The 135,912-nt window shown below is 45.5% G+C and overlaps 4 protein-coding genes and 2 long non-coding RNA genes across 40 annotated transcripts; 5 read left to right on the forward strand and 1 right to left on the reverse strand.

The window, feature by feature from the left end:
• The first annotated feature begins 1,060 nt into the window (after positions 1-1,060).
• Positions 1,061-14,654, forward strand: LOC103553603 (zinc finger protein 850-like). Of its 3 annotated transcripts, none has more exons than XM_070558732.1 (3): positions 1,061-1,331; positions 4,689-4,815; positions 11,888-14,654. In XM_070558732.1, the coding sequence occupies exons 1-3, from the start codon at positions 1,299-1,301 to the stop codon at positions 14,008-14,010; spliced, it is 2,283 nt and encodes a 760-aa protein (XP_070414833.1). In that variant the 5' UTR covers positions 1,061-1,298; the 3' UTR covers positions 14,011-14,654. The 3 variants fall into 3 exon arrangements, with proteins under 3 accessions (XP_070414833.1, XP_070414835.1, XP_070414834.1); XM_070558734.1 differs by having other exon boundaries at positions 1,062-1,331; positions 4,694-4,815; XM_070558733.1 differs by lacking the exon at positions 1,061-1,331 and adding an exon at positions 1,517-1,783.
• A 9,871-nt stretch (positions 14,655-24,525) lies between these two features.
• On the reverse strand, positions 24,526-27,067 carry LOC139073584 (uncharacterized). The gene is made up of 4 exons (XR_011522478.1): positions 26,987-27,067; positions 25,485-25,609; positions 25,132-25,255; positions 24,526-24,997 (listed from the first exon to the last, which is right to left on the reverse strand). It is a non-coding gene; the product is annotated as an uncharacterized lncRNA (long non-coding RNA).
• A 2,676-nt stretch (positions 27,068-29,743) lies between these two features.
• On the forward strand, positions 29,744-55,475 carry LOC103553606 (zinc finger protein 211-like). Of its 7 annotated transcripts, none has more exons than XM_070558767.1 (4): positions 29,744-30,061; positions 33,115-33,241; positions 36,370-36,483; positions 55,106-55,475. In XM_070558767.1, coding segments are annotated over exons 1-4 (276 nt in total). In that variant the 5' UTR covers positions 29,744-30,028; the 3' UTR covers positions 55,108-55,475. The 7 variants fall into 7 exon arrangements, with proteins under 7 accessions (XP_070414868.1, XP_070414864.1, XP_070414865.1 ...); XM_070558763.1 differs by lacking the exon at positions 55,106-55,475 and adding an exon at positions 47,463-49,606 and having other exon boundaries at positions 29,779-30,061; XM_070558764.1 differs by lacking the exon at positions 55,106-55,475 and adding an exon at positions 50,474-51,350 and having other exon boundaries at positions 29,791-30,061; positions 33,120-33,241.
• On the forward strand, positions 36,492-41,417 carry LOC139073582 (zinc finger protein 850-like). The gene has a single exon (XM_070558735.1). It carries the CDS (start codon positions 36,630-36,632, stop codon positions 38,865-38,867), a length of 2,238 nt encoding a protein of 745 aa, XP_070414836.1. The 5' UTR covers positions 36,492-36,629; the 3' UTR covers positions 38,868-41,417.
• Positions 55,476-58,437: 2,962 nt separating the features above from the next.
• On the forward strand, positions 58,438-110,113 carry LOC103542347 (zinc finger protein 211-like). 27 transcript variants are annotated; one of them, XM_070558740.1, is made up of 8 exons: positions 58,438-58,669; positions 59,003-59,079; positions 82,281-82,365; positions 99,689-99,761; positions 101,911-102,050; positions 102,349-102,889; positions 105,663-105,789; positions 106,972-110,113. In XM_070558740.1, exons 6-8 carry the CDS (start codon positions 102,857-102,859, stop codon positions 108,261-108,263), a joined length of 1,452 nt encoding a protein of 483 aa, XP_070414841.1. In that variant the 5' UTR covers positions 58,438-58,669; positions 59,003-59,079; positions 82,281-82,365; positions 99,689-99,761; positions 101,911-102,050; positions 102,349-102,856; the 3' UTR covers positions 108,264-110,113. The 27 variants fall into 27 exon arrangements, with proteins under 27 accessions (XP_070414841.1, XP_070414850.1, XP_070414843.1 ...); XM_070558760.1 differs by having other exon boundaries at positions 58,446-58,497; positions 59,003-59,256; positions 101,935-102,050; positions 105,668-105,789; XM_070558749.1 differs by lacking the exon at positions 101,911-102,050.
• Positions 110,114-126,923: 16,810 nt separating this feature from the next.
• Positions 126,924-130,217, forward strand: LOC139073585 (uncharacterized). The gene is made up of 3 exons (XR_011522479.1): positions 126,924-127,221; positions 129,269-129,391; positions 130,095-130,217. It is a non-coding gene; the product is annotated as an uncharacterized lncRNA (long non-coding RNA).
• Positions 130,218-135,912: the final 5,695 nt, after the last annotated feature.

Here is a 135,912-nt window from a genome sequence, read left to right on the forward strand (position 1 = left end):
AGACCTTAGTTGTACAGGGAATCTGCAGTTTCGTTGTTCAATATAACAAAAGTGGATCAAAGACTCTGTGACTAGCCATTGGCCTGATTTGAGTCTCATACATCCAAACATCCAAACAACCAGGGGAGATTCCCCCAAAGTCTAATTTATGTGAGAAGCATGCGTGGCTGTGTTGCACTTTCTACCCTGCACAGGACCCTTCATGGATTTATGTCATTACCAGTTTCTGTTGTCGAAGCCATTTCACCTCTACCACCTGGCAGGTCCACACTGTATGCACCAGTCACCATCCCAATGTCTTCAAGGAAGCCGACCTGTGTTCTCTCAGGTATTGGAGCAAATTATGAGTAGCCTGAGCCCCCAGGGCTTCCGCATTCCCTTCTCTCTGAGTAGTTGGGGCATGGACTTCACTCAGTTTTGACCTAGAGGATACCTAATGAATTCTAGTGGCACCTTTCCAATAAGGACTACCTTTTCAGGTTTCATGTGATACTTGTGATGAGTTTTTCCAGCTCCCAAGTCACCAACCCAAGAACTACCCGCCACACTTTGGTTGGGTTGTACGATAAGAAAGGCTCAATGTTTCAGTCCTCTTTTTCTTAGAGGTTCTGTTCACTGTGTGGGGTGGTTTATAAACAGATTTGGACTCTGCAAGCATTACAACTTTTGCAGAGTCTCGAACTTTGGGTGCCTTTGAGGGAACAGTATTAGGGCACAAAATGGCACGTGAGTTTTGGGCAAACATGCCTTGCTGCCCATGGGATTTTGGGAAACATCTGTCACCCTAATTCACGGCCTGAAGGCCTCGGTGATCAGTTGCAGAAAAATGTCCCCCAAAATCTGCATACGGCCCCTTTAAGAAGGGGTGAACCGCTCGACTGCCTTTGGAAACAGAGGCATCACATCCCAAGGCCCCTGGGGGTGCAGCAGGACCTTTCTTCTGGAGTCCATTGGCCTTACACTGTGGGCACTACATTATCCGGCATGCTCCGCGAGGAAAGAGGAGTCATTCAGCCAATGAAGGCTCAGAAAAAAAGCATTTCCGTTTGGTCTCAAGAGTGGGGCCGGGTCTTCCGGCGTCTTCTTCAAGGCAGTCTTTTCTGCTGCTCTGGGGTTTGTTAACTCTTTGAAGAGTTCCGGAGGAGCACGCGGCACCGAGGAGGCTCCGTCCCCGCGGCCCAGGCGGCTCTGAGGCTCGGCGACGCCGCCCGGGGCCCCGCGCCAGGCCCGGGCCAGGGAGCGCCGCGCCCGGCGCCTCGTCTCCCGCCGCTCCCGGCCCCGCGCCGCCCCCGAGGCCGATGGCGGCGGCCGCGCGGAGGGAGCCGGCTCAGGTGAGCGCTCGGCTCCGGCCCGCCCCGCCCGCAGCGCAGCCCGAGCTTCAGCCCTCGGGCGGGCGCTGCTCCCGGGCCTGCAGCCCAGGCCCCGGGGCCGGGCCGGGGAGGCGCTCGTGGGGCCTGTGGCTGCGGGCGGGGGCCGGGCTGCGGGCGAGGGTCCCAGGCAGACGGGCCCCGGGTCCGCGTTGTGTTCGCAGGGAACAGTGTAAGGAGGGGTCCCCCCTGGACCGGCAGGGGAGGGGCTGCTCCTTCAATCGGAGGGGCCTGGAGCCGGGAGGGCTGTGAACAGAGAGGGACGCGGTGCGTTTTCGGGTTTAAAAAGTTCTCCAGGAGCTGCTCGGAGAGAACGGACGGGAAGGGGTGAGGAGGCCGGGGAGGCGCAGGGAGCGGAGTCCTGGTCCGAGGGCGCAGAGCTGGTCCGAGGCAGCTCTGAGGAGTGAGGTCCGGAGGTCAGTGAGTGAACCGGGGCCACTAGGTCGCGGGGCGGGGTCCAGGGGAGGCGTGTGCACCTGGAGCCCAGCCGTGGTGGCCTGCCTCTCCCCACAGGTTCTGGGACAGGAAAAAGCACTTACGGAACCTGCACAGGGAAGGAGAGGGTGTCCCAGCCCCTCGGTGGTACTAACACCAGCCGTGTGGAGTCCGTGATTGTGGCGTCTTGAGACTCTTCACTTGCTGCATTCACAGCTCTCGGGTGCGGGGACCCTGAGGATACCCCCAAGCCCTGTGTCCTGAGTGCAGGCCGAGGGTGACATGAAAGTGTTCCCATTTCTGACAACCAGTATAAACAGGTGCAGAAGGTTATCCCAGGAACGGATACCAGCGTGTGCAAATGCTTGGAGGTGTGACTGAGCTGGAGACAGGGGACAGCAGGTCTCCATTCTTTCCGTGAGAAACAAAGAGTAGGGAGTCAGGAATCAGTCCTGTAATGTGGCCGCCTGAGAAGTTAGGTGTCTATTATGGACATAGTGAGAGGTCTGGATAAGAGGAGGTAGGTGGTCTTACCCAGGTCTTAGGAGGCTCCATCTCCTGCAGAGAAGAGCACAGACTGTGAGTTAAGGGAGGAGGCAGAGAACTCAGGAGGAGGCTACTGCTGTAATCTCAGTGTTGATGGACCAGAGTTGTAGCCATGGAGGTGGGAGAAAAGTTTGGATTCTAGGTCCATTTTTGAAGGAGGGCCAAGTTGATTTTTGGATGTTGTAGTTGAGGGAGGGCCAGCTGGTCCACTGATTAAGATTCGGTGCCCTCTGGGTGGGCCCCATGACCAAGTGGTTTAGCTGGCCCACTCAGCTTCGAAGGCCAAAGGTTTCACCAGTTCGGATCCTGGGCATGGATATGGCACCACTCATCAGGCCACACGAGGCTGCGTCCCACATAGCACAACCAGAGGCACTCACTACTAGAATATACAACTATGTACTGGGGGACTTTGGGGAGAAGAATAAAAAAAAGAAGGAGAAAGATTGGCAACAGTTGTTAGCTCAGGTGCCAGTCTTTAAAAAAAAGATTCGGTGCTCTCACTTCCGCAGCCTAGGTTTCTTCCCCAGTTAGGGAACCAAACTGCGTTTCTGTCACATGTCGTACTGTGGCAGCTGCTTGTTGGTGTGATGCTGAAAGCTACGCCATCACTACGTTAAATACCAGCAGAGTCACCCATAGTGGGCAGGTTTCCGTGGAGCTTCCAGATTTGAGACAAACTAGGAAGAAGCACCTGGCCAGCCATTTCCAAAAAACTTGGCCTTGAAAACCCTATGAATAGCAGCAGAGCATTCTCTGATACAGCGCTAGAAGATGAGAGGATGGTGCCAAAAAGACTGGGCCAGGTTCCGCCCTGCTGCACACAGGATCACCAGGAGGCTGAATTGAATCGATGGCACCAACAGCAACGAAATTGAAGGAGAGGTTAGGGATGACTCCAAGGTTTTGGGTTGTAGCTGCTGAAGGGATGGAAGTTCCGTCAAGTGGGATGTGGAAGTTATCGGTAGGTCTGTTTTCCTTGGGAATATCAGAAGTTTTATTCAGACCCTGTTAAGAGTCTGAGGAGTTTGAGAAAACGTTGAGTAGAGACATCAAGTGGGCATCCGGAGACACAGGTCTGGCAATCTAGGGAGAGGTTCAGGATGGAGACTTTCAAATGGCTGTTGTGGCTCTTAGTGTGGACCCGGGCGGAGCTGTGGATCACATTTACGAAGTGGAATGTGGGATATAGTGATAATGCTGTTCGCGAGTCAGAAAGACTGGGGTGCATGCTGAGGAATGGTTCTGTTGCTTAGCACCTGGTTGAGGTTCCTGAGTATGAGAAACACAGGTGAGGGAGGGCCGTGGCCATGGAAGGGTGTGGGAGAGAGCATGATCTGGCAGGTGGCCAAGGCTTCCATGGGATGAGTGGGTGGGAGATGACTTCAGAGGCAGAGGAGTAAATGAGACAGGTTGACAGTGAGTCTGGGGCTCCTGCGAATTCACTAATGTTCACATTCACCAGCATTGTGTGTTGAGCCCTGATGGGGTCTGGGGTGTTCGAGTCTTGGTGGTGGATAAGATCTGGGTTGAATGTAGTCATTTGTGAGAGTCACTCTGCCTGGCAGGGAGACTGTATGGGCTGGGGTTTTAAGGAAGATTAAGTGGGGAGAGGCAGATTGTGGCTGCTGAGGGGACAGAAAGTGCATGACAGAAGTGGAAAAGGGTCATGGGTATCTGAAATTCACATGTGGTTCTGGGTGGCTGATCTTGAAGCAAGGATCAGAGGCAGGTGGGGAGGCCTTCAAAGCAGCATCTGGGGCTTTCCCTGGCTGTGGGATCCATCCGAGGACTGGGAAGGTACTGGATTGTGTTTGAGTTTGTGAAATGCTCTCTGGATGCCACATGCCATGTCCACGGGTGAGTGCCAGGTGATGCCTGTATTGTAGGGCAGGGAGGTGGCAGAGCTCTGGGGACTAAAGATATGAGAGTGTGGTGTCTCCATAATAATTTGCCTTTACATAGGTATTGTGAGCTGAGGGCCCCAAGGCCCGTGTAGTGGGGACTTAGGGGTGAAGCATGAGCCCACGGCTAGCTGTGTCTTGTAGCTACACTCTGGGAAATGCAGGGAAGTTGCTTTGCAGGAGGGATGGGGCCCTGCTGGCCAGGCCCAGAGCTTGGGTGGCATCTGTGTGTCCCCCTGCCTGTTATTGCTGAGGGCTGGACACAGTCGTGAATGGGACCCTGAGGAGAGAGCGGGTGTCAGTGGCAGCAGGGCCTGGTAACCCCTCTGAGGTGGGGAGCTCTGGAGGAGGAAGAGTGTGGAGTAGATGTGTGAGGTGAGGGCCTGTGGGTTCTGAGAGAGAAAGTTCGTGGTTTCCTCTGTCCCCATCCTGACAGGACAGTGTGACCTTTGGAGATGTTGCCGTGTACTTCTCCTGGGAGGAGTGGAGGCTCCTTGATGAAGCTCAGAGGCACTTGTACCACGATGTGATGCTGGAGAACTTTGCACTCATATCCTCGCTGGGTAAGGCCCTCTCCCTCCCCGTGACCTGGACTAAGCTCTATCCTGATTCACCCGCCTCTCCCATGGGGTTCTTTCCTTTCACAGGGGAATGTGGGCACTGCTTTCTTCCCCATGTTTCTGGGTGGTGCTGTGATGCTGGAGCTGGGTGTGTGCACCGCCCTCTTCTCTCCCCTGCAGCCCCAGTACCCTCTGTACTGAGCCCTCACAGGGAAGGATTCCAGGTCAGTAGTCTTGCAGTGAGGCTAGTGGATGGCGCCTTGCTTGCCCTCTCCCTGGCAAGATGAATGTGTCCCAACTCCTTGACACTTTTGTGTGTTTGATGGCTTCCTTTAGCTGCCATTTCCTCGTGCCTGCCTGTGCCTGGAATTGCAAGCATTGTCATGGTCACTATTTACCTGGACCATGGGCTTTTTATCAAGACACTCTTGTGCAGTTTGTAGTGTCTTTCTTTTCTTTCTTCCAGCATTGTCGTTCTTTTAAATGTTATATATTTAAAGTGTACAACATCATGATTTTGTATATCTATAAGTTCTGAAGTAACTGTATAATCAAGTGAACGAACACTTCTGTCACCTCGTATACTTTTTTTTTTAGTAAGAACACTTAAGATATACTCTCCTAGTAAGTTTCAAGTGTAAAATACAGCATTATTAACTGTAGTCACCGTGTTGTACATTAGATCCTCAGAACTTATTCATCTTATAACTGAAGGTTCGTACTTTTTCACCAACTATTCCCCATTTTTACCACTCCTCAACACCTGGCATTCTACTCTCTCTGAGCCAAACATTATTTGTTTGTGTGTTTGTTTTAGATTCCCCATATAAGTTATATCATACAGTATTTGTTTTACTCTGAGTGGTTTATTTCACTTGGCATAATGCCCTCCAGATTCATCCATACTGTCATATATGGGAGGATTTTCTATTCTTTTAAGGCTGAATAATAATCCCGGTGTGTGTGTATACATCACGCTTTTTTAAATCCATTTATTCAGTTTTGGAGACTCAGGTTGTTTCCGTATCTTGTGTATTGTGAATAATGCTGCAGCGAACATGAGAGGGCAGATTATCTCTCCCACATTCTGATTTCATTTCCTTCAGATACATGCCAAGAAATGGGATTGCGGGATCATGTCATAGTTCTATTTTGAATTTTTCGAGGCACTTCCATACTCTTTTTCATAATGGCTCAACTAATTTCCTAACTAACAATGTGCAAGGGCTCCCTTCTCTCCATACCCTTGCCAACATTTCTCTCTCCTGTTCTTGATGATAGCCATCCTAAGGTATGAGGTATTATTTCATTGTGGTTTGGATTTGCATTTTTCTGATGATTAGTGAGGAAGAGCAATTTTCCATATACCTGTTAACCATTTGGGTATCAAATTTGGGAAAATGTCTAATCAGAGCCTTTGCCGATATTTTAATTAGATTGTTGTTTTGCTGTTGAGTTAAGTGAGTTCCTTACATTTTTAAAATACTATCCCCTTAGGACATCCATGGCTTGCAGATATCTTCTGCTTTTCTATAGGTTGCCTTTTGATTTTGTTGATTGTTTCTTTTGCTGTGCAGAAGCTTTTTAGTTTGATGTAGTTCCACTTGTTTATATTTAATGTTTTTTCCCCTGAACTTTTGGTGTCATATCCAAAAAATCATTACCAACACCACTGTCCAGGAACTTATTCTCTGTGTTTTTTCAAGGGGTTGCACGTTTTCATGTCTTACCTTTAGCTCTTTAATCCATTTCGAGTTCATTGTTGTTAGTGGTGGAAGAAGCATGTAATTTTCCAGTTTACTCAACACCATTTATTGAAGAGACCATCCTTTCCCATTGTGTGGTCTTGGCGCCTGTGTCAAAGATTAGTTCACCGTATATGGCTGGGATTTTTTCTGGGCTCTTTGTTCTGTTCCATTCTTCTGTGTGTGTTTTTATGCCAGTACTTCGCTGTTTTGATTACTGTAGCTCCCTAATGTAGTTTGAAATCAGGAAGTGTGATAGCTTCAGCTTTGCTCTGCTTGCTCAAGATGGCTTTGGCCCTTTGAGATCATTTGTGGTTCCATATGCATTTTCACATTCCTTTTCTTTTTCTGTGAAAAATTCCAATGTAATTTGGATAGAAATTGCATTCTGTACGTTGCATGGGGGAGTATAGGCATTTTAACAATATTAATTCTTCCAATCCAAGAACATAGTATATTTTTCCATTTATTTGTGTCTTCAGTTTCTTTCATCAGTGTCTTATAACTTTCAGAGTCCAGTTCTTTCACCTCCTTGGTTAAATTTATTTGTATGTTTTTAATTGTTTTTGATGATGTCCATGGATCGGTTTCCTCATTTCTTATTCAGATATTTCTCTGTGAGTGTGTAGAACACACTGATTTTTGTATGTTGATTTTGTGTTGTGCAACTTTCCTGAATTTGTTTATTAGTTGTAGGAGTATTTTGGTGGAGTCTTTAAGGTTTTCTATCCATAAGACCATGTCTTCTGCAACCTAGTTTTACTTCCTTTCTTGTGATTTTGATGCCTTTTGTTTTCTTTTTCTTACCTAAGTGCTCTGGCTAGGCCTTCCAGAACTATCTTGAGTAGAAGTGAGGAAAGTGGGCATCTTTGTCTTGTTCCTGATTTTAGAGGGAAAGCTTTTAGCTTTTATCCATTGAGTGTGGTGTTTGTGTGGGCATATCATATATAGCCTTTATTATATTGCGGTACATTCCTTCTGTACTTAATTTCTTGAGGGTTTTTAACATGAAAGTATGCTCAATTTTCTTAAGTGCTTTTTCTGCATCTATTCAATGATCATATGATTTTTATCCTTCATTCTGTTAATATGGTGTGTCCTGTTTATTGATTTGTATATGATGAGCCTTATTTGCATCCCAAGGATAAATCCCACTTGATCATAGTGTAAGATTCTTTTAATATCCTTTTGAATTTGGTTTGCTAGTAGTTTGTTGAGAGTTTTTCCTTCTATGTTCATCAAGGATATCGGTCTGTAATTTAATTCCCTTGTAGTTTCCTTATCTTGCTTTGGTATCAGGGTATAATGCTGACGTTCTAAATTGAGTTTGGACATTTTTCTTCTTCAGTGTTTTAGAAGAGTTGAGGAAGAATTGGCGTTAACTCTCCTTTAAATCTTTGGTAGAATTGACTAGTGAATCTGTCTAGTCCTGGGCTTTTCTTTGTTGGGAGATTTTTGATTAATGATTCAATTTCCTTACTCATTATTGGTCTATTCAGATTTTCTATTTGTCATTCAGTCTTAATAGATTATATATTTGTACGAATTTATCCATTTCTTCTGGTTAATCTAGTTCATGGTAGACTCTTAAGATCTGGTGTTTCTACAGTATCAGTTTCAATGTCTCCTGTTTCAATTCTGATTTTATTTGCATCTTCTCTCTTTCCTAAGTTAGTCTAGCTAAAGGTTTATGGATTTGTTTGTTTTCAGAAACCAACTCTTAGCTTTGTGGATCTTTTCTATTGTTTTTCTAGTCTGTATTTCATTTATTTCTGATCTTTGTTCTTTGCCTTCCTTCTAAATTTGGGCTTAGTTTGTTCTTTTTATATAGTTCCTTGTGATGTAAAGTTAGGTAGTTTGAGATTTTTATGTCTCCTTAATGTACGCATTCATTACCATTAACTACTTTTAGAACTGCTTTTCATAAGTTTTGGCGTGTTATAGTTCCATTTTCATTCATCTCAAAATAATTTTATCAGCCTTTTGATTTTTTTCTTTAACCCATTGATCATTCAGGAGTGTGTTATTTAATATCCACATATTTGTGAACTTTCCAGCTTTCATCCAGTTACTGATTCCTAGTTTCACACCTTTGTACTCAGGTAAGACTCTTGATATGATTTTAGTCTTATCAAATTTGTTCAGACTTGTTTTATCACCTAACATATCTGTCCTAGAGAGTATTCTGTGTCCACTTGAAGAATGTGTATTCTTCTGTAGTTGGATGGAATGTTCTGTATTTGTTTGTTAAGTCTATTTGGTCTAAAGTGTAGTTCAAGTCAAATATTTCCTTATTGATTTTCTATCTGGATGATCTACCCATTCCTTTTTTTTTCCCTTCTTCTCCCCAAAGCCCCCCAGTACATAGTTGTATATTCTAGTCATGAGTGCCTCTGCTTGTGCTAGATGCGACACTACCTCAGCATGACCTGATGAGTGGTGCCACGTCCGTGCCTAGGATCTGAACTGGCGAAACCCTGGGCCTCCAAAGTGGAGCGCACGAACTTCACCACTCAGCCACGGGGCTGGCCCCCATTCTTGAAAGATGGGTATTGAAGTCTGCCCTTAGTGTTTCGTTGTTGTCTTTTCTACCTTCCAATATGTTGGTACTTGCTTAAAATATTCCAGTACTCTGCTGGGTGCATATATACTTATAATTGTCACATCCTCTAGATGAATCGACTCCTTTATTGTAATATAATGACTTTCTTTGTCTCCTGGCACAGGTTTTGACTTAAATCTATTTTGTCTGGTATAAGTATAGCTACTTACAAGTATAAGCTACTGTCTTTTGATTTCCATTTGCATGGAATAACTTTTGATTCCTTCACTTTCAGCTTATTTGATTCCTTAGAACTAGAGTGTGTCTCTTGTAGACAGCATGTAACTGGGTCTTGTTTTGTTTATCCGTTCAGCCACTGTGTGTCTTTTGATTGGAGAATTTTGTAAGGACTTCTCGATTGCCATCTTGTTAATTGTTTTCTGGCTCTTTTGTAGTCTCTTTTTTCCTTTGTTCCTCTCTTCCTTTGTGATTTGATGATTTTCCATAGTGCTGTGCTCTGATTCCTTTCTCTTTAGCTGTTGTAGGTTTTTTCTTTGTGGTTACCATGAGGTTTACAGAAAACATCTTACAACAGTCTGTTTTAAGCTGATGACAGCTTAATGTCGATCACATAAAAAGTACCCTTTTAGTATCCCACCCCCCCCTGCATTTTATCTTTTTGATGTCACAGTTTATATCTTTTCATATTGTGTAACCATTAAGGAATTATTGTGGCTAGGGTTATTTTTAATACTCTTATCTTTTATCCTTTATACTAAAGTTTGGTGATTTACACATCACCATATTGACAGTATTGGAGCATTCTGAATTTGTATACTTGCCTTTACCAGTGTGCTTTGTATTTTCGTATGTTTTTATGTTACTCTGATTAGTGTCTTTTCATTTCACCTTGAAAAACTCACCTTAGCGTTTCTGGTAAGGCTGGTTGAGTAGTGATGAACTCCCTCAGCTTTTGTCTGTCTAGGAAAGCCTTTCTCTCTCCTTCATTTTTGAAGGACAGCTTTGGCAGATAAAGCGTTCTTGTTTGGCAGTTCATTTCCTTCAGCGTTTCAAATTTATCATTTCACTGCCTCCTCGTCTAGCCTGTTTCTGCTGAGAAATCCACTTACAGCCTTATGGGGGTTCCCATGAATGTGATGAGTTTCTTTTCTCTTGCTGCTTTTGAAATTCTCTTTGTCTTTGATTTTTGAAAGTTTTTTTGTAATGCATCTCTCTAGGGATCTGTTTGGATTGAATCTATATGGGGACCTCTAAGCATCACGTACCTAATTGTCCACATCCCACTCCTGATTTGGAAGTTTTCAGCCATTATTTCTTTAAATAAGCTTTCTGCCGCTTTCTCTCTCACTTGTTCTTGGGGCACTTCCATAATGTGTATATTGTTTCCCTTGATGGTATCCCACCCCCTCTGCATTTTATATAGATATAAAATGTGGTATAATTTACATAATCTTTCTTCAGTCTTTTTTCTCCTCCAACTGGATGACTTGAAATGACCTGATTTGAGGTCACACGTTTTTCACCTCCTTGATCAAGTTGGCTGTGAATGCTTTCTATTGCATTTTTCATTTCATTCATTGTAATCCTCACTCCAGAATTTGTTTAATTCCTTATTTTTAGTATTTCTACCTCTGAACTTCTTCATTTGTCCGTATATTTTCCTGATTTCACTGTGTTGTCTATCTCTGTTCTCTTGAATCTGGGTGAGCTTCCTTAAAACAATTATTTTGAATTCTTTGTCCAGCGGTTTGTAGATCTTAGTTTCTTTAGGTTTGCATGCTGGAAACTTACTTGTGCTCCGTTGATGATGTCATGTTTCCTTGATTTTTCATGTTCTTTATGGCCTTTTGTGATATCTCCACATTTGATGGATCAGTCACTTCTTCCAACCTTTAGGGGCTGGTTTTGGTGGAGAAAGACCTTCACCTTGGGTTGGTTGCAAGGTCACCAAGCTGCATGGCTCGTAGCAGTAGCAGTTTGGGTCCTGGGGAGGCCCCAGCCATGTAATCACCCTGAAGCTTTGTCAGCTGAGGTCACAGGTAACAAACATTGTAGGGATTCTGAATAGCCAAGGCTGCAAGGTAAACTAACAGGTACCTAGGCCTGGTGAAGCTGCAGAAGGTGTGACATCAGGACTGTTTTCAGATCATACCAGAACATTTCCCATTTAACTAGTGTTTTGTTGTCATTGCAGTGCCACACCCCATTTCTACTTTTCCTTCCCTATGATTGATACTTTGTCTTCTAGTCAGTTCTACTACTTGTCGTTTCTACTCTGACTTTCAGCCCAGGGAAAATCTCTACCTCTCTAGACTTCATACATCACCCATTTTTGTCATAGCTCTCCCTGTGTTGCTCTGGAATATTGGTGCACATATGCTGTGAGGTGTGCATATATCTTTCCTTGGTCTTGAACAACAGCTACTCTATTGCAATAGTTTTTTCCAGAGTTTGGGCTCATGCTTCTACACAGACTCAAATCACCAGCAGTAAAGGTCCTGCAAGAGTCTTTTACCAGAGGAGCAAGTTTTAGAATATGCCTCTCTTTGTGTCCCATCCTTGCCTTGTGAGGTCTCCACCATTCTTTTGCCTTAGGGACCCAATAATGCCCTGTAGTCCCTTCCCCAACCCCAATGGAATCCAACTCCCTTCTCTGGAAAAGCATTCCATAGACTTATTCCTAGATGTGTCAGAAGCACATTTGTGATGGGGTATCACTCTTCCTCTAAAGTCAACATGTACTTCACCAGGGTTTCTTTGCATTCAGGTTGCTGGAGTGGAGCAGAGGATGCGGAGGCTCCCTTTGAACACAGTGTTTCTGTAGGTGTGTCACAGGCCAGGACTCCCAAGGCAGGTCTGAGAAAAAGTCATTTCACCCGGGGGGAATGCAAGAAACCCTTCAACCCCAAGCACATACTCATTCAGGACCAGGATGTCCACAGTGGAAGACAGTGTTTTGTGTGTCGTGAATGTGGGAAAACATTCAGGTACAAATCCTCACTTGTTGTGCACCAGAGAGTCCATGCTGTAGAAAGGCTTCATGTGTGTGGAGAATGTGGCAAATCATTTAGACAAACCTCAACCCTCAATCAGCATCAAAGAATTCATTCTGGGGCAAGGCAGTGCAAGTGCAGCAAATGTGGACAATCCTTTAACCAAAAATCTGTCTTCATTTATCCCTGGAGAAGTCATACCGGAGAAAATTGTTACTTGTGCAATGAGTGTGCACAGTCTTTTAGCTGTAGTCCCACCCTTATTCAACAACGAACAGTTCACACTGGAAAAAGGCGTTATGAATGCACTCAGTGTGGGAAATCTTTTAGACGAAAATTTTACCTTATTGTACACTGGAGAGTTCACACTGGAGAAAGGCCTTATGAGTGCAGTGAATGTGGGAAATCTTTTACCACAAACTCAGTACTCATTCTCCACCGGAGAATACATACAGGAGAAAGGCCTTTTCAGTGCAGTGAATGTGGGAAATCTTTTTCATCTGGTTCCAAACTCAGTAATCATCAGAGAGTTCACACGGGAGAAAAGCCTTATGAGTGCAGTGAGTGCAGGAGATCCTTTCTCCAAAGATCCAAACTTGTTATACACCAGCGAGTTCACACAGGAGAGAAACCATATGAGTGTAGTGAATGTGGGAAATCTTTCACCACTAGGACAACCCTCCTTTATCATGAGAAAGTTCACACAGGAGAAAGGCCTTATGAGTGCAGTGAATGTGGAAAATCCTTTATCCAAAGATCCAAACTTGTTATACACCAGAGAATTCACACTGGAGAGAGGCCTCATAAGTGTACTGAATGTGGGAAATCTTTTATCCAAAGATCTAACCTTGTTAAACACCAGAGAGTTCACACGGGAGAGAGGCCTTATGAGTGCAGTGAATGTGGGAAAGCCTTCAGTGTTAGGGGCACCCTTCGTGATCATTGGAGAGTTCACACTGGAGAAAGGCCCTATGAGTGCAGTGAATGTGGGAAATCATTTAGAGTAAATTCTCATCTCATTCAACATTTGAGATTTCACACTGGAGAAAAGCCTTATAGATGTAGTGAATGTGGGAAATCTTTCTCGTCTACCTCGAGTCTTCGTTGTCATCAGAGTATCCACACCGGGTTAAGGTCTTATGAATGTATTGACTGTGGGAAATTGTATACCAGTAGCTCCACACTTACTCGACACCGGAGAATTCACACAGGAGAAAAGCCTTATAAGTGCAGTGAATGTGGGAAGTCATTCTGGCGTAGTTCACATTTCAGTGAACACCAGAGAGTTCACACTGGAGAAAGGGATTATGAGTGCACTGAATGTGGGAAATTTTATAGGGATCGCTCAGAACTCAAAAAACACCAGAGAGTTCACACTGGAGAAAGGCCTTTTGAGTGTAATGAATGTGGGAAATCTTATACCAATAGCTCAGCACTTGCTAAACACCGGAGAATTCACACTGGAGAAAGGCCTTATGAGTGCACTGAATGTGGGAAATCATTTAGGTATAGTTCACAATTCACTGATCACCAGAGAGTTCACACAGGAGAAAGGCCTTATGAGTGCAGTGAATGTGGGAAATCTTTTTCGAGGAGTTCACATTACAATCAACACTGGAGAGTTCACACTGGAGAAAGGCCTTATGAGTGCACTGATTGTGGGAAATCATTTAGGTATATTTCCCAAATCAGTAAACACCGGAGAGTCCACACTGAGCAAAGGAGTTATGAGTGTAGTGAATGTGGGGAATATTTTGCCTCTAGCTCGACACTCATTCAACACCAGAGAGTTCACGCTGGAGAAAGGCCTTTTGAGTGCAGTGAATGTGAGAAATCTTTTACCCAACGCTCTGCACTCCGACAACATGAGAGACTTCACACTGGATCAAGGCCTTAGGAGTGATGGGGGGTAGGAGGCAAACGTGGGAAATTCTTCAGCTAAAGGACTGTGTTCCTTCCACATCAATGGTTCACACTGCATTGAGCCTTATGAGGGCAGTGAAGGTGGAAAATGCTTTCCTAAAACTCCAGTCTCATTAAAGACAGGAAAATTCACAATGTAGGAAGTACTTATGCTGTACCAAATGTGGTTAATCATTTTCAATTTAGCCCTTTTGATAATTTTGTCATGCTATTTCACTGTTGTTTCAGTTGTATTGCCCTAAGTATTCCTGATGAGCAGTTTTTCAGATGTTTATTTGCTGTTTGTATGTCTTTGGTAAAATGTCTGCTGATGTCTTTTGTCTGTTCTTTTATGAACTTCAGTTATTTTCCTTTTCTTTGAAAAATAGAATACTAAAGCAACAAATATGTATGTTGGAATTTCACTCTCAAATACATAAGTGACTTCCTTTTTTAATGAAATAATTGTTTTCAGTATTAAGAAAACTTATCCTAATTTTTTCAAAAGTCTTGTGCTATGCACAATGTAATGGATACATATACATATTCTTAATATTAATTTGCATTGTTAACATATTCTTTATCTGTTTCTTAAGTCCAGACATTCAATAATACAATAAAGTCTTGCTTTGTAGTGTTTGCGCATTTTTCTCATCCATCATTGGTGGGTTGGAGCAGATGGGGGACCAAGCGGCATCAGGATGGATTGGATATTCAAAGCCCCATGGGGAGGGAAAGGAGACGGCAGTGATCAGACACCCTAAGGTACCAGTTTGAATCTCAGATCCCCATCTATCACTGGAGCTCAAGACAATGGCTTCCTCCTCTAGGCCAAAGTTTCCTCCTATATAAATGGGGATTAGGAGTGACCCTGCCCCTGGGTTGTCAAAGGAGGTGAAGAGCCAAAGTATCCATTCACTGCGCAGCAGCTGCACGTGTGGTTTTCCACCTGCATGTGGTGATGATCCTGGGGAAAGGCACCCCTTTGTCCCTGCAGGCAGGAGGGGGCTGCAGGGTACTGAGGTCTTGGTGTGGGTTCCCCACCAGGGAATGTCTGAGTGACTCACTAGAGCTCCTGGAGGCTCAGTTCACTGACTGTGACGTGCGGGTGATGACAGCATTGACCTTGGTCTCTGTGAGGATCAATAAAAGGAGCAAAACACACCAAGCTCTTACCTCCTTTCTCACCATGTTCTCTGATTCTCACAACAACATGGGGAAGTGGGAACTATTCGTATTACTGGGGAAAATCCAGGGTCAGAGAAATGAAGTGGGTTCTCCAAGTTCATACAATGGACACGTGTCAGATTCAAGAGGCTGGATTCATACCTCTAAGTCTTATCTCCAGAGCTGCATAGTTTAATCCCTTTACCTCAGCATGTGAAGCTCTCAGCCCAGGGCAGACACACAGTGAGGACCAGGGAGGCACAGCTGCTGCTGCTGCTATTTTCATTGTTGGAATTATTGTCATGATTATTTCCCCCCATTCCTGTGATGTCCCAGGGCACTTACCATCTGCTGCCAAGTTCTCAAGGAAACACCAGCGATTCTTTCTATGGCTTCACCCATGGGAGGCTTTTCTCTCAGCCACAATTATGTGAAGTCCAGAGGCTGCATCCTTCTCCCCTTTGGGCCCAGCACAGAGCTCAGGCATTCTGTATGTGCAGGTGATGCTGTAGACCTGTGGGCTCCTGGTCTCACTGGGTAAGGGCTCCCCTCTCCATGCAGGGATCCAGAGCCTCCTTGATTCTGCTCTCTCAATCCAGGCCTGGGTGGTCGAGAAGAGCAGTGAACTCACCTTTCCTCCTCCCTGTAGCTCTCACCATGTTCTGGACCCATGTCCTCCTTTCCAGTCTCCCTATGTCTCTACTAGGAATCTTTGGGTAGAAACACCATCTTTCTAAACACAAACCCTCATCCCAGTGCCCAGCACGTTTTGGCCTCAGTCTGAGCTCCTTATTCCAGATTCCACAGGAGGGAACCTGACTGACCCAGCCTGGTTGGGCCAAGTGTCCCCACAGCACAGTAGCAGGGTCATGGGTAAGGGGCTGTTCTCAGACGGTGAGTCATGCAGCACCTCTGGGAAGACCTTTCTCATGGGTGCTCGTCAAGTACCTTCCTAAACAACACAACCTCAGTAAAAATGCCCTTGAGGGCTGCACCATCGTCCCTTGTTTCCTACAGCCTGGGCCATGCCCCTGCAATGATCCAGGAGAGGATTTAAAGAGCACACAGAAACAGCATCAGGTGGCATACTGACCTAGGCTTTATAGTCCTAGATATTAACTCAAAAAAATGAAACATTTTCATATAAAGGCTTGATATAAATGTTTGTGGTAGCTTTATCTGTAATTGCCAAAACCTTGAAACACCATAAATTTTAAAAAGACAGATGAAAGGATAACATTGTATTCTATCCATACAATAGATTATTCTGAAATAAAACAATAAACTAGTCATACACAACAATAAAGCTTAAACTAATTATGCAGTAGGATAGAAACCACAAGAAAGGAATACAGATTTGATTTATTTAAAATTCTAGAAAAGTAAAATTAATTTATATAGAAATAAAGTCAATAAATGGTTGCCTAGGGAAGGAAGACCATGGAAGGCAGAGAGAGAGGGATTCCCTAGGGGCAGAAGGTAATGTTGGGAGAGAGTTGTGTTCATTATCTTGTTCATGATGATGGTTTCTCCAGGTATGTGTGGGTGTTTGTGCCTGTTTGTGTGGCTTGGGTGGGAAGAGAACATCCTATTCTTATATATATATATATTTACATACATTTGACACAAATATGTCAAACAAATATGTGCCCTTTATTACATATACATTATACCTCACTAAGCTGTGCAGAATTAGTTCCACATGTAATTTTGCATTTTGTACCTCTCTTGACACCCCAGGAGATTTGAAAATGCTATATTTTTACCACCTCTCTCTTTAGGAGGAGGAGCTCTGCCTCCATGGCAGAAAAAATTGTAGCTTAATAAAGGCTATTTTCCTCTGAGCCACCAGCAACTAGAAGTGGGTCACGCAAGACCTGTCTGTGAACCACGAGCCCTCTCTCCTCTCGAGCCCTGTTTTCTTGCCTGTGCAGCAGCGCCCTCCAGGTAGGGCCATGGGCATCTGCAGAATCTTTAGATTGTGTGTCGGGCCAGGGACCTGGGCCATGAGGGACACAGCACTGGACATACTGAGAATTTCTGTACACGCTCATGGTGCACCTCTGTATTCTTGGGAATATTTGTGGAGGCGCCCCAGAACGAGCATGTCTTCTCACTGAGAAGGCCAGCTGGTGGAATTAAGGGATGTGCATCACACATGTGCCCTCTCCATGTCCCCCATCACAGGGAGGAATTGTGAATTTTCCAATTTTGGACACAAGGAAATGGAGGCCAACAGCAGGGAGGGACTTGGTCAAGGTCACAGTCCCCAGAAGGGGCACAGTTGAAATTCACACTAATGTCTCCAGGCTCTGCAGCTCCCTGGTGCATCGTGGGCCATGAGAACTGCACAGGGTCAGTGGTTCTGAGAGCCCCATGGTTCTCTCCTTGTCCCTAGGAAAGAGGGGGCCAGAAGCTAGAGAGTGCTGGGGGCAGTGGGGAACTTAGGGAGAGGAGTGGCCTGATGGACAGAGGGGTTGAAAGAGGTGTGAGGGAAAGAGAGGGCCAGAGTCCACCCATTCCTGAAGATAGCTAGAAGTGAGCTGATTGCTCTTGTAAAGCCCGCCTCATCCCACCACACACTCCTGCCCGCTGAGACCACTGTTTTGAGGCGTTCTGAGTAAAGGTATCTGCCCCCTGTGCTCAGACTGATTATATCCCACCAAGTATCCTCGCGCACTGACATTCATGCATCAAACATGTATGAGTCTCCAGGTTGGGCCAAGATGTGCACCTGGCTCCATGTTCTCACTCCTTTCAGGGCATCGTCAAAACGGCAGGGATGAAGGTGAGGGTGATTCTCTCTAAGCCAGGCTGTGCCTCTCGTGTCACTCAATCCACGGACACCGTGTGATTGTATGTGTGTCTGTTGTACACACCAGGTTTGGGGTGTCCCTATCACGTGCCTGTCTCACAAGTCTCTGTGCAGTATATGTGTTTTCCTATTGCCACACCTCCTGTGGTGTGTCAGCATTCCATCTGGAACCACAGTTCCCTGGTGTTTTGCATGTGTAGATTGTGTGTCTCGTGTGTGTCACACATGTGTTTTGTGGTCAGTGTGGTATATGTGTGTGATGTGTATGTGGGTCCAGGCTGTGTTGAGGGTGTCAGCATCCCACACCTGTCACACAGTGTCCTCAGTGTAGAGGGGCAGCCCCATGTTAGACTGAGGTTTGTTAATACCACTTATGGGTTACACATGGTCGCTAAGATTTGTGTGTGTCTCTAGAATGTGCTGCAGTGTAACCAAGATTATTGTCACACACTTGGGACCTACAGAGGCTGAAATGTGTGTGTTTGCAGGCTATGCCATGGTATGCTAGGAAAACACAGTCACACTGTGTGTGTTTGCAGGTGTGTCACCATCTCTCACTTATCTTGGGCCACACATCCATCTCCCATCTCATTACTGTCTAGTTTATAGGAAATATGGGAGAACCATGAGCAACTTAAACAGCAACAGAGATAATGTAGAAAACACAAATCTAGTCTGACCAGGTTTAATAGACAAACGACTCAGCAACTTCAAGAAATAAAAAGAATTAACTGAGAAAAATGATATCTGTAGGTAAAAATAGATTTCTGAGATATAAATCATAGGAATATATTCTCAATCTGATTGCAATGAACCAGCTTTAAAGAAAAACACATTTTTGAGAGATTAGAGATAATTGGGCACTAATAATGTATATTAGTTTAGTTTATGTATTTTTATTTGACTACATTGTTAGAGTTGTGAAAGAGCCCTTAGACTTTGGAAATGCCTCTGAAGAGATTATATGTTAAAAGACCAGATGTCAGGATTATCAGGAAAACAGCCCAGTACTGTGCTTAAGAGTTGATAAAGAAAGAATTATTATGACATGATAAACAGTGATGGAAAATTGGGAAAGGGGTTCATGGGACTTCATAACACAGTCCTTTCCATGCATGTCTGTATTTGAAAATATCCATTACAGAATGTAGGATGTGTCTTAGTAGCAATAAATTTATACATAAAGGGGGTGGATGAAAAAGGGTGGGAGGGAACTTTTGGTCTCAGGGGCTTAAGCATGTATCAAAACACAAATTATAAACTTTGAATACACAGAACTTATTATGGATCCTCCTTTTTTCGTGAATTCTGTTTGGAAATTCCTACTTTTTTTGGAAATTCACCTATTTGCTAAAATTTATTTGTAATCCCTAGATCTATGCTAACAACAATTTTACACTCATTTGTGAACTTGTGCAGAGCTGTGAAAAATTTGAGTCATGCATTGTGCATGTTCCCTACAAGGAAACTACAAGATCTACGAGGCAATGCTCAGCCTTCTCCTTTCAGCGCTAATGCTATAAACATGTGTCCTTTTGTGGTCTATTTCTTGCCACATTTGTGCTTTTTCTTGGTGATTCCACTGTTTAAAATGGCCCCCAGTTTCTGTCTAGTGTGTTCCTAAGCACAAGGCTGCAATGTGCCTTAGAAAGAACACATGCGTGTTAGATAAGCTTTGTTCAGGCATGAGTTACGGTGCTGTTGGCCATGAATTCAATGTTAATAAATCAACAATACATGACAAATAAGGTGCCTTTAAACAGAAAAAAGCATGAAACAGTGTTAAGAATTGACGAGTTGATGAAAATGTTGTGACCAGAGGCTCTCAGGAAGCTCAACCTGTATGTAGAGAACATAACTACCATGAATAAGAGTGGCTTCGGAGAATATAACTACCGTGAAGAATTAAAATCAATTGTATTTCAATAAAGCTGTTAGAAAAGCAAAGGTGATTCTCAACATTTGTGTCTTGCCAGTTATTTCACCATGCTTTACTATTGCGTATGTTCTTGAGGTTATTTATGACTGCTGAATCCGTATGTGGGAACAGAATGCAGTGTTGTGCTACTCCACATCTTTTCCCAACTCCACTTTCACTGATGTCATCTTGGAAGCTTGAAATTGGCCATGGAGGGAGTGTGTACACCAGGGAAACTGACAATCACTACAAACCAGGCTGGCTTGTTTTATTGAATGCCTAGACTTTAGAAAGTGATGAACACTGTGTTAAGAAAGCAGATTATACTAAGAAGTCTAAGTGTCTATGGCGGTTACGTTATGACTACCACAAAACTTCGAGGATATGTTCTTTACTACTCAAGAACAATTGTTATGGACTGACTTGTGTCCCCCGCAAATTCAAATGTGAAAGCCTTAACCCCCAGTGTGACTATAATTGGAGACAGGGCCTAAAGACATAATTAAGGTGAAATGAAGTCATAAGGGTGTGGCCTTATTACAATATTACCGCTGTGTTTATAAGAAATAGAAGATACCAGGGAGACACACGCACAAAGAAAGGGCCATGTGAGGACACAGCAAGAAGCTGGCCATCTGCAAGCCAAGGAGAGAGGCCTTGGAAGAAATTAACCAAGGCTGGCACCTTGATCTTGGACTTTTGGATCCCAGAACTGCAAGGAGATAAGTTTCTGTTGTTTAAGCCACCCAATCTGTGGTATTTTGTTGTGGTAGCCCAGGAAGACTAACACAGACTTCCTCAAAAGGAAAATAAACTGTTTTTCCTTCTCTGTACTTACACCAATTCTCAGTACTTCACTTCTAACTCCACAAGTGTGGGGTTCTGACACCAACCAATTCTCCAGCTCTCCATGGATGCCAGCTGGGTGTCCAGCAGTTCAATTGAATTCTGACAATTACCTACCTGGAGTTAGCACAGACCCCACAGGTTAAGGACTCAGTCCCACAAGATGGTCCCCACTTCAGATGCCACTCACAAGTCCAGGTTATCAACCGTGCTTCTGACCAACTGGCTATAAATTGGAGGTGCTGGTGACTAATTCTGGTCAACAATTTTCAAGAATGGCTCCCAGAACTGAGGAAAAGTTTCCTTACTAGATTACTAGTTTCTTATAAAATGGTTTCTTATAAAAGGGTACAACTTAGTAATAGCCAGATGGGAGAGATGCATAGGGCAAGGTATGTGGGCAGGGTCATGGACCTTCCATGCTCTCTCTGAGTGTGCCAGTCTCCTGGTACCTCCACATGCTCACTAACATGGACACTTTCCAAACCCTCTCCCTCTGGGTTTTTATGAAGGCTTCATTATGTAGGCATAATTGATTTAATCAAGGGCCATTGGAGATTAAGTTCATTTCCAGACCCTTGCTCCTCCCTAGAGGTCATGGTTGGGACTCAAAGTTCCAACCCCCCAGTCATATGGCTGGTTTCCCTGGCAACCAGCCCCCATCTTTAGGGGTGGTCCAAAAGTCATCTCATTAACATAAAGTCAGGTGTGGCTTAGAGAGGCTAGTTAGGAATAACCAAAGGAAGTCCTTTCACCTGTATAGCTCTCATCACTTAGGAAATTCCTAGGGTTTTAGGAGCTCTGTGCCAGGAACAGGGACGAAGACCAAATACGCATTTCTTATCACAATATCACACTGTCATAACAGAATACCACAGGCTGCGTGGCTTACACAACAAAAATTTACTTTCTCACACTTGTGGAAGCTAGAGGTCTAAGATGAACATGTCAGAGTTAGTTTTTAGTGAGGCTCTTTCCCAGGCTTGTAGATGGCCACCTTGTCAGTGTGACCTCACATGGCTTTTCCTCTGTGCGTGCACATGGAGGGAGAGAGCCCTCTGGTGTCTCTTCCTCTTCTTCTAAGGGCACCAGTCTTATCAGATTAATGTCTTACCCTTATCATCTCATTTACATTAATACCTCCTTAATAACCCTATTGCCAGATACACTCGTGTTAGTGATTAGGCTGTCAACATAAGAATTTTGGGAGAGACACAATTCAGTCCATGACATTCTGCTCTCTGGCTACCCAAAAGTTGTATGCTTCTTGCATGCAAAACACATTCACCCAATCACCACAGCACCAAGAATCATAAACCATTCCAACATCCATTCCAAGTCCACAGTCTCACCTAAATATATAAATCAGATATGGGTGAGACTCTAGGACTCATCCTGAGGCAGAAGTCCTTTTCAGGTGTAACCCTGTGAAAGCAGAGAAGTTAGGTGCTTTGGAAATACAATGCTGGGATGGGTATAAGATAGACATCCACCGGGCCGGCCCCGGGGCCGAGTGGTTAAGTTCGCGTGCTCCGCTTCGGCGGCCCAGGATTTCACTGGTTCAGATCCGGAGCATGGCACCACTCATCAGTCACGCTGAGGTAGTGTCCCACACACCACAACTAGATGGACCCACAACTAAAATATACAACTATGTACTGGGGGGACTTGGGGAGAAAAAGCAGAAAATAAAAAAGAAGATTGGCAACAGTTGTTAGCTCAGGTGCCAATCTTTAAAGAAAAAAAGATAGACATCCGCAGTCTAAAAGGGTGAACTTGGAGAAAAGAAACGGGAGATAGGAGCCAGCCCAGTGGGTAGCAGATAAGTTCGCAGGTTCCACTTCAGCGGCCTGCAGTTTGCTGGTTTGGATCTCTGATGCAGACCTACGCACCGCTTGTCAAGCCATGCTGTGGCAGGCATCCCACATGTAAAGTAGAGGGAGATGGGCATGGATGTTAGCTCAGGGCCAGGCTTCCTCAGCAAAAAGAGGAGGACTGGCAGTAGTTAGCTCAGGGCTAATCTTCCTCAAAAAAAAAAAAAAATTGAGCTTTTTAATCAATGTGTAACCGTATCACACTGTGGTTTTAGTTACATTTCCCTGATGTTTCCTGATGTTGAACATTTTGTCACTTGTTTATTTGCCATTTGTGTGTCTTCTTTTGTAAATGTCTTTTCATATCTTCTTGTTTTTAAAATGACTTTTGGCTGTTTCCTTTTTCTCTAAGAGAGAAGGTAGTGAAACAACAAAGACTGAATCAGAACGTCATTCATTCTTCAATGATGTGACTTCTTTGCTGTAAGGAATGACTGGTTTTGAATTTGGGAACATTTCCTGAGTGTCTTTTGTGCTGTTCACAAGGCAGTGGCCATGCACAGTATACACTGTAAAGGTTAATCTGCTTGAAGAAAAGATTCTCCATCACCTTCTTAATTCTAGATATTCAACAATACCATGTATCAAGCTATGATTTGTAGTGTAATTTTCCTGGTGTAAACGCTCCCACCATGGCCCATTTAAAACTGCCCACATGATGTCATTGCACATGGAGTTGGGAAGAGTTGCCAGTGGTACACCATGATCTTCCATTGCTGGCCTACTGGTACAGTAGCTGCCAATAACCTCTAGAAAAACATAGAAGATAATAAAATGTAGTGAAATGGTTAGAAAGTGAGAAGTTTTGTTTGCTTATTAAACATTTTAATGGCAGCGTAACTTACTCATATGAAACTGCACAGACTGAAATGTACATTTTTATGTTTGATGCATGCTTACACCCTGACTCCAAAAGTGTCCTCCTGCCTTTTTAAATGCATCCTTCGCAACATATAAAAATACAGATGCAATGACATATTCTATATTTTGTTATGACTACTTTCAGTATATACAAAAATGGAAAAGAGTGTTAGGAAGACACATGAACTCTTCCCCAATATATATATATATATTTTTTAGAAAGATTAACCCTGAGCTAACATCCACTGCCAATCCTCCTCTTTTTGCTGAGAAAGACTGGCCCTGAGCTAACATCTGTGCCCATCCGCCTGCCACAGCATGGCTTGATAAGTGGTGTGTAGATCCGCCCCTGGGATCCCAACTGGTGAACCCCGGGCCGCTGAAGCAGAGCGTCCGAACTTAACCACTACGCCACTGGGCCAGCCCCCGCTTCCCCAATCTTTTATCATTATCTATCATTTCATGGCCATTCTTATTTATCTCTCCCCATGTACAAGAGGGGAATATATTACTTATAATTCCAAACATCGTATCATTTAATGCATAACCTCTTCAGAATGCATGTTTGAAATGGAAGGTTTTCATAACCCAATAACTATTACACAAAACAAAAATATTTTAAAATATGTTAAGTATGTTATCAATTCTCCATTTTCCAAATTGTCTCAGAAATATGTTTGTTTCTTAAGTCAGATGAATTTCAATCAGGATCCTAAGTGTATCCTGACAGCTTTTGGAAGCTGTGTCTCATAAATCTCTTAATGTATAGTTCCACTTACCTTTTTTATTCTTTTTACTTATCTATTGAAGTTGCTGAGTGATTTGTTCATTAGAATTTGTCACATTCTAGAATTGGCTTCTTGAATCTGAGCACCCTTAACTGAGCACCCTCCCCCATAATCCTGTGCACTAGACATTGATGAAATGGGTGAGGAGATTTGGTCTCAACAGACAGGTGGGTGATGTTGACTTTCGGGGAAATAAGAACAAAATATTTTCCCAATCCAGAAATCCTCTTTACAGTAGTAGTAGAGACAAAACAGGTTTATTATTAATTAAGCATGAAACCAGAGTTTGATGTGCATTACAGGCAATCTGCTAAGAAACTGCAGACAGAAAAATAATCTCACTTTTCTGTATAGACAAGCAGATAGAACCCATTACATATGTATGTTCAAGATAAACAATAACAAGTTTTTAAGTAAGAGGACTTGACAGCACCATTTGTCACACAGAGTGCCTAACTTTACCCAGTAGTTGTGACTCTCTGGAAGCTTTTTGGCTTCATTCAGAGGAAAGGCAAACATATCCTTGTGACAGGAGGTTGTTTTCCAAATTGGAGAAAGGGGAGCACTGAGGGTTGGCTCCTTCCCTTCACTGGAACTGGGAGATTGGAGAGCTCTCTCTCACGAAGTCTGTGTTTCACAAAAAGGCTTTCAGGATGTTTTCAGTTTAAAGAGATGGCTTCCAGCGTATTGAGAAAGACATTCCTGTCATAAACCTGGAGGAACAAAGAAGCAGCCAGCTGATGAAAGGACTGGTTTGTGGCTCAGAGCAACTCAGCACACAACAGGAAATGGGGAAAACAATATAATACTACGAAATCCTCAAAAGAGGTTCTTACAAGAACAGTACCTGGTTCGTGTAAACAGTGATCCGTGACAACATGTGCAGTTCATAGCAGAGACGGCTCCTAGGAAATGTCACCCAGAGGAAGGGGACAGAACCTGAAACATGGAGGTATCACCCTGTCTCTGTGCTAAGGAGAAAGCAAGCCAGGTGAGCTCCATTAGGCTGACTGCCAGGTTCCCTATTCCCTGACACTTCCCTTCCCTCTTTGAAGCAGCAGGTGTTAGGACTGCTGTTGGGGAGAGAGGCTGGGGGAAGTGCACACAGCTCAATGCTGTGCAATGACAGAGATGACTTTGGGGAGGGAGGGAGAAGACAGAGACCCATTCAGGATGCTTGGAGGGATGTGAAGTTCTTACCCATGGATACAGTCAGTGCACAGTTCTCCAGCATCACATTGTGCTGCACGAGCCTCTGAGTCTCATCCAGGAGCGCCCACTCCTGGGAGAAGTTAATGGCCACATCCTCCAAAGGTCATACTCTCCTAACGGAGAGGTTCATTCTATGATTAGCTTTTCTCTAAACTGTATGTTGATCCCCCGACATCCCTCCCCTGGACACCCTATTCCCAATCTCCCCACCTCAGAAAAGGTAAGAGGCCTTGGTGCCCTCTCTCAACTCATGGTCACATTGATCACGGTCTCAGTGCACAGCAAGACTAAGAAAGTGGGCAAATAAATAATATCTTGTCTCTGGGCCTGGCATGTGGGGCCCCACCCCCTCTTACCACGCAATTCCCCTGGGTTCCCCAGATTCTGCCTCCCAGACACAACCAAATATGGGCTCACCCTTTACCCATATGTGGTTAGTGCCAGGGACCTGAGGCCATCAATTCATCCCCCTCTCCACAAGCACATATGCATCTTCTTGGCTCACCACACATTTGTTACTGCCCAAGGTGGGGTAATCTGCCCGCAGCAAGACATCCCAATAGTCAAGAGACAAGGTGGTAGGAGAGAAAGGGTTTTTTTTTATTACAGCTTGCTAGCAAGAGGGAAGATGACTAATGTCCAAAAGAACCATCTTACAGAACAAAGTCTACAGGCCAGTTATAGAGGGGACTGGTCTCTGGGTGCGGGCAGACATCTGGTCTTAGTTCCTGATAGTTTGTTTTACTGGATATGCATCAGAGACAGGAGCAATACCCTATACCCTGATCTTTCAGTCGTCATTGATGATAATGGCTATCAGCATAGATTCTCTGGCCAGGAGTCAAGGAACTGAAAAGAACAAAGTTATCATCTTATTGCAGCTGGGAGGGGCCATAAAACCTACAGAGCCTACAAATCCCCTGGAGACAGACCCTTACTCATCTAGGCAAACTAAAGCACAGAGTCAAAGGGGCTGGTGAGTCAGGGTTAGTTAATCAGAAGTCATTCAAAGTTATAATATGGTTTTTTTTTTCTACAATATGGCTTCCCTCATGTCAACCTTGTGTTGAACCTGTATCATACTGAGCACCAGGCATCCCGAGAGTGCTTGGCAAATGCAAACAGGAGCTGGTACTACCCCAGACTCTGATGGTCCCCACTGCAGCCTTGACTCCTGCTATGAAGGCCTCTCTCCTGACTCTTCCTTGCTTCATCCTCAGGCACTGTGAACCACCTCCAATCTCAGATACACACAGCTCTCTTCCATTTGTGTGGCACTTGCTGCCCGAAAACCAGTCACAGCCTTGCTCTGTCCACCTAACTCATTTGAAGCCCGGCCCCACTGGCCCTCTGCCTCAGGCCCAGTTGCTCTACTAGAGTGCCACTGTGTCCCTAAGCTAATCTGGCCTGAGTGAAACAGCCCAGTCACAACAAAATCCAGGTGACTCTGCAGAGCAGGGGATAAACAGCAGGCCTCAGCGTCATCTTACCTCAGTTACACCTGTGCCTCCACTCCCGTTCATGTTCAGTCATTCCTCAGAAGCTGTGGTCCCCTGCCAGATCATCCTCTGTGCCACACCTGTGCTTGTGATGTCCCCACCCCCACCCAGGTATCCAGTCTAGACATGCACTTGTGGCACCCACCCTCCCCTTCCTGATTTGCTATTAGCATTACCATCACGTCTAGGATTTCTCCTACAAACGTCACTAGAAGCTCCCCCTGGTGCACATACCGATCACCACCTTTTCTAGATGTGTCTATCTAGAAGCCTTTCCCATAGTTGCAGACCTGTGTGTGCAGTTGCCTGCTAAATAAGTCCACTCCCTTGTGCTCTGAAATATCTCATACTCTTAACTTGGCCAAAAATAAAACTGCTGATACCCCCATTGAAAATTACTCCCATTATGGAACACCCATTTCAGTTGATGGAGCCTCTGTCCTTCCAGGTGCTAATGATACCAGCACTGATATTGGTTCCCCTACATTAAACCCAGCATATATGGGGTTAAAATCAAAGTACTCATTCCCTGCTTACTCCCTGGCTTCCTGGCTCCAGAATCCACTGTATGCCATGGAGACAAACAGCCAAGGTCACCCTCCTGCAAATTCCCTTATCATCCTCCCTGTAAGCAGAGTCTCAAGGCAGAAGGCAGCCTGGTGGGAAAGCTCTGAACAGCAAGGCCACAGACTCTCCCCACCCCACCACAAACAGACATTCCTTGAACCTATAAAACCCCTTGCCTCCCATCTTTCGGGGAGACGAGACAAGACAAGACAAATTTAAGGGCTCACTTTCATCTCCTGGCTGAGATCATCCGAAATAAAAACCCTTTCCTTGCCATAAGCCTAGCGTTCCAGTTTCTATTTGGCCCCACTTGTGTGGCAGGTAGAGAACCTATGTTTGTAGTGGGTAACACTAACCACAAAAATCTGGGAGTCATCCCTCACTCCTATCTTTCTCTCACCATCACAATCAGAAAATCCAGGCAGCCCTATTTTAAAAAGTGATACAAAACCCATTCACTTCTTCCACCTCCACCACAACCCCAATGTCTTGGAACGGGGTGGAACCAACCAGAGCCCTGAGAATGGGATTCCCACCAGGCAGATCCCTGAGGGCAGGAATCTCATCCAGCACAACAACAGGGACAGGACCTTTGCCCCAGTGGCTCTGGAAGGCCAAGCATCCAGCCAAAGAGGATTATTCTGAGCCACAAGATCTCATGATGTTTGTCTTGGGAGGTTTTGGACCTGCTTGGGACCCCTCACTCCTTCTTTGTTTCCCATTTCCCCCTTTTGGGATGGAAATATCTATCCCATGCCTATGTCACCATTGTATACTGGAAACACCTAACCTGTGGGTTCTCAGGTTCGTAGCTGGAGAGGAATTTTGCTTCAGGTTGAATTGTACCTTGAGTCTCACTGATATTTGACTTAGATGATACTTAAGTGAGTCTTCGGACTTTTTTCTATCACAATAACCTACTCTATAATTGCGTAATTTTTCTTTCAGCTTTCACCTGTGTACGTAAAAGAATGTAAGCTGCATGAGTGCAGGGGTCTTTATGAGGTCTCTCACGCACCTACAACAACAGTGTCTGATTCTGAGTATTTGCTCAATGAACACTTGTTAGAGCCGTGCATAAACATTGACACCTCAAATTCTTGTTCATTTTTACTAATTTGGCTGCTCTTGATGTCCATTTCAATTCTTTCTCCAAACTCGTATTGCTTAATGTTTTCAAGAATAAAACCCCTACCAAAAATTCTCAAAACTGTTAATTTTCTTCAACATCCTCTGATATTTCCCCAGTGTTATTGCTGCCACTATAGTTGAATAACTACGTAAACACTAGTAACTTTCTGAAACTTGCATTTCACAACTGTTTTCCTGAGATAATCTCAATTCCCTACGAAGAACTGTACCTGGAAGCACTGGGAAATGATAATCAGCAGCAAGGACATGAGATCATAGGCTTAAGATGCCCTGTTTATCTCGGTATTTGGGTAATCCCTTGGCACATGCACTCTGACTATGAAAGTTGCAACCAGTGACCCCTACCCAAACAGCCTTAGTTAAGGAGCTCTCTGTTTGAGATAGATCTCTCTTCACTAAAAGGAATTGAGCATATCTTAGGATATGGAGTCAGAAATATCATACAGACAAAAATATTCTTCAAGGAGTAGGACACAATCACTGATTCTACAGGCGAGAGAGAGGTTTTCTATGGGAACCAGAAGTCGAACTCCTGGTTCTCCGCCTAATTCAGAATATCTCTCTTCTTTCTGCCCAGTCATGGCCCTGTACAGAGTCTCTTCTCTTGTTCCTAGCCAATCTTAACAGAACTCACAAAACAGATCATTGCCTCAGGCTACGTGCATTTGAAGAGCAATAACATAAAGCGCCCAGCTACACGTGGACTCATTTTATGTCAAACTGACTCTATGGAATGACATGGTCATTTAGATCAGTAGACTTGGGAGCATCTCAAATACTAGTTTTATATCATGGGAGCAGCCTGAGCTTCACCGAGTCTGAAATTACGTCTCTTCTCTGCCTTTAACAAGGAGCAAAGCCCACCCCTCTAGGTAGGGGCATCATTTCCCACCTATGCCACAGGATTCCACGTGCCCAATGTTCTGGTTGGTTCTAACAGAGAAAAACCCTCCTCTGCCGCCTTTAGAACGCCCGGAACTACATTACCCGGAAAACAGGAGCAGAGGTGAGCCAATGAAAGGCCACGATAGAAACATTTTCGTGCGACTTGAACCCAGTGAGGCGGGACTTCCGGCGTCACCCTCGTGGCGGCCATTTTGTCTGCCATGGGTAAGGTCTGGTTCCTGGGCGCTGGGTCAGAGACTCAGGTGACGAGATAGAAAAGCTGCCACAGAAGGCGCTCTTCCGGCTGCACAGAGCGGGTCTAAGGCTCGGCGACGCCGCCCGGGGCCCCGCGCCAGGCCCGGGCCAGGGAGCGCCGCGCCCCGCGCCTCGTCTCCCGCCGCTCCCGGCCCCGCTCCGCCCCCGAGGCCGATGGCGGCGGCCGCGCGGAGGGAGCCGGCTCAGGTGAGCGCTCGGCTCCGGGCCGCCCTGCCCGCAGCGCAGCCCGAGCTCCAGCCCTCGGGCGGGCGCTGCTCCCGGGCCTGCAGCCCAGGCCCCGGGGCCGGGCCGGGGAGGCGCTCGTGGGGCCTGTGGCTGTGGGCGGGGGCCGGGCCGAGGGGGCCGCGGGGCCGGGCAGAGGGGACCCGGGGCTGCGTTGTATCCGAGGGAACAGTGTGAGGGGGGGTTCCAGCCTGGACCGGCAGGGGAGGGGCTGCTCCTTCAGTCCGAGGGCCCCGGAACCGGGAGGGCTGTGAACGGAGAGGGACGCGGTGCGTGTTGGGGTTTAAAAAGTTCTCCAGGAACTGCTCGGAGAGAACGGACGGGAAGGGATGAGGAGGCCGGGGAGGCGCAGGGAGCGGAGTCCTGGTCCGAGGGCGCAGAGCTGGTCCGAGGCAGCTCTGAGGAGTGAGGTCCGGAGGCCAGTGAGTGAAGCCGAGGTCACCGGGTCGCAGGGCGGGGCGGGGTCCGGCTGTGGTGGCCTGCCTCTCCCCACAGGTTCTGGGACAGGAAAAAGCACTTACGGAACCTGCACAGGGAAGGAGAGGGTGTCCCAGCCCCTCAGTGGTACTAACACCAGCCGTGTGGAGTCCGTGATTGTGGCGTCTTGAGACTCTTCACTTGCTGCATTCACAGCTCTCGGGTGCGGGGACCCTGAGGATACCCCCAAGCCCTGTGTCCTGAGTCCAGGCCGAGGGTCATAGAAGTGTTCCGATTTCTGGCCACCAGGATAAACAGGTGTAGAATGTTATCCCAGGGACAGGTATCAGTGGGTACAAATGCTTGGAGGTGTGACTGAGCAAGAGACGGGACAGCAGGTCTCCATTCTTTCTGTGAAGAACAAAGAGGTGGGGGTGGGCGGTTCAGTAATGAAGCCGTAATGTGGTTGCTTGAGAACTTAGGTGTCTATCATGGATACAGTGAGAGGTCTGGATAAGAGGAGGTAGGTGGTCTTACCCAGGTCTTAGGAGGCTCCGTCTGGTGCAGAGAAGAGCACAGACTGGGTTAATGGAGGAGGCAGAGAGCCCAGGAAGAGGCTACTGCTGTAATCCCAGTATGGATGGACCAGGGTTGTGGCGATGCAGGTGAGAAAAAAGTTTGGATTCTAGGTCCATTTTTGAAAAAAGGCCAAGTTGATTTCTGAATGTTGTAGTTGAGGGAGGGCCAGCCCTGGTCGTCCAGCCATTAAGATTTGGCATCTCGCTGCTGCAGCCTCTGTTTATTTCCCTGTTGGGGAGCCACACTGTGTTTCTGTCATATGTCATGCTGTGGCAGCTGCTTGTCGGTGTGATGCTGAAAGCTAGGCCACCAGTATGTCAAATACCAACAGTCATCCAAGGTGGACAGGTTGCAGCAGAGCTTCCAGATTGCAACACAATAGGAAGAAGGACCTGGCCACATGTTTCTGAAAAACTTGGCCATGAAAACCCCATGAATAGCAGCGGAGTATTGTCTGATACTGCACAGGAAGAAGAGAAGGTGACTTAAAAAAGACTGGGCAGTGTTCTGCTCTGCTTTGCAGGTGTTGCTGGGAGTCTGAATCAACTTGACAATGGTAACAGTAACAAAGTTGAGGGAGAAGTTAGGGATGACTCCTGGGTTTGGGGTTGTAGCTCCTGAAGGGATGGGAGCTCCATCAAGTGGGATGTGGAAGTTGTCAGTAGGTTTATTTTCCTTGGGAATATCAGAGGTTTTATTCAGGCCGTGTTAAGAGTCTGAGATGTTTCAGAGAACAGTGAGTGGAGGTGTCAAGTGGGCATCAGGAGACCCAGGTCTGGAAATCTGGGGAGGGGTTCAGGATGGAGACTCTCAAATGGCTATTGTGGCTCTTGTGAGGACTCTGGTGAGCTGTGGATCACATTTATGAAGTGGAATGCGGGATATAGTGATAATGCTGCTGGTGAGTCAGAAAGACCCCATGCTGAGGAACGATTTTCTTGCTTAGCATCTGATTGAGGTTCCTGAGTATGAGAAACACAGGTGAGGGAGGGCCATGCCCATGGAAAGGTGTGGGAGAGAGCATGATCTGGCAAGTGGCCAAGGCTTCCATGGGATGAGTCGGTGGAAGATGCCTTCAGAGGCAGAGGAGTAAATGAGACAAGTTCACAGTGAGGCTGGGGCTCCTGCAAATTCACTACTGTTCACGTTCTCCAGAATTGTGTGTTGAGCCCTGTTGGGGTCTGGGGTGTTCGAGTCTTGCTGGTGGGTAAGATCTGGGTTGAATGTAGTCAATTGTGAGAGTCACTGTGCCTGGCAGGGAGACTGTATGGGCTGGGGTTTTAAGCAAGATTGAGTGAGGAGAGAGGCGGATTGTGGCTGCTGAGGGGACAGAAAGTGCATCACAGAAGTGGAGGAGGGTCATGGGTATCTGAAATTCACATGTGGTTCTTGATGGCTGATCTTGAAGCAAGGATCAGAGGCAGGTGGGGAGGCCTTCAAAGCAGTATCTGGGGCTTTCCCTGGCTGTGGGATCCATCAGAGGACTGGGAAGGTGCTGGATTGTGTTTGAGTTTGTGAAGCGCTCTCTGGGTGCCATGTGTCGCGTCCATGGGTGAGTGCAGGGAGATAGATGCCTGTATTGTAGGGCAGAGAGGTGGCAGAGCTGTGGGGACTGAAGATGTGAGAGAGGTGGTGTCTGCAGAATGATTTGCGTTTACTTAGACATTGGGAGCTGAGAGCCCCAAGGCCCTAGTGGTGGCTCTTTAGGGGTGAAGCATGAGCCCACACTGAGGTGTTTCTTGGGAGATGCAGGAAAATTGTTTGACAGGAGGCATGGGGCCCTGCCCACCGGCCCAGAGCTTGGGCGGCATCTGTGTCCCCCTGCCTGTTATTGCTGAGGGCTGGGCACAGTCATGAATGGGAAGCTGAGGAGAGAGCGGGTGTCAGTGGCAGCAGGGCCTGGTCTCTCCTCTGAGGTGGGGAGCTCTGGAGGGAGGAGTGTGGAGTAGATGTGTGAGGTGAGGGCCTGTGGGTTCTAAGAGGGAGAAAGTTCATGGTTTCCTCTGTCCCCATCTTGACAGGACAGTATGACCTTTGAAGACATTGCCGTGTACTTCTCCTGGGAGGAGTGGAGGCTCCTTGATGAAGCTCAGAGGCACTTATACCTCGATGTGATGCTGGAGAACTTTGCACTCATATCCTCACTAGGTAAGGCCCTCTCCCTTCCCGTGACCTGGACTAAGCTCTATCCTGATTCACCCGCCTCTCCCCGGGGACTGCTTTGTTCTTCTCACATGTTGACAGTGGGCACTGCTTTCTTCCTCAGCTTTCTGGGTGGTGCTGTGTTGCTAGGGCTGGGTGTGTGCACCGCCCTCTTCTCTTCCCTGCAGCCCCAGTACCCTCTGTACTGAGTCTCACAGGGAAGGATTCCAGGTCAGTAGTCTTGCCATGAGGCTGGTGGATGGCACCTTGCTTGCCTTCTCCCTGGCCAGGTGAATATGTTCGGATCCATGACACTTCTGTATCCCAGGCTTTGATGGCTTCTTTTAGCTGACATTTCCTTGTGCCTGCCTCTGTGTGGAATTGCAGGCATTGTCATATGTTTGCTACTTACCTGGATCGTGGCCTATTTTTCAAGACTGTCTTGCACGGTTTGTAGTGTTTAGATCTCTTTCCTTTTGTTCCAGCTTTGTTCTATTAAATATTACACATTTAATGTGTACAATGTGATGATTTCATTATACATTATGAAATAATTATGTAATCAAGTTAATGAACACCCCATCACCTCGTATTCTCTTTAAGGTGAGAACACTTAAGATAAACTCTTCCAGTAAACTTCAAGTGTAAAATACAGTATTTTAAACTGTAGTCGCCATGTTATACATTAGATCCTCAGTAGTTATTCATCTTATAGCTGAAAGTTTGTACCTTTTTACCAACAACTCCCCATTTTAACCTCTCCTCAGCCCCTAGCATTCTATGCTCTATGAGTTGAACATTTTTGCTTGTGTGTTTGTTTAGATTCCCCATATAAGTGATTTGTCTTTCTCTGACTGGCTTATTTCACTTAGCATACTGCCTTCCAGATTCATCCATAGTGTCATATGGCAGGATTTCTTTCACTTTTAAGGCTGAACAATATTCCAGGTGTGTGTACATCACACTTTTTTTTATCCCTTCATTCATTTATGGACGCTGATATGTTTCCATATCTTGTGTATTGTGAATAATGCTGCAGCAAAAATGAGAGGGCAGATTATCTCTCCCACATTCTGGTTTCATTTCCTTTCGGATGTGTATCAACAAATGCGATTACTAAATCGTATGGTAGTTCTCTTGAATTTTTTTGAGGATCTTCCATACTCTTTTTCATACTGGCTGTACCATTTTTAAAGATTTTATTTTTCCTTTTTTGCCCCAAAGCCCCCCGGTACATAGTTGTATATTTTTAGTTGTGGGTCCTTCTAGTTGTGGCATGTGGGATGCTGCCTCAGCATGGCTTGATGATCGGTGCCATGTCCGCTCCCAGGATCTGAACTGGCAAAACCCTGGGCCGCTGAAGCAGAGCGCACAAATTTAACCACTCAGCCAAGAGTCCAACCCTCTCCTTCATTTTGAAGGACAGCTTTGGTGGATAGAGCATTCTTCCTTAAAGTTTTTTTCCTTCAGTATTTTGAATTTGTCATTTCACTCTGTCCTGGTCATCCCAGTTTCTATTGAGAAATCCACTTACAGCCTCATGGGGGTTCACGTGTATGAGTTTCTCTCTCTTGCTTTCAAAATTGTCTTTGATTTTTGAAAGTTTTATTATAATGTGCCTCAGTGGAGATCTCTTTGGATTGAATCTCTGAGGGCATTTATGAGTATCATGTACCTGGATGTCCACCTCCCTCTCCTGATTTGGGAAGTTTTCAGCCATTATTTATTTAAATAAGCTTTCTGCCCCTTTCTCCCTCACTTGTGCTTGTGGCATTCCCATAATACGAATATTATTTCCTTTGATGGTATCCCATAATTTACATACACAGTGTTTTTTCTCTGACTGGATGACTTGAAATGACCTGATTGTCAGTCACACACTTTTCACCTGCTTGTTTAGGTTGGTTGTTGATGTTCCCTATTGCATTTTTCATTTCATTCATTGTATTCTTCAGCTTCAGAATTTCTGTTTAATTTTTTTCTCTCTATATCCAAACTCCTTGATTTGTTCATGTATATTTTCCTGATTTCAGTGAGTTGTCCATCTGTGTTTTCTTAGATCTGGCTAAGCTTCCTTAAAACAATTGCTTTGAATTCTTTGTCTAGCAGTTTGTGGATCTGTGTTTCTTTGGGTTCACTTGCTGAAAACTTACTGTGCTCCATTGGTGATGTCATGTTTCCTGGGTTTTTCATGTTCCTTATGGACTCTTGGTGATTTCTCCACATTTGATGGATCAGTCACCATTTCGAAACGTTATGGACTGGTTTTGGTGGGGAAAGACCTTCATTTTGGTTTGCTTGCGAGGTCACCAGCTGGGTGGAATGTGGCGGTTTTGGCTCTGGGGAGGGACTAGCCATGTAATCACCGTCGAGCTTTGTCAGCAGGGGTCAGGGGTAACAAAGATTGTAGGGATTCTCAATAGCAAGGCCACAAGTTGAACTCACAGGTATCTGGACCTGCTGAGGCTGGGGAGAGTGTGATGTCCCCAGATCTGTGTTCAGATCATACCAGGAATGTTTCCCATGTAACCAATGTTTTGTTGTCATTGCAGTGTCACACCCCCTTTCTACTTTTCCTTCCTTGTGGTTGATACGTTGTCTTCTAGTCAGTTCTTCTACTTGTTCTTTCTACTCTTACTTCCAGCCTGGGGAGAATCTCCATATCTCCAGACTTGATATCTCACCCATTTCTCTCATAGCTCTTCCTCTATTGCTCTACAGCATTGATCCACATGTGCCATGAAGTGTGCATGCACCCTTACATTGGCCTTGAACAGCAGCTGCTGTCTTGTAATTATTTTTTCCTAGGTTTGGACACGTGCTTCTGTACAACCTCACGTCACCAGCAGTAAAGGTCCTGCAGGAATCCTTTGAGAGATGAACAAGTTTTAAAATATGCCTGTCTTTCTGTCACACCCTATCCTTGTGTCCATCCCTGTTGAGTTCTCCACCATTCTTTTGCCTTAGGGGCCCAGTAATGTCCAGTAGCCACTTCCCCAGTTGGATTCCAACTCCTTTGTCCAGAAAAGCATTCCATAGACCCCTTCATAGACGTGACAGATGCACATTTGTGATGGGGTTTCGCCCTCCCTCTAAAGTTAACATGTAGTTCACCAGGGTTTCTTTGCATTCAGGTTACTGGAATGGAGCAGAAGATGTGGAGTCCCCCTTTGAACACAGCATTCCTGTACGTGTGCTACAGGCCAGCACTCCCAAGACATCTTCGACTTCCCAGAAGATCCACCCCTGTGAGTCATGTAGTCTGATCTTTAGAGATATTTTCCACTTGGCTGAGCGCCAAGGAACACAACACAGCCAGAAAGTGTTTGGGTGTGGGGTGTGTACAAAACTATTTTATTTCAGTGCAAATCTCCAAAAACACCAGAAGCAGCACATGGGAGATATACCCTTTAGAAGCAGTGTGGACAGGGCTTCCCTTATGAAGAGCTGCAGATTCCCTATGTCAGGGAAGACCTTTATCCATGAGGAAGTTGAGAAGGACTTCCTGGACAGCTCTGGATATCTCCAGGAACAGGCCACTCACACCACGGAGAAGCCAAACAAAATCACCCAGTGCGGGGATACTTTACAAAGCAGAAAAAGTCATGACACCTGGGAAGAATGCAAGAAACCCTTCAGCCCCAAAAACACACTTGTTCAGGACCAGGGTGTCCATACTAGAAGACACTGTTACATGTGCCGTGAATGTGGGAAAATATTTAGGTACAAATCCTCATTTGTTGTTCACCGGAGAGTCCACACTGGAAGAAGGCTTCATGTGTGTGGAGAATGTGGCAAGTCTTTTAGGCAAAGCTCAACCTTCAGTCAGCATCAAAAAATTCATTCTGGAGCAAGGCAGTGCAAGTGCAGCAAATGTGGACGATCCTTTAACCAAAAATCTCTCCTTATTTATCCCTGGAGAACTCACACTGGAGAAAATTATTACTTGTGCAGTGAATGTGCACAGTCTTTTAGCCATAGATCCACCCTTATTCGACAACAAACAGTTCACACTGGAGAAAGGCGTTATCAGTGCACGCAGTGTAGGAAATCTTTTAGAAGAAAATTTTACCTTATTGTACACTGGAGAGTTCACACTGGAAAATGGCCTTATGAATGCAGTGAATGTGGGAAATCTTTTACCAATAGCTCAGTACTCTTTCTCCACCGGAGAGTACATACAGGACAGAGGCCTTTTCAGTGCAGTAAATGTGGGAAATCTTTTAGCAATACTTCAATACTCATTCTACATCGGAGAGTACATACAGGAAAAAGGCCTTATGAGTGCAGTGAATGTTGGAAATCTTTTAGCCACCCATCTTACCTCACTCAACACCAGAGAATACATAGTGTAAAAAGGTCTTATATGTGTAATGAATGTGGGAAATCTTTTATCTCTCGCCCTGGCCTCCGTTATCATCAGAGAGTTCACAATGGATCAAGGCCTTATGAGTGTAGTGAATGTGGAAAGTGTTTTACCTCTCGCCCTGGCCTCCGTTATCATCAGAGAGTTCATGCTGGGAAAAGACCTTATGAGTGCAGTGAATGTGGAAAGTGTTTTATCTCTAGCTCCCAACTCCATTATCATCAGAGAGTTCACACTGGAGAAAGACCTTATCAGTGTAGTGAATGTGGTGAATGTTTCATCTCTAGCTCCAAACTCCATTATCATCAGATAGTTCACACTGGAGAAAGGCCTTATCAGTGCAGCGAATGTGGAAAATCTTTTTCATCTGGTTCCAACCTTAGTAATCACCAGAGAGTTCACACAGGAGAAAGGCCTTATGAGTGTGGTGAATGTGGGAAATCATTTATCCAAAGATACCACCTTGTTATACACCAGAGAGTTCACACAGGAGAGAGGCCTTATGAGTGCAGTGAATGTGGGAAATCTTTTTCATCTGGTTCCAACCTCAGTAATCACCAGAGAGTTCACACAGGAGAAAGACCTTATGAGTGCAATGAATGTGGGAAATCCTTTATCCAAAGATATCACCTTCTTATACACCAGCGAGTTCACACAGGAGAAAGGCCTTATGAGTGCAGTGAATGTGGGAAATCTTTCACCACTAGGAGGACTCTCCGTTATCATCAGGAAGTTCACACTGGAGAAAGGCCTTTTGAGTGCAGTGAATGTGGGAAATCTTTTACCTCTAGTTCTACCCTCCGTGATCATCAAAGAGTTCACACAAGCAAAAGGCCATATGTATGCACTGAATGTGGGAAATCTTTTAGAGGAAATTCTTACCTTATTGAACACTGGAGAGTTCACACTGGAGAAAAGCCTTATACATGTAGTGTATGTGGGAAATCTTTTTCGTCTAGCTCTGGCCTTCGTTATCATCAGAGTGTTCACACCGGGTCAAGGCCTTATGAGTGTAGTGAATGTGGGAAGTCTTTTCCCAAGAGCTCAGCACTCATTCAGCATCAGAGAGTTCACACAGGAGAAAGGCCTTATGAGTGTGGTGAATGTGGGAAATCCTTTAGGCAAATCTCTGCGCTCCGTCAACATCAGAGAATTCACACTGGAGAAAGGCCTTATGAGTGCAGTGAATGTGGGAAATCTTTTACCCAAAGCTCTGCACTCCGTCAACATCAGAGACTTCACACTGGATCAAAGTCTTATGAGTGATGCCACTGTGGGAAACTCTTTAGCTAAAGCTCTGTGTTCCTTCAATATTAATAGTTCACATTGCATCAAGGTTTTATGAGTGCAGTGAATGTAGGAGATCCTTTACCCAAAGAATTGCCCTTATTGTACACTGGTGAACTCACAAAGGAGAAAAACTTTATTAGTGCAGTGAATGTGCAAAATCCTCTACCTCTAGCTCCGCCCTGCATTATCATCACAAACTTACAGAAGGCCTTGTGAGTGCAGTAAATGTGAGAAGTCTTACCTCTAGCTCTGCCCTCTATTGTCATCAGAATTTTCACACAGGAGAAAAGCCTTTTGAATGCAGTGAATTTGGGAAATCCTTTAGGGATAGTTCCCAGTTGAATCAATACCAGAGAATTCACACTGGAGAAAAGCCTTATGAGTGTAGTCATTGTGGGAAATCTTTTACCTCTAGTTCCACCCTCCAATGTTTTCAGAGAATTCACAAGAGAAAGGCCTTATGAGTCCAGGGAATGTGAGAATTCCTTCGTCCAAAGGATTTACGTCATTAGACATCATACTGTTCGCATTGGAAAAAGGCCTTAGATGTACAAGGGAATGTGCAATTTCTTTGTTCAATGTAATCATACTAGAAGAAACCTTGAGGAGCCATCTGTCTGGATTCGATCTCTTACATCCACTTGTCCACAGTGGGGTGATTCCACATAGTTTCAGTTATGTGGGAAGCATGTGTAGCTATGTTGCACTTTATAACTTGCTCAGGGCTCTTTCAAGATTTATGTCAGTGCCATTTTCTATTGTTGAAGCCATTTCATCTCTACCACCTGGCAGGTCCACTCAGTGTGCATCAGTCACCACCCCACTGTGCTCAGGGAAGCTGACCTCTGTTCTCTCGTGTATTGAAGTAATTCAGGAGTAGCCTAAGCCCTTAGGGGTCTGTATTCTGTTCTTTCTAACTAGTTTGGGCAAGGACCTGAGCCAGTGTTGATCCAGACATTATCAAATGACTTTGGCTGGCAACTTGCAGAGGACAACTGTTTTCAGAAATGTGTTGTTCTCACATTGATGAATTTTTCCAGCTTCCAAGTCCCTAAGCCAAAGTGTGCTGCACGTTGCTTTGGTTTGTATAATATGAATGCCTTGCTCATTAAGTCCTTTTTCATTTAGGGTGTTCTGTTTACTGTGTGGGGTATTTTATAAACAGGTTTGGGCTCCAAAAGTGTGAAGGGTGCACAATTTTTATAGTGGTCTCAAACTGTCTGTGCCTCAAGAGTATGTAGTATAATGGCAAAAAAGAACTCGCCAGTTTGGGCAAAATTTGCATTGCTGCCAACAAACCAGGAGCCATTACAGGGCTTTGTGGTCATCATTGGAAGCCTGGATGCTATGAGTTTTAGGAGATTCAGATCATCCTGAGGAAGAATCAGATGTGACAATCTCACGTTCTTCTTGGAGCAGCATGAATGTTTTCCACTATTCACTGGGGATTTCAGCATTGTTGACTTTCTTCCCCAGGTCCTGCAAAGAACCATGTCCCCTGATGTCCCCAATTCCATGGGTGGCAGTCAGTGGTTGTAAGACCACTGGGGTCAGGGGAAACCATAAGTGCTACTGAAATTACACTGGATTAGTAGGGATTTGAGGAGACTGCAGCCAACTAGATGGAATGTGCCTCCTCTAAAAGTGCATCCAGAAATGTTTCTGTAACAGTGACTGTGCAGGCTTAGTTTGTACACAAATCTCAGGACCTCCAGGTTTGTTTATCTTGTGTAGCTGCAGTCATTATCAGAGAAAATAATCAAAAGATCTTGGAGATTCCTGTAGTCTCTGAGTGATGTTCACCTCAAGGCCATTGCTGCACAGACAGGAAAAGAAAGAGAATTGTAGTCCAGAGATGTGACCTAGCTGGCATTCCTGTGGACTCCAATGGAAATATCCTTTGTTACTAGCCAGTATTTGCTGCCACTGAGGCAAGAGTGACTCCCAGAGAACATGAGAAGAAAGATGATGGAGTGAATATAGGATTGCCAAGCCTGTTTTCCAAAAAGAACAGGCAATAAAGAATTTTTTATCTTGAACCATTTTAAAAGTTTTATTAAGGTATAGTTTACATGTAATGAATTGCACGTACTTAATGTATAGTATTTAATAAGTTTTGACATACATATGAACCTGTGATAACATCATCACAGTCATGGTAATGACCATATCTGTCACTGTGTATTTGCTTCATATCCTTCAGTCTCTTTCCCTGTCCTTCACTGCCCTCCAAATAACCATTGATTTACTTTCGCTTGATATAGGTACCTTTGCATTTTCTGGAATGTGTGTCATTGGAATCATTAAATCTTTACATTTTTTTTTCTGATTTCTTTTATGTTGCATAATTACTTTGAGATTCATCAATAATATAAGTAGCTCAACTTTCTTTGTCTTCTTTTTGCTATCTTTGGATATACAACTATTAGTTTATCCATTCATCTCTTAATGGACATTTAGATTGTTACCAGTGTTTTGACTGTTGTAAATAAAGCCTGTACAAGCGTGAACAATACTTTATATGGATATATGTTTCGTTTGTCTTTTGTCAATAACTTAGGGTGTAATGTTTGACACTCAGAATATAGGTGTTAACTTTTGAAGAAACTAACAAATTGTGATCTAAAATGATTGTACCTTTTTTCATTCTTACCAGCAGGGTATGAGAGTTCCATTTCTCCACATTGTAGCAAATACGTGGCTTGGCTTATTTTTAATTTAGCGCTTTTAATTGGTTTTGTAGTGCTGTCTCACTTTGTTTTAATTGCATTTCCCTAAGGATTCCTGATGAGCAGTTTTTCAGATGTTTATTCGCTATCTGTATGTCTTTGGTAAAATATCTGCTCGTAACTTTTCTATTCTTTTGTAAACTTTGGCTATTTTCCTTTTCTTTCACAAACAGGATAATGAAGCAAGAAAGATGTATATTGGAATTTCACTCATTCTTGAATACATGAGTGACTTCTTTGCTTAGTGGGTTAATTGTTTTCAATACTGAAAGAATATATCTTAATTTTTTTCAAATTTTTGGTGCTATGAACAATGTAATGGACACGTATACCATATACTTTTAAGATTAATCTGCATTATTAACATCGTTCCTCTGTTTCTTAAGTCCAGACGTTCTGTAATACAGTAATGTCTTGCCTTGTAGCGTTTTCTCATTTTCCTGTAATTGGTGGGTTGGAGCAGACTGGGGACAAGTTGGCATCAGGATGGCCTGATGGGAAGGGAAAGCCCAGTGGGCAGGGGAAAAGGAGGGTGGTGATCAGACTCCCCAAGTGGCTGGAGTTTGAATCTCAGGTTCCTGACCACCACTAGAGCTCACAGTGACTCTCCTTTAGGCCTCAGTTTCTTCCTGTATAAAATGAGAATTAGGGATGACCCTGCCCCTGGACCATTGGAAGAGGTGAAGAGCTCAGGCACCCATTCTTCATTGCACAGCAGCTGCACCTGTGACCTACACCTGCATGCAGTGACAATCCGAGGGAAAGGCACCCCTCTGCCACCAGCAGGCAGGAGGGGGCTACAGGGTACTGAGGTTTCAGCGTGGGTTCCCCACCAGGGACTCTAGGTGATTTCACTAGAGCTCCTGGAGGGCAGGTCACTGACTGTGACATACAGGTGGTGATGGCATTTACCTTGGCCTCTGTGAGGGTCAATAAAAGTAAAAACAGTGATCATTTACCAGCACCACATTTCCAGTGTTTGCTTTTTGAGCATTTTCTCTAATTTCTGTTAGTTCACAACAACCTTGGGAGCTTCTTGGGTGTAATCTGAAATCAGCCCCAGTACATGGAGGACAGGGCGAGACTGAAGAAACAGGCAGACCACTCCACATTGGTAGGTGGCAGTTTTAGTGAGCAAGGGAACTTACAATGCTTGTCTTGGGTGGCCACAAGACAAGTAGTTTTCCACATCCACCTGCGAAATATTAAAAGTGTATATAGAGGGCCTAACTGGATTCAGTCACATATATTGTACAGATGGATTCAACAACACATTTCTATCTCGAGGCTGTGTCCTTGGATCAGCTTCTGGGAGTGGGGAAGGCAAGCAGAATGCACATTCCAAAGATGGGAGGGGGTGAGGAGACTTCAGTTGCCTGGAAACCACTTGCAGGTCACCTGGGTTTTGTGTCTTCTTGATGACCTCCTCCAACAAATTCTTATAACAGTCTGGGGAAGGGGGAATTATTATCGTATTGCTGTGGAAAACCAGTATCAGAGAAATGAAGTGGGTTCTCCAGGTTCACACAGATGACAAGTGTCAGCTTCAAGAGGCTGGATTCATACCCCTGAGTCTTATGTCCAGAGCTGAGTAGTTTAATCCCTCTACCTCAGCATGTGAAGCACTCAGCTGAGGGCGGACACATGGTGAGGACCAAGGCTCAGCTGCTGCTACTGTTTTCATTGTTGCAATTATTGTCATGATCATTTCCCCTCATTCTTCTGATGTCCCGGAGTGTTTACTTCTGCCCCCAAATTCTCAAGGGAACGCCAGTGATGGTGTTTCTCCAGTGGCTTCACCCATGGGAGGCTTTTCTTTCAGCCACGATTATGTTATGATCAAAGGCCACGTCCTCCTCCCCTTTGGGCCCAGCACAGAGCTCAGGCATTCTGTATGTGTAGGTGATACTGGAGACCTGTGGGCTCCTGGTCTCACTGGGTAAGGACTCCCCTCTTCATGCGGGGATCCACAGCTTCCTTGATTCTGCCCTCAATACAGGCTTGGCTAGTCGAGAAGAACAATCCACCTTGCCTCCTCCCTCTAGCTCTCACCGTGTTCTAGACCCAGTCTCACTATGTCTGAATCAGGGATCTTTGGGTAGAAACATTGTCTTTCTAAACACGAACCCTCACCCCAGTACCCAGCACATTTGGGTCTCGTTCTGAGGCCCTCAAGTGTGGTGCTTACACGCTGTCTGGTGTTCCTAAGCACAAGGCTGTGATGTGCCTTAGAAAGAACATGGGTGTGTTAGATAAGCTTTGTTCAGGCATGAGTTACAGTGCTTCGGCTGCAAGTCCTGTGTTAATCAATGCAGCAAATAAGGTGTGTTTAAATAGACATATACATGAAACAATGTTATGTATTGATCACTTGACAAAAATGTTATAACCAGAGGCTCTCAGGAAACTAAACATGTATCTCCTCTAGGAGCAATGGTTTTGTGTGCACAAATTCAGTACTACAGACACTGAATTAGTGCATACAAAACCACTGCTTTAGAGATCATAACTACCATGAATAAGAGTGGCTTTAGAAAACATAGCTACTGTGAATAATGAGAAGCAACTGTACTTGAGTAAAGCTGTTAAAAAAGCAAAGGCAATTTTCAACATTTGTGTCTTCCCAATTATTTCACCATGATTTGCTATTGCGCATGTTCTTGAGGTTATTTATGACTGCTGAATCCGTCTGTGGGAACAGAATGCAATGTTGTGCTACTGCACATCTCCTCCTCCCAACTCCACTTTCACTGATGTCATCTTGGAAGCTTGAAATTGGCCATGGAGGGAGCGTGTACACCAGGGAAGCTGACAATCACTACAAACCAGGGCTGGCTTGTTTCACTGAATGTGTAGGCTTTAGAAATTGATGAACACTGTGTTAAGAAAGCAGATTATCCTAAAAAGTGTATAATGTCTATGGCTGTTACATTATGAATAGCACAAAACATTGAGGATATATCCTTCAGTACTCAAAAACAATTATTATATACTGCTCAGTGTCCCCTCGAAATTCACATATGAAGCCTTAACCCCACTGTGACAGTACTTGGAGTTAGTGCATTTAAAGAGATAATTAAAGTTAAATGAGACCATAAGGGTGAGGTTTTAATACAGTATAACTACTGTTTTTATAATTAAAGGAAAAGACACCAGGGAAGCAGGCACACAGAGAAAAGGCCATGTGAAGACACAGCCAGAAGGTGTCCATCCTCAAGCGAAGGAGAGCTGCCTCAGGAGAAACCTTGATGGCATCTTGATCTTGGTCTTCTGGCTTGCAGATCAGATTCCTCTATGCATACATGTATAGAGAGAGCAAGCTCTCTGATGTCGCTTCCTTTTCTCATAAGGACACTAGTCCTGTCACATCAGGCCTCATTTAATGTTAATTACCTCCTTTTGGGCCTTATCTTCAAATATAGTCAAATTGGGCATTAGGGCTTCAAATAAGAATGGTGGGGTGGGGGGAGGGGTGAGATAATTCACTCTACACACTGTGTTGTCTTGGGTGAAGGCCTTCACCCCGTGTGAACATTCTGATGTCTTAGGAAACTGTAGTTTGTAGGCAAAGGACTTCCTACATTCACTGCATTCATAAGGCCTTTTTCCAGTGTGAACCCTGTGATGTTCTAGGAGTAAAAAATCTGCAAGTTTCCCACACTCACTGCAATTGCCTTTCTCCAGTAGGCATTCTCTGGTGTTCAATTAGGTTGGAAGATTGACTAAATGATTGTCCACATTCACTGCACACATAAGGACTTTCTCCAGTGTGAACTCTGTAATGTCTTATGAGGCTGTTCTTGGTGCTGTATAATTTGCCACATATATCACACTTGTGAGGTCTTACTCGAGTGTGAACACACTGGTGATGGAAGAGACTGGAGCTGTAGGCAAAAAATTTCCCACACTCAGTGCACTCATAAGGTCTTTCCCCAGTGTGAATTCTCTGATGTTGAAGGAACACAAATCTTACGCAAAAGAATTTCCTACATTTTTTGTATTTGTATGGCCTTTGTCCAGTATGAACTCTCCAGTGTTTTATGAGGCTGGAGGATTGATCCTTCTTCAGTGTGTGAACTCTCCAGTGTTTAATGAGGCTTTGTTTACTGCTATATAATTTGCCACAGTCATCACACTTGTGAGGTCTTGATGATTGTGAACTCTGGTTTTGGAAGAGACTAGCTGCAGGCAAAGAATTTCCCACACTCACTGCACTCATAAGGGCTTTCTCCAGTGTGAACTATCTGGTGTTTAATGAGGTCAGATCTGTGGTGAAAGGATTTCCCACATTCCCCACACTCATAAGGCTTATCTCCAATGTGAATTCTCTGGTGTGAAATGAGGCCAGATAATGTAGCTAAAGGAACTTCCACGTTTACTACACTCATGGCCTTTCTCCAGTACAAACTCTCCTATATATAATGAGGTTGGACTTTCTGCTAAATAAATTTCCACATTCATCACATTTGTGAGGTTTTACTCCAGTGAACTTTCTGGTGTTGGAAGAGGTCAACACTTTGACTAAAGGATTTCCACATTCCCCACACTCAGGTTTTTCTCCAGTGTGAACTCTCCAAGGGACAGTGAGGTTACCACTTTTGCTGAAAGATTTCCCACTTCACTGCACGTCACATCTTTCTCTAGTGAAGTCTGGTGCTGAACAAGTATGTGTGGCTGAGAGCTTTTTGCAATCTCCCCAGGTGGAAAGAGTTTTTACACTGAAAGGCTGTGCCACACTCAGCTCCACAGTTTGACTTCTCTCTTGTGTTAGGGGCTTGTTGGTGGAGAAACCCCAAGCTGGTCAAGATAGCTTTTGTAACCTCCTGGTAGGCAAAGGGTTTCTGTGATACATGGAATTTGCAGGCTACATGGAAAAACAAGGCTCTCCACACCCTAATTCTGAAGTGTTTCTAATGTGCTGTTTCTGGTGCTGATGAAGATTTACAGTGAAATAGAATCGTTTCTCACACGCCCAACATGTGTATAGTTTCTGCCCATGATGTGTTCTCTGGTGGTCATCCAAGCACAAAATGTTTCTCAGAACTAGGCCACACATCTCACAGGGCCTTCTGGGGAGATGGAGCAGTCTTAGGAGTCACATGCAACACTCCTTGTACAGAAACACTCTGTTCAAAAGACAAGTCCTCATCCTCCACTCTATGCAGACAACCTGAAAGCAGGGAAATGCTGATGTGCATGTGGGCATTGGTGGCAGGGGGTGACATGCACACAAATGTGTGTGTGACAAACCCAGGAATGAGTCCATGGGTTGTTTCCAGGAGCAGGGAGTTGGTTCAGAGTGAGTGTTGGACTGCATAGTAGTACAGCCCCATAAAGATTAGGGAGGCTTCCTAAGGTGAAAGATACAACCATCAACCATGAGGTGTGACACAGGGAGGAGAGGTTTGTTTACTATTCATTCCTCTGCAAACAACATTCTGCAAGATTTTGTCTGCTGTTCCCATGTGAGCACTGTGTTGAAGGGCATATCTAGGTACCAGCACATTTGACTGCCACTTAGAAGCTGGTATTCAAGGACTGTTTAAGAATATGTGCACACCTCATGACACAACATGTAGAGATTAATGCTGGAAAGCACTGCAGATGGAACAGTGAGAAAGAAGGGTGAGACCCAGAATCCAAAGACATGAGGATTAGCCCCGGGCTGGAAGTAAGAGTAGAAATGACTAGTAGTAGAATTGACAAGTCAGCAGAGTGTCAAGAATGCAGAAGGAAAGGCAAAAATGGGGTGTGGGCTTGGTGATGGCACCAAAACACTCGTGAAACAGAATAGGCTTCTGGTATGATTTCTACACGGTCCTGACGTCATGTCTGCCTCTAGGTGCCTCTCCTCAGGGCCAGGCTCCCCCTGACCCCATCTTGCTGTGGCTAAACTCATATCCGTCTTGTGAACCACCAAGGGCCCTCCACACCCCCAAGATGAGCAACTACATGGTACCTGGATAATCATTAAGGGAAAGACAGGACAGAAGATCAGCTAGCACTGGCCAAGAACAGCTCAGGACATGATAGCCCACATGAAAGAAGACTATTACAAAGAGAACTTGGAAGGAAGGTCTTGCAAGAGGAGCCCATGGTCCCAGTAAGTACTATGTCAGTGATGGCAAATCCTGACATGGGGAGGTACTAGGAAATGTCAACTAGAGGAAGAAAGTAGAACCTGGGGCACACAAGTGCCCTATTTCTGGACAAAGTGACCTGGCCAGGGAGAGGGTAAGCAAGGTTGGATTCATTTGGCTGACTGCAAGATGTCTGAACCTGAATCCTTCCCGGCAGGACTGTAGAGAAGCAGGTGTTGGGCCTGCTCAAGGCCAGTGCACACACCTCAGCTGTACCAACCACAGCACCTACGCAGGTAACTGGAGAAGGAAGCAGACACCTTGGTCCTGATGGGTGGAGGACACAGCTGCTCCTGGGGAAAAGGGGAACAGCAGAGACTAGCTCAGGGCACAGAGGTGGATGTGCAGGCTTTCTCTGGCCCTGACGCGGGCCCCGGGCGGTGTTGCCGAGCCTCAGACCCGCTCTGAGAAGCGGGGACAGTGCTTCCTCTGGCGCCGCCTCGGTCCCAGCACCTTGGTGTGGAAACAGCACTCAGCCTGGTCGTCTCTGGTCGGGAGAGAAGCCAAAATGACCGTCCGCAGGACGCTGGGATCTCTGCCCTCTCATTTTGCGACGCGCACGGAGATGCCTCTCTTTTGAGGCTTCATTGGCTCAACGACACCGTCGCTCGACGCCTAGATTTCTGGGTAATGTGGTTCCCACAGATCCCAGGCTGCTGGTAAGGGCGCTGCCTACTGGACTCCTGGAGAAACGGCTGAGTTCCGCCTGGAGGGGCGCCGGGAATCGGTGACTTTGGGCCAAGGGTTGTGAAGGCGCTGCTCCAGTTCTTAAAGGGCGTGTATTCAGGTGTCTTGGGAGTGTCGTGGTAACTGATCACCCGCTTGTTTGTAGACAGATATCAGACACCGTGAAGCTCAGCATGCTCCCAAGAGTAAAAATATTATTTGAAATGCTCCCAACGCCCACAAATCCAAATGCACATATTCCATACCGTCATTCAGATACAATATGCGTCCACTGGAAGCGCCTAGTAAATATTATACTGCGGTTCAAATGCATGCACGCTGAAAACCTCGAATCAGTTTTATCAATCTGTATATATTCGGTCAAGGAGAGGAGGGAAAAAACTACTCCAGATAGTGTCATTACAGGGAAGATAGAGGAGAGATTGGGCCACCGTGAAGCCAGGGTACAAACATGGATATTTGTTTGTGGTTCCCACATGAAACATCCCTTCTGTCTGTATAGTCAATTTGTGTCCAATTCAAGGAGCAGCATTTTAATCCATTTAGAAATGTGACATTGAGAACCGAACTCAGCACGTAAGAATTCTGTCCAAACTCCTGCACTAAGAGACTTGCCCACACTCTAGGATGCCTTCTAGCAGCATAAGCCCTAGTCTCTAGCATACCTCCAGCCCCCCCTTTGACCTCAGCCTCCGTTAAAATGCCAGACTGAGAAAGCTCAAGGCTACCAGGAGAAGTTACTATTTGTTCTAGCTAAACCTGATGATTGACCTCTTTTTTCTTTGAGCCTTTACTATGAAGGACTTAAAATTGTAAATATGTATCTCTTGCACTTCAAAAGTGTCTTTCTCAGGGACTTGAGAGCTGTTCCTTTGAAATGTAGTCATCAGGAAGGATAAGGCCTCTATCTCCCAGTCTCTGTGGAAGGATAGAATCCTAACTTTCACAACTACTGGCCAGCAGACACGGCCACACTAATCACATTTACCTTGACAAACCCTTTGTAATTTTTCAGTTTTGTGACTCTGCTGAACCCCTGTTCTCCCTGCTCCCTCATTCTTTTGAAAGGCCCAATCACCTCTGCACAAATCAGAATTGAGTTCAACTCTTTGCTCTACTGTCAGTAGTTACTGAATAAAATATGTTTTTATCTCTTTAATTAATGTCTGGCTGTATTTGTCTTTGATAACATCAATCTCAAAAGGGGAACAAGGAAACAATTCTGTTTCGGTATAGGACAATGGCTGCAGTGTTCAAAGTGAAGCATATATGTCAGTGGTGCTCTGGATCCTGAAATATTGGGGATATTGTAAATCTGTGATTTTATCTCATTGCTGGGAATTGAGTATCATTTCTTTTGTGCTTACAGGGACTGATCTACATCGGAAATTTATATGATCTGTATTAGGGTTCTCCAAAGAAACAGAGCCAATAGGATATATATAAGAAGACATTTATTATACGAATTGGCCAGGCTGAGCCGGTAGCTTAGTGGTTAAGTTCACACACTCCGCTTCAGGGGTCTGGATTTGTGGGTTTGGATCCCAGGCGCAGACCTGTACCACTTGTCAGCCCGCGCTGTGGCGGTGTCCCACATACAAAGTAGAGGAAGATTGGCACAGATGTTAGCTCAAGTATAAAAAGAAACTTTTTTAATTATAAGAATTGGCTCACATAGTTAGGGAGATTGAGAAGTCCTCCAATCAGCTGTCTGCAAGCTGGAGGACCAGGGAAACTGATTGTCTAATTCAGTCCAAGTCTGAAGGCTTGAGAACCAAGGGTCTGCTGGTGTAAATCCCAGTGTCCAAAGGACCAAGATCCAGGAGCTCCCACGTCTGAGGGTAGGAGAAGATAGACTTGTTCTGCACAGACATTAGCAGTGAGTCCAACACATTCGTAGCAACAGCCTTTTCCCTAGACCTTCCCGTGAGACCAAGGCACCATTCTCATCCTGGTGAGACAAAAGCCACATCACCATTCTCATCCTGGTGAACATGTTTTTCTCCTTTTACTTTTCTTTCTTCAGTTTTGTCTTTTTGGATAACCCTGAGTGTGAACCTAGGCCATGGTCTGATGAACACGTCTGCACTGGTGTCTTCAGGCTCCCCGACATTCATCCCTTCGTGCTCTTTGGCAGTGACATCCATGCCTCTCAGTTCTGCTTTGCCTGCTGGGCAAGGAAAGTAAAGTTTCCAAGTGTAGTCTCTGGGCTATAAGTTCCCTCTAGAACATCTCACCACTTATTTAATCAACTTTATGTATTTGTAGGCTCACATTTTGTGCTGTTTAATCATCCAAGGACATTTTGATTCAAAATTGAATAAGGATGATCATAACTGCATTTTGTATTGTTTATAACATATAAAACATGAAGGCTACTCATAATTATTCAAACATCATTTTGTAAATTGTATAATGTTGTTTACTAGAGATTCAGAGAATTTTGTGATACTATGTATAGGAAGGTTCAGGGTTTAGGAGTTTGAAGGGGAAACTTACTTGTGACTGGAAATTTATGCTGACACCTAAAAGATTTATTTCAAATTACAAAGTAGAGTGGCAAAAAGATGTTTCAGTTGAAGAAAAAAAGACCGGGGAATACTCTGAATTGGAAAGGCACATGTGGAATTCAAAGAACTGAAGGAAGGTCAATGCCTTTGTCATACAGTTTGTGATGGGGAGAATGGTGAGAAAAGAAACGGAGAAGCTAGGTGAAGGCTTTCTCTGCCGGGTATCTGAGGACACTTCAACCAATAGAACGATCAGAACTATTCATCACGGAGGTGACGGGGCCTGAGAGTTTCATCAGTTGGGATAAATAATCAGCATTGCTAATGATAAAAAGTGCTAAGTATTCAACTGAAATAAATTTATTTTATTAAACTCTATATTTTAGCACCTTTTAGCATTTGTTTTAATTTAAAGCTTTTTTTGTTGTTTTAAATAGTTCTTAAAAGTAATGCATTTACAGTATTTAGTGGGCAGCTTGTGGAAATTCTGTTTTTATAAAAGTCTCTTTTAGAAGTTATGAGCCACTGGCACCTGGAAGCTACTTTCAAATAAATGCTCTTTTCCTCTTCATTACTCAGCTTTAGTAACTCATCTGCCTTTCATTACCAATAACACTGATTAACATAATACTTATATTTTGAAACCCTAACCCCCAAGTGGCTGTGTTTGTAGATAGAACATTTATAGAGGTAATTAAGGTTAAATGAGGTCATAAAGGTGAGGCCCTGCTCCATTAGGACTGGTTTCCTTATAAGAAGAGGAGTAGACACCAGGAGTACACCCGCAAGGAGAAAAGGCTGTGTGAGGACACGGCAAGAAGATAGCCATATGCAAGCCAAGGAGAGAGGCCTCAGGAGAAACCAAACCTGCTGACACCTTCATCTCAGACTTCCAGCATCCAGAACTATGAGAAAGTAAACTTCTGTTGTTTAAGCTAACCAGTCTATGGTATTTTATTATGGGAGTTCCAGCAGGCTAACACAGTTGCCATTTAATGTGTTTTCTTCACCAAATAAATAAGGAGGCTCAACATCGAAAGAGATACAATCAGGAGACACAATTTGTATAATTCTAAAAATGCTACAAAACTATAAATTAGTTTCTTTAAAAATTGGGGAGATTTAGTTTGGAGCTTCCTTTTTGCTTCTACTTCTGTTGGAAACCAAAACTTATCTCCAATTTGCAAAGTCCAAAAAGAAGCCAAGTAATGGGAGTCAGATGCACAGGAGGTGAGGTTGCATCCTGCCATTCTCCTGCTAGGGCACTTTCGAAACCTGCACAGGGAAGTGGAACCCAGAGAGCAGAGGGTGGAGGCAACGGACTCAGAGATTAGGGCTGGGCAGGCAACAGAAAATCCTGCAGCTGAGTCCTCTTGGGGGCCTTCCTTTGACTAGGGGGTGGGGGTGGGGGAGAATCTAAAGCTTTAGGCCAGGCTTTTTCAATGCCCCTACCACAGAGATGGAGACCCTCCCTCTCACATCAGAGGTCAGGTGCAGACAGGCACCTCCAGCCACTGAATCCCAGCTTTCCCTTCCAGAGGCAGCATCTTCACTGCTGGCCCCAGAGGCCCACTTTAGCACCCGAGCAGTGCCAGTCGCACATGTTGGGACAATCTCAGGGACAGATCTGCAAGGCAAGGTGCAGCTGGCAGGATGTGGCCCTCCTGAACACTGTGTTGGGCACCACAAGCAACCTTACCCTACAAGCAAGATGGGACAGTTCTGGTTCCCCAGGCCTAGTTCAGCATCACCAGCCTCCTGGCCTTCATGAGACACTCCCTGGTCCTGGGTCTCAGCCCTGACAACACTTGAGAGCGGCCTGAGCAACAAGGAGAAACTCTGAAAGACTTTAGGAGTTTCTGTGGCCTGGAAGGAGGGGCCCTGTGGGTAGGCTTGGTCCAGCTCCCTCATTGTGTGGGCCAGCTTGCAGCATGCAGACAACAAAATGGAAAGCAGTCTTCACAAAGAGGCAGCTTTAGGTCCACAAAGTGTGGAGATGAGGAGGGATCAGGTATGAAATGAGGAAGTAGCTGTTGATTGTCCAACATACATTAAGTAAGAAAATCAACCTATGGATCAGTATACAATGCATGCCTTGATTTTTACTAAGAAAAATAACATGTATAGGAATATATTTGAATACACAGACATATACAAGGAGTGATGCACACATGTGCAGACACAGTTCTGAAAGGATAATCCTACACTACAAACTTGGTTTTTCTCCAGGAGCTAAATGATCAGAGCTACTCAAGTTCTATTTTATAAATGTGTATAGTGTAATACCTCTTTAATAAAACATTGAAAGTTTGACATTTGTAATACTTTTTAAAGTTTTAGAAAACAAATGTACACTGATGCGTTATGCAAGCTCAGTGCAAAAATCTTGCAGGTTTACAAGTGGTTCCAGTTAATTACAAGAAACACGGGCACCTCATACACAGGAATCACAAGAGAAGGTTGGAATGGTCTTCATGTGCATCAAAATCACCTGGAGCTTATTAAGACACAGATTCTAGGGCCTGACTCCCAGAGTGCCTGGTTCAATTGGGCTGCATTCAAAACTGAGAAGATGCATTTCCCATGAGTCCCCGGATGACACTGATAGTGAAGGTCCAAGGACCAAACTATGAAAACCAGAGTTGTATAAAGTCCTGGCTGCCTGGTTCCAGGCCCAAGTCCACTAAGGTGGAGAATCGTAGGCTCCAAGGGGTAGACCCAAGTTTTCTTACCCACATCCCCTGAGTGTCTCTGCAGTGAGCAAAGGAGATGAATGGCTAACAGGGCTCGAGTCCCAGAACCCCCCCACTGCCGTTGAATGCTGTGAGGGTTCCACCCACCAAAGCCAGCTAGTCACCTTCGTCTTCTGCCCTGAACTTATTTGAAAATACCCACATGACTCATCCCTCACCTCCAAGTATTTTCTTAGTGGCCGTCTTATTAAGGAGCACCCTCCCCTAACCAGCTTTCTCTGCTGTATAGTATTATATTCCATACTATTCTTCTCAGGACATAACACCTTGTATTCTTGTTTTTATTATTTCCACCACATTCTAACTGTGAAGCATGACATGAATGGAGCCATATTAAAATAGAGCCGGAGCAACCATTTCAGAGGAATTGCCTTGCATATCTTGTTTTCTCTATCTTCTAAAATGGACCAAACCGCCACCAACCTTCCAAGAAGTCAGTCAGGACAAGAATATACTGTTTGGAAGAACTGACAGTATTGGACTTTGCTGATGACTGAATCTCAATCAATTAATGAAGTACAAGTCTAGCCTTTTGCCTGATGACTGAATCTCAAGCCAATCTATGAAGTACAAACCTAGCCTTAACTCATTTAGTACCAATGAACTCTCTAATACAACTCACCTCATCCTCTCTTTCTCCCATGAAAGCTGTAATCCCTTCTGTAACTGGGACACTACTTGGGTTTCTTCCTGAATCTGTGCTTCCTGAATTGCAATTCTTTGATGCCAAATAGACACTTTGCCTCTTAAACTGGTTTTTGTTTTTGTAAATTGACATAACTTACTATATAATTTTGTAATTTTCTTTTTCTTTTTTTTTTTTTTTTGAGGAAGATTAGCCCTGAGCTAACATCTGCCGCCAACCCTCCTCTTTTTGCTGAGGAAGACTGGCCCTGAGCTAACATCCGTGCCCATCTTCCTCTAACTTTATAAGTGGGACGCCTCCCATAGCATGGCTTGCCACATGGTGCCATGTCCACACCTGGGATCCAAACCGGTGGACCCCTGGCCACTGAAGCGGAACGTGCACACTTAACCGCTGCCCCACCAGGCTGGTCCCTGTAATTTTCCTTTTTGTTTTTTTTAAAGATTGACACCTGAGCTAACAACTGTTGCCAATCTTTTTTTTTTTCTGCTTTTTTTTTATTACTCCCCAGATCTCCCCAGTATATAGTTGTATATTTTAGTTGTGGGTCCTTCTAGTTGTGGCATGTGGAATGCTGCCTCACCCTGGCCTGATGAGCAGTGCCATGTCCGCGCCCAGGATCCGAACTGGCAAAACCCGGGGCTGCCGAAGCAGACCACGTGAACTTAACCACTCGGCCACGGGGCTGGTCCCTGTAATTTTCTTTCATAATACCTGCATGTGTCTTTTCTTTTCTTTTTTTTCCTCAGGAAGATTAGCCACCAGCCCTCCTCTTTGTGCTGAGGAAGATTGGCCCTGAGCTAACATCCATGCCCATCCTCCTCTACTTCATATATGGGATGCCTACCACAGTATGGCTTAATAAGTGGTGTGTAGGTCCGTGCCTGGGATCCGAACTGGTGAGCCATGGGCCGCTGAAGCAGAGTGCACAAACTTAACTACTACACCACTGGGCCAGCCTCTACCTGCATGTGTCTTTTGAAAAATGTAAGCTGCATGAGGACAGGGGTCATTGTCTCTCTTGTGTCGTAATGTCTCCTATCCACCAATCATAGTGCCTAAAACTGAGTAGTTGCTCAATGAACGTTTGTTAGAGCTGTGAATAAACATGACACATCAGCCTGTTGTTCATTTTTGTTAATCTGGCTACTATAAATGTCCACTTCAACTCTCCCTTCAAGCTAGTATTGCTTAATGTTTTCAAGAAGTAATGCCCTGCTAAAAATTCTCTAAGATCTTAACTTTCTTCAAAGTTCCCTGACATCTCCCCAGAGCTATTTCTGACTCTTCAAATAACTGCATAAACTTTATTACCAATTTTCTGAAATTTGCATTTCAAAACTTTTTGGAGATAATCTCAATTCCCCATGCAGAACTGTGCCTGCAATTATTAGAAAATGATAATCACTTCCCAGCAATGAGAGAAGATCATGGGATTCAGATGCTCTGTCTATCTCAGAGTTCAGCTCTCTTTGTACCCATGCTTAGACTGGGAAAGGTGCAGGCATTTACCCTTTACAAAATACCAATGGTTGGGGTAAGGGAAGGAGGGAGGGTTTTGTGTTGGTCTCAGCTTATCCATAGTGATGCAATCACCTAGAAATGCCTGAGGCACTCACCTGGGCAATACGACTTGTAGCAGCCCTCACAGACATTTCCCCAGAGCCAACATTGTGGCTGGACTGGTCCTTGTGGTTCTTATTATGATTGTAGGACACATCTCAGCAAAACCATCAATGAACTTTGAAAAAACAAGACTTATCATTCACAGTTTCTGGGGTATACACAGTACACCCAAGAGCCACACAGGGAGGTTGCTACTGCACACAATTGGGGTTTTGTTGCCTGATGTATGTTAAAAAAAAAAAACAAACAATTAAATACAGCATCAGCTTTTGGGGGAGAAATCAGCTTTACTCTGTGAGATTGACCTGCAGGGAGACAGGGGGCATGAATCCTGATTCAGGATTTGGGGCGAAATTTAAGAGATTATGGAGAACAGGCTGGCACTTGGAAATGCTGGCAAGACAGGCCTTGATTGGCAGGCTTGAAACATTTATGGTAAGGTTTTAAACATTTATGACAGGGTTCTAAACATGTATGATGAGGTTCTAAACTTTTATGATAGGGTTCTGAATGTTTTTTATTAGGTGGGGAAGGAATTTTAACACCAGATCTTCCTGAATGAGGGACCCCTCACTTCTGATGAGAGTCTGACTTTCAAATTCTAGTCCTGTCCTGTTCCTTGGGGTCTGTGGGAAGGAGGATCTTTGGTTCTGCAGTCATTTGGGGTCAATATTTCTTCTGCACCTGCTCTGGCTACGTGACTTTGCAGATTTTCTGAAAGACAATCCTTAATCACTTTGTTGATAAGAAATGAGGTCTGTTTGAACTGGCTATAAATGGGCCCCTGGTTACAAGATCACTAGTAGAGAGAGAGGGAGGAAGCATGGATCTGGGGCTCTGCGTTTATTAGGATTGAGGGTGGGCTGACTAAGGTTTCACACGTTCACTCTTTACTGGAAAATTTAAAGCATACGAGTGGGAATTAGGACTCAAGGAGGGAAAAACAGGGTTACTTAAATGGCCAGTTACCTAGGTTACCCAAGGCTTTATAAAAGGAAAACTTCATGGGTGGGGCGGCCTGGTTTCTTATCTAGTTGTTTTACTAGTAGCTGTAGCTACAGCTGGAAATATGTTTATTTCAGATGGGAGTCTTTGAAATGGATGCCTTGGCAATAAAAAGCTTGTGGTCAGGCCCTTAAACTACAGGGAGGGATGAATAGGTGAAGCACAGAGAATTTTTAGGTCAGTGAAACTTCTTTGTATGATATTATAATAGTGGATACGAGTCATTATACATTTGTCCAAACCCATAGAATGTATAACACCAAGAGTGAACTGTTATGTAAACCATGGACTTTGGGTGATAACCATATGTCAATGAAGGTTCATAAATTGTGACAAATGTACCACTCTGGTGGGAGAGATTAGTAATGGGGGAGGCTATGCATGTGTGGAGACCAGAGGTATAGGGGAAAACTCTCTACCTTCTGCACAATTTTGCAAAAATTGCTCTAAAAAAATAAAATCTATTAGAAAAAAGATAACATTAGTTAAGTTGCTCTCAGCTTGAGATGTCAGATTGCTAAAAGAAACGGAGCATATCTTCGGATATGGAGTAAGAAATATATATGGATAAAAAGTTTTCCTCAGGGGCCAGCCCGGTGGGACAGTGGTTAAGTGCACACGTTCTGCTTCGGTCGCTCGGGTTCACTGGCCCAGATCCCGGGTGCGGACATGGCACCACTTGGCAAGCCATGCTGTGGTAGGCGTCCCACATATAAAGTAGAGGAAGATGGGCATGGATGTTAGCTCATGGCCAGTCTTCCTCAGTAAAAAGAGGAGGATTGGCAGCAGATGTTAGCTCAGGGCTAATCTTCCTCAAAAAAAAAAAAAAAAGTTTTCCTCAGTGGTTAGGACACAATCGTTGATGATACAGGCAAGGGAGCAGTTGTCTCTAGGAACCAGAGGCAGGGCTCCTGCTTGTCCACCTGCTTCGTTCAGGGTAGGGTAACATCCCTCTTCTTCCTTCCCCTCATGGTCCCCTATGGAGTCTTTTCTCTTCTTCCTAACAAAACATAACGAAGCGCACAACAGTGAATAACGCTTCAGGCTACATGCTTTTGAAGAGCAGTAACATAACGTTTCCAGCTACGTGTGGACTCATTTTATGTCTTAATGACTATGGAATGATATGGCCATTTACACGAGTAGATCTGGGAGCATCTCGAATAATATTTTTATCCTCTGGGAGTAGGTTGAGTTTCACGGAATCTGAAATAATGTCTCTCTTCTGCCTTTAACAACGAGCAAACCCATCCCTCCCTTGAGGTAGAAGCACTATTTTCCTGCTTCCCTACTACTGCCGCGCAGCCAATAGCCTGGTCGGTCATGGTGAACGCTCTTCGCTGCCCCGCTAGAGTTCTAGGAACTACATTACCCAGAAGATCTTGCGCCAGGAGGCCGCAGGGAGGAGTGAATGAAGGATTAGGATAAGGGATTTTCGTGCGTACCCATCATCGCGTCGGGGCGGGACTTCCGGCATCTTCCCCGTGGCCGCCGTTTTGGCCGAACTCTGGTGGGTTTACCTCAGTTTCCCCATAGCCGGATGGGAGCTGAGGTCCTGGGACCGAGGAGGCACCAGGCCCGGGCCAGGGAGCGCCGCGCCCGGCGCCTCGTCTCCCGCCGTTCCCCGCCCCGCTCCGCCCCCGAGGCCGATGGCGGCGGCCGCGCGGAGGGAGCCGGCTCAGGTGAGCGCTCAGCTCCGGCCCGCCCCGCCCGCAGCGCAGCCCGAGCTTCAGCCCTCGGGCGGGCGCTGCTCCCGGGCCTGCAGCCCAGGCCCCGGGGCCGGGCCGGGGAGGCGCTCGTGGGGCCTGTGGCTGCGGGCGGGGGCTGGGCTGCGGGCGAGGGTCCCGGGCGGGGGTGGGAAGCTGGGGTCTGCCCTCTGCCTGCAGGGGACAGAGTGCGAGGTGGGGTTAAGCCTAGAATAGCAGGTTGTGTCTTTATTCTGAGGACCAGCGAAGCCATGGAGAGTTTTGAACAAAGGAGCATGATTCACATTAGCGTTTTAAATGTTTCCTAAGGCTGCTCAAAGGAAAAACAGTCGAGGAGAGTGATGAAGACATGGAGGCACTAGAATCTGTTCACCCTCACACTGCTGGTAAGAGTCGACCCTGAGCCTTGAGGCCGAGGTTAGGTTAGACGGCTAGCCTGAGGTCACCTGGCTCCAAGGCCAGGGAAGGCACAGCCCATCGCACACACACGGTCGCGTTTTTCTAAGGCCTGCCTCTTCCCACAAAGTCCCAACGCTGCAGAAGCACTTATGGAACCAACACAGGTATGTAGAGGGTGTCCTCGTCCCTTCCTGGCCCTGACCACCACTCAGATGTTCTCTGGATTTTGTTTCCTAGGACTCTTATGTGCCATTTTCCTGGTCCTTGGGTCTGGGCACCCTAGAGAAACTCCAAGCCCAAGATCCTATTAAGTCTATGCTAGGAGTTATATGAAAGTGTTCCCATTATTGGCAACCAGTGTAAACAAGTGTGGAAGGTCAGTCCAGGAGCTGGTAACAAGATATGTAAACACTTAGAGTTAAAACCCAGCTGAGAGTGTTGAGGAAACCACAGATCTCCTTTTCTGGTATGAACAAAGAACAGGAGACAGGAGTCAGGACAGGAATAATTGCCTGAGAAATTGAGTGTCTGTTCTGGAGGTGATAGGAGGTTTGGATCAGAGGAGGGAGGTCATGTTACCAAGGTCTAAGATCTTACCAGGGTCTATCTGACCATAAAGTGGAGAACAGACCGTGGGAGTGAGGGAAGAACAAGGAAGACCAGGGTGGAGGCTACTGCCATAGTCTAGCTGAGGGTTAATGGACCAGAGCCATGATTTAGGAGATGTGGTTGGATTCTGGATGCATATTTTTAAAAAGGGCCACGAGATTTTCTAATGCGAGGGAGTGAAACAGAAATGAGGGATAACCCCAGGATATTTGATTTTAGCAGCAATAGGAATGGAAGCGCCAAGTGAGATGAGGAAATTGGTAGTAGAAGTAATATTCACTGGGAGTAACAGGAGCTTTGACCATGTTGAATCTGAGGTATTTAAGAGATATTTCCACTGTGTGGAGGCATCATATTGGCAGCTGGATGTAGAGTTGGGAAATCAAAGGAGGGATTCAAGTTGGAGACATTCAGTGTGATGGCGACTATGTGGATCTGAGTAAGTGACCTGTGGTTACATTTAGGAGGAGTAATATTTGTATTACAGTTGTAATTCTATTCGGGGGCCAGGACATAGAGGGTAGGGGTCAACACTGGATCTCTTGGTTGGGTACCTGAGTGATGGTATTGAGCTTCTTAAATGCAGATGAGGGAGGTGAGTGGCTATGAAGGTAGAATGTATCAGACAGGATAGTCTGGCAGGTGGCCAAGGCTTCCAAGAGAAGAGTGGACATGAGATGGATGCAGAGGCATAGGAATAATTGAGACAAGATGACACTCAGGCCAGAGTTGTTGCTTATTCATCACTCTATGGACTCACCAAGATTTTCTGAAGTCTTTGGTGGGGCTTGGGGTGTTTCATTCAGCTTGGTGGGCATGGTCAGGAACAAATATGGTCATCTGTGAGAATCACTAGACCTGAGGTGGACAATAAATGGGGCTGGGCTTTGAATGAGGGTTAGGTGAACAGAGAACGTTGTCATTGCTAAGGGGACAGCAAGTGCCATACAGAAATGGAATAGGGTCATGGGTATCTGAGATCCAGTGGTTCTGTGTGGCTAAGTCTCAGGCAAGGAACAGAGACAGGCAGGGATGCTTTCCTAGAAGAATTAGGTGTTTCCACCCCTAATGGGAGTCAGGGGAGTTCTGGGCTGGTATTGGATCCTATTTGAACTTGCCGAGCAATTCTGGATGCTTTCTGCAAAGTTGGTTTTTTTTGTTTTTTGTTTTGTTTTGTTTTGTTTGAGGAAGATTGGCCCTGAGCTAACATTTGTGCCCATCTTCCTCCTTTTTATATGTGGGACACCTGCTACAGCATGGCTTGATGAGCACTGTGTAGGTCTGCGCCTGGGATCCAAACCAGCAAACCCCAGGCTGCGGAAGCAGAGCATGTGAACTTAACCTCTACACCACTGGGCAGGCCCAGCAAAGTTGTATTTTAAGGCCTAAAATTAAAGCCCGTTATTATGTGCTGCCTTGACCCCTGGTGAAATCCAGAGGGCCTCGAATGGCCTGAGTGCAAGTTCCTCTCCCCACTCTGTAATCTTGGGTAAGGTCTCCTAGCCAAACATTCCCTGTTTATCAAGGAGACTAGATCAGTTCCTGCTTATCCCTTTGAAGCAAGTTTTGGTTCTCTACTAGCCCCTGGAGTTATTCAGACAAGACATTCGTGTCATCCCATGGGAACCAGGTTGTACCCCACCTCTTTTTTTTTTTTCTCCCCAAAGCCCCCCGGTACATAGTTATATATTCTAGCTGTAGGTCCTTCTAGTTGTGCTATGCAGGATGCCACTTCAGCATGGCTTGATGAACGGTGCTAGGTCTGTGCCCAGGATCTGAACCGGTGAAACTCTGGGCCACTGAAGCAGAGTATGCAAACTTAACTACTCTGCCATGGGGCCGGCCCCTGTACCCCACCTCTTGATCCTCCAAAACTTGCAGCTCAGAGCCTCTGGTTTTTCACTCTTTTCCAATGTACAACATTCCTGTGGCCCTATATGGGGTGTGGTGTCCGCCTCTCTCAGGCTGTGAATATATGTGATTAATAAACTGCTGTCCATTGCCTCTGTCCGAGGTTGGGTGTCTTGTGTTTGGCCATCCCCATAACCCTAGGACAGGAATTCCCCCCTTACCAGTGGGTTAAAGAAGAGGTGATTAAAACAAAAGTAACATATGAGGAGGCCAGAGAGATGCCTGTTTTGTGGGGCAGTGAGGCATGGTGGCAGTCGCTATGTGGCTGTGCTGTCCAGGGATGTGAGGGATGTACAGTCTAAAGAATGATGTGCACTTGCAGAGGGAGTATGTTTGATGGCCCAGGGCTCTGGTATTAAGTCTTACATGACTTTGATCATATCAGGGGAATAGCTTTGCAGGAGCAGGCGAATACCTCTCTGCTGGGGTCACAGCTTTGACATCTATTTATCCACCTACCTCTTGTTGCTGATGATTGGCCATCATGATCAATGAGCCCATGAGGAAACAACAGTGCAAGTTGTACCAGGGCCTGGTTTGTCCCCTGAGTTGGGCGTGGGATAGATGTGTATGAGATGGCTTGTGGGTACTCATGAGAAGAGCTGTTTGTGGTTTCATCTGTCATTGTCATGACAGGGGGCACTGTCACCTTGTGGCCATGTACTCCTGGGAGGAGTGAGGTTTCCTTGATGAGGTTCAGAGACACCTATACCGTGATGTGATGCTGGAGAACTTTGAACTTATAACTTCCCTGGGTAAGGGCCTCTCATCCACCCCTATCCCTTGAGATATTCTCTGCACTTCCATTTTTTTCCCCAGGGACTGGTCTGTTCTTCCACATCAAGAGCATGAACACTACTTCCTTCCCCAGTTCCCTAAGTAGGTGCTGTGGCTGAAGGGCTAAGGTATGTGTGCTGCCCTCTCTTTCATTAAGCCGCCCCAACACCTGCTTCCCTGCAGCCTCACAAGGAAGGATTCAGGGTCGGACATCTAGAAGTCACTCTAGTTGATCCTACTTTGCTTGTCCTCTCCATGGTCTGGTGACTTTGTCCAGATCCAAAGCACCTGTGTGCCCCAGGTCTGCTTCCTTCCCCAAGCTGACATTTCCTCAGGCCTGCCAATGTCAGGAATTACCATCAGTGGCATGGTTACAACTTATGTGGACTGTGGTCTTTTCTTACAAGACTGTCTTGGGAAGTTTTCTGTAATAGTTTTCTTTCCTGTGGGCTCTCATGTGCTGAGTTGTTCTTGCCCATTACTGGCTTCTCTTTTGTAATGTCTTTCCCTTAGTAATTGCATCATACAGGTGCCAGGTATTTGCTCATCTTGGGAGTAGTTTGGAGAGCCTTCAGTGGTTCACAAATGGTTGTTAATCCAGCTGCAGAAAGATGGATTCAGGAGGATCCTGAGGAGGTCTTGAGGAGGGATACCCAGGGGAGGGCATGATTTCAGGGCTGTGTTCAAATTATAGCAGCACCCTATTCTACTTGATTAGTATTTTGGTACCAATGCCGGTGGCCACACCTGATTTCTGCTGTTCCCCAGTCTTGACATTTTGCCTGTCAACTCTGCTTGTCACTTCTGCTGTTATATCCTACGCAGGACTAATCCTCACCTCTCTAGACTCCATGTCTCACCCGTTTTTCTCAGTGCTCCATGTGCAGTGCTCTCCAACATTGACCTCTATGTAGTATGTCATGAGGTGTGCACATATCTTTAAATAGTCCTTGAACACAAGGTGCTCTATTGCAGTCAGATTTTCTTGGTCTGGGACATACCCTTCTACGTAGTGCTCGTGTATCACCAGCAAACAAGAGCCTGCTGGAAGATATTTGCAAAGAAACAGGTTGTAGACCCTTCTTTCCTCCAGATGTCACACACCATAGTTGTGTCTTTCACCTTGCGAAACCTTCCCCATTCTGTGCTCTTTATTCCCAAGTACAGCAAAGCAGCCTCATCATCATCCTGAACTAACTCTGTGGTCCTGCAGACGGTCCCATGGACTTGTCCTGAGTTTGTCCTACACACTCTTGTGTACGGGCAGCCCCCTCCAACCAAAGTCAACATAGATTCCTCCAGTATTTTATCCCTTTCAGGTTGTTAGTGTGGAGCAGAGAATAAGAAGGCCGCTTCTGAGCAGAGCTTTCTGTAGGAGTGTCACAGGTCAGGGCTCTCAAAGCAGCTGTGTCTGCCCAGAAGGCTTATCCCTGTGAGGTGTGTAGCCCAGTCTTGAGAAACATTTTGCACTTGGCTAAGCACCAGGAAACACATACAGGCAAAGACTATACACCTATGGGGCATGTGGGAAACAGTTCTGTTTCACTGCAACCTTCCAAGCACCAAAAGCAGCACATTGGAGAGAAACACTTCAGAAGCAGAGCCTCATTTGTGAAGAGCTACAAATTCTGTGTGTCAGGGATGCCCTTTACCTGCAAGGAGGTTAGGAAAGACTTCCCAGCTAGATCGAGATTTTTCTAACAACAGGTCACTCACACCGAGGAGAAGTTAAACAGCAGAACTTAGTGTGTAGTGGGCTTTCCTGGTGTAAAAATTGATTATAACTAGGGAGGATACATGAAAGCTCTCAAGCACAAAAACACTTTCATTACCAGACAGACCTCACTAGAGAAAGATGTTACATGTACAGCGAATGTGGGACATCCTTTAGCAAAAGGTACAGCCTCACTCACCATTTGAGAGTTCACATTGGAGAAAGGTCTTATGACTGTGGGGAATGAGGGAAATTCTTTACGTACAGCTCCAGTCTCTTTAATCACCAGAAAATTCAGAGTAAGCCAAGGTCTTCTGAGTACAGTGAATGTGGGAAATGTTTTAGACAAAGCTCTATGCTTCTTCAGTATCAGAGAGTCCACCCTGGAGAAAGGCCTTATGAATGTGTGGAGTGTGGGAAAGCCTTTAGCCAAAGTTCCAGCCTCATTACGCATGGAGAGTTCACACTGGAGAAAGGCCTAATGAGTGCAGCGAATGTGGGAAATTCTTTACCTACGGCTCCACCCTCTTACAACACCAAAGAGTTCGCACTGGATAAGGGCCTTATGAGTGTGCTGAATGTGAGAAGGTCTTCAGGTGAAGGCCTTAATTCATTGGATACCAGAAAGTTCACATAGGAACTTCAGGGACTTAATGTAGATGTGCATAGAATGTGCTATTTCTGTATTCATTATAACACCGGAAGAGATTCCTTATGAGGGTGCCATCTACTGAATTTAATCTCATCTGAACATCTGCTGAATTCCTGGTATGTGGGAGCTGCATTGTACTTTTTAACCTGCCCAAGGCCTTTGCCAGTTTTATGTCACTCCCAGTTCTGTTGCAGAAGCCATTTTACTTCTACCACTTGGAAGGTGCCCACAGTGTGCATCTTTCACCCACCACATCATGTTCGGGGAAGTAAAACTTGACGTTCTCCCATTTGCAGAAGGATAAGTGAGAATCCTGAGCACGTAGTCCTTTCTCATTTTTTTCTCTCTGAGGAGTTAGGCCATGGACCTGACCTAGTTTTGGGCCAGAGGACTCTGCTGGTGATTTGAAAATATGGACTTCCCTTTTCAGGGATGTTGGTTTCACATGGTTCTTGTAATGGAATTTTCCAGCCTCCAGTCATGGCCTCCTGTTTTCCATCCTCCTGTTGCTCTGGTTTGTGCAACAATAAAGAACTTATGCTTTAAGCCGCCTTTGGTCTTGGGAGTTCTATTACTGTATGTGGTGGTTTGAAATGAGCTGAGTCCTGTTAACATGAAGGTGTCACCAGCTTTTGTTGGGATCCCAAACTTTGTCTCAGATGGGACAATAACATGGCAGAATACAGCTGTCTCATTTTGGCCTCGTTTGCATTGCTGTTCAAGACCTCGCAGGAAACACGCAGGGCTTTGTGGTCCTTATTGGTAGCTTGGATGTCATATTTTGTAGCTTCAGAGGTCAGCTTGAGGAGGGGACAGTTGTGACAACCTCTGGTGCTTCTGAGAACAAGACGAAATTGTTCTGTTCACAGGGGATGTTGCATTGTGCTCAGCACTGATGAGGGAAGTCTGTTCCCCGGTCCTGCAGCAGAGCCACATTCCTTGATGTCTAGAATTCCTTAGGGTACACTTATAGAGGGAATCATAATTGTTTTTGTTTTGTTTTTTTTTTTAAAAGATTTTATTTTTCCTTTTTCTCCCCAAAGCCCCCTGGTACATAGTTGTATATATATTTTAGTTGTGGTACGTGGGACACCTCGTCAGCATGGCTTGATGAGCAGTGCCATGTCCGTGCCCAGGATCCAAACTGGCAAAACCCTAGGTGGCTGCTGCGGAGCATGAGAACTTAACCACTTGGCCACGGGCCGGCCCCCGGGAATCATAATTGTTATGGAAACATGGATTAATAGGAAGTGGGGAGACTACAATAAACTGGTTGGAATGTGCTTCTTTTAAAGGGCCATGCCCAATCTTCCTGTTAGTATGGCTGTGAAGGATGAACAGCTAGGGAAATTTTCAAATCTTCTGAACTGTGAGTCTTATGTAGTTGAGGTTATTGTGAGAGGAAATAATCTAAGGGTTTTGTGGGTCCTGTAGTTTTTCTGGTCTGTCTGTTTCAAGGCCATTGCTGTGCAGGCAGGAAAATCAGGGTAGAGAGAAGGGAGGTCTCTTAGTCAGTGATGTTACCTTTGTGACCCAGCCTGCTTTCCTGTTGAATGAAGTGAAAAATGGCTTTTGTTGCTCACCAGTATTTGCTACCACTGAGGCAAGGCACCCCCTCCTGGGGCATGAGGAGATAGATGGTGGAATCAATTTATGGGATTTTCCAAAAACAGTAGGAAGTCCAGATTTTTATTTTGAACCCTACTTTTCAAGCTTTGATAAGGTATAAATGACGTTCAATAAACTGCACATATTTAAACTGTACAGTTTGATAAGTTGAAATTCATATAACTCATGAAACCATCATCACAATCATGGTGATGAACCTGTCCATCACTCCCATATTTATATTGTGCCTTTAATGATGTCTCTCTCTCCCTGCCTTCCAGGTAACTATTGATTTACTTTCCTTTACAATAGATTAGTTTGCATTGTCTAGAATTTTATATGATTTAAATCATAAAGTGTTTACCCCTTTTTTTGCTGGGTGCCCTCATTCAGCATGTTTATTTTGAGATTCATCGATGCTTTATATGAATAGTGCCTTCTTTTTAAATTGCTGAGAAGTATGATTTTCTATGAAATACCAATATTTGTATATTCATCCATCTGTTTATGGATATTGTTTCCGGTTTTGATGGTTGCAAATAAAACTGCTACAGACATTTTAATACAATTCTTTATGTGTCTGTGTTTCATTTCTTGTGTTAATACTTCTGGATACAATGCTGGAGTCATGGGGCAAGCGAGTATATAGCTTTTTAAGAAATGTGAAAGTGAGAGGAGGATCCAAGATGGCTCTGTGAGTAGTCCTCTTTGTCTCTCCCCCTTCGAGTCTCCAATTATTTGGACACTCATCGCTTAACAAAGGATATCCAAATAGCATCTCAGGACGTCTGAGAGACCCACGGGACTATACATCGGAAGGCAGACGGACTTCCCCCCAGGAGGATGTGGAGATAGGTGAAAACTCTCCAACCCCGACCGAACAGCCTAGTACCTGCAAGCTGCTTTCTTCCAACGGACGTCCCCAGAAGATCAACACACACCCAGGGCAGGAGCGAGCACACACCAGAGGAGCGACGGTGGAAACAGGTGACCAGAACCCTACCTAAAGCCCCCGCAATTACTCCTAAACGCAGAGGGAAACTCTAGAGTTACACACCTGAGCCCACGGGGAGAGTCTCGCCCCGCCATTGGCGGGGAGATCCCGCCTAGTGTTCATGGCACCCGGAGGGTCCCAGAGAGAATCACAGAGGGTACGGCGGCCCCCCGGCTGCCACTGCCTGCATGGTGAGGAAAGGGATTGCCGGAGATCTCAGAGAGGACTGGGGCTGGGTGAAGCTCCAGAGGCCGGCTCCGTGCCCCGGAGGGGAAGCTCCAGAGTTCCGCCCGGGCAGCAGGCAACCTCTCTGTCTGCCATTAGCGGAGGAGCCATGCCTAGCATCCACAACACCGGGAGGGTCCCGGAGAGGAGAATATCAGGCAGGGCAGCAGCTGACCAGCTACCACTGAAATCAGGATCTCCGCCTATCCCCCAGACAGGGCAAAGGGCTCCCCAAGTTCCTGGGGAACAGGACTGGGGCTGGGTGGAGTTCCAGCGACCCAGCTCTGTAGCCTAGGGGGAAACCCTACAGGCTCACAGCAGCCTCAGGGAAAGCCTCTGCACAGCACTAGTAGAGAGCACCCATCTGGCAGCCACAAGGCTGGAAAACCCCGGGACAAAAGTAGCATAGCTAGGTGAGCTAAGCACAGACTGTAGAAGATGCCAATAGCTCTGCTGCGACCCATAGTGGACAAGTGAGATTTTGTGGGTGCCGACAGTGACGGAGCGGCAAATATAAGTGATCCTACCCCTGGCCGCTGGAAAAGCCCATAACACCATTGCAGACCCCAAGGAGGGAGCACATCTAGGTGGGCTGCAACAGTAGGCACCAGCAGCCTGATGCCCCCCTGTGACGGCCCCCACGGCAGAAGAGGGAATCCAAAGGACCACTGTGGCTACGAGGAGGGGTCCAGGCCCAGTTAGCAACTGCCGATAGGGTTCCTGGTTGGTGCAGTATAAACAGCTGCTCCCCCACCACACCAGCAGAAACAAGTGGAAGGAGCAACTAAACTCTATCTATGCAGAGGCACAAATCTACAACATCAAGCAATATGAAAAAATACATTAAATCTCCAGAACAGAAGGAAAATAACAAATACACAGAAAACAATCCTGAAGAAAATGAGATATATAACCTAAATGACGATGACTTCAAAACAGCCATCATTAAAATACTCAATGAGTTAAGAGAGAATTCAGATAGACAACTCAACAAGTTCAGGAGCTATGTCACAAAAGAGTTTGATACAATAAAGAAGAACCAAACAGAAATACTGGAAATGAAGAACACAATAGAGGAGATTAAGAAAAATCTAGATGCACTGAACAGTAGGGCCGATAATATGGAGAAAAGAATTAGCAAGTTGGAAGATGGGGAGGCAGAGGAGGAGAGAGAAGTAAGACTAAAAAGAAATGAAGAAACTCTCCGAGAATTATCAGACACAATTAGGAGATGCAACGTAAGGATTATAGGTATACCAGAGGGAGAAGAGAAGGAGAAAGGGACAGAAAGCCTATTCAAAGAAATAATGGCTGAGAACTTCCCAAATCTGGTGAGAGAGATGGATCTTCAGGTGACAGAAGCCAACAGATCTCCAAACTTTATCAATGCAAGAAGACCAACCCCACGGCATATAGTAGTGAAGCTAGCAAAAGTCAACGACAAGGAGAAAATACTAAGGACAGCCAGGCAAAAGAAACTAACCTACAAAGGAACCCCCATCAGGCTATCAGCAGATTTCTCAGCAGAAACTTTACAGGCTAGAAGAGAGTGGAATGATATATTCAAAAATCTGAAGGACAAAAACCTACAGCCGAGAATTCTCTACCCAGCGAAAATATCCTTCGAATACGATGGAGAAATAAAAACTTTCCCAGAAAAACAAAAATTAAAGGAGTTCATTGCCACAAAACCTCCTCTTCAGGAAATCCTCAGGAAAACCCTCATTCCTGAAAAATCAGAAAAAGGAAAGGGGCTACAAAACCAAGGGCAGAGGAAATAAGTAGAAGGACAACAACAGAGAGTAGCAGCTCTTCATCAGAACAGATTAAACCATGGGACGAGAAACAAAGGAAATTGAAGAAAACCGGAAAACAAGACATAAAATGGTAGTGGTAGGCCCCCACATCTCAATAATCACTCTAAATGTAAATGGATTGAACTCCCCAATCGAAAGACACAGAGTGGCAGGATGGATCAAAGAACAAGACCCAACAATATGCTGCCTCCAGGAAACACATCTCAGCCCCTAAAACAAACACAGACTCAGAGTGAAGGGATGGAGAACAATACTCCAAGCTAATAATGAACAAAAGAAAGCAGGTGTCGCTATACTAATATCAGACAAGGTAGACTTCAAAGCAAAACAGATAAAGAAAGACAAAGAGGGACAGTATATAATGATAAAAGGGACTCTCCACCAAGAAGACATAACACTTATAAATATATACGCACCCAACACAGGAGCACCAAAATTTGTAAAGCAACTCTTAATAGAACTAAAAGAAGACATCAACAACAATACAATAATAGTAGGGGACCTCAACACACCATTAACACCAATGGACAGAAAATCAACAAGGAAATAATAGAATTAAATGAAAAATTAGACCAGATGGACTTAACAGATATATATAGAACACTTCATCCAAAAACAGCAGGTTACACATTCTTCTCAAGTGCACATGGAACATTCTCAAGGATTGACCATATTTTGGGAAACAAAGCAAACATCAATAAATACAAGAGAGTTGAAATAATATCGAGCATCTTTTCTGATCATAATGCTATGAAACAAGAAATCAACTACAAGAAAAAAGCAGAGAAAGGTGCAAAAATGTGGAGACTAAACAACACGCTTCTGAACAAACAATGGATCATTGAAGAAATTAAAGAAGAAATCAAATATTATCTGGAGACAAATGAAAATGAGAACACGACATACCAAATCATTTGGGATGCAGCAAAAGCAGTCCTAACAGGGAAATTCATCGCAATACAGGTTCACCTCACTAAACAAGAAAAAGCTCACATAAGCAACCTCAAACGACACCTAACAGAACTAGAAAAAGAAGAACAAACAAAGCCCAGAGTCAGTAGAAGGAGGGAAATAATAAAAATAAGAGCAGAAATAAACGATATGGGAACAAAAAAGGCAATAGAAAGGATCAATGAAACAAAGAGTTGGTTCTTCGAAAAAATTAACAAAATCGACAAATCTTTAGCCAGACTCACCAAGAAAAGAAGAGAGAAATCGCAAATAAATAAAATTAGGAATGTGAGAGGAGAAATCACAACAAATACCAATGAAATACAAGGGATCATAAGAGAATACTATGCAAAACTATATGCCAACAAATTGAACAACCTGGAGGAAATGGACAACTTCCTAGACTCCTACAACCTCCCCAAACTGAATCAGGAAGAAATGGAGAATCTGAATAGGCCAATCACAAGTAAGGAAATAGAAACGGTAATCAAAAACCTCCCCCAAAATAAGAGTCCAGGACCAGACGGCTTCTCTGGAGAATTCTACCAAACATTCAAAGAAGACTTAATACCTATTCTCAAACTATTCCAGAAAATTGAGGAAGATGGAGTACTCCCTAACACATTCTATGAAGCCAACATCACTCTGATCCCCAAACCTGACAAGGACAACACAAAGGAGGAGAACTACAGGCTGATATCACTGATGAACATAGATGCAAAAATCCTCAACAAAATTCTGGCAAACCGAATACAGCAATACATCAAAAAGATTATACACCATGATCAAGTGGGATTTATACCAGGGACACAGGGATGGTTCAACATCCGCAAGTCAATCAACGTGATACACTACATCAACAAAATGAGAAACAAAAACCACATGATCATCTCAATAGATGCAGAGAAAGCATTCGGCAAGATCCAACACCCATTTATGATAAAAACCCTCAATAAAATGGGTATAGAAGGAAAGTACCTCAACATAATAAAGGCCATATATGACAGACCCACAGCCAACATCATACTCAATGGACAAAAACTGAAAGCCATCCCTCTGAGGACAGGAACAAGACAAGGGTGCCCACTTTCACCACTCCTATTCAACATAGTACTGGAGGTGTTGGCCAGAGCAATTCGGCAGGAAAAAGAAATAAAAGGAATCCAAATAGGTAGTGAAGAAGTAAAACTCTCGCTGTTTGCAGACGACATGATCTTATATATAGAAAACCCCAAAGAATCCATAGAAAAACTATTAGAAATAATCAACAACTACAGCAAAGTAGCAGGGTATAAAATCAACATACATAAATCAGTAGCATTTCTATACACTAACAATGAACTAACAGAAAAAGAACTCAAGAACTCAATCCCATTCACAATCGCAACGAAAAGAATAAAATGCCTTGGGATAAACTTAACCAAGGAAGTGAAGGATCTATACAATGAAAATTACAAGACTTTCTTGAAGGAAATTGACGACAACATAAAGAGATGGAAAGACATTCCATGTACATGGATTGGAAGAATAAACATAGTTAAAATGTCCATACTACCTACAACAATCTACAGATTCAATGCTATCCCAATCAGAATCCCAGGAACATTCTTCACAGAAATTGAACAAAGAATCCTAAAATTCATATGGGGCAACAAAAGACCCCGAATTGCTAAAGCAATCCTGAGCAAGAAAAACAAAGCCGGCGGAATCACAATCCCCAATTTCAAAACATACTACAAAGCTACAGTGATCAAAACAGCATGGTACTGGTACAAAAACAGGTCCACAGATCAATGGAACAGAATTGAAAGCCCAGAGATAAAACCACACATCTATGGACAGCTAATCTTCGACAAAGGAGCAGAGGGCTTACAATGGAGAAAAGAAAGTCTTTTCAACAAATGGTGCTGGGAAAACTGGACAGCCATATGTAAAAGAGTGAAAATTGACCATTCTTCTTCACCATTCACAAAAATAAACTCAAAATGGATCAAAGACCTAAAGATTAGGCCTGAAACAATAAGTCTTCTGGAAGAGAATATAGGCAGTACACTCTTTGACATCAGTTTCAAAAGAATCTTTTCGGACACTATAACTCCTCAGTTGAGGGAAACAATAGAAAGAATAAACAAATGGGACTTCATCAGACTAAAGAGCTTCTTTAAGGCAAGGGAAAACAGGATTGAAACATAAAAACAGCTCACTAATTGGGAAAAAATATTTACAAGCCACTTATCCGACAAAGGGTTAATCTCCATAATATACAAAGAACTCACATGGCTTAACAACAAAAAAACAAACAACCCGATCAAAAAATGGGCAGAGGACATGAACAGACATTTCTCAAAAGAAGATATGAACATGGCCAATAGACACATGAAAAGATGTTCATCATCGCTAATCATCAGGGAAATGCAAATCAAAACTACACTAAGATATCACCTTACACCCGTTAGATTGGCAAAAACATCCAAAACCAAGAGCAGCAAATGTTGGAGAGGTTGTGGAGAAAAAGGAACCCTCATACACTGTTGGTGGGAAAGCAAACTGGTACAGCCACTATGGAAAACAGTATGGAGATTTCTCAAAAAGTTAAAAATAGAAATACCCTATGACCCAGCCATCCCATGGCTGGGTATCTATCCTAAGAACCTGAAATCAGAAATCCCAAGAGTCCCTTGCACCCCTATGTTCATCGCAGCATTATTTATAATAGCCAAGACGTGGAACCAGCCTACATGCCCAGAAACTGATGATTGGATGAAGAAGATATGGTATATATACACAATGGAATACTACTCAGCCATAAAAAAAAGACAAAATTGGCCCATTCGCAGCAACGTGGATGGACCTCGAGGGTATTATGTTAAGTGAAATAAGCCACTCAGAGAAAGACGAACTCTATATGACTCCACTCATAGGTGGAAGTTAATATATTGACAAGGAGATCTGATCGGTGATAATCAGGGAAAAGGGGGGTTGGGGGAGGGCACAAAGGGGGAAGTGGTGTACCCACAACATGACTAACAATAATGTACAACTGAAATCTCACAAGGTTGTAATCTATTGTAACATTAAAAAAAAAAAAAAGAAATGTGAAACTGATCCAAGATGGTTGTTCCCTCTACTAGCAGTGTATGAGTCTTCCAATTCTTCCATATCCTTGTCAGTAGTGCATATGGTTAGTCTTTTTTTTTGTTTGTTTTTGTTTTTGTTTTTATTTATTTTTTATTTTTTTAAAGATTTTATTTTTTCCTTTTTCTCCCCAAAGCCCTCCGGTACATAGTTGTGTATTCTTCGTTGTGGGTCCTTCTAGTTGTGGCATGTGGGACGCCGCCTCAGCGTGGTTTGATGAGCAGTGCCATGTCTGCGCCCAGGATTCGAACTAACGAAACACTGGGCCGCCTGCAGCGGAGCGCGCGAACTTAACCACTCGGCCACAGGGCCAGCCCCGCATATGGTTAGTCTTTTAAAGTTGTGACCCTTAATTAATGTATGGCAGTATCTCACTGTGCTTTTAGTTGCATTTCCCTGATGTTTCATGACATCGAGCATGTTTTCATTTGTTTATTTGCCACATGTATGTCTTCTTTGGTAAAATGTCCTCTTTTGCCCATTTTTAAAAAAATAAATCTTGACAAATAAGATAGTCAAGCAGCAAAGAAAGATAGATCGATCATGTGTTGTGCCACAAATTCAAGAAGATTGAAACAATATCTAGTATCTTTTCCAACTACGGTATTAAACTAGAAATAAACAGCAGGCGGGAAATGGGACAATTCACAAATAAATTGAAATTAAACAATACATTCTTGAACAACCAATGCGTCAAAGAAGAAGTGAAGAGGGTTGGGGCTGGCCCCAGGGCTGAGTGGTTAAGTTTATGCGCTCTGCTTTGGTGGCCCAGGGTTTCACTGGTTTGGATCCTGAGTGCAGACCACCACTGGTCATCAAGTCATGCTGAGGTGGCTTCCCACATAGCAGAGCCAGAAGGACCTGCAGCTAGAATATACAACTATGTACTAGGGGGCTTTGGAGAGAAGGCAAAAAAAAGAATGGCAGCAGATCTTAGCTGAGGGCCAATCTTAAAAAAGAAAGAAAAAGGGAGATCAAAAATTATCTTCAAACAAATGAAAATGGAAACAGCATACTAAAATTTATGGGATGCAGCAAAAGCAGTTCTAAGGAAAGTTTATAGATATAAACACCTACATTAAGAAAAAAGATCTCAAACAACCTTAATTTACACTTAAGGAAACTTGAAAAAGAGGAATAATCTAAGCCCCAAGTAAGCTAAAGAAAATGTGGTAACTATTAGAACAGAAATAAATGAAATAGAGACTAGAAAAACAATAGAAATGATAAATGAAACTAAGAGTTGTGTTTTTTTTGAAAGAAAAACAAAATTGACATAAACAAAATTGGTTAGTTAGCTAGACTAACCAAGGTAAAAAACAGAGCACCCAGGAGAAGGGGGTGGAGCAAAATGGCGGGGTGAGCTGACTCGAGACTCTCCCTCCTCAAAACTACAACAAAGGCATGGAAAAAAACTGAATTTCAGCTAATAAACCTAATGCCAGGATGTTAGAGACCTATGGTAGCAAAAAGACGGAGGATGGAGACCCTGCTGCTGGCCTCGGAGGAGCTGGAACGGGGTAGGAGAGAACTTTGGTCCCTCCCCTAGAGACCATGATCACTGTGGGGGTGAGGGAAGGAGCAGGGGAGGGGCCGTGCGACTTGGGCATCCTCCAGGACTCCCGCTGCCAGTGCAGTGGAAACCCGCTGACAGGGGAAAGCTTCCATGTGCGGGGACCCCATAAACCCTGGGCCCTGGGAGTCCAGAGAACAGAGCTGATCCAAATCCAGATGGGTGCGTGAGAGAAACCGCCTGTCCCCACCCCTGCAAACCGCGCTGGGCACCACCCTCTTGCCCAAAGGAGGAGAGCTCAGAACATGCGGCTCTCGACTCCCATCTAGTGGCGACAGGCTGTAACTGCAACCGAATTATACCATTAGGAGAAGAAACCACTCTGCTAGAATCCAGCAATTTATAAAAGCTCCAGACCAGAAGGAAAACAATAAAAACACAGAATTAAGTCCTGAAGACTTGGAAATAGGTAAACTAAGTGAAAATGAGTTCAGAGCAGCTGTAATAAAAAAACTCAGGTAGAGAGAAAGATAGAGAAACAAACCAACGAGTTCTGGAGTTACTTCACAAAAGAGATTGAAATTATAAAGAAAATCAAACAATTACTAGAGATGAAAAACACGATGGACCAGATAAAACAGAATACGGATTCCCTGAATGCCTGTGTAGAGACCATAGAGGAGCAAATTAGCATAATCGAGGATAGACAAGCTGAATGGCTCCAGACAGAGGAAGAAAGAGAGCTAAGAATTTAAAAAAATGAGGAAAACCTCTAAGAGATAGCAGATTCAATGAGGAGAAAGAATTTAAGGATCATAGGAATTCCCGAGAACGTGGAAAAGGAAAATGCAGCAGAAAGTGTGCTTAACGAAATTATAGAAGAGAACTTCCCAAATCTAGGGATTGAGGGAGAAATGTGTGTAGAGGAAGCTTTCAGATCTCGTAGATTTGTCAATGCGAAAAGACCTACTGTAAGGCATATAGTAGTACAAATGGCAAAAATGAAGGACAAAGAAAGAATACTCAGGGCAGCAAGACAGAAGAAAATAACCTACAAAGGAACTCCTATCAGACTTTCAGCGGATTTCTCTACAGAAACCTTACAAGCTAGGAGAGAAAGGAGTGACATATTCAAAACTTCAAAAGATAAAAATCTTCAGCCAAGAATACTCTATCCAGCAAGAATATCCTTCAGCTATGAGGGAGAAATTAAATCTTTTCCAGACAAACAAAAGTTAAGGGAATTTGTAACCAAAAGTCCTCCACTACAAGAAATCCTCAAGAAGGCTGTCATACCTGAAAAAAGTAAAAAGGGAGAAAGGGGTCACAAACCACAGAGTAGGGAGACAGATAGATAGAATGCGAATAGGATAGCAAATATTCAACTATAGCATTAGGATAAAGGGAAGGAAACTAAAAAAGCAAAGTGATCTTATCACTCTAACTACAAACTCATAACACGAGTTGGAATAAGAAATGAAAATAATAATTTAGGAGGGGAAGAGCAAAGGGACTAAATCAGTCTAGGCCAAGTAAGTAAGAGACCACCAGAGAATAGACTATATTATACACGAGATTCTAAATACAAACTTCAGGGTAGCCACTAAACTAAAAAATAGAACAGAGCCACAAAACATAAATAAGCAAAAGTCTAAGAAACCCAGCATAAGAAATTGCGGCATTAAATGGATAGGCTAAAGCACACAGGAAAAGAAACTCAGGAAATCCAGATAATGAGCGACAGATTGACAGCATGAAGTCCACATGCATCAATAATCACTGTCAATGTAAACTAATTGAACTCTCCAATAAAAATACAGAGTGGCAAAATGGATTAAAGAACAGGATCCAACAATTTGTTGCCTCCAGGAAACACACCTCAGCCCCAAGGACAAACACAAGCTCACAGTGAAGGGGTGGAGGACAATACTTCAAGCTAATAGCAAGCAGAAAAAAGCAGGTGTTGCAATTCTTACATCAGACAAAGCGGATTTCAAAATAAGAAGTGTAAAGAGACACAGAGGGCCAATATATAATGACCAAAGGGACACTTCATCAAGAAGAAATAACGCTTATAAATATCTATGCACCCAACATAGGAGCACCAAGGTTCATAAAGCAACTATTAACAGACCTAAAGGAAGATGTTAAAAACAACACAATAATAGTAGGGGACCTCAACACCCCACTCACATCAATGGACAGATCATCCAGACAGAAAATCAACAAGGAAATAGTGGAGCTAAACGAAAAACAAACAATTGGACTTAATAGACATATATAGATCACTTCATCCTAAAACTGCAGAATACACATTCTGCTCAAGTGCACATGGAACATTCTCAAGGATAGACCATCTGTTGGGAAACAAGGCAAGCCTCTACAAATTTAAAAAAATTGAAATAATAACAAGGATCTTCTCCGATCATAATGCTATAAGGCTAGGAATTAATTACAAGAAAAAAGCTGAGAAAGGCACAAAGATGTGGAGACTAAACAATACACTACTGAAGAAGCAATGGATCATTGAAGAAATTAAAGAAGAAATCAAAAAATATCTGGAAACTAATGAAAATGATAACATGCCATACCAACTCATATGGGATACAGCAAAAGCTGTATTAAGAAGAAAATTCATCGCAATACAGGCACATCTTAACAAACAAGAAAAATCCCAAATCAGCAATCTTAAACTACACCTAACTGAACTAGAGAAAGAAGAACAAACAAAGCCCAAAGTCAGCAGAAGGAGAGAAATAATAAAAATCAGAGCAGAAATAAATACTATTGAAATGAAAAAGGCGGTAGAAAGGGTCAATGAAACAAAGAGCTGGTTCTTTGAGAAGATAAATAAAATTGACAAACCCCTAGCCAGACTTACAAAGAAAGAAAGGGAGAAAGCTCAAATAAAGAAAATCAGAAATGAAAGAGGAGAAATAACAACAGACTCTGCAGAAATACAACGGATTATAAGAGAATACTATGAAAAACTATATGCCAACAAAATGGATAACCTAGAGGAAATGGATAAATTCTTGGACTCCTACAATCTCCCAAAGCTCACTCAAGAAGAAGCAGACAATTTGAACAGACCAATCACAAGGAAAGAGATTGAAACAGCCATCAAAAACATCCCAAAGAATAAAACCCCAGGACCAGATGGCTTTCCTGGGGAATTCTACCAAACTTTCAGAGGGGATTTAATGCCTATCCTTTTCAAGCTATTCCAAAAAATTAGGGAGGATGGAACACTTCCTAACACATTCTATGAGGCCAACATCACGCTGATACCAAAGCCTGACAAGGACACCATGAAAAAAGAGAACTACAGGCCAATATCACTGATGAACATAGATGCAAAAATTCTCAACAAAATTTTGGCAAGCCAAATTCAGCAATTCATCAGAAGGATCATACATCATGATCAGGTGGGATTCATACCAGGGACACAGGGATGGTTCAACATCCGCAAATCAATCAGTGTGATACACCACATCAACAAACCTCATAAAAACCACATGATCATCTCAATAGATTCAGAGAAAGCATTTGACAAGATCCAATAGCCATTTATGATAAAAAAAACTCTGAACAAAATGGGCATAGAAGGGAACTACCTTAACATAATAAAGGCCATATATGACAAACCCACAGCCCACATCATACTCAATGGGCAAAAACTGACCGCCATCCCCCTGAAAACAGGAACGAGACAAGGATGCCCTCTATCACCACTCTTATTTAACACAGTACTGGAGGTCCTGGCCAGAGCAATCAGGCAAGACAAAGGAATAAAAGGAATCCAAATAGGGAGGGAAGAAGTGAAACTGTCGCTGTTTGCAGATGACTTGATCTTATATATAGAAAAACCGAAAGAATCCATTGGAAAACTCTTAGAGGTAATCAACAACTACAGCAAAGTTGCAGGGTATAAAATCAATTTGCATAAATCAGTAGCATTTCTATATTCTAATAATGTACTAACAGAAAAAGAACTCAAGAACACAATACCACTCACAATCGTGACAAAAAGAATAAAATACCTCAGGGTAAATTTAACTAAGGAAGTGAAGGACCTATATATTGAAAATTGCAAGGCCTTTCTGAGAGAATTGGACGAGGACATAAGGAGATGGAAAGACATTCCGTGTACATGGATTGGAAGAATAAACATAGTTAAAATGTCTGTTCTACCTAAAGCAATCTACAGATTCAATGCTGTCCCAATCAGAATCCCAATGACATTGTTTACAGAATTAGAACAAAGAATCCTAAAATGCATATGGGGCAACAAAAGACCCTGAATTTCTAAAGCAATCCTGAGAAAAAAGAACAAAACGGGAGGCATCACAATCCCTGACTTCAAAACATACTACAAAGCTACAGTAATCAAAACAGCATGGTACTGGTACAAAAGTAGGTGCACAGATCAATGGAACAGAATTGAAAGGCCGGAATTAAAACCACACATCTGTGGACAACTTATCTTTGACAAAGGAGCTGAGGGCATACGATGGAGAAAAGAAAGTCTTTTCAACAAATGGTGCTGGGCAAACTGGAAAGCCACATGTGAAAGAATGAAAATCGACCATTCTTTTTCACCATTCACCAAAATAAACTCAAAATGGATCAAAGACCTAAAGGTGAGACCTGAAACCATAAGGCTTCTAGAAGAAAATATAGGAAGTACACTCTTTGACATCAGTACTAAAAGGATCTTTTCGGACACCATGTCTTCTCAGACAAGAGAAACAATAGAAAGAGTAAACAAATGGGACTTCATCAGACTAAAGAGCTTCTTCAAGGCAAGGGAAAACAGGATTGAAACAAAAAAACAACCCACTAACTGGGAAAAAATATTTGCAAGTCATATGTCTGACAAAGGCTTAATATCCATAATACATAAAGAACTCACACAACTCAACAACAAAAAATCAAACAACTCGATCAAAAAATGGGCTGGAGACATGAACAGACATTTCTCCAAAGAAGATATACAGATGGCCAATAGGCACATGAAAAGATGCTCATCATCGCTGATCATCAGGGAAATGCAAGTCAAAACTACACAAAACTACGCTATCACCTTGCACCCATGGGAATGACAAAAATATCTAAAACTAATAGTAACAAATGTTGGAGAGGTTGGGGAGAAAAGGAAACCCTCATACACTGCTGGTGGGAATGCAAACTGATGCAGCCACTATGGAAAACAGTATGGAGATTCCTCAAAAAATTAAAAATAGAACTTCCATACGATCCAGCCATTCCACTACTGGGTATCTATCCAAAGAGCTTGAAGTCAGCAATTCCAAAAGTTCTATGCACCTCAATGTTCATTGCAGCATTATTTACAATAGCCAAGACATGGAAGCAATCTAAGTGCCCATCAACAGATGAATGGATAATGAAGATGTGGTATATATATACAATGGAATACTACTCAGCTGTAAAACAGAACAAAATCATTCCATTTGCAATAACATGGATAGACCTTGAGGGAATTATGTTAAGTGAAATAAGCCAGTTAGAGAAGGATAATCTCTGTGTGACTCCACTCATATGAGGACTTTAAAAATGTGGACAAAGAGAACAGATTAGTGGTTACCAGGGGAAAGGTGGGGTGGGGGGTGGGCGCAAAGGGTGAAGGGGTGCACTTACAACACGAATGACAAACATTAATGTAGAACTGAAATTTCACAAGATTGTAACCTATCATTAACTTAATAAAAAAAAAAGAGAGGACCCAAATAAATAAAATTATAAATAAAAGTGGAGGTTTTACAATTGATACCACAGAAATACAAAGGATAATAAGACTATGAACAGTTATACAGCAACGAGTAAGAAGATTGTAAATCAATAAGATTTGGTGGGTTGAGGTCCATTTGATGATAGCAATGATTGATATGAGACTGTCCTTATGCTCTAGATGAGAATTATGGAAACCCTGGACCATAAGGGCAGTGGGAATGGAGAAAGCCAAATATATGCTCGTGTATTTCTCAGAAGTAGCGAGACAGCTCTCTACAACACATCTGTGTTCTTGCATATGCGAACTGGGGTGTCTGTGCCAAACTTATGGATTTGTAGTGAAAGAAGCAATAGAATGAGGCCAAATGTCTGTCTTGTCTCAAACTAGCTGAACTCTCAGACAGAATACCATGGTCCCTCAGGTGTTAGGTTCCTTTTTTGTTTTTGAAGCGGTGTTTCTTCTCTTAGACATTAAGTCTCCTACCAGATCTTTAACTTGTAACGTAATGACCACCTTGTACCTCTACCATTTGTAAAACAATTAAATTAAGTGATAGCAAACATCAGTCTCCTTGTCCCTGGAATCCAGTCACTCATACCAAAAATGTAATTTAAAAGATTCTGTAGAGCACAAATTTGTGAGTAGGAAGAATGAAAGGAGCAGTGGTGAATCAAGAGACTTAGTATGATATTAGAAGAAAGATGCCTAAATTAGGGAAAAAAAAAAAACTTAGTAAAACATTTGAATTTTGAAACTTATAAAATCACTTAATACTCCTATCTGAAATAATTTAGTCTCTTTCTTAAATTCATATTTTCTTGATTTAAGAGGGGAGGGAATATGTTTCCTCTCCAGCAGGTCACAGAATTTTTTCCTGTAGAGGCACAATCCTGATTTCTTATGCATGTCCTACTCACCCCGATTAATGTGAGCTCTGCTCATCACATTACATTAATCAGGCTCCAGATGATGTCATGAGATTTGGAATCTCTCTGCCTGAATTGGGTGCTTCCTACATACTGTGTTATCTACCATCATCTACATGATAAAAATGCCCCTGGTTCTGCAATGTGAAGAGGCAACATGAGATTTTCAGAAGACATGGAAGAGCAGATAGAAGGCAGAAATACAGTCTGTAATTGCACTATAAAGATTATGTTTCATAACTGTATCAAAATTCAGGGCTGGCCCCATGGCCAAGTGGTTAAGTTTGCACACTCCGCTGCAGGTGGCCCAGTGTTTCGTTGGTTCGAATCCTGGGCGCGGACATGGCACTGCTCATCAAACCATGCTGAGGCAGCATCCCACATGCCACAACTAGAAAGACACACAACGAAGAATATACAGCTATGTACTGGGGAGCTTTGAGGAGAAAAAGGAAAAAAATAAAATCTTTAAAAAAAATTTAAAAAAATTCAACTGCATCCTTGAAGATCATTAAATGATATGAAAAACTGAGAGAAAATATCTGACATCTAGCTTCTTGTCTTGAATTCAGCCAGTAACATTTCCTCTTCATTTTGCCAGGAATAAATCTCTGTGAAGAAGATTCCTAGTCTTGGAAGCCACTCCAGATGGCTCATCATTCTCCTGTCTTCCCTTTTTGTGGAAGGTTAGTATAGGGTCACTGCACACATTTAATGAATTACCTGTGGCCAGGTGTGGTCTTCATCAGAGAGAGAGCAAACACATAGGATAAAGCAAGAGAGAATGATATAGCAGACAAGGGATAGAAGGAGAGGGAAAGGGAACAAGAGAGAATATGAATCATGTTAGAAATCACTGATAAAAAATACCAGGAAGTGGCACAATTCTGGAAAAAGAGTGTTGGAGTTACATATATGGTGGGGTTTTTTTTCTGCTTTTTCTCCCCTAGTCCCCCCAGTACATAGTTGTATATTTTAGTTGTGGGTCCTTCTAGTTGTGGCATGTGGGATGCCGCCTCAACATGGCCTGATGAGTGGTGCCATGTCCACGCCCAGGGTCTGAACCAGTGAAACCCTGGGCCGCTGCATCAGAGCGCACGAACTTAACCACTCGGCCATGGGGCCAGCTGCCATGAATAGTTTTTGAATATAGAAAGCACTAACGCATAGTATTTTCTGATAAAAATCATTTTAATTCAATTATTTTCTCAAGTTATAAAGAATAAGAAGCAATTCATTAGAAATAAGGGGCAAGCTACAAAGAGCAAAACTACAATCTAGACTCATGAAAATCCAGATTCTAAGATGGATGGGACAGGGGCCGGCCCTGTGGCTGAGTGGTTAAGTTCACGTGCTCCGCTTCGGCGGCCCAGGGTTTCGCCAGTTTGAATCCTGGGCGCAGACATGGCACCGCTCACCAAGCCATGCTGAGGTGGCATCCCACATGCCACACCTAGAAGGACCCACAACTAACAATACACAACTATGTACCGGGGGGCTTTGGGAGAAAAAAGAAAAATAAAATCTTTAAAAATAAATAAATAATAACATAGATGGGACAGTATTATAAGTCTTCAATAATGAGAAACAAGGACTTACATAACTGCGTATCAGGAACTGAACAAAAGTGCATTTTCTAACAATTGAAATAGGATGAACTTCAAGGGAGAATAATCAAAACAATTCTAATAAAGGTTTATTTTGTTAAGCCAACAAACTGTCTCTGAGGCCAAGAGAATTGATAGGAGCAGTGTTTGGACTGCCAAAAAAATGAACATGGTATAAATAATTACTCAAATGCATGATGATTCCTCAAAAAATTAAACACTGAGTTAACCATATGATTCAGGAATTTCACTTCTAAATATGGACACACGTAATTGAAAGCAGGGTCTCACACATTTGTACACCAGTGTTCATGGCATTATTTATAGTAGCCAAAAGATAGAAAACCCACACATGTCCATCGAGAGATGAATGGATAAACAAAATGTGGCATATATATACAATAGAATATTATTCAGCCTTATAAAATGAAGTACTGGCACATACGTTAACATGGATGAACCTTGAAGACAACGCTAAGTGAAACCAGCCAAATACAACCAGATGAATACTGTGTGATTTCTGACTTCACTTACATTAGGTACTGGGAGTCAGAAGGTAGTCTGGTACTTGCCAGGTTCTGGGAGCATGGGGAGTTATTGTTTCATGGGTACAGCGTTTCAGTTTGGGATGATGTAAGAATTCTGGAGATGGATAGTTGTGATGGTTGCACAGCAGTGTGAATGTACTTAACTGCCACTGAACTGTAGGGTTAAAATGGTAATTTTGCATTATGTATATTTTACGGTAATAAAAAATGTAAATAATAATTACTCAAAGATGACTTTTTAAAATGTTAGTGTTATTCACTAATGTAGTTCCGGATTTCACGATAATGCCATGTAGGGGATTTTCAGTGTTTTGGAGTTCTGAGATAGAAACTATTGGGGAAACATAATTATAAACAAAATGTCCTGTTAACACAGAAAACCTCTCCACACAAGTAGAAGAGAAAGAAAACAATTTTATTTTTGATAGCGTTAAACCAGAATGTCACGTGTGTCACAGGCAATCCAGTAAAGAGATTGTGAAGTCGATAAGAACTCTCAGGCTTTTATATAGCCAGGAAGATACAACCCATTACATACATGTTCTTAAAATAAATGAAAACAAGTCCTCAAGTACAAGGACTTGACAGCACCATTTCTCATATGGTTCATCATAAATTCTCATAATTGGAGGGGCCATTGGCATTTGCTGAGTGCCTTTATCTAAAGAAAAATTTCTCATACCTTTATGATAAGAAGTAGTCTTATGACTTGGACCTAGGCTCCTGCTGAAGTTAGGCTCCTACTCCCACCAAAACTGGAGGATAGGGGCACTATCTTCCTTGATGATTGCATTTCAAAGAACTGTCTCTTGGGTTCTGGAGGAGATTCCTGGGTTGGAAAACTGGTAAGAGGCTTATTTAGCTTTTAGAAATATTTACTTACTTTTTTCTCTTTTTTTGCTGAGGAAGATTCGCCTTGAGCTAACATCCATTGCCAAACTTCCTGTTTTGGCTTGAGGAAGGTTCACCCTTAGCTAATATTTATGCCAGTCTTCCTCTATTTTGTATGTGGGTCACCACCACAGCATGGCCACTGACGACAAGTAGTGTAGGTCCATGCCCGGGAACCAAACCCAGGCTTCTGAAGTGGAGCGTGCTGAACTTAACCTGGACAGCAGAGGCAACAGAGATCAGAGCCCAGGCTGCAGAGAGAACTGGAAATCCTGTGGCTACATCTTTTCAGGGGCGCCTTGTTACATCTCAGGGGGGCCTACCCAGGCAAGGGTGTTGCTAAACCTCAGGCCAAGTTCCCTTGGGCCCCCAGCCCCAGAGCTGGAGACCCTCACTCTTGCAACAGAGGTCAGGTGCAGACAGGTGCCACCAGCCACTGCATCCCAGCTTCCTCATCCAGAGGTGATGTCCTCACCTCTGGCTCACAAGTTGAGGTCCCACTTCCTCCTACTCCAGAAGTTGACACTCTACCTGTGGCACCTGAACAGTACTGGCCCCTCTCTTGTGGACAAGTCCATGAAGTCTTGAGGACCTGCCCTTGGGTCAGGATGTGGCCTCATGTACTCTTCATTGGGAGCCACACCTGAATCCGACCCCAGGACATGATTGCCAGCCTCTCGGCTTTCATGCCATCACAATTTGGTCTGGTTTTGCTGACCTTGGGGAGCTTCAGAAGGGCTGGACGAGCACTGGAGGACTGTGGTTGCCTCTGAGGAGTTTTCTTTGGCCTTGGAGAAGGGGCCCCGCAGGGACCAAGAGGCAAAGAGTAGCCATGAGCCTCAGCAGCTGGCTGGCCACGGTACTTGCAGAGGACAGAATGCAAAGCAGTCTTTAAAAGGAGGCAGCTTTTGGTCCATAACGTTTCAAGAGAAAGAAGTATGAGGAAGTATCAGGTATAAAAGGAGACAGTAGCTTCAGGCTGTCCAAGTCATATTAAGCAAGAGAATCAAAACAGATTGGTATACAAAGTCTGACTTTATTTTTACTGAGAAAAACAATTTATAAAGGAATATATTTGAACACAGAGACACACACTGAGTGATGCACACATGTGCAGACACAATTCTGAAAAGATAATGTTGTACTGCAAACATTTTTCTCCAAGAGGTAGAAATATCATAGACTTTTCACACTCTACTTTATGATTGTATATAGCGTTTTGTATTAGGAAAATAACCTATATTGACCCCCCTCCCTTTTTAATATCAGTTCAAAAATCCTGCAGATTTAGACGGGACTCGTTATTACAAGAAACACAGTGACGTGATCCACAGAAACCACAACAGGATGGAATGTTTTTGAACATGCTTCAGAATCACCTGAAAGATTGTTAAAACACAGATTCTAGGGCTTGATCCACAGAATGTCACTAGGTTGCATTCTGAAATGAGAAAGCATTTCTAACCATTCCCCAGGTGACGCTGATGGTAAAGGACCAGGAATCGAACTTGAAAATGAGGATTCTATGAAAAATGAGGCTGTGTGGTTCCAGCCCCTAGTTCACCAAAGTGGAAATTTGTAGACTCCTGGAGGCAGAGGCAAGCTTTCACACGCTTCCCCTGAGTGTCTCTGCAATGAGCAAGTCAGGCTAATGGCTGACTTAGCTGGAGTCCTAGGCCTTCCACTGCTGAGGAGCCCTGTGAAGGCTCAACCCACCAAAACTGTCTAGCCACCTGCTTGTTCTGTCAGAACTTATGCCAGAAATACCCACATAGTCATCCCACATCTCCTTCAAGTTTTTGGTCAATGACCCTCTCAAAGAGGCCTCCCTTACTGCACTATGTAATATCCATACCATATGCTGCTTCTAAGCACATTCATCCTATGTACTTTGCATTGTGCCTACCACATTCCAACCTACTATATGATTTAGTATTCCTTCTTTTATGATTGCTGTGTTTTCCTTGAATATAACCCCAGGAGGGTAGGAGTCTTCCTCCGGGGGTCCCTTTTGTGCCCCAGTGTCTCTCATGGATCTCCAATAACGTCTTGAAGCCAAATATTTACTCACTGATCATTTGTTAGAACAGTGAATAAAGACGACACCTCAGCTTCCCTGTATGTTTTTACATTTCTGCCCACATTTTTTTTTTTTCCTTGAAGATCAGCCCTGAGCCAACCACTGCCAATCTTCCTCTTTTTGTTGAGGAAGACTGGCCCTGAGCTAACATCCATGCCCATCTTCCTCCACTTTATATGTGGAACACCTACCACAGCATGGCTTTTGCCAAGCGGTGCCATGTCTGCACCTGGGATCCGAACTGGCGAACCCCAGGCCGCCGAGAAGCTGAACGTAAAAACTTAATCGCTGCGCCACCAGGCCGGCCCCCCCTTTTCTTTTTTTTTATTGCGGTAACATTGGATTATAACATTATATAGCTTTCAGATGTACATCGTAATATATTTCAAATTCTGTGTAGATTACATCATGTTCACCACCGAAAAACTACTTAGAGTCCATCACCACACATGTGAGCCTGATCACCCCTTTTGCCCTCCCATCTGCCCACTCTTAATGTCCCCTTTAACTTTCCCTGAACGCTGGTATTGCTTAATGATTTTAAGAATAAAAAATCATATTTTGGAGACAGTCTTGAGAGTGGTGCTTCTAGTCCCATGCTCAGCTTAATTCTATCTTCTCAGACATCCCTGCTGTAAAATCTTCACATTTTTACCGTCCCTGAAGACACTTCTGAATCACTACATGGTCATTATTAATACCTTTTGTAATTTGCATTTTACAACTGTTTTTCTCAGATAATATCAATTCCTCATGCTGAGCAGTCCTTGTCATCACAGGGGAAATGATAACCACTTTCCAGCAATGAGATGAGATCTTGGATTTAAGTTACCCCATGCATTATCGGGTTCAGAGCACCCTTTTCAGACAGGCTCCACCTGTGAACATTGCAGCCCCTGTGCCATATCAAAATAGCGTATCTTTTGTTGTCCTATTTTTGAGACTGATGTCAGATTCCCAGAAGGAAGTGACTGTCAGCTATCCAAAAAGAGATAGTAAATGGATAAATGTGTTGCTCACTAAATTGGACACAATAATTTATTATACAGTCAGGGGAGATATTTTCTGTGGTAACTACAGAGATCCACCTTTGTGTTCCTGCTTCAGGATACCTCAACCTCCCTCTACTATCTTTCCTGTCATGGCCCAATCTGGAGTGTTTTTTCTTTTGTCTCTGACCGAACATACAGAGGGTGATAAAACTCGAACACTTCATAGTGTATGGTTTCGAATTGCAACATGGAATGTTTATTAGCTTCTGCTACCAGTGGACACATTTTGTGTCTGATGACTATGAAATGATATGTGCATTGGATCCGTAGCCTCTAGGAGAATATGAATAATTTGTTTAGCCTCTAGAAGCATGCTGAGCTTCACGGGGCCTGAAATTACACATCCTCAAACACTTTGGTGAACAGAAACAGGCAGCACACAACACTCCCCAGAAATCTGAGTTCTGCCCCTTTAAGAAGGGACGAAGACCCTTCTAAGCCCTGGGACCCGAGATGCCGCTTCCCGGGGACCCTCACGGGAAAGGCACCTAAAATTTTCTGCTGGAGGCCCGGTAGGTGACGCTTTACCCGCGGCGTTTGAATCCGTAGGAACTACATTACCCTGTCTGCTCTGCGTCTAACTGCTGCCTCGCTGAACCAATGAAGGCTCAGGACAGAGGCGTTTCCGTGCGTGATACTAGCGCGGGGCGGGACTTCCGGCGTCTTCCTCCGGGCGGTCATTTTGGCTGTTCGGGTGTGTTCATCCGGACAGAAGTTGTGATTGGTGGGTCGGGGCGTGGGTGACAAGACTGAGAAGGACTCAGAGGAGTAGTTGTCCCCGTTGTAGAAAAGCGAGTCTGAGGCTCGGCCGCGGTGCCGCCCGAGATGATCCGTACCAGGGTCGGTATGAGAACCGCCGGCCCGCTCCCGGCCCCGCTACGCCCGCAGGCCCGGATGGCGGCGGCCACGCCGATGGAGCCGGCTGAGGTACGTGCCGCGTCTCCCGGGCCTCGCCGTCCCCAAGCCCCGATGGGCGGTGTCTGCTCACGTCCTTACAGCCCAGGCCTGCGGGTCTAGGACGATGAGGCGCTCGTAGGTGGGGGCCTTTTTCTGACAATGGCTGTGAGTGAACATTCCGCCTCAGCTTCTCCTGTCTCATGTCGCTCTCGGAAGTGTGGCGGCTGGCGGGTGGGAGAGCGTCACAAGCGGGTCACCGGCAGGTGCAGTGGCGGCGGGGGCGGCTGAGCTCGGCGTATTCGGGAAACCTGGGCGCCGTCGTGCCTGCGAGGAACAGAGTTTGAGGCAGAGCACGCTTGGGATAGCAGGCTGAGGGTTCTCCCTGCATTCTTAGGATTCTAGAAGCTCTGCAGACGTTTAAACAAAGGAGGGGGCCTGGCCCCGTGGCCGCGTGGCTAAGTTCGCGCGCTCCGCTTCAGCGGCCTGGGATTTTGCGGGTTCGGATCCTGGACGCGGACGTGGCGCCTCTCATCAGGCCATGTTGAGGCGGCGTCACACATGCCACAACTAGAGGGACCCACAACTAGAACATCCAACTATCTACTGGGGCGATTTGGGGACAAAATGCAGAAAACAAAAACAAAAACCTGAGGAGGGACACAAACTACATTAGGGTTTTAAAAGTTTCCCGAAGGCTCTTCACTGGAAGAACAGACTGAGGGAGGGTGAAGACGTCGAGGCACGTAGGAGGTTGAATATTGCTCAGGGATACAGAGCTAGGAAGATGAGACGCCGAGGCTGACAGAGATTAGACATGCAGCCCCAGCTCACCGGCCTCAGGGGCCAGGCATGGGTTCACAGGGGCCCGAACCCACTGAACTGACATGGTAGTTTTCATCTACAGTCTACCTCTTAAAGCCTGGCTGCTGAAGAGCCCATGGAACCTACACAGGTATGTGTAGGGTGGCCCATTCCCTCACTGGCTGCTTCCCCCACCCACATGTTCTCTGTATTGTGGTGTCCTGGACTCCAGGTGCCGTTACTCCAGACCCTGGGTCTGGGGACCCTGGAGAAACCCCACCAAGCGTAGGGTCCTGAGTCCATACCAGGAAGTATATGGAAGTATTTACGTTTCTAGAACCTAACATAAACAGGTGTGGAAAGGTTATCCCAGTACCAGGATGTAAAAATACTCAGAGGTAAAGCTGAGCTGGAAGCGTTAAGGAAACCATAGCTCTCCTTTCCTTCAGGTGGGAGCACAGAGCAGGAGGACAGGTTTAAGGGCTGGAATGTCTGCCTGAGAAGTTGGGTATCTATTTTGGAGGTGATGGTAGGTTTGGATCAGAGGAGGGAAATGATCTTGCCCAGGTCTTAACAGGCTCCATCTGGCTGCGCAGTGGAGAACAGATTGTGAGGGAAGAGGAAGGAAAACCAGGGTGGAGGCTACTGCAGTAGTCCAATTGAGGGTTCATGGAGTGGAATGGTGGCTTAGGAGAAGTGGCTGGATTCTGGATATACGTTTATTAAGGGTCAGCTAGATTTCCTAATACGGAGTGGAAGGAAAATGTCTTGGTTTGCTTAGGTTTCTATAACAAAATGCCATAAACTGGGTAACTTATAAACAGCAGAAATTTATTTCTCACAGTTCAAGAGGCTCCAAGTTCAAGATCAGGCTGTCTGGCATGATCAGGTTCTGTGTCTGGTGAGGGCTTGCTTGCTGGTTCGTAGACAGTCATCTTCTCCCTGTGTCCTTACGTGATGGAGAAGAGAGAGAAGCAAGCTCTCTCGTGACTTTCATAGAATACTAATCCCATTCATGGTGGCTCTACCTTTGTGACCTCATCTAATTCTAATTTGTCCCCAAAGGCCCCATCTCGTAATACCATCAGATTGGGGCAGAGAGTTCAACATATGAATTTGTTGGGGGGACACAAACATTCAGTCTATAACAGTAAAGAAGTGAAGCAGAGGATTCAGAGATGACCCTAGGGTTTTGACGTAAGCAACTAGAGGGATGGAAGTTCTGTCAACTGAGATGGAGAAGTTGATAGTAGGAGTAGTTTTCACTGGGGATATCAGGAACTTTGTTATGGCCATTTTAAGGTCTGACATATTTCAAGACCGCTGAGTGAAGGCATCAAGTGGGCAGCTGGAGACCCAGGTCTGGAAATCTGGGGAGGGGTTCAGGATGGAGACATCCAAAATATTGTAGCTACTGACAATGTCCAGGTGAGGGAGCCGTGAGTTAAATTTAGGAGGGGCAATCTCTAGGCTGTGATGGTAAAGGCATTTTCAGACTGGGAAAGGGAAAGTGGTGGCAGAGGTCTAGCCCTCCTGCTTGCATATCTGGTCAGAGGGATTGAGCTACACATACTCAGGTTAGGGAAGTAAGTGACCATGAAAGGAGACTGTGTTGAGGAGAGGGTAGTCTCATAGGTGGTGAAGGTTACCAGGAGACGACTGGACATGAGATGGATGCAGAAACATAGGAGTTGGCAGATTAATAACTCAGTCGCTAAAGCTGGTGCATATTCTACTTCAAGGGACTAACATGGATTTTGTGGCAACTTTGGTGGGGCCTGAGGTATTTCATTCAATGTGGAGGATAAGCTGAGGGGCATATATGGTCATCTCTGAGAACCAGTAGGACTGGGGTGGGCAGTCAGTGAGACTGGCCTTTGAATGAGGGGTAAGTTGAAAGAGGGAAGTTCTGACTGCAAAGGGCACAGCAAATGCAGCACAGAAATGGAAAGAGGCCGTGGGTGTCTGAGATTCACAGGTGATTCTGGGTTGTGGAGGTTGTAGCAAGGAACAGAGTTAAGCAGGGAGGCCTCATACCAGGCTTTGGAGCTGCCTCTGGCAGTGAGGATCATCAGAGGATCAATTGGGTATTTCTTATTTTTTTTCCTGCTGAGGAAGGTTCATTCTGAGCTAACATCTATTGCCAACCTTCTCTATTTTGTCTGTGGGTCACTGCCACAGCATGGCTGCCACTGAGTGGTATAAGTCTGCACCTGGTAACTGACCCCAGGCTGCCAAAGCAGAGCACGTGGAACTGAAACACTAGGCCACATGGCCGGCCCCTCAACGGGGTCCTTTTTTTTTTTTTTTTTTTTTTTTTTCCTAAGGAAGATTAGCCCTGAGCCAACTACTGCCAATCCTCCTCTTTTTGCTGAGGAAGACTGACCCTGAGCTAACATCCATGCCCATCTTCCTCTACCTTATACGTGGGATGCCTGCCACAGCATGGCTTTTGCCAGGCAGTGCCATGTCCGCACCCAGGATCTGAACCAGCGAACCCCGGGTTGCTGAGAAGTGGAATGTGTGAACTTAACTGCTGTGCCACCAGGCCGGCCCCTAATCATAAGGGTTCTTATATGGGGAAATGATAGGCAGAAAAGGGAAGATGTCAGAGTGATGCAGGGTGAGAAAGACTCAACTAGCCATTACTGGCTTCGAGATGGAAAGGGGCCATGAGCCTAGGTGTGTGGGTGGCCTCTAGGACTGGACAAGGCGAGAAAATGGATTCTTCCTACAGCCTCCAGAAGGGAAGGTGGCCCTGCTCACACCAGTGAGATCCGTTTTAGACTTCTGACTTCCAGAGTTGTAATATAACACATTTGTGTTGTTTAAGCCACTGAGTTTGTGGTAATTATTAGAGCAGCAATAAGAAACTAATACAGCCATTTTCACATATTAAAATTATACCCAATTGAAATAGTGCATTTACTGACACACTTAGGGTTGCCAGATTTAGGAAATAAAAATATAGGACACTTAGTGAAATGTGAGTTTTAGATAAATACTGAATTTTTGTTTTTTTAGTATAAATATGTCCCATGCAGTGTACCTTGTAAAATTATTCATTACTCATCTGAAATTCAAATTAAACTGGGTATCCTATGTTCTGTCAGGCAATTCCAGGTATACTAGAAAGCACACTGGGCACAAAATCTTGTGGGCATCCACACTCTAGCATTATGAGCATGTTTTGCTGGGTTTAGAACTCTGGTTATTCCTTATGATAAAGAAGGGTAAAAACAAACATATTCATCACTCAGCTGACTGCTGGTAGATAAAATGAAACAATAGATATGAAAGCACACAGAAAAGTGGTCAGATGTGTCCACTTAGCTCCAGGCTATTAAGAGAACCTTGTGAATACCTTGGAAGACATTCTGGGGCCCTGATGCAGTTGTGCAGATGCGCTATGTTGAGTTGGAATAGCCAAATCTTTTATAATGCACAATTCGATGAGCTTTAGGAGTACCCAGAAACACCCCTCCTGTCTGTCCGTTTCCCTGCCCTACCCACCCACACGAAACACATACAAAGACATACAAACACATGCATAGACACAAAAATATGCGTGCATGACACATGAATACATACAAATGTGGCACTAACACACTTGGCACATGCACTCATGCACGTGTGAACACACACGAGGTTTTAATTCTTCAGGAATCACATCAACGTTTTGTAGAGATACCTTTCTGTGATCTAAAGTTATCTTGAAGTGGATGTGGAGGAATGGGAACTCTCATATACTTGCTGTTGGCAATGCAAAATGGTACAGCTGGGCCTGGCCCGGTGGCGCAGTGGTTAAGTGCACTTGTTCCGCTTCTCGGTGGCCCGGGGTTCGCCGGTTCAGATCTCAGGTGCGGACATGGCACTGCTTGGCAAGCCATGCTGTGGTAGGCGTCCCACATACAAAGTAGAGGAAGATGGGCATGGGTGTTAGCTCAGGGCCAGTCTTCCTCAGCAAAAAAAGGAGGATTGGCAGCAGATGTTATCTCAGGGCTAATCTTCCTCAAAAAAAAAAATTTCTCCTGAGCTTCCTTCCAATCCTTTCCTGGCCACAGCCTTCCCAATCTCGGTCGATGCCAACTTCATTCTTCCACTTGCTGGGGCACACCAAAAGTCTAGATATCATCTTTGTTGCATTCTTTCCCTCACACACACATCCACTCTGATAAGAAATCCAGTTGGCTCTATTCTCAAAATTAATCAGGAATCTAACCACTTCCCATAAGCATTTCTGCTGTGAGACTGGTCGTAGCCATCATCCTCTCTCATCTGGATTCCTTCAATGGTTGTTTAACTGGTCTCCCTGCTCCCACTCTTATGCTTCTGCAGACTATTTTCAACTTACCAGACTCTGTGGCTCTTTCAGTGTATGAGTCAGAAAAAGTCAGTCTTTTGGTTAAATTCTGTAATGGCTACCATTTTTCTAAGAGAAAATTCAACATCTTTATGGGACCCCTGTGGAGCCTCATGTTCCTGTGTGACCTCCTCTCTTAAATATCCCACCTCACTCAGCTGTTTTCGTGTGCATGGGCACCTAGCTTTGCGTGGGACCTGATAGCACGCTAGCTGTTTCTTTTACTTGTATCATACGCCCAGAATATTCACATGGATTATTTCTTCACCTCTTTTCAAGATTTACCTGAACTAATCGATTGTCAATGAGATCTCCCCTTATTAATATATTTAATATTGCATCCCTTCTACCTCCTTCCCCCTAGTTGGGCTCCTTTTTCTCTTAAGGCACTTTTCTCTTATTATATATTGCTTATTTTACTTACTTTAATTATTGTGTAATGTCCATCTTTCTCAACTGTCTATGTTTTCTGATTCTAAGTTTCATTTCCTGATATGTCTCGTACACTGAAAATAACATATGACATGCTTTGGATGCTTAGTGTGGTTTTGAAGCAACAAATGAAAGTTTCTCTGTCTTCATGTTTATTCCTAAGATTGACCATTATTAACTAAGTGGTTCTTTCTTTTCCTTCTCTCTCTTTCAGACTACAATTCTGTAAGGTTTTGCAAAGTAAAAACTCATCATATTTAGAAAAGAGAACCCTCAGATTGGCCTTAAACAGAGCTAAGCCTTTGCTTAGCTTCCTTCTCTCAGTTCTTAGACCTCAGTGTCCTCATCTCACTGTCATTTTCACCTGATCTTTTTTGGACACCTCATTTATGCTGATAGCTGGCATTGTGGCTCATTTCTAAACAATTTGTGTGTGCTTCTAACATTTAGCCGTGATAATACTTTTTAAAAGCTTATAATTTTGGGAGAAATACAAGTTGTCTATGAGGTAGTATCCCCAAATATACTGCATCTTTATCCGTGAATGGTGTCAGATATTGGGATAATATTGGCATAGTATTGGGAATCCATAATCTTCTCCTAATAATAGACATATGTTTGCGTAGTGTTGTTGGTTTGTTTGTTTTGCTGAGGAAGATTCCCCCTGAGCTAACATCTGTGCCAGGCTTCCTCTACTTTGTATGTGGGTTGCCACCACAGCATGGCTGCCACCAAGTGGTGTGTGTCCACACCCGGGAACCGAACCTGGGCCGCCAAATCGGAGCACACCAAAGTTAACCACTAGGCCACAGGGCTGGCCCCATGCATAGTCTTTTAATTGAACCTCTTTTTTTTTAGTTTTTCTGGTTTAAAAAATTGTTATTTTAGATAACACCCTGAGTTTGATGATCTGAAATGAAGTGACACCTTGGTGAGAGCTGTGAAATAACAACCCACACAGTTGGATTGTCCCTTCCCCACTTGACACCTCCCCTGGCATGGCTGACTGCACTCTACCTCTCCTAAAATTGAAGGCATTTAATGTTTTTAACCTTGCTAAGGAAAAATGATTGGAAATATAGTAATATTACCTGACCTTGAGAGGTTGTAAGATACAAAATAAGAAAATATGATACATTACAGAATAAAAGGACAGTCTTACAGCAAACAGAAAACAAAGCTCAGCATGTTTTTTAATATAAAGTCTTTTGTAAATAATATTACAGGATTTTTTTTTTTTTTAAATATCTAGAAAAATGAGGAGGGTATTATAAAAAACCACAAGTCCCCATCACACAGCCTAAACCATTTCATCTAAACTCCCTACTCCATCTCCCCCAGCAACTGCTTCAGTTAAGGCAAACTCCAGAAGTCCTAGCACTGCCTTCCTAAATACTTCAGTGAGAGTCCCTAACAGGCAAGGACTTTTTTGTTTAACTTAATTGCAGTATCTTGATCATACGTAAATATAAACAATAGTTCCTGCATATTATGTAATACCAAAACAGATGTAGTATTCAAATTTTCCTGCATTTATTAAATAGTTTGACAGGTCTGTTTAAAGAAACAGGAAATCCGGCTGGCCCTGTGGCCAACTGGTTAAGTTTGTGCACTCTGCTTCAGCAGCCCCAGATTTCACGGGTTTGGCTCCTGGGTATGGACATGGCATCACTCCTCAGGCCGTGCTGAGGCAGCGTCCCACGTGTCACAACTAGAAGGACCTACAACTAAAATATACAACTATGTACTGGGGGCGCTTTGGGGAGAAGGAAAAATTTTTTTAAAAATCTTAAACAGGAAATCATTTCTTACCACATTTTATATATCTTGATTTTTATTATATTCTATGGAGAACTCCCTTGTATATACTAATTTTGATTGTTTGAAAGAGAACGTACACCACATTGAATTTTCTGATGTTCTGATTTGACTTACTGCCTTCTCATGATGTCTTTGATCATGCTCTCCTATGCCTTGTATCCTCGCAAAAAGGTAGTTATTTTAGAGATCAGATCAGATTCAGAATTATTCATATGTGGCTATGTCTACTTTTTGCATCACTTTATAAAGCACATGATATCTTATTTTTCTCTTTTTGTGAGATTGTGATCAGTGTAGTCAATATATTGACTATACCTGAATCCCTATGTCACCTAAGGGGTTTGGCAGCCATTGACAATTACTGCCTGTACCCTCAGTATAGGTGATGGTCCAGGTCTACCTTCCCTTTTCTTTTCTTTTTCTTTTATTTATTTATTTATTTTAAAGATTTTTTTTTTTTTCCTTTTTCTCCCAAAGGTCCCTAGTACGTAGTTGTGTATTTTTAGTTGTGAGTCCTTCCAGTTGTGGCGTGTGGGACGCCGCCTCAGCACGGTCTGATGAGCGATGCCGTGTCCTCACCCAGCCCAGGATTCCAACCGGTGAAACCCTGGGCTGCTGAAGCAGAGCACACGAACTTAACCACTCGACCACAGGGCTAGCCCCCCCTTTTCTTTTATTAGGTGGAACACTTTCTTTACAAAGAAGAAAGTTACTGAAGAAAAAGTTCAGGTAAAAGAAGATACACAAAAATATTTTGATTCTTTTATTTATCCTTTCTCAGTGTGATGGTTTGATCCTTTGCTGTTTTCCAAATGTGAAGATATTTTTCTTTTAGTAATAGTAAACATAGAATTTTAAAAATTTTATATTTTTGTCCATTGTAAGTATTAGTTTGATGCAGAAAATATCTCCTACTTAACCATTGGGAATTGTTCACATTAGCTCTTATGTCCTGTTCACATGATACCAGTGGCCTTTGATAACTCCCTTGCTTTCTTGTACAGTGAGGTGTCTGGGCTTATTTTCTGTTCCTCCTGCCCTAGACGTGGGTTCAGCCAATTCCTCAAGACTCCTTATTTTCTTTAAGTTAAAATGATGTTTGGGGAAAATAGACAGATATGCAAAGATGTATCAGTAGATAAAGGCATAGACAGCTGTAGAGATATATAGACTTAGATATATAAATATAATTAAAAATTAAACCATTTTTCTCAATAATGTTAGTGAAATGTTTTACATCATTCAGTTATTTATTAGTGTAGAAATAGAGTGAAATTATTGAATTTAAAATTAGATAGAAATAATTTCTCTTTGTTTGGCTAAGGCCTAAGATTTGATACGCAATTATATTTTTATTTTATTTTTAGCTTTTTACTTTGAAATAATTATAGGCTCACAGGAAGTTACATAAATAGTATGAAAGTCCCATGTTCCTTTCACTCAGCTTCCCCAAATGGTGGGTGACATTTTATGTAACTGTAGTATAACATCAAACCCAGAAATTGACATTGGTACATCATTGTTAATTGGACTACAGACCTTATTCACTTTTCACCATTTTTAATGTGTGTGGGTGTAATTCTCCCAAATTCTTGCCATATATAGATTCACATTATCACCACTGCAGTTAAGATACAGAACTGGTCTGTCACCACAAAGAGTTCTCTCATGCTGTGTTTAAAATGTATTCACACCAGCCCCACACCCCACTCTTGTCCCCGTTCTCTGGAAACCACTAATCCATTCTCTATCTCTGTAGTATTGTGATTTTTGAAGAAGGTATATAAATGGAATGGCATACTACAGTATGTAGCTTTTTGGTATTTCTTTACTAAACATAATGGGCTTAAGGTCTGTTCAGAGTATTGCATGTATCAGTAGTTCCTTCCTTTTTACTGCTGAGTAGCACTCCATGGTATGGATATACCAGAATTTGTTCAATTATTCATCCATTGAAGGACATTTGGGTTGTTCCTAGTATTTCACTATAATGAATAAAGATGCTATGAACATTCATATATGAAAATAAGCTTTCATTTCTCTGAGATAATTGCCCCAAGAGTTTTTATTTCATTTTTGTGAATTGTATTTTAAAATGTTTCATGGGCCAGCCCTGTGGCCATGTATTTAAGTTCGCACGCTCCACATTAGCGGCCCAGGGTTTCATCAGTTTGCATCCTGGGCGTAGACATGGCACCACTCATCAGGCCATGCTGAGGCGGCATCCCACACGGCACAACTAGAAGGACCTACAACTAGAATATACAACTATGTACTGGGGGGCTTTGGGGAGAAGAAGAAGAAGGAAAAGAAAAAGATTGGCAACAGATGTTAGCCCCGGTGCCAATCTTTAAAAACAAAACAAAACAAAAACAGCAAAATGTACATTTAAAGGAATCTGTCTTTAATCCTGTCTCTTCCACGTTTTTCCCTCTCTCTTAATAGATACCATTTTTATAAGGTTTTAAAAACTTAATTTAAGTATTTAATATAAGCACATACACATATATAAACACAAATAAATTAATTTTCTTCCTATTTTTAGGAAAAAAGAGCTATCTACATATGATATTCTGATACTTTTTTATAATGCAAAATTATGACCTGAAAGTTAAACAGTAGAGAAAATTTATTGCTTGTGTCCGCAACTATCTAATGCTTATTCTATCTCCCATTGATAGATTTTAGGTTGATTCTTATCTTTGTTATTACAAAACAATCTACGCAAAATAGCTTTGTAATTATGAAAGACTTGCTCTTAAAATTATTATTAAATTGAAACCATTTATGTGAGTGAAGAAATTTTCTGGTGTAATGATAATGACCTAATAATCTTTCCTTGTCGTTGGAGTCCTCTGATTCAAATAAAATCAGCCTCTAACATACACTCTAAATTGATGAAGTAGTTTCTACTAACTTAAGTTTGAATATTATCTTCCTTACTCAGACTAGAGTTGAGATTCTTGGAACTTTCTCCACTCTTTTGTTTATAAGTTTATGACTTAACTTTGTAATTCAAAATGGGGCGTGTGTTGAGACCCACAGAGGTGGGTCAGTTGGTCTTTGCTAACAAGTTGGTTCTTTCCCTAAAGAAATCATCTACCAATGGCAAGTTTTTGATTGAATGATCCTGGATGTAAACTTGTCTTCTGTTTACACAGAATGGGCATGAGGCTTGCCCTCAGCTTGACTTGCCTCCTGAGCTGTTTCCAGACCATTAAGCTTTGTCCCGCTACCTCTCTGGATGAAACTCAAATTTGATTCCCAGAATACATTGGCTTCACTATTTCCTCTGCTGGATCCTGAAACTCTTTAGTATATATCAATATTCTTATGAGAGTGACAGTTTTGTTGAGGAGCAGAAACATAAGTGTGGGAGAAAATATATGCATATTTTCCTGGGATATTCCAGACAGATTAAAAGACTGAGAAAATATAGTCAGCATCTGTGATACAGATATAATGTGTTTGAGCCTCATGGTCTGGCTAACGGCTCCACTGTCTTTGTTCTTTGCAGATACAAGCAGTGAGTCCAATACATTCTCAGCAATAGACTTTCTTCCGGAGCCACATGCACCATCCTGATCCTGGTGAGCATGTTTGGCTCCTTTTACTTACTCACTTCTGTTTTGTCCTTTTTGATAGCCCTGATTGTGAACCCAAGCCATTGGCTGATGAACACCTTTCTTGACTTGTGTCTTCATGTTTCTCAGCATTTCATTCCTTTGTGCTCATTAATGACAGCTGTGTCTCTCAGTTCTGCTTTGCCTGCTGGGCAAGGAAAACATCTTTTCCCAAATGTAGCCCCTGGGCTCTACGTTCCCTCCAGGACATTCTATCATGTGTTTAATAAATTTATCATCTCAAACTATGCCAGTTAATCTGCCAGGAATTTTGCATTCAGTATTGAGTAACAATTGTAATAACCCTGCCCTCACAGTATAGTCATGAGTTGCTTAATGACGGGGATACATTCTGAGAAATGTGTCGTTAGGTGATTTCGTCATTGTGTGCACATCGTGAGTGTACTTACACAAACCTAGGTGGTATAGCCTAGTACACACTTAGTCTATATGGGACTAATCTTTTGGGGACCACCATCTTATATGTGGTTCATGACTGTAGTTGTAGGATACAAAGAAACCATTGTGTGAATAATTATTCAAAGATGATGCTCCAAAATTGTGTAATGTTATTTCACAGAATTTCATGAAAATGTAATGTACAGCTTTTTCAGGTTTGGGGGGTTTGACAGTGGAAATTCAATGCTGATTTGAATTTTAAGCTAACACTCAAAATGTTTATCTTGTAAATATAGGTGGGTAAAGAATGTCTCAAGTGAACAGGAGATGAACTGGGGATATTCTGACTTGGGAAGATGGGAAGATGCATGTAGACTTCAATTAATATAAATATTGTTAAAAAACAAAATTCAACTGAGTAAATTTAGGCAGCATCCCATCTAGCATGTATCTAATGTGTTAACTCTTTACAGGCTTTACGTCAGCGCTCAGTGGCTTCCCTAGATGGTCCTTTGAATAGGGCTTCATTACCTGGAAATACTGAACCCGTTAATTTTTTCCACAAGAAAATTATAAGCTTTAAAATGTTTTCTAGGGGCCGGCTCTGTGGCTGAGTGGTTAAGTTCGCGCGCTGCACTGCAGCAGCCCAGGGTTCAGATCCTGGGCGCAGACATGGCACCACTCGTCAGGCCATGTTGAGGCGCATCCCACATCCCACAACTAGAAGGACCTGCAACTAAGATATACAACTATGCACGGGGGGGTTGCGAAGATAAAAGCAGAAAAAAAAAAAGAAGAAGAAGAAGATTGGCAACAGTTGTTAGCTCAGGTGCCAATCTTAAAAAAAAATAAATAAAATAAAATGTTTTCTAATTCAAGATCCCAAAAGTTATCCTTGGCATACCTATTGTATATTTTCAAGAATGCACATATTTTGGAAATGTTCTTTGTGCTTATAATCATGCAGTGGTCTGTGTGCACATGCAGCATGCAGGCAGGCATGCATTTATGGGTAGGACTTGTCCTTTCCAGGTACCTCAACTTACATGGTTTTGCCGAGCAACTCATAGCATCTTTCATACCAAATGATTTGTATACATTCAGATTAGCAAATCACCATCACAAAATAATTTTCATGGAGAGTGGGTATGATCTTTGGCAACTCAATTCAGGAGTAAATTCCTCAGAACATCCTTAAAGATTCTATATCTTCATCTACTTAAACTCACTAAATATTTAGATAAAGTATACATATATAGAGAGTAGTTTTATTCATTGCTTTAGATCAAACCCACTCAGTAAGTCAGAATTACCTCGGTGCAGGAATGAGCACACATTCACAGTGCTCCAGTCTTTCTGTTCTCTATTCTCAGCCCTTGTGTCAGTATCTCCTTACGCTATCTTTTAGTGGATTCTACATCAACACAAATAATAAAAATAGAAAAAGGCTCAGCTTCAAAAGCCATGTGGGCTAATGAACACAATTGGTGTCAGTCTACGTGACTATATAATGTCTACATGAGTGTAAGTCAGCTGATATAAAATTTGGGAGAATTTGGTTTGGAGCTTAATGTTTTTAACCCATATCTGTTAAGAACCCAAAACTTAGGCAGAAAGTAGTAAAGAATCCAAAAATTTGCCAAAGTGTAAAGAAAGTTGTGCATTAAGAATTAGTTTTTGAAACCTTTAGAATTGCTTTCATTTTCTTCAAGTGTAGGTTCTGGTTGTGAATCTGTAACAGGGTCTGACTCATACTCCTGTAAATGACTGTGAAACTGGACAAAACAAGAAGCAAGTGCTTTCAGATGTTGGAAAAAACACTGGGCTGTGACCCTTCAGAGAATGAAAGCATAGCAGGTGAGGTTGCATTCTTCCCAATTTTCTGCAGAGGTCTTTTTTATCTTGTCCCTGATCACTATACTGAAACTCACAAACTCTTCAGGCTCCGGGAGTGAATGATGTGCACAAGAAGAGCAGTACGGCTGAGGTTTATTAGCTTTCAGCTGCAGTGGACAGTGTGTGAGTGACTCCACGGAACGTTATGTCCACTTGAATGTGTAACCTTTGGGGGCGTCTGAAATAATATTTTTAGCCTCTGGAGCATGCTAAACTTTATGGAGTCTGAAATAATGTCTCTAAATACTTAAGTGATCAGTTGCAGGCAACTCCGCAGGAATCTGGACACGGCCCCTTTAAGAAGGAACGACGCCCTTCCTCCGCCCTCGGAGCCAGGACACCATTTCCCAGCGCCCCCTGCGGTGCTGCTCCGCCTTCGTTCCATGAGGTTCCAATGTGGCGCTCTTCTTCGAGGCCTTTGGACCTGTGAGGACTACATTGCCCAGAGGATCCTGCGCCGAGCGACGTCAGCGTTGAGCCAATGAAGGCTCAGGAGAGGGGCGCTTCCGTGTGTGCCATCACAGCGGGGCGGGACTTCCGGCGTCCCCCTCGTGGCGGTCGTTTTGGCTCCTCTCAGGTGTGTTTCCCATTCGGAGGCTCCGGGGCTTTGTATCTGCACCGAGGTGACAGGAGCGAGAAGGTGCGACAGGAGTCGTCGTCTCTGCCGCGCACAGGCGGGTGTGAAGCGCCGGGCTGCAGCGACTCTGCCTTCAGGTCTCGGCAGGGCGGCGCCCGGGTCTTCTCCAGCCGCTCCGCCCCCGAGGCCGATGGCGGCGGCCGCGCGGAGGGAGCCGGCTCAGGTGAGCGCTCGGCTCCGGCCCGCCCCGCCCGCAGCGCAGCCCGAGCTCCAGGCCCCGGGGCCGGGCCGGAGAGGCGCTCGTGGGGCCTGTGGCTGCGGGCGGGGGCCGGGCGGAGGGTGCGGCGGGACCCCGGGTCGGCGTTGTGTCCGCAGGGAACAGTGTGAGGAGGGGTGTCGCTTGGACCGGGAGCTGGGAGGGTTGTGAACAGAGAGAGACACAGTGCGTGTTGGGGTTTAAAACGTTCTCCAGGAGCTGCTCGGAGAGAACAGACTAGAGAGGGTTGATGGTAGTGAGATTAAGTCCTTGTAGGGGTCACACAGTTGGTAAGAGCCAACACTGAGGACTGAATGCCAAAGTTTAGATAGCCCGAGGCTTCTTGCCTCCGAGGGTGGGTTGGGCAGAGGTACAGTGGGGACCAGAGCCCACTGAGCCCCACCGTGGCTGCCTGCCTCTACTAACCTCTGCCCGCTGGCTCCCATGACTGTCGAAGCACTTTGGAACCTGCACAAAATAGGGCGAGGATGCCCGACATCTTCACTGGTCCTGACCTGTCAGTATAGCGTCCGAGCTTGTGATGTTTTGGGATTCTTCACCTGCTGTTCTCTCAGTCTTTATGTCTAGGACACTGGAAGAACGTTCAACGCAGCCTGGGGCTTATATAGAGGTGGTCCCAACTCTGTTAGTCAGTAAAACGAGGTTGTCATGGGTACTGGTACCAGTATGTGCAAAATGGTGAAGGTGAGGCTGAATTGGAAGTATTCAAGGAAGTGTAGGTCTCCTTTCCCATCTTGTAGGTCTTTTTTCTTTCTGATGGGAACAGAGAGCAGGGAGGCAGACCTGCAGTGTCTCCATAGGAAGTTAGGCCTTTTTTTTTTGAAGGTGGTAGAAGCAAAGGGAAGTTTGGATCATAAGATGGAGGTGGTCTTACTTATCCCTTAACCTGTTCTATTCAGCTGCAGAGGAAACAAACTGGGAGGGTAGGGAGGAGGCTACCACAATAGACTAGGTGAGGTGGATGTAAACTGTGGCCATGGAGGTGGGAGAAGTTGTTGGATCGTAGATTCATTATTTTAGGTTGCATCAGTCAGATTTTTAATGTAGAGAGTGAGGAAGAGAAGGGGAGGAGTCAGGGATGACCCCCCCCCCCCCCAAGGTTTTTGTCTTAGCAGCTGGAGGCATGGGAGCTCCATTAACTGGCTGAAGAAGTCAGCAGTGGGAGTAATTTTTATAGAGGGTGTCAGGGGTTTTGTTTTGGACCAGTTAAGAGTCTGGCATGTTTCGGAAAACTGAATGGAGGCTTCAAATGGATAGAAGCATATAAAGGTCTTGCTATTTGAGGAGATGTACAGCGTTAGACATATTCAGGTGGTGGCTACTATGTGGTCATAGTGGAGCTTTGGGTCACATTTAGGAAGAGAAATTCAGGCCATGGTCGTTATGTTAACAGGCAGGAAGAAGAGGATGGGTACCAAGTCTGGATCTCTTTCTTGGGCACCTGGGCGGAGGAAGTGGCCTCTCAATCACAAGTGAGGGAAAAAAGTGGCCATAACATGGGGAGAGGAGAAAAGGATAATCTGGCACGTGGCTGAGGCTTCCAAGGGAAGAATGGACATGAGATGAATGTAGAAGCCTAGGAGTAGCTGAGGCAAGGTGACCCTGAGGCTGGGGCTGCTGCTCATTCACCATTCTTGACTCAGCACAATTTTATGGTGACTTTTCATGGAGCCTGGGGTGTTGCAGTGAGGCCAGTAGATGAGCTTAGGTGCAAATATGGCCATCTGTGAGTAAGCCTGGTATTACAGGCTGAATTGTGTTCCCCTAAAATTTATGTGTTGAAGTTCTAATTTCTAGGACCTCGGAATAGAATTGTATTTGGAGATAGGGTCTTTAAAGAGGTAATTAAGTTAAAATGAGGCTATCATATGGGGTCTAATCCAGTTGTCCTTATAAGAACAAGAAATTTGGACACAGACACAGAATATGCAAAAGAAACTAATCCTGTCCATGCTTTGATCATGGTACTTTAGTTTCTGGAACTGTCAGAAAATAAATTTTTGTTGAAGCTGCCCAGTATGGTACTTTGTTATGGTTGCTCTAACCATTGATTATAGCTGAGGAGTAGGGCAACTAGGGTTGGGCTTTGAATAAGGGTAGGTGAAAAGAAAAGAGCTGTGACTGGTGAGGGGACCTCAAGTACAGCACAAAGTGGGAGGAGGACCAGGAGTATGTAAGATCCAAGACAGGCGGGCCAGCCTTCACAGTGGATTTGAGGCTGTCCCAGGAAGTGGAATCCAACAGAGGTCTGGGGTCGAACTGTCTGTCTGTCTGACTTTGCCAGGTACTCTTGGTACCATACAATGAGTAATGTGGGGGTGTGGTTGGGGGTGCACGGACGCAAGAAAGGTGTGCACATGGAAAGGGAGCAGGAGCTGAGGGCCCCAGGGCCTTGATATTAGGGACTCCAGAGTGAAGGGTGAGACCACATTTGATTGTACTTAGGAGGATTGCCTGGCTTGGGGCTGGTCAGGCCCTGGAGGCCAGGCCCTGAACCTAAATTGTATCTCTCTGCCACCTGCCTGTTATTACTGAGGGCTAGCCCCAGTGATGAATGGGACAATGAAGAGAGAGTAACATCAGTGGCACCAGGGCCCACTACCACCTCTGAGTTGGGGAGCTTGGGAGGAGGATGAACATGGGGTTAGATGCGTGGGGGGTGGATTGTAGGTCTTTGGAGAGGGGCTGTTTGTGGTTTCATATCTCCCATTCATGGCAGGGCAGTGTGACCTTTGAAGACGTGGTTGTATACTTCTCCTGGGAGGAGTGGGGTCTCCTTGATGAGACTCAGAGATGCCTCTACCACGATGTGATGCTGGAGAACTTTGCCCTTGTGACCTCACTGGGTAAGGCCCTCCCTCTCCTCCAGTGCACTGAGCTAGACTCTGTTGTTTTGCTTTTCTTCAGGGGCTGTGCTGTTCTCACATTTGGACTATGGTGCCGCCTCCTTTCCCAGTTCCCTGGCTAGTTGCTGGGGTCAGCAGGGCTGGCTGAGCAACTGCTGCCTTCTCAAACCTGCAGCCCCCAAAAGGCTGCCCTGAAGCTTTGCAGGGAAGCATTCAGGGTCAGGAGTCTTTCAGGGAGCCTGATGGATCACCTGACTTGCCCTCTCTCTAGTACCTCTCCCCAGGATTTTCTCCCTCTTTCCAACAGACACTTCCTCCTCTCTGGGCCAGCGGTTGCCATTAGTGAGCTGTTCACTATCTTTGGGGACTGTGGGCTGTTTTTTATTTAGTTTTGTTTCCTGTTGTTTGTCACGTGCACAATTGCTCTGAGCCAGTACTAGTCCCTCACCTGTTGTGTCATTGCCTCGGGACTTACGTCATCCAGGTCCTGTGGGTTGTCTGACTGGGATTTAGGAAGAAGAGTCCTGAGTGCTTCACAGGATAAGCTCAGAGGAGGCCTGACCCTGGTGACTGGCAGCTGTGGGAGGGCCTGACATCTGGGCTGTGTTCACATCAAACCAGGAACATGTCCTGTGTCCACCAGTGTGTTGACACCAATGCCAGTGACCACACCTCACTTCTACCTTTCCTTGCTCCTTCTTGACTGACTTCTGGTCCCTGGCTGCCCCTTCCTTTTTTCCTCTATACATCAGCTTTTCTCTACTTTTCCCTCTGCAGTGTTCTCCAGTGTCAGGTCACACATATACTTAGTGTTTGAACACCATCTAGTCAGTTCCACCAAGATTTTCCTGACACTGGCCACAAAATTCCACACAGCACTCGTGTGTCACCAGCAGCCAAGGCCCTGTTGAAGGCCATTAGCGGAGGAGTGAATTGGACTTGCTTTTTCCTGTGCTGCACCCCATCCTTACATCCTTCATCTTTTGAGGCCTCCCTCATTCTTGTGACTTTTTAGAGTTCTAGTACTGCAGACCAGCCCCTTCGTCATCAACCTGATCCCACCATCCTTACGTAGAAAACATTCCCCTGGGCTCGTTCATTGGTGTTCTGACACATTTGTGGTGGAGCTGCCCCCTCCCACCACAGACAGCATGCACTTCACCAGCATTTCTGTGCTTTCAGGTTGTTGGTATGGAATGGAGGATGAGGAGGCCCCTTCTATGCAGAGTGTTTCTGTGGAACAGATGTCACTGGGCAAGACTCCAAATTTAGGTCCACCCATTCAGAAGACTCACCCCTGTGAGAAATGTGTCCTGGTTGGGGGAGAGATTTTGTACCTGGCTGAGTACCAAGGATCACATCTTGGGCAGAAATCATACACCTGTGAGGCATGTGGAAAACAATTCTGGTTCAGTCCAAACCTCCACCAGCACCAAAAGCAAACTGAAGAGAAGCCATTCAGACGGGAGATGGACAAGGCCTCATTTGTGACGAGCTGTAAAATCCACATGTCAGGGAAGCCCTGTACTTGTGGGGAAGTTGGGAAGGACTTCCTAGCTATGTTGAGTCTTCTCCAGCATCAGGCCACTCTCAAAGAGGCAAAGCCACATGGCAGTCTCAAGTGTGGGGAGGCCTTTCATAGTGAAAAAGGTCATTACAAGTATAGTGAAGATGGGAAATCAGTCAGCTACGAATATAAACTTTTTCAGCATCAGCAAATTCACACTAGAGAAAGTTACAACTGTGACAACCCCTTTAACCAAAGCTCCATCCTTAGTGATTGCCAGAGAGTTACAGGAGCAAAGTCTCACCAGTGCAGCGAATGTGGGAAATCCTTTAGCCAAAGCTACAGCCTCATTCAACACTACAGGATTCACACTGGAGCAAGGCCTTATAAATGCAGTGAATGCGGAAAAGCCTTCAGCTACAAGTTCAGACTTGTTCAGCACCTGCAAATTCACACTAGAGTGAAGCCTTATGAATGTGGTGAATGTAGGAAATCCTTTAGCTACAGCTCTACTCTCATTAAACACCAGAGAGTGCACACTGGAGCCAGGCCTTATAAGTGTGGCGAGTGTGGGAATTCATTTAGCCAAAGCTCCAACCTCATTCAACACCAGAAAATTCACAGTGGAGCAAGGCCTTATAAATGCAGCGAATGTGGAAAAGCCTTCAGCTACAAATGCAAACTTGTGCAGCACCTGCGAATTCACACTGGAGAGAGGCCTTATGAATGTGGTGACTGTGGGAAATCCTTTAGCCACAGGTCCACTCTAAATCAACACCGGAGAATTCACACTGGAGCCAGACCGTATAAGTGTGATGAGTGTGAAAAATCCTTTAGCCAAAAGTCCAACCTCATTCAGCACTGGAGAGTTCACACGGGAGAAAGGCCTTATGAGTGTGGGGAATGTGGGAAATCCTTTAGCCAAAGCTCCCACATCATTCAACACAGAAAACTTCACACCAGATAACCTCATGAATGCAACAGCTGTGGGAAAATCTTTAGCCAATGGCCTGTTGTATTTCAGTGTGAAACTTCACAACCCAGCGACACTTCCTTCTGTGCAGCAAACTTGGGGAAGCCTTCATCTAAAGATCTAAACCTCCTTTTGCCACAGGAAGCCTACATGGGAGAAAGGCCTTTGACCTGCAGGGAATGTGGTATTTCTTTGTTCAGTGTAACAGAACTAGAGTGTCTTTGTGAGGAGTTGTCTGCCTGAAGTCGAACCTCATACATCTGAGCATCCACAGTGGGGAGATTCCCCGTAGTTCTAGGTTTGTGGGAAGCTTTTAGGAGCCTTATTGCATATTCTTCCCTGCCGGTTCCCTGCCAGTTTCTGTGGTAGAAACCATCTCCCCTCTACCACTTGGAGTTCCACACAGTGTGCATCACTCACCCCAATGTGCTCAGGGAAGGCAAATGTCTCTGTTTTCTTTCCCATTCCCTGGAGAACATTATAAGTGTTCTATGGGGCCTCATTCTCTCCTCTCTTGACTAATTAGGTCATGATCCTGACCCAGTTTTGGCCAATATCAGTCTGGGTAATGCTGGCGGCTTATGGGTTAAAAAGAGTCCAGTTCTGGTCCAACTTGCATTGCTGCAAAAGGCCACCTAGGAAAGACTACAGGGCTTTGTGATCCTAATTTATGTCATGGATGCCAGGATTTTTGTGGGCCCAGAGGTCACCTGGAGAAGGGTATTTTTGTTATGACAACCTCTAGTGTTGCCGTGAGAAGTAGAATTTGGTTCTTTGTTCCCAGGGATGTCACATAATGTCGAGCACTATTGGGGAAGCTGTCCCCCAGGTACTGCAAAGGAATTGTGTGCCTTCATGTCTAAAGTTTGGTTTTTCTGATGTCGCTGGTTGTAAGACTACAGGGGCCAGACTGAAACCAGTTTGTCCAGAAACACTGGATGTGATTGATTAATATGCACTGGAGGAGACTGCAGAGAGAGGATGCAACTCTTCTAAAGGTGCATCCGGATACAAGATGTTCCTGTGACCGTGGCTACGTGGGATGACTGTGTAGTACACTCTATACCTGTGTCCTTCCTGTAGATGAGGCCATTGTCAGAGCAACAAAGCTTTGTTTATTCTAGCCTCTCAACCGGTCATCTCAAGGATATTGCATAGACAAGAAAATGAGTAGACAGAAGGGAGATCCTATAGCCCAGGGATGTGGTTTTTGTGACCTAGCAGCTCTTCCTGCTGACCCAGATAGAAATGATCTTTGCCAGTATCTTCAGCCACTGATGCAGGGCTCCCCTTCTCGAGGCACGAAGAGAAAGGTTGAGTCAATGCAGAGTTTCTAAACCTCTGGTTATGAGAAAAAGTAGGAGATCTAGACTTACATTTGAATGGTTTTTTATAAAGCTTTATTGAGGTGTAACTGATGTGCTATAAGCTGCACATATTTACACTGTACAGTGTGATTAGTTTGATGTAAGTGTACACTCATGAGGCCATCCAAATCATGATGATGGACATATCTGCACCTCTCAGAGTTACCTGGGCCCTTTTTTAATCTCTCCCTCTGCCTTCATGACAACTGTTGATTTACGTTCTTTCACGGAAAATTTGTATTTTATAGAATTTTATATGATTGGAATCATAAAATGCTTTCTTAAGTTTTGATTTCCCTCCTGCATAATTATTTTGAAATTCATAAATGTCGCTTATGTGAATAATTTGTTATTGCTGGGTACTATTTTCCTGTATGGATGTAACATGTTTTGTTTACCCATTTCTCTGTTAACAGACAATGGCTTGTTTCCAGTTTGGGGCTATAATAAAGTTTCGTATGTCTGCACAAGTGGAAAGGAATGTGTGCTGAAGGCCTATGAACCTTTCTTCCATGTTCCGTCATTGTATGGCTATTCTTGTTTCATCTCCCCTCCCCCATATCAGTGGATTATTTTATTTAGAAAAGTGGTTAAATTTATAGTATGTTTAGGAATTTCATGTATGGAGAAAGAGGAACTTAAAATTTAGGGAGTATATGGATTACATATAACATGCATCAGAGTATGTGAAAAATAAGACACTAATGGAAAACACTTAAAAATATGGAGAAGAGGAAGCTCCTGCTATTTTTCCTTGCTGGAAAAAAAGGGGAAGAAAAAGCATCTCACGAGAAAAATACTCCTAAATATGAATTCTCCGATACAAAACTATAAATGAGACTTTAAGGGGCTGACCTCGTGACTGAGTGGTTGGGTTCATGTGCTCTGCTTTGGCAGCCCAGGGTTTCACCAGTTCGGATCTTGGGCACAGACCTGGCACCGCTCATCAAGCCATGCTGAGGCAGTGTCCCACATGCCACAACTAGAAGGACCCACAACTAAAATATACAACTATATACTGGGGGACTTTGGGGAGAAGAAGAAAAAGTGAAAAAATCTTAAAAAATTGCAACACCGAATGCATAATGTAGGCTCATGCATAAAGCAGGCTCACACTTTAATTTGTAAAATTCATCTACTCATTCGATTGTTAATACACAATGAATTCAGTAAGTGTTCTCAGATTGGGATACTCTAAAGCAGATTTCTTTAGAGTAGAATTCTACATTTACAATACCTAAGTATGGACATGGAAAGTTTTCTACTTCCACTACCGCTTTTAATTGAGGCACCTGAAAGGTCTCCCAGAAAATTCAAATTAAGACTAATCAAAATTAGAACACTTAACTGTCACAATATTTCATTTGTTTAAATTAGTGAAGTTGTAATTGGCAGTAAAGCTTGGGAAAGTTGAATTTTTAACAAAGTACAGCTTAGTGAAGTTACATCTGGGGGTCCTGTTCTAACCCCTTTGGCTCTCTTTTAGAGACTTCAGATAAGACTTAGACTTCTGTTTATAGTCTGTCTTCATCCCAGAAATATGCCAGAAAAATTACTGAGGCAACAAAGTACATCTGCCAAGAATGAGTAGAAAAGGAGATTGATATACAGTCTTCCACTGATCACAGAAAACTATAGACACACAAACACACCATGCCGCCATGAGAGCAAAAGTACCTCGTTTTTACCAACAGTTGCCACTGGACCCAAGTTTACACTCAGTGAAGAGAGCCATGCAGTCTCTCATCCCTCCTACAAGCAGGGTTGTGTAGACTTAACTTCAGCCTATGTACTCGGGATTCCACACTGGACTGTAGCAGAGAAGGCAGAGAACCACTATTCAGACAGCCCTTGACTTCTGAGGAACCTTCGGGAAATATCCCTCCTGCTTATATTATTTCTCTAAGAATCTAAGAGGAAGTTCTACTTACCAAATGTGACTTACTGCCAAAACAATGGCTGTTGTCACAGCGCACATATGAAAAGGGACATCTTACTCCTGAGACAAAGACTTGGGGAGCTATGAGATCGTCTTGTGATTTCCCCTGTAAGGGCAATGATGTGTTCTGCCCAGGGAGTTACTATTGACCTGGGAGAAACTAATTACTGTAAGTTAGCCATAAGGATAAGGCAGAATTACCTAGGGGAAAACATGTCAATGATCACTGAAAAAACACTTGGTGTCAGTTGGAACATCCTCAGGTAGTGAGATCCGGAAGTGGAAGAACTAATCTGGACACACGCATGGGTCTGGAATTTGCGTCAGCCCTGAGGGTTCCATCTTCAAAACTTGTATTTTCACAGTGGAAGCTTGGAAGGAAGCATAAGAGAAAGCCACCATGAAATTGGCCACAAGGGGGGAAAATGAACCAAGAGTCTTCAGTAGAACATTTGTTGCTTTTGAATACGCCTATTAACATCCCTGCTATGTACCACACATTCTAAGTGGTGAGATGTATGAAAAGACAAAGAGCCCTCTCTATCTCAGAAGTTGAGGGAGGCAGTCAATGAAAAGATGAAAGGGAGCTGTCGGGCCCCATGGCGGAGTGGTTAGGTTCCCGCGCTCTGCTTTGGCGGCCCAGGGGTTCGTTGGTTCGAATCCTGGGCACGGACCTGGCACCACTCATCAGGCCACACTGAGATGGCATCCCACATAGTACAACCAGAAGGACCCACAACTAAAATATAGCTGGGGGCCTTACGGGGAGAAGAAAGAAAAAATTAAAAGATATATAAGACGAAAGGGAAAAGGCTGGCTCAGAGTACCCAGCACTGCAGGGGTTGGGATGGGCTGCAGCATTACATAGGCTGGGAAGAACAAGCCTCATTGGTAAGAGGACACGAGAGTCCTGATTTGATGAAGGTCGAGGGCATGAGATTTGTGGGGATTTGGGGGAAGATGTTCCAAGTGGAGGTTTCCCCGTGTTCTGAAGCCAAAATATACTTTCAGTGCTTCAGGGAAAGCAGCACGGTCAGTGCAAGTGAGCAACCGTCAGCTATCCCTGGGGCAGCGTCAGGGAAGGCTCCCTAATCCGCTGCAAGGATTTTCCATTTGCCTTTAAAGTTGGGAGCCATTTCAGAGGCCAAACAAGAAACGGGCATGACTTGTCATGTGTTTTGCCAGGGCCCTCGTGCCTTCAGTCAAAGGGAAGCACAGGATATGGAGCCCAGCTAGAGGACCACGACTGAAATGCAGGTCGGGGGGTGGGGGGGGCCTTGCTGCCTGGAGGCTGTAACACCCCCACCCCTGACAGAGCCCTGCTCCAGGGAGGAGGGAGGAGGGAGGCCGTGTGGAGGCGGCGTGGGGAATGGTGGAGTCAGGAAGGAGCCCGAGCCCCAGACCCGACGCCAGGTTGAATCCACTGGGGAGACAGCGCAGACCTCACCTGTTCACCTCTTCAGGATTCACTCCCTTTGGACCGTTGTACAAACTTTCAAACTTCAACTCTCCCTCAGGTGCTTGGTGACTCCCAGTCACCATTTAACCTTAGATTGACTTTGACCACCCGCTTTTGGCTGCATTCCCCAACAACTCGACTGCCTGCTGGGGCCGCCCGCGCTGTGCTCCGTCAGAAGGACGACCCACAGCGCGTGGGGAGCGGGTCTCCGTGGCCGGCATGCTGCGGGGCTTATCCTTGTTCGCTCGCGTTACTGAAGGAGCTCTCGTTAGTCTCCCTTCCCCCGCTGACTCTTGCCTAAATTCCTCAGGTCCCCACGTCTGATCTGAGGGTTGCGTCTCAAAAGACGGGGGACCGGCGGTTGCTGTCCACGAGCAGGGAGGGCCCACAAGGCGGGAGGGGGAAGAAGAGACTCGGGCCAGGGAGGACCCCGGCGCGCGAGGCCGTGTCAACGCCGGTCTTGGCCTCACCGAAGGTTCCCCCCGACCCGGGGCAGGAGGTGAGAAAAAAAGGAGAGAACCATGGGACGGACGGGCGCGGGAGCCGGTGCTCAGGCGGGGGTCCTGTGAGGTGAAGAGGGGCCTCCACCGCGCCACACAGGCAGCGGGCGTGCAATGAGAGGGCAGAGGCGCGTGTAGTGGGGCCTGCGGTCGCCCCCCGACCAGCCCGCGCCGCCACAGGTGCCGCCGCCTGCGACGAAGTCCGAACGCGCCCCAGCCCGTGTGCGGCTCCAGGGCGCTCGTGGCGGCCGCGACCTCGGCGCCGCCCCCCCTTCCCATGGGAGCGGGCGTCGGGGTGGATGAGCGGCTCCGCACGCGCAGAGGCACCGGGTCTGCACTTTGGGGGACGGAGGGCCCCGCACCCAGCCACCCTCCCGGACGGCCGCTGGCGGGGCGCGCGGCGGGCGGGCGGCAGGAGGGGCCCTGCGCCGCCTGTGGAGGCGGCACACCCCGGGGCGACGCTCAGAAGGAACCCGGGCCGCAGGTGCGTTCAGGGTGCGTGCCCCGCGTGTGTCCTGCAGCTCACAAATGCCGGGAGCTACTGCGTCTTCCTCGCCTCCGGAGCCAAGGGATCCGCCGCGGAGTCGTTTGCGTCTTATTGGTGAGTCCCTGCGGAGGGGGAGTCCCCTTCCTGCACGTCCCCGGGCGGAGGGGGGGGGCGGGGGGGGGTGGGCTCGGGCCAGCCAGAAAAAGAAGAGACCAAACCAGGAACGTTTGATGACGGGACGTCTGGCACCTCCAGGTGGCCCCCTCCCTAGGCCGCGGTGACCATTGTGCAGCGCCTCGGCCTGGGGTGCCAGGGGGCCCGGTGAGAAGGGCTAGGCCTCGCGACTCCCCACGGGCCCAACCGCCCCTGCTCCAGACAGACGGGCGACCCCCGAGGGTCTTTAAATCCCTGCGCTGGGACGCGCTAGGTAACTGGACACGGTGGCAGGCAAGGAGGGCGGCATGGCTGCAGCCTCGACGCCAGCCCGGTCCGCGGCCGGCAAACCTCGGCACCGCCGGCCATGACACGGCCCCCGTGAACCGCCGCCGCCGCCTAGACCGGCCACCATCCGACGCCACCCGCAGCCGGGTGGCCGTCGAGTCCGAGCTCCCCCGGCCTCCTCCACACACGCGGGCCCGGCCCCCCGCGGCGGAGCTCGCGGGCCACGGCGGGAAGCGGGGCGCACGCGCGCGGGGCGCGGGGCGGAGGGAAGAGCCTGACGGGCCGACGCGGGGAGGGCAAGGAGAGACTCCGGGTGGTGGGGGCAGGATTCGGGTGGTCGGCCGACTACCGGGGAACCTTCCAGGGCGCGCAGCGGGAGCACCGCGGGAGCCGGCGCTGCAGGACCACCCGGGACCTGACCTGGCGACTCCGTGGGGGCCGCTGTGGGGCAGTGCATCTCCAGAAGCGCCGACGGCCCCGGAGTGCGGTCTCCGGGCCTCCACCCGCCTCTCGGGAGGTTGGGAGACTTCAGGGGCGGCGGGGACACAGCGGCCTGGACGAGAGACGGGGGACCAACGGGGTGGCGGGTGACAGGCAGGGGAAGGCACGGAGCCCCCGTTGCACCACCCCCTGCTCGCCTGACCACCGAGGCCACGGCAGGTTCACGCCTCCAGACCGCCCGCGCCGCTGGTGAGCGCCCGGGAACGGCCGTCTATGGGCGCCGCCGCCATTCTCCCTGATGACCCTTCCCGGCCGGGCCACCTGCGGAAACGTCCTTAGCATTTTCACCTCCTCCGAAGTTCTACCGTCTGCTCAGCGCTCCGCCAGGGCCGTGGCGAACGACCTGAGGGTCTCTGTAAACCATCTATTCGGTGGTAGCGACCAGCGGTGTGGACAAAGGTCAGGGACTTATGCCCCTCACGTACTGGGAATTCCTCGGTTATGGGGAATAACTGGGGAATAACCGCATGCCGGGATCCCCATCACGAGTGGGGTTCAGCGGGTCCTCACACCTGCTGGCGTTGGGTAGGCGCGCGCCGAACCAGTCCGCGTGGTGCACGCGCACGCAGCCCCGACCTCTCAGGGCATCACAGGCTTGTTATTGCTCAATCCCGGGTGGCTGAAGACTTTTCCCTCTAAGAAGTTGAGGGACGCAGACTGCTTGGGGGGTCACGTAACTAGTTAGCACGCTAGAGTCTCCTTGTTTATCGGAATTAACGGGACAGTCGCTCCACCAACTAAGAACAGCCCTACACCACCCACAGAATCAAGAAAGAGCTGTCAACCTCTCAAGGCTGTCTGTGTCCAGGCCGTTTGTAGTTGGAACTACCACGCATCTGATCTTTCCACCTCTGACTTTGGTTCTCATTAATGAGAACATTCTTGGCAAATGCTTTTGCTCTGGGTCCATCTTGTGCTGGTCCAAGAATTTCACCTCCATAAGCCCAATACATTGTCCTTGGCCATTCCTCGTAACCATGGCCTCAGTCCCCTAAACCGACTAATAACGCTGGTCCGCTATCCAGCAGGCTAGGGCCTGCTTTGAACACTAATATTTTCAGAGTAAGGCTCAGGCTCCAGCTGGTCACTCGGCTAAGAGCATCAAGGGGGTGCTGAGAGGCAAGGGGCGGGAACTGCTGACCTACTCCTGAAGTCTCGATTTAATATATGCCACTGGAGCTTGAGCTGCTGCAGCTGCCAGCACCAGACTTTCCCTCCAAAGGATCCTCCTTAAAGTGGGCTCGTTCCAGGGGCCTAGAAAATCAGGTGGTTTTTGTCCATCTCTCTAGGTGGGGAGTGGGTAATTTGCATACTCACTGCCATCCTTGGATGTAGTAGCTGTTTTTCAGGCTCCCTCCCAGGAATTGAACCCTGATTCCCCATCACCCCTGGTCACATGGTAGGCATGGTAACTGCCATCGAGAGTCGATAAGACAGATATTTGACTGAGTCATCACCACCATGGGGAGGGACATTTGATCAGCCTGAGGTTACCTAGTCATCAAAGCTGCAGCTGAGGAAGGCTGACGGGGTTGGCTTTGATTTGGTAAATGCATGTATTCCCCCCCCCCCCCCACGTGAAGGTGGTCAGCGCCTGTCACACACGTTTTTCTAGAATTATCAGTTAACTCGAGTAGCAGAGGAGCGAGTAACCAGAGGAACCATAACTGATTTAATGAGTGTTTTGCACTTTCTGGGTACCAGCCGAGTGCACTTAGGCGTGTGTACCTCCATGTGACAAGTACATGCCACTAGCAGGATCACACCAGGTAGGGAGTTTGGTGAGCCAAAGAGCGGGCCAGTGGGCACGTCTCCTAAGCACGGAACCCACCCGGCGGCCCACCCGGCAAAGAGGTACCCTGTGAGCGAGTAGGAGGTATCAGGCACTTTCGTCGAGGCTAGCGGGCTCGTGCACATGAGGGCCTGGCGACGGCCGGGCTCCCTGGGGGGTGGCGCAGCTACGGTTGTCACTACGGCTGGCCAAAACCCAACGCACGCTCAGGTGCACGCATCAAAGCGGGTTGCAGCGAGGGACAGTTAATCGCCCCCCAAAACAACGTCGCCTTTGGGCGGCGGTGGACATCAAGGGCCCTGTAGCAGGCCCAGGAAGCGACAGCAACAGTCGTGACCCGGGTCTGCAGCCCGACCTGAGGATACTAGGAGGCAAGGGGGAGCCTCTGCGAGGTGGGCTGCTACGAGGGCTCGGGAAACCTCTGACGCAAGTTAGTCGCCAGGACCCCCACGGGGGCTCGCTGTGAGGGATCTTCTCCAGCACAAGGGCCGTCCCGCGGCACCCAGGACGCCCAATGGCCTCGGTGGCCCCTGCACACCGTGGGCTCAGCCCCACCGCCACTGCAGTCACATCCGACCCCCAGAACTCTCTCCAGCACACACACGCAAGTCCCGCGCTGCTCGCTGGAGAGCACTTGGCTTGCGGGGACGGGGACGGGTGGGGGTGACGACGGGGGGAGGGGGCGCGACACCCGCTGGGTGAGGCTGATTTCGTTGCCAGGCGGGGCAGCACGGCCGGTTGTTTGGGCGGGAACTGATCAGCGGTGACATGTACAAAGGGTGAGGGACTTGTGTGCACGGAGGGGTTCCAGAAAAATCTTTAGAACACAGGCCACGGAGAAACGAGCGTAGAATCCCAGCGCCACAAACACGACGGTGGGCCCGTGGCGGCTGGAACGCCAGCCAGCTTTGGTGCCCTTGGGCCTCGCTGAAGCCGCCCCCGCGCGACCCCCACAGTGGGGCTCATCCGTCTATCCATCAGCCCCCCCCACACACACATACACACACACACACACACACACACACACACACACACACGAGTCACGTCCTGGGGAACGCTGCCGAGTGAGTCGCCCCGCCGGCAAAGGCTCGGAATAGAAGCGGGCAGACAGGTGTTCGCGGCGGTGGCGGGCAGGACCTGTCGCCTTCCTCTCCGCGACGGGAGAACCGCGCACTCGCGCCCCGCACCAGACGCTGGCCCAGCGGAGCGGGGAGGCGGTGGGCAAAGAGGGGCGATCCGCCCCAACGACGGGCCGGCCGGGCGACCCTAGCGCAAAGGAGGGATGCTTTGCCCACACCCGGTGGGCCTCGTATCAACGACTCCAACTCGCATGAAAGGGGCGGCTGGGAGGTTCGGGACCCCACGGTTCGCTAGAAAAGGCTTTCTCGCCTGGGCTGCGTGGTCCCCAGCAAGGGTCCCTGTCGGGCAGCAGAGGCGGTCGGAGAGCCGGGCTTGGGCTCTGCGGGGGCGTCAGCACCGCGACCTGAGCGCTAGCTGTCCGCCGGGAGCCTGTGCCCCCCCCAGCTCGCCCGCTTGCCTCGCACAGCTCGTCCCGTTTACAGAGCTTTCGTGTTACTTTGTAGGTTCCCTTTCTTGACAATGAACCATGAAAATATCTGCAAAATCGTAGCTCTCAAAGACTGCAGCGGCGTGCACTGGTTTGGCCCCCTTGGATCGCGTGAGGCCCGGCCACGGACACCGCGCGCCCGCCGGTCAGCGCCCCCGACCCACAGTGGCACGGGGAACCCACCTGCAAATGACGCGTGTGCCTCCTCCCCAACTTAACCTTCGCTCGTCAGACACCCAGCGCTGGCTGAACCGGCCGCTGGGGACGGAACGCCGCCGCCGCCCATCCTCGGGCACCGGGGGACGAAGTGGAGCGCTCCAGGGAGCCCGCAGAGGGCCAAGGGGGCGCGCAGCGCAGCGGGCAGAGCCGCTCAAGACAAGGAGGCGAGCGAGTGTCCGCTGCGTCAGGGGATCCCGCCCCGCCGCCGCCGGGAGGCCGAGGGCGGGAGAGCGAGGTCGGGCCGGGCCCGCTCCTCTGCCTTCCACGCATCGCTCCGGCGGGAGAGGCGCAGGCCGCGGGCAGGGCGAGAAGAGCGTCCCACGCGCCCAGAACGTCCGCTCCTCACCTGGTGGGCCTTACCTGAGCTGAGGAGAGCGCAATTGCTACCCTGGTATTAAGAGAATCCCCAAGATGGGGCCAGCCCGGTGGCCGAGTGGTTAAGTTCTCGCGCTCAGCTTCGACGGCCCAGGGTTTCACTGGTTCAAGTCCTGGGCGCGGAGATGGCACCGCTCATCAGGCCATGGTGAGGCGGCATCCCACGTGCCACAACTAGAAGGACCCACAACTAAAAATACACAACTTTGTACCGTGGGGCTTTGGGAGAAAAAGGACAAATAAAATCTTTAAAAAAAAAAAAAAAAAAAGGGAGAGAGAGAAAGTCCGCAAGAACAGCAACAGGAGAGCTCCAGGCCTTTTCTCGGACAAGAACAGCTGACAACCCCAGGAGGAGGAAGCTTGGCAAGGAGCCTGCGGGGTGGGGTTGCCGCGCCCGCACCCTGGCGCCTGCAGCAGGGACTCACAAGGTAGAGGACACTCACCGCCTTCGGGCGCTGCGCGGAGACCCGGACTCCTGCGAGCCGGCGCACAGGCCTGGGCGGGCGGTTCCAGCAGCAGGAGCAAGAGTCGGTTGTCAGGCCGTGGTCAAGCCCAGAGTTTTGCACGCATCTAGGACGCTAATTTGCTTAGCTACAGTCATTTACAAAACGTGTTGGGGAGGCTGGCCTGGCGGCATAGTGGTAAAGTACGCAGGCTGTGCTTTGGTGGCTCAGGGTTCACAGGTTCGGATCCTGGGCGCCAATGTACACACCGCTCATCGAGCCATGCTGTGGCGGCGTCCCACATACAAAATAGAGGAAGATTGGCAATCTCCCTCACAAAATAAATAAAAATGTGTTGGGGGTTTACTCGGAGGCAAAAAATGCCAATTTCCGGCAAAAAAAAAAAAAAGGCCTCACCTTGGAACGAGGTGTATCTATGGATCACAGCAGCCTCCTGGAAACACGGCTCGGCCACTGTCTCCCAGCACTACCTCATCTCCGTCTGACCCGGAGTCCCGGGGCCATCTGGCCGACCTCGGGAGCGTGGCGGCAGAGACGACCGAGGACACGCAGGAGCTGGAGCGGGCCGAGTAGTGGCTCCCCGGCCGCCCGCGCGTGGGGTCCGGTCCTTCCATGTCTCCGGATTGGGACTTGGAAACAATTCTGCAGAGGCCCCTCCGACGACCGGACCGAACAAGTGCCCGAGGCCGAGCCCGTCGTGCTCTCTATGGGCCTCCCCGCATGGCCGGGTCCGCAGTTCCGGAGCCGGCCGCGTGCGGGCGCCGGACACCCACTTCCGTGCTGGGCGACCCGTCCCACAGCTTCACATCCCCGCCTGGGGTGCGCGCTGTCGCCGCCCCTCCAGCCTGCACGTCCCGTCTCCGGCGAATGGCTCTATCGTTTCGAGCAGAGGAAGTCTTTCTAAAGCATAAAAACAAAGCCTAAAAGCCATGGATAAAACTGATAAACTTGACCACATAAACGTTTAAACAAAGTCTGTCTCTGCGCATACCCTGACAAAGCCCAAAGACAACAAACGGCTGTAGGGAACATTGGTGTAAATGCACGCGTGGTATGGATTTCAGCAGTATTGAATGGGGGGACGGGGGAATTAAAAGCCATTCACTGAATAAAGTTCCAGTACATCTGTATGATGCAACACTATGATGTGCGTGTGTTTGAAATCAGGTAAATGTTGAAATGCTGATGGTGAACTGTTTAATGAAATATAAACACAAGGTGTAGAACTTCCTTTGGTGTAAAAAACAAAACAAAACAAAACACTAAGCACGTACTTATCTTAAGAAAGATATACGGACAGGCAAAGGAGCTAGAGTTGCTACAGCAATTTCGAAAACCAAGAATAAAAAGTCTCCCCTAATTTAATGCTTATTTAGAGAGCTGATAGAGACGGTGTGATGTTGGTAGATGGATAGACATGTTGATCAATGGAAGTGAACAGAGACCCAAACAAATATGTCCAAACCCAACTGAATTTTGGCCAACACACAAAAACAATTCACAGGCAGGAACATGGCCTCTCCATCAAATAGGAGCAGAGCAACCCAACATCTGCAGGCAAGTGAGCAAACGATGCAAATAATCCAAAACCAACCTATAAATCAAAATTGGGATGAGTTTACTATGAGCCAAAGTAAGGATTATAACCCGGGAAGGCCTTAGAAGGCTGTTCTAGAGAAGCATGAGTTTCAGTACGCTTTTTTTTTAGGAAGATTAGCCCTGAGCTAACTACTGCCAGTCCTCCTCTTTTTGCTGAGGAAGCCTGGACCTGAGCTAACATCTGTGCCCGTCTTCCTCTACTTTATATGTGGGATGCCTACCACAGCATGGCTTGCGAAGCAGTGCCATGTCCGCACCCGGGATCCGAACCGGGGAACCCCGGGCTGCTGAGAAGCAGAACATGTGAGCTTAACCACCGCACCACTGGGCCAGCCCCCTCAGTACAGTCTTATATCTTTTTAGAACAAAGAAGATACGTTAAACACACCCAGGATACATTTTTCAAAGAGGTATTCAGTTGCAAATCAGCAGGTCAACATGACCAGGATGCCAGGAAGGGACTAATCCGGGTTAACAATAGGGCATAACCAATAGGGTGTTGTTACCCATAGGGCATGGGAGGGGAACTATCCGTTCTTTGTCTCAAGAGAGATTCCTTACTTTAATGGATAAGCAGATGTACAATGTATGTTTGATAGGCCATGAGTGAGGCTTTCTAGTTCAAGCTGAATCAGTTTTGAACTGGAATAATTACCCCATGTACCGCATATGTGTTAGTTACCCCATATACCCATATACCTCACATATCCCATATGTGAAAATCTCTTGTCACAAACAAACACCCTTGACCTAAACCCCTACACCTCACATCTCATACAGACTTGAACTCGAAATGGATCACACACTTCCACGTACAATGTAAAACTAGAACACACTATAAGGGGAAAAATGATAAGAGAAAAATTGGGGATCTAGGGCCAGGCAAAGAGATTTTAAAGACTTCACACCAGAAGCGTGATCCGTAAAAAGAAATGGAAACATTAGAAGCAGCAAAATTAAAAACCAAGGCTCTGTGAAACACCATCTGAAGAGGATGACACAACCAAGGACAGAGGCCGAGGGAAGAAAATACATGCAAACCACACACCCGACCAGAAGGTGTAAAGAACCCTCAAAATGCAACAGTAGTATCTTTAAAAAAATCCAAGGAAAAAAATAGACAAAGGACACAGAGCAAGCATTTCACCCTAGAGAAGGAGATACGCATGGATGCTAAATAAGCATGTGAAAAGACATGAGCCGTTCCCTGGGAATGCAAATTAAGATCAGAGTGAGATCTGGGGACACATTTATCAGAATGCCCTCAATAAATTACAGGAACAGTATCAAAATGCTGGTGAGGTTGTGGAGAAATCAGGTCACTCACGCCTCCCTGGTGGTGACATAAAATGGTATAGCTGCACTGGAAAACAGTGTGGCAGTTTCCAAACACAAACAACAAAAAACTTGTAAGTACTATACCACCCAGAAACTCAGCCCCTGGGAGTCTATCCCAGATAAAGGAAAAGGATTGTGCAGCAAAGGGCTGACTCAGCAGGTTTGGGATGTTCAGAACCTGCACATTCCCAAGAAAGGCCTGACCTTACCGGGCTCGTGGGAGGAAACCACTAAGCCTGTGGAATGTCCTGCCTGATAAGAGTGTCCTTGTTTGGCTGCAGCCTCAGGGAGGTTGGGCTAACAATGTGATTTATAATGGGGGCCTTGGACCATGTGGTATTAGTTTGACCTCCAGGAAGTCAGCTTTGTGGGGTCCTGTGAGTTCTTCTAGGAAGTGAGGCATCAAACCTGAGGGTGGTCTGGAGGACGCTACTCCTGGGGCCTCACAACACTTATGTTCACACAAAATCCTGGACATCAATGTTCTCAGCAACTCTGTTCATCACAGTCCCGAACTGGAAACAACATGGATGTCCTTTGCAAGGGAGAAGACAAATCCTCTACCCTGGAGATCCTTCTGGCTGGGATATGAATTAAATTCACGAGACGGGATAACAAGAGGAAAATCAAACAAGTTTAATAATGTGGATATGATGCAGGGTCGGTAAGCCGAGGAATCGAAAGAAAGATTTCTTGGACTCTCAAGATCTGGCAGTAGTGCTCTTTTATTTAGAGAATAGTGTGGAACAGCATGGCGACAGGGCCCATGGGCAGTCAGAGCTGCTGCGTGGGGACAGGACCCACGGACAGGAAGAGCTGCTGCTGCTGCCTCTGCTGCTGCTGCTGCAAACATGAGTGGAGAGTAAGGCTAATTTTAAGGCATAGGTTTGTGAGCCATCTCTTTACAAGACAAAGGAAAGAACATGTAAAAAAGTTAAAATGGTATCAGTGCAGGTGGGGTCTGGTCATTGGGTGATCCCATGACTTTTAAACAAGAATCAAATCGGATTAAGTAAAGGTCATAAGCCACCACCCCAAATCAGTTACATGAGATTGCCAGACAGCAACCAACCCAAGTTATTGCCTTCCCCATTAAGAGTTTCTAGAGACAAGGTCATCTCCCTTCCTTCACAAATGCAAATGTCTCTCAAGGGCAAGCAAATTCCAGTCCTCGGAGCCTGCCTCTCATCTGCAGTTTTAAAATTAACCAGCCTAAAATCCTCATCAGATACATGAGAGAAACCCAGGAATTCTGAGCAACTCAACAAAATGGCTGAGCTGCCAGATTAAATATTATCTTCAGTTAAAGGCAAAGGAGGATGTTGGGGGTAGTGGCTTGGGATTTCAGAGGGGAGGAAGACAATTTACATGGAGATAGAAATGGAAATATCTGTTAAACAAGTTTTGCTGGGCCAAAAGGGCTTGTTGGTGCCTTTTTTTTTTTTTTAAAGATTTTATTTTTTTCCTTTTTCTCCCCAAGGCCCTCAGGTACATAGTTGTATATTCTTAGTTGTGGGTCCTTCTAGTTGTGGCATGTGGGATGCCGCCTCAGCGTGGCTCGATGAGCGGTACCATGTCTGTGCCCAACAAAACCCTGGGCCGCCTGCAGCGGAGCCTGAGAACTTAACCACTCAGCCACAGGGCTGGCCCCTAGGATTGGACACTTTTTAATATGTTGTTTCTACAAGGCATCCAAGTCACACAACTAACTAGATAGTTTGTAGAGCTCATTCTGGATGGAGATGAAATCTGGGGTTTATAAGCATAGAGTTCATAATTAATGCCTTAGAAATGGACAAGATCACCAAGTGGTTACTTAAAAAAAAAAAAAAGGTAGTGATAATAGACGCTGTAGGACCCATGGTCAACCTACAGATGCACTTCAAAATTTTACCACCCAGGCAGAGGAGCCTGAGCTGGCAAACTGTGCTGTGGAGGAGCATCGGGAAAGGTAGGAATGAAAGGAGAAGCTTCTGGTTGTCAGGAGCCAGAGATGAGAGTGTCCCAAAGAACAAAGATGAGCAGCCCACTTACCTGGCTGCTCTGAAGGAAACCAGAACAAGTCACCAGATAAAGGTGCCTCTTTGGCACATTGATTATTTTGAAATGAAGGCACTTAAGACAGAGCAGTTGCAAGAAGGATGCTCTGACCTTCCTTTTTCTTCCTGAGAGCAGGAGATAAAACTTCCATGTCAAAGGTACCCTCCCTGTACCAGAAGGAAGACATTCTTAATCAGCAGAGACAGGTGAGGGTGGTGGGAAAACTGGGGGCTGAGCAACCAGACCAACAAACCTCGTGAAACTAGCCCCTATCTTCCTCAGCACTTCTTTACCACGGACTACCTCTACCCAAACTCCATTGTCTTGTCCATTCTTCACAAATTTATTGATTCTTTGTCTAAAAGGTATAAAAGCTTTTTGCTCTGGTCACTTCTTCAGGTGTTCTTTCTCTTGAGAAGACCCCCATGTACATGGAAACATTTAATAAAATGTGTATGCTCCTCTCCTGTTAATCTGTCTTACGTCAGTTTCAATCTTAGACCCAGCCAGAGATCCTAAGAGCATAGAGGAGAAGTTTTTCTCCCCTACAGCTGCTAGAATGTCCAGTAAGATGGTAAATCGAAAGTGGACATTAGATGTTCACCATGGAAGTCATGGCAAGAGCAGTTTTTGGAGCCATCTGGTGGCTGATTTAAGATTGTGATGAAATGAAGAGCAGATGTCAGGTGAAGATGTTGAAAGGATGGCTTGTCATGGTCCCATCTGGAGTATTTTTCCTTTGTCCCTGGCCAAACATACACAGACCTACAAAACTGTCTCTAAAGCTTCTGGGTTTAAGCATTCGAATTGTAAGATGACAATGTTCACTTATTTCTGCTTCCACGGACCCACTTTGTATCTAAATGACTGTGGAATGATAGGTACATTTGGATCTGTACCCTTTGCGAGCATCTGAGATAATATTTTAGGCTTCTGGGACCATACTGAGCTACAAGGACTCCGAAATAATGTCTACAAACACCTGGGTGATCAGTTACTGACGCTACTCCCCAGAAATCTGAATAGGGGCCCTTTAAGAAACGAAGTCCTCACCAGCCTGGTGGCCCAGCAGTTAAGTGTGCACCTTCTGCTTTGGCGGCCCAGGTTCCCTGGCTCGGATGCCGAGTGCGGACATGGCACCGCTTGGCAAGCCATGATGTGGCAGGCGTCCCACATATAAAGTAGAGGAAGACGGGCATAGATCTTAGCTCAGGGCCAGTCATCCTCAGCAAAAAGAGGAGGATTGGTAGCAGTTAGCTCAGTGCTAGTCTTCCCGCCCCGCCCCCCCCAAAAAAAAGTAAGAAAGAAACGAAGTCCCTTCTCTGCCCTAGGATCTGGGACGCCATTTCCCAGGGCACATAGCAGGACAGCTGATCCTTTTCTTCCCACGGTTACATTGGACGCCATTATCCGTGGACTGTGGATCTGCGGGAACTACATTACCCAAAAATCACCGCGAAGAAATCCGCCTCACTGACCAATGAAGGCTAAGAAAACAGTCATTTCTGCACGAACACCAGCAGTCGGGGCGGGACTTCCGGCGTCATCTAGGACGGTCGTTTTGGCTCTTCTCAGGCCTGTTAGTGCGCAAGCTGGGAAGCGCCAGTAGAGGCTGAGGGGACGGACGAGCGGGCGCGGGCGGAGGCGCCGTCGCCAGGGACCAGGGCGGCTCTGAGGCTCGGCGACGCCTCTCGAGGACCCCCGCCCGGCGCCTCGTCTCCCGCCGCTCCCGGCTCCGCTCCGCCTCCGAGGCCGATGGCGGCGGCCGCGCGGAGGGAGCCGGCTCAGGTGAGCGCTCGGCTCCGGCCCGCCCCGCCCGCAGCGCAGCCCGAGCTCCAGCCCTCGGGCGGGCGCTGCTCCCGGGCCTGCAGCCCAGGCCCCGGGGAGGCGCTCGTGGTGATGTGGATTAAGGCTGCCCCAGGTAGAGAAGCCCAAGGTGATCTGGCCTACATGCTGATCTATATGACCCGGTGCATTTTTATGGTATGAATTAGGGCTGCCCCAGGGAGAGAAGCCCAGGGCATCCTCACCTACATGCCGATCTATATGACCAGATTTGTATGTAAAGTTATACGACCGCACAATAACCAGACCCATCTGCATTGAAATCATTTAATGACTTTTTACATCATCTTTTCTTTTTCCAGTAAAAATAAGTCACGTACCCGTGCCTTATAAATTTAGCTCTAACCCTCAACTTGGGGCAGCAGCTCTTTACTGCCCATGGGTCCTGTCCCCATGCTATTCCATACTGTTCTCTAAATAAAGGAGCACTACTACCAGACCTTCAGAGTCCAAGAAATCTTTCTTTCGACTCTTTGGCTTGCGGTCCCGGCATTAATGGGGCCTGTGGCTGCCAGCGGGGGCTGGGCTGCGGGCGAGGGTTCCGGGCTGAGGGGCAGCGGGGCCCGGCGGAGGGGACGGTGTGAGGAGGGGTCCCGCCTGGACCGGCAGGGGAGGGGCGGCGGTCCGAGAGCCCCGGAGCCGACAGGGCTGTGTCTGCAGGGGTCGGAGAGTTGGGCCTCACGTCTGACTGGCAGCGGAGGGTTGTACTTTTCTTCTCAAGGTGCTGTGGGTCATGGAGGATTGTGAACAGTAGAGGGAGACGATGGAGCTGAGTCAGGGATGTGGTTTCTCAAATGGCGCTCAGAGGAGAACAGGTGGGAGGTGGCTGAGTCCTTGAGGAGGCCCCACAGCGGATGAGAGTGAGCGCTGAGGACCAAGGACGCAGTCGTTCCGAGGTCGCCTGGCGCCAGGACTGGGCAGTGGCTGCAGGATGCGGCCGACCACGGTTGCAGCCTCTCAAGAACTCCCTCATCCCACAGAGTCACATGACTACAGAAGCTCTTATGGACCCTGCGCAGGTGAGTGGAGGGTGTTCCCGAACCTTCCAAGTTCTGACCTCACCCATGTGGTTTCTGGGACTGTGGTGTCCTGGAAGTTTTCCAGGCCATTTTCCAGCACTTAGGCATGGGGACCCAGAGCAGACCCCAAGCCCAGGGTGGTAAGCGCAGGCCGCAGTTTACATGGAATGGTTCCTGTTGTGGGCAATCAATAGAATGAGGTGAGGAAGGTTGCACCAAACCTAGGTACCAGTAAGTGCGAAGGTTGGAGGTGGGGCTAAGCTGGAAGTGCTCAGGGAAGCGCATGTCTCTTCATTCCTGAGGGAAGTGAGAGCAAAGAGGCAGGTCTGGAATGGCTCCCTGAGAGTCAGGTGTCTATTCTGGAGGTGATGAAGCAATGAGCGATTTGGAGCAGAGGAGGGTGGTGATCAGACCCAGCTCTCCTCCAGCTCCCTGTGCTGCAGCTGGAAAGCAAGAGGCCTGTGTGTGTATGAGGGAGGAGACGGGAATACAGGGAGGAGGCTGCTGCAGGAGTCCCGGTGAGTGCTGATGGCGTGGACCATGCCGTGGCCATTGAGCTGCTGGAAATGGTTGGAGGCTGGATCTGTTCTTTTTAGTAGATCAGCTTGGGTTTTCTGATTTTGCGCATGAGGGGAGAAAGGTAGTCAGGGATGACTGCAAGGTTTTTGGGTTTAGAAGCTGAAGAATGGAAGGGCCATCAACTGAGATGTGGCAGTTGATAATAGGAGTAATTTTCACTGGGGATACCAGGAGTTTTGATTTTGGCCATGTTAAGAGTCTGAGGTGTTTCAGGGAACAATTAGTGGAGGCTGAAGTGGGCAGCTGGACACACAGGTCTGGAAATCTGGGGAGGGGTTCAGGATGGAGACCTCTCCAAAAGCTGCTGGACAGTTTGTGGACTAGGGTGGAGCCTTGGGTCACATTTATCAAGGGAAACCTGGTCATGCTAATAGTAGCCCTGGAAGGGGAGTGTAGGGGCTGAGAACTGGATCTCTTGCTTGGGCTTCTGGGTGAGTGGTGTCACAAGACAGATTAGGAGATGTGACCATGGGAACAGTGGGAGAGAGGGTGATTTGGCAGGCTTCTGAAGGATGAGTGCAGATGATCAGATGTGGAGGCACAGGGGTCACTGAGGCCAGATGACAGTGAGGTCAGGACTCCTGTTTAGTCACCACTCTCTGGGCTCTCCAGGATTTTGTCGAGGCCTTAGTGTGTCTGGGGTGTTGCATTCAGGCTGGCGGATTAGCTCAGAGGCACAGTTGGTCATCGGGGAGAGTCAGTGGGCCTGAGGTGGAGGGCTGTTGAGGCTGGGCTTTGAATGAAGGTTAGGAGGAGAGGGGAAGGCTGCGACTGGTGAGGGACATGAGTGCAGCACAAGTGGAAGGCAGCCGTGGTGGTTCTGGGCAGCTGCGGCTGAAGCAAGGAAGCCAGGCAGGCAGGAGACCTGCATAGCAGGATTCAGAGCTGCCTTTGGTGATTGGGAGCATCAGGTGTCTGGGTAGTACTGGATCATGTTTGAATTTGCTACAGATTCTCGAATGTCTTGTGCTGAATAACATGTGAGGAGCCCAGGGAGAAGCCTCAGTGTGAGGCAGGGAGGTGGAAGTGGCTTTGTCGATGCAGCTGTGTGAGGGAGGTGTGGGAGAGAGAGTGATGTGTATGTGGAGAGGGAGTGAGAACTGATATCCTCAGGGTCCTGGCATTGAGGACAGAGGGGTGATGGTTAAGCCGTTATTTGGGTGTGTCTTGTAAACACAATCTGGATCAACCCAGGGGAATTGCCTGAAAGGAAGGTGGCCCTCCTTGCCAGGCCTCCAGCTTATATATCACGTATCTGCCCCCTCTGCCCCTGTGCCTGTTGTTGCTGTGTGCTGACACAGTGATCAATGGAACCATGAGGAGAGAGCAGGGACCACTGGGCCCAGGGCCTGGTGTCTGCTGTATAGATGTGTAGGAGGAGAGTGAGCAGGGGATGGCTGTGTGGAGGGATGAATGTGGAGTCCTAGTAAAGGGCTGATCATGCAGTGATCTGTCTCCATCATGGCAGGGCTGTGTGACCTCTGAGAACATGGCCATCTTCTCCAGGGGAAATGAGGGCTCCTTGATGAGGCTCGGAGGCTCCTGTGCTGTGATGCCGTGCTGGAGAACTTGGCGCTTACAGCATCCCTGTGTAAGGCCCTCATATCCCTGCCAGTGTCCTAAGCTGCTGTCTGTCCTCTTTCCCCTAGAGGCAGCTCTGTCCTTTCCACAGCTGGATCGTGGACTCTGCTAACTCCCCCACCTTCCTAGCACTTGCACTGTGGATGCCAGCACTGAGCTGTGCACTGGCCTGAGCAGTGCATTCCCCCAGCAGCCCTGTCACCTGCTGCCTCACCATGTGTGTGGAAGGATCCAAGAGTCAGGAGTCTTGTAGTCAGAATAACGGGTCTCCCCTTGCTTGCCCTCTGCCTGCCCAGATGACCATGTCCATATCCATGGCACCTGTGTGCCCCAGATTCTACTTCCTGCCTGTAGCTGACATTTCCTGACACCTGCCTGTGCCAGGAATTGCTAGCCTCATCATGGTCACTGCTGTACTTAAGTGGACCATGGGCTGTTCTTCCAAGATCTTCCTTTAGGTTTTTGTTGGAGACTCTGACTCTCTTCCTTATGCTGTACCATCCTTGTGTCCTTTGTCTGGTGAGGTGTCCCCTATTCTCTGATCTTCAGAGGCTTGGTATGGCCAAGCAACCCCTTCCTCAGCTTGCCCCCAGCTCCCTTGTTCTCAGAACAATCCAGTGGACTCATTCCTTGTATCTGACACAACTTTGTGATGGGGCTTCCCGCTCCCACCACCGTCAGCCTACATTTCCTCAGCTTTTCTCTGCTTTCAGGTTGTTGGCATGGAACGGAGCATGAGGAGACAGCTTCTGAGCAGCTCTTCTGTAGAAGCAGAGTCAAAAGGCAGGACTTCCAAGGCAGGTCCATTGACTGGGAAGACTCACCTGGGTGAGAGGCCTGTGCTAGTCTTGAAAGACCTTCTGCAACTGGCTTAGCACCGAACAACATACCCTGGGTGGAAACTCTGCTTGGGTGGAACATGTACTAACTTTTACCAGCACCAAAAGCAGGGCAGGGCAGAGCACCCCTTGAAACAGGATGTGAGAGGACTGCGTTTGTGAAGAACTACAGAATCCACATGTCGGGGAAGCCTTTGACCTCTGGGGAAGTTGGGGAGGACATCCCGGCCCACCTCAGGTCTTCTGCAGCACCAGGCCAGTCCCTTTGGTGGGAAGCCACACAGCAGCCTTGAGTCAGGGAGGCCTGTCACAGTGGAACGTGGGGTGAATGTGGGAAAGCTGCCAGCCACAAGCACACTCTTACTCGACATCAGAGTGTCTGCTATAGAGAAGCCTTCGCTTGCAAATACAGACGAGTTTAGCAACGGCGAATTCACACTGGAGAAAGGCCATATGCATGTACCGAACGTGGAAGTTCTTTACCTGCAACTCCAGTGTCGTAAAACATCAGCGAGTTCACACTGGAGAAAGGCTTTGTGAGTGTAGGGAATGTGGGAAGTCCTTTAGCCACAAATGTGACCTTATTCAGATCCTGGGGGAGGACATGGCACCGTCCAACAGGCTATGTTGAGGCAGCGTCCCACATAGCACAATCAGTAAGATCTACAACTAGATTATACACGTGTGTACTGGGGGGTTTGGGGAGGAGAAGAAAGAGAAAAGGAACACTGGAGGAGAAGCTTTCTGAGGGAGGCTTCTACCTCAGTTAAACCTCATATATCCAAATATCCATAGTAGAGAGAGTCCTCAAAAGTTCCAAGTATGTGGGAACCTTTAAGGAGCTGTGTTGTACTTTCCGACCTCAGGGCCCTTAGCAGACTTATATCACTGCCACTTTCTGTGACAGAAGCCATTTCACCTCTACCATCTGGCAGGTCCACTCAGTGTCCAACATGCCCAGTGATGTAGACCTGTGTGCTCTTCCATTCCCTGGAGGGAATCATGAGTATTCAGGGCGGCCTTGTTCCCTCCTCTCACTACTTAAGGTATGGACCTGACCAAGTTTGGGCCCTGAGGACTCTGTCTACACAGTGCTGGTGACTTGCACTGAAGGACTCCCTTTTTCAGGGAGATTGTTGGTCTCGTGTGATGCTTGTGATGAACGTGTGCCTTTGTTATTGTCAGTGGCGTGTGTAACTCCTGAGGGCATAAGCAGGATCCTGACAAGGGCTTGGAATGGCCTTCTGGAGGTTGTTGTCAATGTGATCATTACTGCTGGAGTAGGTGGAATGGCAAGGCCTTTGATTTATGTTTGGAGTGTCTGTGAGGCAAGAGATCCCTAGAGTTCTTTACCCTAAAGGGGACAGTTTTTAGGTAATGGCCTGGTAGTTGATGATGAATGTGAAGATGGGCTACTTGTTGGCCAGGACATCCAGTGGTAAGATGCCTGTGTGAAATATGGCCACTAGGCTGGCCCCGTGGGGAAGTTATTTTAAATATGCATGCCATCGGAGCCAGCCTGGTGGCATAGTGGTTAAGTTCATGTGCTCCGCTTTGGTGGCCCAGGGTTCACAGGTTTGGATCCCAGGCACAGACCTACATACCACCTATCAAGCCATGCTATAGCAGTGTCCCACATACAAAATAGAGGAAGATGGGCACAGATGTTAGCTCAGGGCCAATCTTCCTCAACAAAAAAATTAAAAAATAAATAAAATAACTTCCACAATCTCTTGGTAACTTAAAACTTTGAAGTTTTGCTCAGTTAAATGAAATGATAGAGAATTCATTGAATATCTAGATCATTTCTAAGTTAGATAAAATATTAGACATTAATTACTAAATATAAATTCATCTATTTTTGGCTTCTTATTACAGAGAAACCAAAAGATCTTTGGGTCTACTAGCAAATGTGTCTTTATTTTATTTAAAAATTGTATTATGAAATAGCATCTTGCTAGAAATTATGAAAAGTATTTATAAACTTGCCAAGCCACAGGATGCTAATGTAAAAGACAGTTCATACTTGCTTATTAGTTTTCACTTGAGAGGTTTCTAAAAGTTAAAATTCTAATATATGTGATTAAAGCTACTAAAAATTAAGGAAAGTAAGATGCATATTTTCAGTAAAGAAGATTTAGAGAATACAGATGTTTTTGTTTCGTTAAGAAAGATAAATTTGTCCTAAAGTACTAGCCAAGAAAGAAGGAATGAGATAAATTCTGAATGTGAAAAGAAAGTTAGAAGGTTTGTGGAAGAGGAACCCTGAGGAAAGAGTTTTATGCATGGTCAACTTGGCTAAGATTAAAATGGATTTAATTAAGTGAATAAGTTTTAATATCAAAACTAAGCTGGTAACATAAATTAAAACTTGGTTCTTTCTCTCAAAAGGATACTTTTCCTGGACTTTTAGTCTGCTCTTGATGATGAGATTATAAAAGATTTTTCTTTATCTTTGAGTAAATCTACCTAAAGACAGAAATTCTGTGTTTTTTCAAAATAATTTCCTATATTCTAAAAGGCTGAAATCTCTCTATTTAGAGAATTAAGGGTTATTTTTTAATGTTTAACTCTGTATGTCTGTCTCTTTTTCTCCTAAAGATTTTGTTTTTCCTTTTTCTCCCCAAAGCCCCCTGGCACATAGTTGTGTGTATGTTTGCCTTTAACATCTTCTTTTGTCACTTTGGTTAAATGGATAATCAAGTATTATTTCACAGCAACCATTGTTTCACAGTGACACAAGATCAGCAAACACTTAATCTTGTTTAACCAAGTGTTTTAAAACTTTTTGATATTTTTGACAAGCTTCCCCCAAAATTCAAGTTCTAAATGAAGTCTTTCTTTTGACATGAAAATAAATTTTTATTCTTTGAGAATTTTCAGAGGGCACCTGGGACTTTTAAAAGAAATTTGTTCTCTCTTTCTATAGAGAGGGAGATACTAAACTAATTAGGATTGTTTGGTATGCTAAATTGCATGGGAAGCATTGTCATGTAAATGGTGATAAACCTTCTTAGGTTATATTGCTAGGGTAAGTATCAGTCACTGTCTTAATCCTACTACCTTGCTTCCAGCACCACAAGAGGAAAAAACCACAACTGCATTCTATTATGTAATTTTGTTTACAGATGGGTCTTACTTAAAGGATGAGCAAGGACATTATCAAGCTGGATATGCTGTCCAACCTTGAGAATGCCTGCTACTTTCTATTAACTCCAATAACCCAGTAAAAGATTTCCTTCTGTAGGCTCAAGAAATTGCCAGGGAAGAAGAAAAACAAATATGGCAACAAAAAGGGGGAATTTTTGACACCACCATGCAGATGTGGTTTAGTCCCAATAAAACAAACAAAAACAAAAAACATAGTGCCTATTGGAGCACAATTGCCACTGCTCCAGCATATGTATCAGTTAACCCATTGGGCACCTGAAAAGGTGATTTTATGGAGAAAACAATACTTTTGGAAACTTTCTCCCACATGGGTCATAAAGCCTATACTCGTTGTGCTATATGCCCAAAATATAATCTAGGGAAACCATTTCATGGGTCACAAGGCCACTTTCCCCTTCCTAAGGGACCCTTTGAGGTATGGCAGTTGGGCTTTGTTCAAATGCCACCATTGCGAGGATAAATGTATCTAGTAATGATTTGTCTATGTTCTCACATTGGGTTGAGGACTTTTCTTGCAGAAGAAGGATGGCTTTAGGTAAATTATTGGAAAGGTTAATTCCTGTTTGAGGAAGTACTACTGAGTTACACAGTAACTGGGGGACTCATTTCACTGGACAAATAATTAAATCTATTTCTGACGTTTGGCCAATAATGCAACATTTTAACTAGTGGCACAATCCAAACTCAATTGGCAAAGCTTTCACAAGTCTTTAATCTCTCATGGCCAAAAGCTCTTCCACTAGTGCTCCTCAATCTTAGATCCACACCCTTTGGTAAACATCGGCTGTCCTCTTTACAGATAATAACTAGATGGCCTATGCAATTAGATGTAGGAATGTATGAACCAACTTTGCTTAAAGGAAGCATCTTACATTATTGTCAGGGTCTCATTGAGACACTTAAAAGAAATGAGAGGTAGGGGCCAGCCCTATGACTGAGTGGTTAAAGTTCTGTGCCCTTTGCTTTAGTGGCCTGGGTTTGCAGGTTCAGATCCCAGGTGCTGACCTACTCCACTCAGCAACCATGCTGTGGATGCATCCCACATACAAAATAGAGGAATATTGGCATAGATGTTAGCTCAGGGCTAATCTGCCTCAAGCACAAAAAGAGGAAGATTGGAGGCTGGTCCTGTGGCTGAGTGGCTAAGTTCGTGCGCTTGACTTTGGTGCCCCTGGCGTTCGCCAGTTCGGATCCTGGGCATGGACCTAGCACCACCCATCAAGCCATGCTGAGGCAGCGTCCCACATGGCAAAACTAGGAGGACCTACAACTAGAATATACAACTATGTACTGGGGAGCTTTGGAGAGGAGGAGGAGAAGAAGAAGAAGAAGAAAAGATTGGCAACAGATGTTAGCCCAGGGCCAATCTTTAAAAAAAAGGGGGGGGAAGATTGGCAATGGATATTAGTTCAGGGTGAATCTTCCTCACCAAAAAAAAAAAAAAAAAAGAAATGAGAAGTTGGTAGCTCATTCTTTTCATAGTGAGCTCCTGGGGGATGAAGACCTTGAGGGTCATGAACTACAACCTGGAGATTTTTTATTTGTTGGAAAAGACACCCGATAGACTTTTTGCAACCCCATTGGAAAGGACCATACTATGTACTTTTAACCAATTCATTGCTGCAGAATCAAAAGGATGGATTCACATTTCTCATTTCAAAAAAAAAAAAAAAAAAAAGCCTTCTTCATCTGAGTGGGTTTCAGTTCCTACTTCTGATACTCAACTTCAACTGACCAATACAAATATTTCCAAGTCAGGATGAGAAGACAGTATCTGTTGTAGAAAGCTGTCCCAAGACTCTGGGTCAGGCCTGTATTCCCAACATTTTATCTCCTCATTTGCACCTTGTAATGCTTAAACGATATACCCATTTTATAATTGTTCTATTTAACGTTTTCAGAATACTGTCATACTTAAAGAAAGTGATTGATTGGGAACAGAGTGGTCTTGAAGGCCAGGCATTTATTGGGTGGCTTCTAATGGAACTCAGTGGTTATGTGGAACAAACCTCTGTCATTGGCTACTTCCAGGATGGCTAATGAGGCTGCACCCTGGGGTTCCCCTGGATGCCAATGTTCCTCTCCTTAAGGCCAGATGGACTCATTCAGTGTTCTACTGATATGACCACCTAGAGGCTATATTTGTCCCTTCCTTGGGGCTAGAAGATGTCATATCACATATAGCAGCTCTGACTAAATTTACTTAACAAGCCCTTAATGACAGCCTCCCAAGGTGGTGCATGTGCAGTCATTCAAACTGAATGCTGTATTTTTATACTTGATGAATCTTCCAATGTATCATCTGTGCTAAAGCACATGAAAAAGCAAGCAAATGCCTTAAACGATCCTATACCTAGTTGTGATTTGTTTGATTGGCTCTCTTCAGGTGTTGATTCCTTTTTTCGATTAGGATTGCAATTTCTATTACTCTTTGGATTTCTTATATTAGTCATAATATTCAAACTAATTACTATTTCCTTTACTCAGCATTGCAAGACTGCCATACAGGCTACAGTAATGC

This window comes from Equus przewalskii, chromosome 9 (genome assembly GCF_037783145.1).
Source record: "Equus przewalskii isolate Varuska chromosome 9, EquPr2, whole genome shotgun sequence".
Classification (NCBI taxonomy): domain Eukaryota; kingdom Metazoa; phylum Chordata; class Mammalia; order Perissodactyla; family Equidae; genus Equus; species Equus przewalskii.

Excerpts from the sequence above, each read along its gene's own strand:
- LOC103553603 (XM_070558732.1), top strand. The coding sequence starts at position 1,299 with ATGGCGGCGGCCGCGCGGAGGGAGCCGGCTCAG. Across the intron at positions 1,332-4,688 it reads CGCGGAGGGAGCCGGCTCAG|GACAGTGTGACCTTTGGAGA; the intron begins GTGAGCGCTCGG and ends CCATCCTGACAG. Across the intron at positions 4,816-11,887 it reads TGCACTCATATCCTCGCTGG|GTTGCTGGAGTGGAGCAGAG; the intron begins GTAAGGCCCTCT and ends CTTTGCATTCAG.
- LOC103553606 (XM_070558762.1), top strand. The coding sequence starts at position 30,029 with ATGGCGGCGGCCGCGCGGAGGGAGCCGGCTCAG. Across the intron at positions 33,242-36,369 it reads TGCACTCATATCCTCACTAG|GTTACTGGAATGGAGCAGAA; the intron begins GTAAGGCCCTCT and ends CTTTGCATTCAG. Across the intron at positions 36,484-50,473 it reads TTCCCAGAAGATCCACCCCT|TTTTGTCTTTTTGGATAACC; the intron begins GTGAGTCATGTA and ends TTCTTTCTTCAG.
- LOC139073582 (XM_070558735.1), top strand. The coding sequence starts at position 36,630 with ATGGGAGATATACCCTTTAGAAGCAGTGTGGACAGGGCTTCCCTTATG.
- LOC103542347 (XM_070558736.1), top strand. The coding sequence starts at position 105,576 with ATGAACATGGGGTTAGATGCGTGGGGGGTGGATTGTAGGTCTTTGGAG. Across the intron at positions 105,790-106,971 it reads TGCCCTTGTGACCTCACTGG|GTTGTTGGTATGGAATGGAG; the intron begins GTAAGGCCCTCC and ends CTGTGCTTTCAG.